Source organism: Lathamus discolor, chromosome 3, assembly GCF_037157495.1.
Source record: "Lathamus discolor isolate bLatDis1 chromosome 3, bLatDis1.hap1, whole genome shotgun sequence".
Lineage (NCBI taxonomy): Eukaryota > Metazoa > Chordata > Aves > Psittaciformes > Psittacidae > Lathamus > Lathamus discolor.
The window spans coordinates 27,180,959-27,323,685 of NC_088886.1; the positions used below are offsets into that span (position 1 = coordinate 27,180,959).

Sequence of the window (142,727 nt, forward strand, 5' to 3'; positions counted from 1 at the left end):
AGAACTACATGAGAATTGCTGTCTCTGGGAAAACTTCACTGTGTCTCAAACCTGGTAAATCAACAATCAGGCTGGGACTGTCAGCTGTATTCCTGCAGACAGGGCTCCACACCAGATCCTCAGGAGCCAAAGGCAAGGGCAAGGCAATCTCCGTTTGCGCTGCAGGATTGTTTTACAGAGACTTGCTTTGCCCCCTAGTGACTATTAAGCATAAAACAGGGTATATTGCACTACCCCAACCAATAAAAATCCAGTCCTGCTATATCTGCTGGCTGGAAGACAAGCAGTGGGGTTGTTCTTTGTTTGGCCTAATTGAGAATATCGCTGTCCTGGTCACCACTGTCTCAGAGGCATGTAGGATGGAGCAAGGGAAGGAGATGCTATTCTGAAAAGTTGAGAACAGACACCCTAAACTGGGGAATCAATGTCTGAGTGAATTGTAAAGGAAAATCCTCCCCAGGGCTGATGCTATTTCTAGTCTGCACATGCCTTGGAACTGAAAAGAGGCTATTTGGGGGAAAAAGGAATGGATGAATAATGGAAGCAAAAATAGTTGCTCCACATTCCTTTCCAAAGCTGTGTTGCCTACAAACTCTTTGGAAACAATCAACGATTCATCAGCATATGAGCTCATATTTTGTGAACTATGGGGGCATAGACTTTGTGATCTATGGCTTGTGTGACTATTAAAAGAGCTCTTAGTTGGAAAACTAATAACACAGATCTTTGTTTAAACAGTAGCAAGGGAACAGAGATATCTAGATATTTGCAATTGCTGAGATGTATGGAAAGCAAAACCTTTGAAAACACTATGTAGATTTTCTTTTCCTTTAAGCTTAAGAAAAATTACTAATATTTTATACTTTTAAAATGCTAGTCCATCTTTCCTAAATTTGAGAAACTTTTGCTAAAATCCAAGATAACCCAAGAAAGCAAATGGAGTTTGATTCCTTAGTATCACAGAAATGAAATCAAATTTCCATTTGGAAACTCTGATACAGTCAACTCTTGTGGTCAGAAAATCGGGTTATGATCAACTGATGGAAAAATGCTTTTTGTGGTTTTATATATAAAATATTTTACAGAAAATCAAAATCCATCTAGATGTTTTGATGAGTAAGTATTAGCATTTTCTCAAGTACTCAGAAAAGAACATCAAGAAAGGCACTTTGAATAGTAATGTTAACTAAAAAAAATAATTCAGAACCATAAATGAATTTTAAAGGAAAACTGAAGCCTATAAATAGCCTTGAGCTTCTGTGCAAAAATTAACAAAGAATGTTCCAAGCAGGCTGGAAGCCACTCGTTCACACCACTGAGTAGAATGAGTAAAAACCGCAGCACACAAAACACAACAACACACAAAACAAGCAAACAAAAATCCATCCCAACTGATTTGTGAAAGAGGTGAGACTGCATTAAAGGGCTTGCTCAGTTACAGATTTCAAAACCTATTTTATTTGGATGTTCCAATGCCTACAACTGCATCTAAGAACTCAGTCTTAACTAGGATTTTCTTCAAATCAGTGTCATTAGCTGGGATACTGTTGATAGGGAGAGACAAGTTTGGCTCTGATTGTTAGATCACCTGTACTTTCTGCAGAAGGATTTGGAAGAAACTGGGGAAGACATGAAGTTTGTAGCCATATCTGAAACTGCTCTCTGATTGCCAGCTCCATATCAGTGCTGGATATCGAGCGCTTATAAGCACCTGTTTTTTTTAAGGATGCTCCTTTTCTGTGTTTTTCTACACAAAATTCACTTTCAGAAATTGTTTCCTGCTGGGCTTTTCTAGGCTACAGCTGGCCAGACTCTGCTGGGTCATGTCTGTACTGGGCTCTTCCATGGATTCAGTGGCTTGATTAAGAGCAGCAGATGATTAGGAGTAGTCTTACCTGATTTCTAACTTTATGACCCCAGGAACAACCGTTACTTGCAGTGTGTGCATCGCAAAGGACTGGTTGTTGTATAAATTTTGTGCTCTTGTCTAAGAGCTCCTGGCCCCAGCAGCCACTAGGGATAGCATCCAGCAATATGAGACAGAGGCAGTTCGGCTTGAGCACAGCCCTGCTCTTGCTAAGTTAGTTTTTAGACCATAAGGTATCTATCTGTAAAACATGGGCTGCTCTTATATGGGCAAACTCCATTTACCTGCATTCACTGTCAGTTACAGTGCATATGGATTTCTATCCACACTTTGCTTTACCATCCCAAGGACTATAACACAGACAATACTTTCAAAATCAGATAAGCTAAACCTATGATTTTGAGGCTTTTAAAACATTTTCTTGGGTTTTTTTTTTTACCCTTTAGAGACATAGAAGCAGCTGTTCCATAACCAAATGTTCAATATCTTGCCTCTGATAACTAAGTGCTAGTGCTGGGCAGACCCAGCTATGCAGGGCTGCAGTGTAGGCTTGGACACAGCTGAGGCAGCATGAGGCTACTTTGGCTCTTTGGTGGGAGCTCCACGAATGCTGCTGTCCTCAGCCTGGGGGACCCAGATAGCACAGAGACAGGTTTGGCTGAGCACTGCTGTAATCTGCCCAAGGCAGATCTAACAGTACTAAAATTAGCAAATCTATAACAGGGCACAAGCTTCTTTCAGAGCTGTCCACCTGCACCCAAGTGTTGCTGACTAAGTCCCGCAGTCCCGTGAAGATCTTTCCAAGAGCAGACAGGTGTTACCAGCATGTATATCCCACCTGATTCTCCATTCTTGAAGGTTTCCTTGTCCTTTTTTCTGTAAGGAGTCCTGAGGAGGCAGCGCTTTGGCCTGGCCATCCACAAGAAGGGAGGTGGAAGTGCAAGACAAAGAGGAAAAGGCTGTGACAAAACGTGTTACCAACATCTTAATAGGGAAAAGAAGCAAAAAAGGGGAAGAAAAAACCTTCAAAAAAAACCCACAAACATATAAACAAACAACCCCGCCCCCCCCCCACAAAACCCACAAAAAAAAAAAAAAAAAAAAACCATGAGAAAAACCCAAAAAACCCAAACATACCCACCATGACAAAGCTAAAGTACTCAAAGTGAATTTTGTTCTATTTTTCACAAACAAGTAAATTCTAGTAAGCAATTAAGATGGCTATCTGTATTAGGGGAATAGGTTACTCTGAAAGATCATAGTGGAGGAATGATTTACAGAAACATCCAGACTTAACATGTATTCTAGCTGTAAAGGGCTACTGCATTTTCCCCTTAGAGTGTTCAAAGAATTAGCTGAACTAAATCTCTGAACCATTAGTGATTGCATTCAAGGAAGCGAAGATGACAGAGAGATGCTCTGGGGACTAGCCTTTCCAGAATTCAGGACATGCGAGGTATTACTGAGTATCCAATCATTAATACCAAACATAATGAAGGGATAAGGACCTGCCACCAGGGATTTGATGAAAACAAGGATGTCAAACGAATCTGAATTCTTGGAGAAGGCAAGGGGCCTGATGAAGAAGGGGAAACCCATGTGTGCAATCCTAGCTTGAGATCAGTAAGGCTTTCAATGCTTTTTCCCCCTCTGCCATCTCATAAGCAAACTGAGGAATTATGTTCTAACCACCACTGACTCATGAGCACTGGTACTGAGCAGCTGGGCAGGGAAGTGCTAATATTCCTGTCATTCCTGTAGCACATTTGCATCCCACCAGTGTCATTACATTGAGAGCATCTTCTGCTTTCTTACCTGCATAAGCTCACTTCATATGTCCTTGCCATAACAGGCAAGGCTGGAAACTTTAGTACAGACCTTTAAAGATCAGCACCCATGAGGCCACTGAAGACCATAAATGTAATCAGAAGAGCTATATAAAGGAGGAGATGGTCCAGAACAAAAGGCTGGACCTCCCTTGCACTGAATTTTGCATAATTGTTTCTGATAGATTTTAATTTTTATAGACTCTCCATACCTTACTAGCTTGAGCCAAACACCACCTAGGTTAGATGTGCACTTTAGCAGTGGAGTGCATTTGTGACCCGAATCTGATTTCTGCACCAGGTATCAGCTGAGGAGCAAGTCTCCTCCCCCTTCCTCAGATTATTGCAATGCTTTCTACAACATATAGACAGAGAAAATAATTCTAACCTTGAGCTAAATTCCAGCTAGGAATATGTGCTTTGCCTACCGCCAGCTTTCTGGGAGAAAAGTACCATGTCTTGGGGCAGTGCAACTTTTTCTGATACTCTCTACTAGATCTCCTTTTGAATTGGGAAGCATGAGAAAGCATCTTGGCAGAGCCTGCTTGGCAAGTTTTGACACCTAAATTGAATGTCCAGGCCCCAAATTCCTTGGTTTTGATTGAAAAGTCAGTAGGATTGCCTCTTGGTAACTTGTGGGCTGTAAAGCTGGATGTGTGCTCCTCCAGATAAGGGCTTTTTTGTGTGACATTGTGTAACGGCTGCCACAGGGTTGACGTGGGCCAGGCCATAAATAACTTCTGCATAAATATTTTTAGCAAATACTTTCCACTCTTGAGATACACTGGACAGCTTGAAGTGTATGCATCTGCATGTGAAGTAGGTGGGGGAAGCTAGAAGAGCTTCCATCCTGAGCACAGAGCAAATATCACAGCACTCCTGAGATGCACATTAACACAATAGGAGCTGACGCCTCTATGCAGGAGTGTCCAGGGCAAGCAAAACATCTCAAAAGAACTGCCTTATTGGGATGGCAGGGTGTGTTATCCTGTGGTAGAGATGTGAATGAGCCCAGTGCCCATGAGAGGTGAATGCCAGCTCTTTGTGCTCCAAGCAAGACAATTCACAACCAAGCCGAATGCTGCCATCCTACCTGAAGGGCCCCCACCAGCCATCTATTGATCTTCCTGGCATGTGCTTGATGCAGAGAGAAGTGCAAACTGCAGGTTGCATTTCCTATGAGGATAACCTGCCCTTTAGGCTGCACCTGAAGGGCACTGTCTGACTCCATCTACAGAAAACACCACTAGTCTCTGTAAATGATTGTTCAGCCTTGGAAACACAACAAGAGTTAACAGGGATGCACAGTTGCTAGAAGGCTCCAACTAAAAGGGGAAAAAAAAAAAAATAGACCCTTCACCCTCATATATGAAGTCATCTATTAGAAGCCCAAGCATCTCTGAAAATACAGACTGGGACCAAATAGCCTACTCACATTCCTTATCTCCACCCTGCCCTCCTACACACACACTCTCTACAGGCACTCCGGAAAGGTGTGATCCACTCCCAGTTTGTGAATCAGACAGCTACAGCTGATGGCACAGTGGGAAAGGCACAAACTTGTTATGGATGTCACGTATTTATCATTACTGATTATCCAACTACTTCTGCACAGAGCAAGTCATGAGCACAGTTTCAGGCATTTGCAAGATTCTGTGTGCATCTCTTCAAAACCAAATTGGCCAACAGAGAAGTGGTGAACACTCAGGGTAAAAGAAAAAAAAAATATAAAAGGAAAAAAAATATAGCGTGGTTTGAAAAAAACTGGGATTGTTCAGAATAGCCTGTGCATTGCAACAGCTAGTCTAGGGGAGCTTCATAGAAGGAGCCCGCTTCACAAAAACATGGAAAGGGAGAGCAAACATTAAAGACTACTGAGCTCACTAGTCAAAATATCCATTTGGCATGCAGCAGGACATGAAGACACACAGGAGAGAGCAGTCTTGTCTAGCCAGCTTTGCAAGTACTGGGAATCTGGATCCCAAAACCTAAAGGAACTAATTTTGAAAAGAGCAGAGAAGCAACAGCACATTTCCTTTCAGTTTTTCCATAGAGACAATGCAAAACCTATATTTCAACTAAGCAGACTAAGCCTAATAGCGGCAAAATTTGGCTCTCTGCTCTATAATGAGGCCTCTATGTAACCAGAGGCAATTATCTAGCATAAGGTGTCTGGAAGCACTCAGGTGTCTACCTCTCATTGTATTTCTTGAAGGAAGACAATAAGTCATACTTTACCATAGCAACCCACAGGAAAACTGATTTCTGGTGGCCTTCAACTTCTACTTCCAAAGCAAGTATATAGTGATACCCTTCAAACAACCCTGCTTCTCAATAATTTCTTTGAAGGCTTGCTTGCCTAGCTATATACCTCAGCCACAGCTGATGTAATTATAAGCATTGCCTTATTAGTGACCCTTAAGGCAGTTGCTTGAGGCAACAAAGGAGCTGCTTTAGGTGGGACTTACTACAAGGTTTCTACCTGCCTCCTGTTCACAATGTTACTCAATTATTTGGCGCTTTCTATCTTTCAGAAGTGAAGGAAAATTTTAATGTAACTATTCTAGTATTAATCCTGTCTGTTCTGCTTTTGCAACCAGGGATGAGAGGTAGGGAGAATTTCTGACTACCCCTAGTTAAGGGGAGGGAGGTTACAGCATCTGGTATTTAAAAAGAAAGGCCAAACACCAACCTGAGAGGAAAGAAATGACAATCAAATAATGCAGTAGTTGCTCCAATTGAGTGATAAAGCTGGCAGCAGCTAATAGTGAATGCTTCTAAGGTGTCAGCCAGGGAGCTGTGAATTCTCAACAATAGTCCTTGCTTTTGGACATGTTGCTCTCTTATTTTAGTGTTTCTGCAAAAGTGTTGGCTAAAAAGAGAAAAATAAAAGGGTCTTTAGTCTGTGAAATGAGTGGCCACAGTTTCACTTTGTAGTACTATAATGGAGAGCTGCTATTTGCGTGCCAAGTACTATATTCATCACTCCCTCAAGAAAAGTTAACTCTGTCATAAAATTCAATTGAAAACACCAAGATGAATACCTTTCTTTATTGTAATCACGTCATCTATTTTCTCTGCCACATCTTTCCTTGTTCTGTATCCTTTCATAACATCACCTACTAGAGAATAAATATAAGCTACCCACCAAACTGAAAGAGCTGGTGACAAGAAGTGACACCCTGCAGGCTGCTCGGATCTAGATGCTCCAGCATTACTCTGGTAACTGGCAGGTGGGCATCTGTACACAGACTTGGACCATGCTCACTGATGAAGCCACTACTTGGACCATGCTCACTGATGAAGCCACTGCTCAAAACCATCTGTTGTATTGACCCCTTCACTGCATGCAGGGCCAAACTGGGGAGACTTAATATACCTTCAGGAAGTTTGCTGTCATGCTATGTATGGCAGCCAGGATCATACAAAATAAGCATAGAACCTCATTAGAGCAAAAGGTGTTTCCTGATATCTGTGTAGCACCTGGCACACACTTCCTTACCCATGAAGGATGAAAAGGAAGAATATGCTGGAAATAGAGTTGTCCAGATACTGTTATGGCAGAGGGGTATAAGGGCAGGAGGTAAGCTGCTGTTTTTCAGTGAGAGAAAGAAAATAAGCAGGTAGGCTGGAGTAGAGCCAGATGGTGAGCTCCAATCACCTGCTAAGTCTGTCTCCCTGTAATAGACAGGTGTGCAGAGCAGCTGGAAATATCTGGTTGCTACTTGTGTGCATGACAATACACAGATACAGGCTAGCGAGAAAGAGATGTATTTAAATTATAAGTTAGGATAGGAAGCTAAATCATCTTGATCTAGTTTACCTTGGGTCATTCATGTAAGAGGAATTGCAAGCAGTTGAGCCACACTGGGCAAAGCATTAAGTTTGAAGTAAGCTCTGGACATCTTCCCAATGACATTTGTGTGTAAGAGTGAGAGGGGGCATGTGGGAGAGGTCTGGCTTACTGATAAGGGCAAAGCAAAACAGAAGTGCAAGGTGTCCCCAGGGAAAAGGTAATTTAGCCTAGTTACTTCGGTCTATTTCTACACATCCCCAAAAAACCAAAAATAAATACTTAAAATTACAGTGATATGAATGGATTCTGCTGACATTATTGGCATTTATTAAACTATACCCTGAAGGACCTCAAGGGGAAAGGAAGCATGAAGCCAAGCAAGCAGAAAGCTAGCACCCGGTATTAATAGAGCAGCCCTATATGAGCTCTGATGGTTATTTGAGGAGCTGGCTGGTAACTAGATGTTGATATAACCCAGATGCCTTCATTTTTCCCTATTCAGGTCCAGCTTTGTCCCCAAATGATAGGCAAAAGTAGACCAACTGAGCATTTACAGTTGTCTATGTGAACTAGAACTCTGGCAGGATTGTGCTAGTGGAGTGGTTGAAACCATTCAAAATAGATGTGGATATGAGGGGACAATAGGCAGATATTTGTTTTTGTGGGGTTTGGGATTTTTGGTTTTTGGTTTTATGTGTGCCAGTCTGAAGGGTATAATGACTGAGGCTGAAATACTGTCCGACTCCATCAGGATGTTAAATGCAGGTAAATGAACATGTGCCAGTGAGGCTGACACTGAATGGGAGCAAGCAGCTGCTCTCTTGCGCTCCACAAGTGGAGCAGATGCTTTCAAGGCAAAGATGTGAAACAAAATAATAGATGTTACTCTTGCCTGCCTCCAGAAAGGGGCATGCAATTAAAAAGTAAGCATGAATGGAGCGGAAATTTCTTTACCTGGCAACAGTGTGCATCAAAAGAGCATGAGCAAAGCAGAAGGCATGGATTACTGTCTTCAGAGACATCTTCATTTGTGTTGGCAACATATAGGAGGAAAGAGGTAGTAAGGCATTATCCACAGCCAAGTTCTGGGTCCTGATACACAAACATGAGTGAGATTTGAGCCGCTGATGTGATCTGATATGCAAACATGTTGATTTTTTCCAGCTAGCTGTAAGAATACAGTTGGAGGCTTTTCAATTGCTAGAGGGCTGGTTGAGGAGCTCATGGTATCACTGACCTAATTCTTTAATAAATCTTAGAGGACTGGGAAACTGTAAATACTGAAAACTGAGAGTGTTGGGCTAATATGCAGAAACAGGCAAGCTTGATAATCAATGCAGATATGATGGTGTGTTTAAAGGAAAAGCTGCTTTTCAAAGGAAAACGCTGTTTTCATTTAAGTTTAAATGTTTTAGAAGGGATTAGTCTTAACAAAGCATGCTGTAAGCAAAACAGAAATGAAAATACCAACATGTTTTTGACACTCTTGGCATAGCACATTTTGAGCTTTGCTTAAAAACTTTTCAAAACATGTTTGAGTAAGTTAAAGAAAATAGAAGCTAAAATGAGAATCAAACATTTTTCATTTGCTGTGGATATAGATTGCCAAGAATATTTCACGGAAAATCCTGATGTCATCTTGTGCTCTTTGTGTTCTGTTTGACAAGAAGACAGGAGAAAAAAACAAAAAAAAAAAAACCCACCAAAATGAAACTGTGTGATTTCTTTTGAATGGGAAACTCAGGTTCTTTATGAATCTGTATGTGTTACTTCAGGCTCATTTTCAGATGGGTCAATAAGGAATTGCCCACACGTAGAACTTGAAAGTGCCAGTGTAGTTAATTGGTAGCCAGTCAACACAGCTTGATGGGAGCAGATATTCCCTAATGATATTTTTCCATCAATAATAACTGTGGGTATTTAGATGTAGTAGAGTTTTGTAAGCACTCCGTTGTGCACATCAGCAGCGAAGTTTTGGTTCTTCATCCATTAACCTATAGATCTCAAAAGATGAGAACGTGTCATTGAACATGTTTCTAGTGGGAGTCAGTGTCTTCGTGGCTGATCTGGAGATAAATAAAACATCATTAGCTAACAACCATGGCAGATGGCACAAAGATTGTCTGTCATCACTATTTCCCGCTTCACCAAGCATGCAACGTGATCTGGATTGCCTGATGAATTGGCCCCAAGCAGATACACTGCAGTGTAACAATAAATTCATCTCTAAGATTATGCCAGCAGAGTGCTGGGGGGCACCTCAGCCACAGCACCTCCTTGGAAAGGTGTTGGAGTGGATGAGCAATGAAGTCTGGTTTCCCACTGAGATGTGGTGGCATAAACGAAAGAGTCAGCAGGAAGCAGTCAATAACCATGGGTCAGGGACTTCCCCTCCTTGTGCAGCCCAGGCAACAGGAGAGACATCTCTGCCACCTGTGGTCTGAAAAGGACAGCAAAGGAAAAGAACCTTTTGGAAAACCTGAGAACAAACCTATCATAGGCAATGGGTTGCCACATTAAAATATGTGATAAGTCTCTTTGCTGTAGCAGAGAAAGGTAGAACAAAAACTCTGTTTGGAAGCAAAAGCCAGGCAAAAACAACAATCAGGAATGACATTAAGGGTGAGGCTGATTATTCACTTGAACAAATAGTGATGGCTGGGAAACCTCTTTGATGTTTCCAAGCCAAATAACTTTGTGGCAAATATGTTTTAGTAAGGCAAAAATCATTAGCCTTATTACAGGCATATCAGTGTAAATGTTGTGTCGCCTGATGTCTGGCCATTACCATGTCTGCTATTATGAAGAATTAAAGTCATATTACTCTAGAAACCATTCTGCAACATTTATGTATCTCATTAACATCTCTGCAAAAGGGGCCTAAATGGTGCAGTTATTATGTTGGTTTAAAGCTGCCGCGTCTCCCTGGACTGATCAGTGACGGTATATAGCATGAACAAGAATCAAACCTTTCCTCTTTCACATGGATTTGAGTAGGCAGCCATGGGGTCATTCACTGATGTTTCTCCTTACTCCTGCCACAGTGGTTTAGCTCATGCATTTCCAGAACAGCAACACATTTTCCTGGATGCCAGATGAAGCCAAGCGGTGGTGAGCAGGCTTATGTCCCCCAGTCTGCAGCTCTGCGCTGCTCTTGCCTGCTTGACGTGGCTCTGGGTAATACTCTTACACTGAGTGTGTCACACTGGGCAAACACTATCCTAACTGGGCAGACAGTTAGGTGTTGACACAGTGAATTGACCATGGGCAATAAATAAATAAATAAATAAATAAATAAATAAATAAATGTGGAGCTAGGATTAAAGGTGTGAAACATTTTTCCCTGTTTCTGGAATCTGTTGGTTTCTTCACAATCTTGTCATTATTTGGGAAAATGTATGTTATAAATACTCTTAGATCAGATGCTCTGAGATCCACATGTAGTGTAATAGAGGAGAATGAAGATCTTGTTGATGTTAAGAAGAAAATTTTATTAAGTTCTTGCAGGTTAGTGATTCGTCCAACATTTAAGATGTGAGGAGCAGCCCGTTATTAACATGTCCAGTGGAACTTGCTAGGGAGAGACCTCCTGGGTACCAGACCTTTGCAGTCACTGAGGTGAAGACAGGTTGATGTTGAGATGGACTAACTTGCCTGTGTTCCCTAACTGCCTAGCTAACTCTGTTCAGTGTCTTCATGACACCACCAGCCTTCCACAGATTAAAACCATCTAGGTAACAGTGGAAACATTGCACAAATTGCTGTGCACATTATGACCTGCTTGTCTTGTACATGCCTTAAGTAGGATATACAAAGTTGTATGAATGCTTTTGTATTAGGGTAGAGTAGAATTTCTCCATATGTACTAATTCTGCTCCCCTCTGTACAGTTCTCTAGAGAGGTATGGGTGGGGTGAAGGGGATTATAGTATTGTTCTGACTGTTAACTTTGGAGATGATTGCGTTTTTATTTATACAACTGACAAATACATGTATACCAGAGAAGAAAGCAGTAACTACAGTCCATCTGCACCAGTTAGTGTCAGATGAGACATGAACAAGTTTTAACTGATTTTCAGAGAACAGAATTCAACTCTGTGAGGAGTTTGTTCTGGTCTTAAAGCAGGAGCTCATGCTGGCGTTTGTAGATATTTCTAAGCATTGTGCTTAGGATGAGAGACAGATAAAATGGAAGGTTTCTCATGTTTGGTCCATGTGTTCTTGCTGAGACATCCCACCCAGTATGGTGTGCCTTTGGGCTCTGGGACATTGGCCTCAGGGGACAAAGTCTCTGCACACACTAAAATCCACCATGTCTCAGTATTTGCTATGAGAGCAACCAAAGCCCTGGGTCCATCTGGTGTCTAGCAAAGGGGTAGTAAAATTGTACTAGCTCTATCGAAGCAACAGGAGAAGCAATGGTCCTTGCCAGTTTACATTTGCTCTTTCATGAAGAGATGACAGTTTGTGCCAAAAGGCTGGATTTGCGCATTCTGTATATCTGTTAGAAGCTCCAGCTGTTGCTTCCTGCATCTTTGGTTTGCTGTAGTTGACTGAGACAACAACACAGTCAAATAAGGGAAAAGTCTGTAAATAAAAGCTGTTTAAATGCCAACAAATAACACATATGCTGACTCTGGAGGCTGGCTGATTGCAAAGTATTTGTATTTTGTAGCTTGTGTTTTCAGCTCTACCAGAATGAGTATCGTGCCATGTCTAGTTGTAAGCAACTGGAACCATTTAACCATCTAATGGTATTTATATTACTTCTCACAAAGTGTTCTACAGTTCTTCAGTTTACTTCCCAAATATCTCATGTCTGCCTCTCTTTGATCACTCAGAATGGCCACATACAGGCAAAACTTTCCTGAGCAGTTTACAATGTGTCTGCTTGAAATTACAGAGAAATACACTCCTGGAGAGTTCTCTGGAGTCTAAATTTCTAATTCCTATGACATGGTGGGGGGGTTACCCTTGTTTTATCTAGATCAACTCAACACCAGTTTTTTTTGGTTCCTGTTTTCTTGGTCTGTTGCAGCACAGGAGAGCAATCAGCTGTACTTGATCTGAGAAGGTTCAAGAAAGTCTGGGCAATGCTAGGGAAGAGGGGCTGTTACGGGAAGGAAAGCAATGTGTGAGTTATAACTGGGCTTCAGCAATATTAAAAATGGGCAAGATGTCCTGCAGATTCACTTGGGCTGCACCTAAGGACATCAGATAAGGGTGTGTCCTGGAGGCCACAGACCCTGTACCCCAGGGCTCAGTTCATATTTCCAAGGCAGAAGTAAAATAATTACTTGCCAGCCTGAGAGGCCACAACTGGGCTGAACAGAGTGGTGAAGGAGACCCTTTTTTTGTCTCAGGAAAACAAATGCAGTGTACTGCCCTGTCTGGCATGTCTGAGCATCAACAAAGGAGAGTGGCTGACTCCCAGGATTAGCTCCCTTCCTTGGTGGGGAGAGAAGTCATTGTACAAAGCAGAATAAAGTAAATGAAGTTTTCATTGTGGGTGAAGAGTGGCAAACACTGCTGACAGCCATCTCAATGGGCTGATGAAACAGCAGCCCCAGGGAGACTCTTCAAAGGCTCTTTCTGTTTTTTAATGAAGTGTGGTTGAGTTTTGACCCCCACAGTTTCAGCCCCTCAGGTTTTCTGTGAGCATTTGAGGTCTTGTTCCTATCCCTGAGCTCATTGACTACTTGGAGAATTTTTTAAATCATATTTCCTAGGTTTGTAATGGTTTTCTTTGTTGCTGCTTGAAAGGTCATGCAACTGACAGAACAAATTCATCATATGGTGAACATGGGAGAGGGACCGAGCCCAGGAGCCCACTGCAAGCACTGGGAACAGGGGGGGACCTCAGCCAGCTTGGGCAAACCACCTCCCCAGGCACCGCCTGATGAACATGGTTCCAACATTTACCAGTTCTGATGGTACTTGCAACAACAACAAGTTAAAGAAATCAGTTTTATTTAGAGAGAAGGGACTTGTCTTTAAACTTTTTACCAAGTTGCTTTAAACAGCAGTGGTTAACACACCATACTGCACAGTGCACTCCTGCCTTCATTAGCACAGTTTTATTCTTTGCAAAATGAAGGCTTGCACTCCCTTCTCCAGAGGTTACTTCCAGGAGCACAGCTTCTTCCACCTCCTCCCTCCTGTCCCCTGCTCTGGGGACCTGCCCTCCCACAGCTGACCCCAGCAGCAGTCCTGCGGCAAACACAACCACAGCTGGGAAAAGCAATGCCAGAGAAACACATTTTCAGCTCCACTTTACAGTTTAAATAAAGGAGAGTGACCTGGGCAGGCAGCCCCCAGCCACTGCTCTGTGTGGCTGCAGGTCCCTGGCTCAGATCACCAGCACTGGTGATATTGCTGCAGTCCTCATGCTGACATGGGACTGATGGTGAACAACACCATGTCATAAAATTATCTTAGCTGAGGCTGCAGTGAGTTCCTTTTGCTGCCCAGCACCTGCGGTGTCATAAGCCACTTGGCTAAAGTACATAGAAGTCATTGTTGTTTGACAGGTCACTGTAATGGCATAGGGCAAGACCTGGAGCCTGTGCTGATGGGGGGTCAGGTCGGCTTCTGCCCTGAACCCCCTGTGCTGTGGTTCTGCCTGAGCCCGACTTGCAGAGTTGAGTGTCCCACCTGTGCTCAGCCACAGCCCGATGCTTGCGCTTGAGTCTGCTGCCACCATTGCAATAGGTCCCACAACACCGACACGTCAAGAAGTGCTTGGCTCCATGTCTGGCCTTTGAGTTGGGGGCTGCAGCTGCCCCTCCAGGAGCAAGAGTCACTGCTGTGGCACCCCGTGGGTTAGGCTGCCCTTTCAACCTGCTCCTTTTCCTCTGGATGGGGTCCAGGCTGATGTCCGACTGGGAGGAGCAGCTCTCATTCCAGCCAGTGCCGGCATTCAGGCTGCGCAGAGGCAGGGCAAGCCGTAATGCCTTCCAGAACTGGGAGCCGGAACGCTTAGACTTCTCTCCCTTCCAGGTGACAAAGGAGACGGACTCCTTCAGCTGGAGGATACTGGGGTGGGTGCACTGCAGTGGCCTGTACTCCACCACGATAAGCTTGGTGGCGATGGCATTCTGGCACATGATGCCCAGCTTGAACTCCAAAAGGCTGATGCTCTTCTCTGTCAAGTAATCGGGACTCAGGACCACGATCATCCTTCGGCTCCTCTGGATGAAGTCAAACACAGCTTCAGTGGTATCTAAAAGTGCAAGGGCAGAGGAATTGGGGTGCACAAGGGGGAAGGAGCAGGGAGAGAAAAGCTGAAGGAAGGTTTTTGTGGCATACTTGCACAGATTCCCCCCTTCCCACAGAGGGAAACCTGGCACAAGTCCAGTGACTTTCAACTTGTCCATGATCCTGTTGTCAGGAGCAATAAGCAGCATTTTTGCTTTGCAATGTTTTTGAGAAGGCTGAAGTGGTAAATAAGAAGCGAGGATGGTAGGATATGCCAAGACATACTCTTGGCTGCTGCCCTGCACAGCATCACTCCTGACCAGGGAAGTGCAGACATTTGATAAAGGGCAGGTCTTATTTGGGAACCACCTGCCCACAGCTCTAGCAGCCCTTTGCATGGGGAGAACAAAGTGAAACAATCTAGTCATCATGCCAGTTTGCACTGCTGAGTCTCACCACTCTCCCTCTCATGCTCTCTCATCTAGAAATGGAAGCCTCCAAGCTTAGAAAGCAAAAGTCAGCTCTAAGTCTCTCCACCAGTTCCCCTAGCCATCATGGGGGGTGAAAATACCATCCTTCAAAAGCATGTCTTGGGATTAATTGCAGTTTGTAAAGCTCAGCAAGATGCTTAGTTGGAATGGTGCCAGGCAAGGGCAGCATCTCTTTTATTATGAATGTTGAAAAGCAGCAAACCTGAAGGATGACCTTGGACTTCTATCTACGGCTTGAGCTGCAGTAAGCATATTGAAGATGTTACGGCTAATGGATGAACAGTGGAAAGGATGTGAATTAATAGGGTTGTGGGGCTCAGCAAATTAACTCAAGCTGATTAACAGAACTGTAAAAACTTAAAAAAAGCACCCACTTGCTGAGTGCTGGTGCCTAAGATGGAGGGGACCTGAGGACAAGGTGGTTCAAGCAAGACAGGGATCATCAGAGTAAGAGCTCTTGCATGCTCAGAGAGAAAAACCTCCGTGTAGAATGTCTTGCAAAAAGTTGTCCTGGGGAGAAGGGCTACCTGCTGCTTCCATTGCCTTTCACACTAAAAGCTAAAGCCTTGATTCCGCAATCTGGAGACTCATTTCCTTCCCTGCCAGTCGAACACTGCTCTTTTGTATCAATGAAAAATACTGCTCCTTCCCTACAATGGCAATGCTTCTTATTATTCCAGTACTTGTCTGTCTCTTTCCTCATCTCACAGCAGAATGTGCACTGTGTTGCGGCTAGTTGCATCTTACTTTAATATTATAAAGAGCAATATATATATTTATTTTTTTAAAGGCATATGACTAGCTGTAAAACTCACTGTCACAAGATTATTTGGGGACCAAGAACTTGGGATAGGAAAAATGACTGCACAGTAATATCCTGGGAGATGGATGGTGAGTGGCAGTGGAATAGAGAAAGTAAGGCACCATTTGGTTCTTTAACATAATACTGGAAATTAAATTAAGCTGTTTGCAGCATTTTATCTTGTACACAAGGTTTGGGAGGATTTCCCCCACCACACACATGAAAACACTGATTCATTGAAGCCAAAAGTAGAAGATAAAGTCAGTTCTGTCAGAATTGTCACTTAACGCTGTGAATCATTCTTACCACTCTGTTTCAGAGGCACAAAGAATTGGCAGCAATCTCCTAATTTACTGAGTCCAGACCTCATTCAAACCTTTCTATAAGTGGTTGAGATCTATTTTGAAATCAACCAAGCTTCAACATTTTTTGAAAGAAAGAGCTTTTTCCTGGTTTGAAAGGTTTCTTTTTGAAACTGGAATCACAGAAATCACAGCGCAACGTAGTCAGGAGCAGCCCCTGGGAAGTCACCTATTGTACCTGCCTGCACAAAAAGCACAAGTTCAATTAATGCAAATGATCCCAACGCTGCTGAAATTAAATGTTTTGATTGAGCTGACAGTGACAGTTTTCTTTCATCAATTTTGAATTTGCAACACTTTCTGAGACTTGACATTTTTTTGGCAGGGAAAATGCTCAAGTTCCCAAAGATAGATTTTATGTCTGAGAACGGGATGCATTTAGACTTGGCTGACCAGGATAGCTTGAGATGTTCAGTGTACAATGTAATTCCAGCTCAGGAAAAATCCTGAGTGGCCACTTCACAGTGTGCAGGGGAGATGGTCCCTCCCAGTGAAATCAACAGCACAAGATGGAACAGACAGCAGTAACACTGGGGGATTTGTGTACCAACAGAGCTTGGAATCTGATACTCTTGGATGTCTGCTTTATACTGAAAAACTCCCATGTTTACTACATGGTTACAAAATCAGTGCATATTTTTGTCTGTTTACTTGTGTCTCGCCTAGTGCACCCCAGAGATCTAACACAAGATTGTAAGAGCTATACTTGTTTCCCAGCCCAATAAAAGCTAGAGGCTCATAGGCCCCATATTCATACCCCATAGACCCCAGATCCATAGATTGCCTCAAGTATTCATTTTGCTAGTGGCCCGGAAGTGCTAGGCTCTCTCGCAACGTACCTGCTAGCATATAAACAAGGAAAAATCTCAGAAAGTGGCTTGGATGAGAAAATAAAAAAGCTGAATGAACCTTTTCTACCCAACTGCCTGGAAGGTGGTGGGCAAAGCAGATGAAGAGTGAGTTTGATTTCTGTGGTTAGGGCAGTTTTCCAAGATTTCTGTTTAAAGTTCTGGATTGGTCTCTCAAGCAAAGGGATAGTGTTTCCTTCCCATCTTTCTATCTTGTGATTGCCGAGTGAGCACTCTTTGGGTCAGTGGCTTTCCGTGTGTGCATGCCCACTGTTGGGTGACACTTGAATACTGTGTGTCATTGTGTTTCTGCTTGTATGGCCTTGGTAGCAGTGGCGGTGCCTCAGGATATCTGCAGGCACACCATGAAACAGACAAGAAAATGCCCAGTCGCTAAGGAGGTGTCCCCAAATGATCCTGGTGCTTGGACTACACAGAGTCATTTTTCTTTAATGGCCTTTTGCAGACATAATGGGGAAGAAAATTATACTTATGAGAAATGCACAAGGAATGAAATGCAAAAGTGGAAATGTTTTATTGAAAAGCAAAATAAAATATACGAAGAATAATAATAAAAAATTATATATATTATATAAAATTATTATAAAGCAAAAGAAAATAATAACAGTAACAAGTAGTGTCCCTCAGGGATCGGTGTTGGGACCGGTCTTGTTCAACATCTTTGTCGGTGACATGGACAGTGGGATTGAGTGCGCCCTCAGCAAGTTTGCCGATGACAGCAAGCTGTGTGGTTGAGTTGATACGCTGGAGGGAAGGAATGCCATCCAGAGGGACCTTGACACACTTGTAAGGTGGGCTGATGCCAACCTCATGAAGTTTAACCATGCCAAGTGCAAGGTCCTACACCTGGGACAAAGCAATCCCAGGCACACCTACAGGTTGGGCAGAGAAGAGATTCAGAGCAGCCCTGTGGGGAAGGACTTGGGGGTGCTGGGCGATGAAAAAATGAACATGAGGCAGCTTCAGTGTGCGCTTGCAGCCCAGAAAGCCAACCGTATCCTGGGCTGCATCAAAAGGAGCGTGACCAGCAGGTCGAAGGAGGTGATCCTGCCCCTCCACTCTGCTCTTGTGAGACCTCACCTGGAGTATTGCGTGCAGTTCTGGTGTCCTCAACATAAAAAGGACATGGAACTGCTGGAACAAGTCCAGAGGAGGGCCATGAGGATGATCAGGGGACTGGAGCACCTCCTGTACCCGACAGGCTGAGAAAGTTGGGGCTGTTCAGCCTGGAGAAGAGAAGGCTGCGTGGAGACCTCATAGCAGCCTTCCAGTATCTGAAGCGGGCCTATAGGGATGCTGGGGAGGGACTCTTCATCAGGACTGTAGTGACAGGACAAGGGGTAACAGGTTCAAACTTGAACAGGGAAGTTTAGATTGGATACAAGGAAGAAATTCTTTACTGTGAGGGTGGTGAGGCACTGGAATGGGTTGCCCAGGGAGGTTGTGGGTGCTCCATCCCTGGCGGTGTTCAAGGCCAGGTTAGACGAAGCCTTGGGTGACATGGTTTAGTGTGAGGTGTCCATGCCTGTGGCAGAGGGGTTGGAGCCAGATGATCTTAAGGTCCTTTCCAACCCTAACTTTTCTATGATTCTATGATTCTATAATACTGACACTTCACAGACCAAGTAACAAAAAGGCAAAAACATACAGAAAAGAGAAGGGAAAACTCTGGAACAGCTGTACAACATCAAATGGCACGGGGAAGGTATTTTTTTGCAATTTATGCCACATGAAATAACAATGAGGAACTTTGTATGAGCTGCAAATTGATAAATGTTAGATTAGAGCACAGAAATTCGAATGACTCAACTGAAGTAAACATGCTGTGACAGAATCCCACAATGGAAACTATACATGGCATACAATGAAATGGCAAGCATATATGAGGTGCTTTGCAGATCTGCATTACAGCTGGGACTGGGCTATACCCCTGGCTTGACAGGTCCCAGAAAAGCCAGAGGTAAAGCTTCCAGGGGAGTGGAGTCTGCTCCAGTGGTATTCCTTCCATGCTTCTCCCTCTGGACCTCTCAGGCTCCCTTAAGACCATCACACCTTTTGCCTTGCGGGTGCTCTGCTGATGTCTCTCAGTAATCCTGTTCTGGGATTGCAATGGCACCAAGGATCAAAGCAATGTATGCTGGAGAAAATCCTAGTCTATTACTTATTTGGAAAACCCCTTGAATAAAATCAGCCAAACAAATGAGGTGGATTTAACTTCCTAAAATAATCAGACTTACTAAAACATCAGCAGTTCTCTTGGTAACTCAGCCAAAAATGAGATGTGATGTGGTGAGGTCTGGGATGTTAATTGAATTTATGCGTATTTTTGTGACAATTTTTTAAAATTCAAATTGGAATCTAACACAGTTCTGCTTTAGCCTCAGGGCCTTCCCTCTGCCTGCAGATTGGGCAGCTGATCACAGAGATGCTGAAAACACAAAAAAGGGGAAGCTGGGCAAAATGACATGTTGCAAGGGATTCATAAAACTGAGCATGGTTTTGGGTGTTATCTAATACAAAAGAAGCTTTCTGGAGTGTGGGAGGCATCTCTGTCCCTCCACAGACACAGTAGAAAAGCTTGTAACAGCAAAGCCTTTAAGCACCTCTGAGCAGATGAGGAGCTCCACTGCCTTCAGTGAAGCTAACTGCGATTTTACCTGCTTAAACCAGATCTTACTTGGGGTGGGGAGGATGAAGAAGGTGAGAAAGAAGCCCTATTTGTTCCATATTTGTACAGTACCTGCCCAATGGCAGCTCCCCTGTGCCCTAGAATAACATTATAATCATAAGATGCTAAGAGCAAGAGGCTTCACTGATGTCAGTATCCAGCCCACACCTTTAAGACTGGGCTGTTTACTGGGATGCCCTCAAACCTTCCTGCTCAGCTGGGTGAATAATGTGTAGATTGCAAATCATAGTGCTTTTTTAATGCCATTATGAATGGATATGCTTCACCTGATGGACACCAACAGAGTGAAAGCATGAGTCAGAGGTGACTCAGGAGCAATCATTATCAAGAAAAAATAAGCATGCACTTAATGTGCATAATACTGAATTCCACAGTTAAGTGGGCAGGACCTTACACTGGGATCTGTAGGAGTATGGAGACACCCCCAGAGCTTGTAGTTTTATATGAAAACATTGTCAACAACAGTACCAGTCAATGTCAGGGTCCCACTGTGCATTGGTCTGTCCTACAAGGGAAGGGACACTTTCCTCCTTGGTCTTGCAGGGTTAACTCACCAGACCCCCTCCTGTGCCTGCTGCCTCCCATTGAAGCAAGGACTGGTACTCAGTGACTTTTATATTTACATTTTGTGCAAAGGTTAATGAACCTGAGATACATCCTCTATTCTGCTACTCTGGGCTTGAAATAGGATAGGTGGAGACTTACTTTGTAAAATTAAGTATAGGTTAAACCTGAGCCCTGCGTTAGGAATGCTGACGTTTTTCATATGCAGGCAGAGAACACCAAATCGTCACAGAATCATAAAATAGCTTGGGTTGGAAGGGACTTTCAAAGGTTATCTAGTCCAACCACCCTACAATGAGCAGGGACAACTAGAACGCTGGATTGCTCAGAGTCTCATTTAACCTAACCTTGAATGTTTCCAGGGATGGGGCAACTACCACCTCTCTGGACAACCTGTGCCAGTGTTTCACCACCCTCACTGTAAAATTTTCTTCCTTAAATCTAGTCTGAGTCTCCTCTCTTTCAGTTTAAACCTCTACCCCTTGTCTTATTGCAGCAGGCCCTACTAAAAAGTCTGTGCCCATCTTTCTTATAGGCCCCATTTAAGTACTGAAAGACCACAGTAAGGTCTCTGGACCGCTCCAGGCTGAACAACCCCAGCTCTCTCAGCTTTTCTTCATAGTCTTACCCAGCTGGATAGAGCTAGTGCAGTTTTTAGTAAGTTCAAATAAGTTTTTAGGGTCTCCTGGGGAGTTGGACACATATCCAGTGTCATCCCAGTGGCCTTGGCAGCACCTTGCACGATGCTTCCCCCCAGCCAGCAGCACAGAGACAGTGGGCAAGTTCAGTAGTAGATGGGGGTTCCTTACAGTGCTTGTGAAATCCCTGAGTTTACTCTACAAAGATGCACCTCTCAGACATGCTCCATGGCCGGTACTAACAAGAAATTTCCCCTGGATTATGAGCATTACAGCTCTGAAAGATCTGGGATACTCAGGAGACTGCAGAGTCACAGAGACTGACCACTTATTAGTAGAAATGCTACAGTACAGAGGTTTTTTTCGGGTTTGGGTTTTTTTTTTTTTAATGCTTTTGTAACAGCCATTTCGGATTGCCAAACTATCTGAATGCACCTGCTCCTTCAGAAATGTGAGGAGCAAAGATAAGGAGCCTCAAGAGTCTGCAATCCTGCCACTGAAGCGGAACTGTGATCTCACAGTAATCAGGACTATATAGCTGGGACATGTATGAAAGGCTCTATACTGGAGCCACTTTTCAAACTATTCTCCCCAGCCTCTGCAACAGGGACCAGGACAGAGTGAAGCCACTTCAGAGAAAAAAGGAGTTTTGTCCTGGAAGCTAATGAAGGTCCCAGAGGATTTGGATTTAGGAGCACTGGCCTATACAAATACCACGCTACCACAAGGTGCTGACTGCATCCCACCTGGACAGCCCAAAGTTCAACCCTGAGCTTTTGTGGTTAATGACAAGGACATGTATTTGCAGAGAGGAGGTGTATGCATCTTTGGTGTCTCTACTGCCAGGGCAGTAGAAGAGCTGCAGGGAGGCATGACTATCCTCTGAAATGCTTTGGGGCAGTCCTTTATGGGAAAAAGGCTGAGTTCCTTTGCACTCCCTGGCCTAACTTGTGGATTTCTGGGGTTTGTTTTGTTTTGATTTCTGATGGTGTCAAACATTTTTCAGGGATACATATGAGCCCATCAAGGCTCAGACTCCTGTTAATTTTTGTCACTGGCATTTCCACCCGCAACTGATTCCAGAACCTGCCCTTTGGGAATTTGGATTTCTCGCCTTTCCATTTAATGACAGTCAAGGCCGCCATGGCCTTCTTCAGCTCCTTCACTTTGCTTTGCTTGATGTCTTTGTACTGCACTAGAATGACTTTGATGTTGCCCTTGGAGGCCATATTCTCTAGACCAGCTTTAAGCTCCAGCAGGGTCTGTGTTCCCTGCAAGACGTAGCTGGGACTCAGGACAACAAGCAGACGTCGACTTTTCTGGATGCAGCTCAGGGTTTCGTCTGTGACAACTGGGAGAAAGAAACATTGAGGTGGTTAGTGATGACTGAGAACATGCTGCTGAGCTGCTAGTGTGACCCCGGTTGTCTCTTGAAGAGGGCAATCAAGTCCCTCGGAGGCACTCTCTAGAGACTATACTGGTGTTTCCCAACCCTGCAAGTGATTCCAGGTAGGGCCTCCTACAGCATCACTGGTACCCACTGCCCCATACAGTGACATCTTCAACAACATCTTCTACTCCCAGCCCCAGGCTGCCTGCGTATGTGTTTCTTCCTCCCCATGTCACACAGATGCCTGAGATAGGTACATCTAAAATGCACTGTTCTATGTGTCAATGACACTACCCAATGCTACAAGAATGCTATGGGGCCAAGAGGGCTGCTCTGGTAGGCTCAGATTTAGCTTCCTTGCAGTGAGAGTAGAAAAAGAGGTTCTGAAGCAAAACAGAAACATTGCCAGCTGGAAAGGACTCGGCCTGAAGAGGCATCAGGAAGCCCAAATGCCTACTTACATCCTCCTCTGGCAGAGATCCAGAATGACTCTGGGTTCTCCCTTCACTCATCTTGCCTCGGTTTACCCTCGCCAAACACTAAGTATTCACACTCTCCCTGACTGCCCTCATGGGTTAATTTGCTTTGGAAATACTACCATCCTAACTCCTGTTACTCATCCAGCTGTTCCTGTTGCTATCATTGATGAACGCAGATTTGAGTGTTGCTAGAAGTTCCTAGAAGCTTTGAGGACTGTTAATAAAGTGTCCCAAAAGTGACACCCTTCAAGCTGGACACATGTCATGGTAACTGTGGATCCTCTTGGATTTTCTAACATCCACAGGTAGACTGTCCTTAGGCACCTTTCCATAATTAATGTGAAAATTCCTTTCAAGTGCGAATCCTCTTTGCACTCTTTGCTGCAGGATCTCCCACACTTCATTGACAAGGGAACGCTCTTGACTGGTTAGAAAATACAATGAAGAATAGAATAACGCTGACAGGCAACTTCATTTAGCTGTCAAGCAAGTTTGATTAGTTCCCATTAGCAAACTTGCAGGATAATCCATTTCCCACTGTTTCTTCATCAATGACAACATAGCTCTTCCCGTGACACAGATGTACACTCTGGAGGCATGACACCAGCTGCCAAAAGCTACTTATTTCCTGGCCACCATGCTTCCCCAAGAAAATGAGTCAAATCCTATCTAAGAAGCAATGGGAAAGCCCCAGAAGTGTTGCAAATGGCAGTGCAATGACAAGCCAACCCCGCAATGCCCTGGAGGGCTGGTGCTGGATTGAGATTGGTAGTCACTGCCACTGATCAGGGGTGGGAGTGCTCCAGGGGTGAGGCTGAAGGGCAGGGAGCCCAGGAATGATGCACTGGGAGGAAAAGGAGGCTCTACAAAGAAGGGAAGGAAGGCAAGAAGTGGCAAAGGGAACAGGAGGGAGATGTATGTCTTGAGGAGGAATTCATGAGAACAGCTCACCGGCTCTGAGCCTGATCTTGGCATCAACCAAATAGAGCCTGGAGGGTGCCCTGCCATGTCATCCAGGCTCTCACTAGAAGAAACACTGCCAGGACTGCAGCTGTGTGCCTGTCCCCTGAGGCACATATATTTGTTTGCCTTCAAACTTAGAGATGCTGTGTCCTGGTAACAGTCTAGGAGATAGATAACAGATCCCAGACTGATTTTGCTCCCTCTATCATGCAGCTGGGCTGGGACCCCCAGCAGTACCCCTGTCCTACCCAAAAGGGACTCCAATGAACTTTATCAGCACAGGTTGTCATCTGTGGGGACCTGACCCAAAGCCCATGAATTCAAAGTAGGGCAGTCTGCACTGGCAAAAGCTCTGGTTTTGAACTGTTAGTAGGCATCAGGGATAATACAGTCAGGACACTGGAAACTGAGGGTCTTGGCTAGATTTGTGCCCTTTCCGTGGCACCTGTGTAACTGTATGCATATCTGGAGAGTTTCACAAACTTCATCCTTGGCGATTCCCTGCACCCCTTGAGGAGACGCTGCGTCCAGAAGCTTGTACGATTTAGCTTGAAACAGTGAAAAAAAACCCCTACATCTTAGTGAAGAGATGAATCTCACTACCTGCAAAGTACTCTTAATCATAGCAACTCAATTGTATGCCATTTTAAGATACAGACTCTCTAATGAAATTGAGTGAGAGGCCTTCTGGGAGGGCACTTTATCTTCCCATTGATGTTGGCAAGGTGTTTTCCACACCTTCCTGAAGCAGACATTCCTGGTTTTTGCAGGCAATCTGTGAGCCACCAGTCTGGTCAGTATCACACATCCCCTGCCTCCTTTCTAGCTTTGACCTTATTCCCTTTTTTTGAGGCAGATCAGCGGTTTGCATGGTCAGTGGTCTGATTCCCTCATGCTGATAGATCAGTCACTCCTGCACATCACTCCTGGGAAGAGCAACTAAAACAACCAATCACCACCACTTGCCCACCACAGCCTTTTTGGTGGTCTGAAGCATCTGCAACATTGTCATGTGAAGCAAACACATTAGAAGATATCAAAAAGAGATCATTCATAGAGATGGGGAAAAAAATACAGAATAAAATTAATCTGGATAGGCCAGTTCCTATCAGTTTTCAGTACATCAAAGAACACTAAAGAGAGGGTATGCATGGAGCACAGCTCCTGTGAAATACTCACTTCCCCCGGGGAGGCTGTCTCTGTCAAAGATACACAGCTTGTACCCAAACTCATTCTCCAAGACTCCCCGCAGTGTCAGCAGCACAAATTCCTCCTCCTCTGCATTGCGTGCGTAGGACACGTACACATCATACTCCTTCCCATCTGGAAGTGCAGAGAAACACAAATAGCAGAAGAGACACCTGTAATACTGCACAGGCTGAGCTTTTGACTTGTTTCACGGGAAAAGCAGTGAAAACTCACTAAATATATGAAGGCTCACTTTAAGCCTGGGCACCATACATTAAGACACATAGTTAGAAGGCAGCAGCATTGCCTCTTTAACTGCCCCCCATGAACACGCAGGCACTCAGACTCTGACGGGTCACTGAAGGCATGAGACCACAGCAAGATGACTAACACATTCTGTTCAGGGTCCCTTTGTCTTTTGACATCTCTGACATTGCTTCCTCTCACTGCTGTCTATCCACATGAGCAATTCCACCAGACAGAGACTTGCACCCTGCCTACACCCTCCAAGCACCCCCGTGGCAGGTTCACACTCCAAGCTGCAAGGAATTGAACACCCTCCTTATCCTACGGAGGCAGAAATCTGCTCTGAGTCCTAAAAGATGAACTCCCAGCAACACAGGGAAGCTGTGGAAGAGCTGAGGACAGAAAGGTTATTCCAAATCCATCCCTTTGGATGCCTTCCCACATTTTAAAGCAAATCCTGGATTTCAATGAATCCTTTCATCAAAGAAACCAGGGACTTACTGAAACTTGTCAACTTATTTTGACCTTCTAGATCAGATGAAACAGCTAGCCATCAGCAGGGCAGTGCCCCAGGGAGCCTGATACATCTGTGCTTTACCACTGCAGGGAATACAGAGGACTTCTCTCTCCTTTCCCCTGACCCAAACCTGACTTCTCTTGCTCTAAAATGACCCACACAAATGAATACAGGTATAGAAATAGAAGGTCAAAATGTCATTATGCTGTGAAAAGGGTTAAAAATAGCTTATATGAACACTCCTTTATGAAAACTAAGGGTCTGGCCTGTAGCAGGGTAAAATAAATGCAAGCCCTTTAGCTCCTTACCTAGAATGGTTTCATCGGTTCCAAAATGAGCCCGATAGAAGAGGACCATTTCAAGCCAATAAACATGATAGATGACTATAAGTACCACAATGAGCAGGATGGTTGCTCCCAGTCCACAGGCCAGCTCCACGGTGTACTTCGGTGCTACAGCTGGGTTCAAAAAGAAATAGGAGGTATGGTTTACAGAGCAGGCTGGGCCTTCAGCTAAGCAGGAGAACGCTTGTGTCACATGTAGCCAAACACCACAGAGGAACAGCCAGAAGTCAAGGTGGCCAAGCCAAGACTTTTCTGGCAGGACATAATGGATGGCCACGTTGGAGTCCCCATTTGGGGTTACTAGGTCTGGTTGGCCTGGCAGAGCAAGTCAAAGCACAGGCTGGACTTCTTTCTCTGAGCAAGACCCTGGGAGCAGCCAGATGGTAGAACGACCTGTTGATGGAAACCACCTGCATGGTCCAAAGCCAGCTTGTGAACATAACCTTCTCAGCAGTACATGCAAACACCTGGGACAACACTACAGCACTTATAGGACAGCCAGCCAAAGCTGACCTGCTGTAAAACGAAGGCAATGGCCACCATTTTCTTAGCCCATCAAAGCCATAAAGTTCTTGTGGCTTGTCTCAGACTGACAGCAAGGATGTAACTAGCCACAGTCTGATTGTTTTCTACCAGGAAAGATGAATCAGAGTTCATTACAGAAAAGCTGAAATATTTGAAAACAAATAGGAAAACCTGTGGACATCAAGCCAGAACAGCACAGGCCCCCCTTCAACTCATACAGTGTCTGTCACACCACTGCTGCTTCTTTGTGTTAAGGACAGAAAATAACTCTTCTAACTCTATCCCTGGGCAACTCTGTTTTTATGGCAATCCAGGGGGCAGCTGACATGCATACTGGCAAATTACATGATAAAAGAACAGCAGTGACTGGAAACCACCAAATTCCAAGATTTAATAAGTTTTGTTAGAAAATAGATTACAAGAAAGAAAATAGAAGACATTTAGGAAGAAAGGAAGAAACCTTCAACAGGTGATGAGCAGCAGAAGTACATGAGAAAGAGAGGGAAATAATCCAGAAAAAGCAGGAAACTTATATAACCCAATTAATGAAAGAGTTGGAGCCAATCATAGAACAGTTAGGGTTGGAAAGGACCTCAAGATCATCTAGTTCCAACCCCTCTGCCACAGGCAGGGACACCTCACACTAAACCATGACACCCAAGGCTCTGTCCAACCCGGTCTAATAAATAAGGCAATCCCAAACTTAAGAACTGATCAGCTCCCTAAAAGTGATAATCTCAACACAAAACTGCAAACTGTGCTGATGATGCTGGGAAAGGAGGAATTTTATGTTTTGTGTCACTCATTGGATGAGCTCATTATTCCTAGAATAGTTAAGGCTGGAAAGAACCTTAAGATTATCTAGTTCCAACCTCCCTGTCATGGGCAGGGACACTTTCCACTACACCATGTTGCCCAAGGCTTTGGACCTTATACTTGGCCTTGTTGAACTTCATGAGGTTGGCATTAGCCCACCTCACAAGCATGTTAAAGGTCCCTCTGGATGGCATTCCTTCCCTCCAGTGTATCAGCCGAACCACACAGATTGGTGTCATTGGCAAACTTGCTGAGGGCGCACTCAATCCCACTGTCCATGTCACTGACAAAGATGTTGAACAGGACCAGTCCCAATACCAATCCCTGAGGGACACCACTTGTTACTGGTCTCCAGCTGGACATTGAGCCATTGACCACAACTCTTTGTGTGAGGCCATCCAGCCAGTTCTTTATCCACCGAGTGGTCCACTTATCAAATTGATGTCTCTCTAATTTAGAGACAAGGATGTCATGTGGGACAGTGTTGAACACTTTGCACAAGTCCAGGTAGATGACATCAGCTGCTCTGCTCCTGTCCATCAGTTCCGTAGCCCCATCATAGAAGGCCACCAAATTGGTCAGGCAGGGTTTCCCCTTAGTGAAGCCATGCTGGCTGTCACCAAGCACCTAGTTGTTTTTCATGTGCCTTAGCATGCCTTCCAAGAGAATCTGCTCGAAGATTTTGCCAGGCACGGAGACTGACTGGTCTGTAATTCCCCGGGTCATCCATTTTACCCTTCTTGAATATATATATATATATATATATATATATATGTATGTATGTACACACACATATATATGTGTGTGTGTGTATGTATAAAAAATACTGTATAATATATATAGTTATATATAGAAAATATATATAGTTAGTCACTAAAACCTGGAAGACAAGTGCTGAGGGGTTAGGTTCTAGCATGCTTGATGTTCCTGTGTGCTGTGGGATGGTCTACAGTGAACTTAGTTTAAGGGTGCCTTAAACTAAGGGTTTAGTTAGGGATTGTTTTTAGATTTTGCTGTAGAACAGAGCAGAAAGGAGGCATGGTAAGTAACCAGGTCTCCTCAGAGCAAACCCACTTGAATGCCCGGGACCAGACAGTGGAAGAAGAGAGTACTGATCAGCCCACTAGAAAACAGCATTAAGGCACTATAGAGAAAGAACCTGAAGTTTTTAGATTCACTCCTGCTACATGTATAAACATCATCCCAGATGAATTACATTTATAGGATGAACATACTGGCAGATGGTTTTGGACTCAGTTGTGTTTGCTCTATTGTTCCTTGCTAATGATCCAGAAAAGTTTTGTATTAATGGAATGGGACTAAAAGGAAGAAGGACAAGTACCAAGAAGGAGGAGAAAGGTCTCTTCAAGTAAAGACCTTTGAAAGCCTTCCCGTGTTAATAAGGCAGAGTCAGGGGAAGAAGGTACACAAGGCAGGGCAGCATCCCTCATGGATGAGGGGACGTTCAACCTATAGTAAGCAAGTATTGAAGCTCTGATGAGGTTGATAAGGAGGTAGAAGTATCCACCTTAATCAGGAAACCTCACATATCTACAGTGAAGACTCAGTTTTTATTACTGAGAAGTGGTCTGGGAAATAGGAACAAAATCTTTGATGAAAGAAAGATGTAGGGAAAACCCCACACTGAATAGACCTGTATCAGTCCATACCATCCATGCTGAGACAACAGTATCTAGACTGGAGCATCATCATGGAAGGAGTAAAATCAGAGCATCATGGTCAGACTGTCTCACTCCCTGAGCAAAATCAATGACTGCAGTCTGCCTTCTGGTGTTGTGTCACGCAAAACCCTCACACAATCAAGTAACCCAAAATAATTTCAAGTAGCCTGTCCCCTTCGATCTGCTTCAGTTGTGGTATATGGATGGGATGAAACAGGTCTATCCACCCCTCTCTCTTCCCAGGCACTTGACTGTGACAGGGTATATGTGACACGCATCCTTGGCTCCCTGCCTCCAAGAAGCGGTGCAGTAGGACAGCAGTAAGACAGCAGCGCATACAGAACAGTGTGTTGGGGAAAAAGGCCTCATGGAATTGTTTGTTTCCCTGCTGTTTTGCAAGGTAAGGCTCAAGGTAGGACCAACAGCTTCTGAGTATGCCTCATTTCACACCCATGCTCTGCACGTATTTTACCTTTTATGCGCACTATGGCCTGGCTATGGTCCTCGCCTTTGGCGTTTCTGGCATAACAAGTATAATTCCGTTTCAAGTCCTCTGGTGTGGCTTTTGCAACTGTTAGAGTCCTTATGATAGTTTTGTCTTCAAAATCTCTAGTAATTTCACTGTAAGAGAAAAACTAGAGCATTACATATGTGAAAGTCCAGCATGCTCTTAGTGACAAACACTCCTTTCCCTCAGGTAACCCAATTTTTTCTCTCAAAAACAAAAAACAAACAAACAAAAAAAATAAACCCAAAAACCAAAATAACAAACAAACCACCTAAACTGATACTTATGAATCGATACACACTTCAGATTTTAACAGAGCTGGGGCTGTTTCTTTATCTGATTTGCCTTAATATTTGTTTTGCCCCTCACTTTTCTCATTGCAGCTGTGTCATGTTGCATTCTAGAGAAAGGAATTTCTTGCTTGCAAAGCAACAAGATCTTGTGAACTCAGGATTTAGAGCCCACATCACATTCCCTGGGCAATCCTGGATGAGTCAGTTTGTGTCTCTCTGCCTGAATTGCTCATCTGCAAGATGGTGATAATAGTATTTACTTTTGCCTTTCCTTTTTCTACATAGGTTTGCAAACCTATTGGTGCAAAACCTGCCATCCATGTGTAATTCAGCACACAGCAAATGGGATTCTGAACTTCATATGAGTTCTTCATATAAATGAATCCCTATTCCTTCTAATCAATACTATCTATAATACTACATTTCTGTTTTCAGCATCTGTTTTTTGAAACCTTTTTGTAATTAAAGCTATTTGGGAACATTTCTCTAAATAAAATAGTTTATGCTCCTGTTTTAGCAGTTCCACAATAGCACATGCTGTTGGCACCACTACCAAGACCTGGACAAGGAATGATGTGAATTGGTAAACGAAGTTCCCTCAAATTCTCCTGTAAGACAAGACATCATCCAGGTCTGCAGGCCTCCTCCCTGGAGCTCCTGGTTCATCATGGCATGGAGCAAGTTCAGGGGTTTCTGATTAACAGGGAATTCAGGGACACCACACTCACTTGCAAGGGAAAATGGGACTGTCACATGTCTGTGTCCACTCCCCTCTTCAGGACCCAAGAGAGGTTTAGATACAAATGAAGGCTCACATTACTGTGTTACCTTTGCGTGACTTTTATCTTCGGGTCCGTGATGTCACCTGTGTTTTTCCCATCTATGGTCCACCACACCTCAGTCCGGGATTCCTTCAGGAAGGTGAAGAAGACCTCACAGGACAGAACAAGGTCATCTCCTGGGAAGAAAGGAAAACAGTGCGATATTGCAAAGCAGGAACAGCATCAAGCTGGCTTTAGTGGTTTCCAGTGGTCCTACCATCCTGAGCTCTGCTCCCTTTATAAGGGTATGAGGGCAGCATCCACCTTCAGACATCTGATAAATCAACATGTACACGGTGTTAAACTGTTATGACAGACAAATAAATATGAGAAAATATCCTGCCTTCTCAAGTGTGTTACAAATTACTTGACAGCACCAAGTGACACATCTGAAGGGAGGTGCTCCATGCTAACCACTTCCTTCGAAAGGCAGGCAGTGTTAATCGTCCCCACTGCACATGAGACAGATGCCATAAAGCAAAGGATCCAGCTCCACAAAAGCATTTTGGTATGGGAACACTTGCTCAGCCATTTAACTTTCCTTCAAGACCAGGCTTGGGAGCATGAATATCTTTGTGATCAGCCCGCAAGTGATTTGATCTTACAGAATGACTACAGAAGAAGTCTGACCTTCTAAGCCAAAAAAGTCATGCTTCAAAGTGAAGACTGCTGTTAATCATCATTGGCACCACATTTATTACAGCAGTGTAACAGGACACAATCCATTCAATATAGAGAATTGCTCCAAAGAGCTATCAGTATAAACTGACGGGGTGGGGGAACTGGTGTGGTACCCCATTACACAACGCTGTGAGGCCAGCAAAAGGAGAGCTGTTATTAATTAGGAAGTAATTGGCCGAAAAGGGAGAGGAGATGAGCAAGATGTGGCCAGGATGCTGGAGCCACTGTGGGACTGAATGAGGGAGGACTGGAGCAAAGCACAGCCAGGAACAGGGCTGAGACGTGCTCCCACAGGAATTTCTTTAAGCAGCTGAGGATCCCCATTTCATCCAACTCCAAAGCTGCAGTTCTGCATCTAAATGGCTGTTTATTTATTCTTGCAAAAATAAACTTTTAAAGCTTTCCTATTCTGGCACTGAGAACTGGCACCCCACCCTGTCGGGCATCTTTGTGGCAGTTCATGTGACTGCAAAGTAAAAGCACTGGGGATGCAGCGGAAGGAGAGAGCTTCTGTGCCTGGCTGGGTCTTCCCATCCTGTCCCAGCAGGCAGGCTGCCAGAGCAGCAGCAGAAGGCAGCAAGCATCGAATTTACCTGCTTCCACTTCGTAGACAACTTTCTCATTTGGAGAGACGAATTGTGGTGGCAAAGCCTTGTTTGGAGATCCTGCAGGAGAGAACAGAGAGCCCTCCATGGGGAACCAGACCTCATGAGAACCTGATGTCCTTGCAGCCTAACTCATGACGCCCTTGCACCCCACTCCATGTGATCCACTTCAGCCTGTGATACCATCCTGCTGCAGAGTTCTGTGCAAAGAGAAATCAATCCTAGTCCCCAAATTTGGCCAGACCCAGATTTTGAGGCTCTGCCAAATTATAGGTAAGTCTATATACAAGTTTTTGTGCCTTTGACATCAGAAGAGCTCCATACCCATCTCATCTCCCACTCAACATCTCCCATAAGGCACAACCTGTATCAGTTTCTTTTTACTGGTGCTTCTGAAAAACAGAAAAAAAGCATCACTTCCTGTTGCAAGTATTTAATTTGGCTGTTAAAGGAGCAGTTGCCATGGGACTCAGCAGGTGCTCTACTGTTCCCTATGTTTTTAAGTTCTGTCTACAATTCCCTGGCAGGTTGGCTGAGCCCTTGTGCCTGGAATGGATCTGTCCAGACACTGGGCTGGGTAACTGGAGCCCTGCCTGGCCAATTTACAGTCTCAGCCTCGGCACACAAAGCTTGGGGATTCCAAGAAAACCAAGGCAAATTAGCTATAATGGGACAATCTCACAAATAATGATGAGAAAAGGGCACTGGCGACAAAAACTGAGCAAGAATGCCTGGGTTACGTATTCATATGCCAGCAGAGGATATCCCTGGCCATCTCATGGGCTGTGTCTCACCAAGCTAAGCCTGGCCACAAGCTGTGTCACTTGGGGCTTTAGATATGGTGGTGCGTAGGACCTCCAGAGCAACATGTTTTGGGCAGTAACACAAGGCTGACCCCAGCAAGCAAAAATATACCAGGTCAGTTGGGTAACGCAGATTGAGCACAACTACAAAGGGATCCTGTGACAGATTCTTCCAGCTGTTTTCACCACTTCTGCAATTATCCACCTGCATTTTACACATTATAAAATCATTCTTACCCACCACCTTCATGTTTATGGTTCTGGTGAGATTATAGGTTCTTCCGTGGTCCTTGAATGTCACAATACAAGTGTAATTCCCTCTATACGCACTGCGGACAATGCCAATGACAAGCCTGGGCCCTCGAGGGTATCGCTCATTGAAGCCATCTACCAAGTTGCAGTTCTGGAGTCAGACAGAAAAACACTTGAGTTTTGGGATCCAAAAGTAAATATATTGGCTTAAACACTACTATAAAGATATTTTTAAAACTATGAATATGATACTTGGGATTGTGTTGTAGGTCAGACCTAAATACTTAGGCATGTTGGAATACACACGGGTATTCACATTGAAAATGAGGTGAAGAAACAGATGAGCCTAATAGTTTTATTCCACCTCAAATACAGACAATTTCATGAAAGACAGATCTCTGATCCAGAAGTACATTTGCAGTCAAGGTGAGCACCTAAGCAGAATGAAAGTAAGAAAAGAGAGGAAGAAAATGATGATGTATTCACAAATGGATACTAAGACTAAAGGACATGTCCCCTGTTGATGTCAGTCTTTCAGGACTAATCAAGCTACTCTGACTGACTTTAGCTGAGGATGAGGCCCCAAAATTGGCACCTGGCAAATGAGAATCTGTAGCACCAAAAGTTTAATAACTCTTCTCTTTCTGTCAGGTGAGGCAGGAAACCTCTGCCAAATACCAAGCTAGAGATCTCTTTTCAGAAGGGATTACGTAGATGACATCTTGATTGTCATAAAACCCAAAGATGTGCATATTTTATAAGAGATTATTTCTGAATGGTACATTTCTAAATCAGATACATCCTAATGGGGCAGTTTAAGACAGGGGTCATATACCATTTTTAATGATTTTTATTAGGCATGGGATGACTTGCTGCCTGAAAAATTACTTCCTTGGGGCTTTTTGTTTCATCCTGCTAATTGACTGCTGAGATATGAATTTCAATGAATGGGACAAGTAAAGGATTTCAACTATTGGAGTGAAACTGCTCCACTTGGATACAAAAATAACTTTTTCCTGAAAGGTTTTAGAGTTATTTTTATTCTTTTGGGGTGGTTGGGTTTTTTTGTTTGGTTGGTCTGCTGTGTTTTGTTGTTGGTTTTGTTTGTTCAGCATTTTATATGGTTTTTGTGTGTGTGTGTGTGTTTTGTTGGGTTTTTTTAAATCAGCAGATATACCAGTTGTCAACATCCTTTATAAATAAATCCACTCATAAAGAAACTTCTATCTAGAATTCCAGAAGCTCTTTAAGAGTGGATAAAGAATTCAGACCCATAAACCTCTCCCTGCACATCCCCTGAGAATTCTTATTCTCTCTTGACCAAAGGCATCCACCTTGAGAAAAACACTGAAGTCAAAATTTAATAACATCGAGCAGTGATTCTTTAGGCAAGAGTCTGAGGATGATTGGAGACAGCCTAATTACCAGAGCAGTATGGAGGGTGGGCCAGGAATTACTCCATCTTCAGAAAAGAGCTGTGCTGAATTGTGTCAAATAAGCACCTATGGTCCTTGCAGCAGCCTGATGTACAAACTTCATTTCTTGACCTTGGAAATGTTGAAATTTTGGAAAGGATGCTATTTTTACTAGTTTTGTTTTTTTTTTTTTACAGAGGTGGGAATATGAATCACAGTGTCCTTTACAGGTATAGTGACTGGCTCATACAACAGGTTAAGTATACTGCTCACAGCTGAACTGAAGTTTCTAAATTCCTGCTATTCTCCACTTATGCATGCTGGTCGAAAAGGTTTCAGTGATAGCTCTCAACTCCCATCCAAGAGCAGTTTTACTCTTGAACTCAGTAGAAAAAAGGACTTCTTAAAATTACAAAAGCTTCGTTAACATCTTTGTCACTGTGGAGGCTCTAAAACTTAGCTCTATAATTCTCATGACAGCCATTGCTTTTTCAGGTACAACACTGCATTCCCCAACTGACCAAATAAGTCTTTCTTACCAAGTACCACTTGACAGTTGGTGTTACACTAGCAGGGTAAAACCCATCGATGTCTGGACATATGATCTCAGTGGTATGCCCCAAGTAGAGCATCTCCTCAACGGGTTTTATTGAATGGCTCACACAAGAGTGTTGGTCTTTCGGAACAACCTCCAAGGGAAATGCAACTTTGCTGCAGTAGGTTGTATTTCTAAGGACAGAGAACAGTAGGGCTGACGATTAGCTAAAATTTGTTTACTCCTATAGTAGTTCAATGAAATAAAAATCGCATCTGCAATAATGAGTATCATAGCGCTGATAAGGTATATGCAACTTCAGTTGACTCATTTATATATGGGAAAAAACTCCATCAGAGATGGCCACACAGCTCAGAATAGCCTATAAAGATGACTAAGAAGCAAAATGCCCTCCCCTGCTGGTAAAGCAGATAATAAGGTCAAAGACACAATGAACAAGAGACAACGTGAGGAAGATCAAAAAGAGCTCTTGTGCTCAACTGCATAGCAGATGCTATGTTCGTTTTGTACCACACTTAGAGACACTTAATTTCCTAGAAGTCTGAATCTCATAAATCTTAGCCAAATTAGCATGCAGTCAAAACATTACCCCTGCATCTGAAGCTATTTTTACTCTAGACATACAGATCACTTCTTAATGGCGAGTGCCTGTGGAATTTGCCATGAGCTCAGCAATAATATTTTCATGGACTCTTGCAGCTAGCAAGGAGAGGCATGCTCATTAGTGTCTGCAAAGCTCCAAGCATTATTACAAAGTAAATTGGCTCAACACTGAGCGGTCTCATAATTGTAACATTCTTTCCCCATTAATGCTTTTGTAAATGGTCTTCTCCTTACAGAAAGATCTGGTGCTAACAGCATAATTTTCCTGCTTCCATGAAAGTCCTTCAGTTACTCTGGAGACTTACAGAAGCTGCACTGTACAACCTACCTGAGCATGCATGTATAATTCCCAGTGTCATTGAGAAGAGCAGGCCAGAACCAAAGGGTGTCTTTCTCCTTACTGATGTGATTGTCTGGGAGACGAAAATTAATGGGCTCCTCCAGATCCCGGTCCTGTGCAATCCTGTACCAGATCAGGGTTAAGCCTGCAGAATGGGCTGTGCTGTAGTTGTACTTTAAGAAGGTCTCAAAAAGTGGGCATTTGATCTTGGCAGGTTCCCCTTCATAAATCTGGATTTGCTTCATGGTGTCCACACCCCAGTCATCACAGCGTTCTGCAGCCAGAAAGAAGAAGGTAACTTAGCCTGCAAGTATGCAGGAGAAAATAAGTTCTGCTCATGTTCCCTACACTCCTTGGTCCTGTCCCCATTAAAATCAGAGGCAAAAACATAGTGTTTTCCGTGGAAGCAAACTATAGTTTTATAAAGGAGAGCAAGAATTCTATATCAATTTCTAGAGAACCTGCAAACTTCTGCTTTCATTTGTACACATTTTACATTTCTTCCAAGCTATTTATCTCCCATTAGGACAATAGGATATGATATTCCTGCATAACACCAGGCTTCCTAGAGAGCTCCAAGAAAATTCAACCCTCAAATTTTGTGTGGGAAGATAAAATCTGGATGAAAACACTGCTAGAGGTGCATGTGCAGCCACACACAGTGACAAGGAAGATAGAGATAGAGGTGTTTAAATAAGAGATTAAAAAAAAAACCAAAGCAAACATCAACCCTCCCTTAGAGCTATAGACTATTGACACTGCAAGCAGCAGCTGGACTGTGGGTTCTGGGAAGTGAGGACTGTCTTTGCTGTGGCAGATTCATGCGTCACCTGTGCAGAGGCATAATAACACAAAGAGTACAAGCAGTAATAATTGACGCAGAGTGACTGTTTACAGTGAAGTTGGGGAAGGAAGGCTGAGGAGCAGAACAGACAGTATGGAAGAGGTGGCAGCAGCAGCACGTTCTCTTGGGGATCCCTGGGCAGCTCCCAGGCACAATCCCCAAGTACAGTCAACAGACGCAGTGTGACTCAAGGCACACTCAGGCTGACACAGAAACTGGGCTGTGTGAAAAAAGCTATGCAGTACCTTGCGCTTTCTTCTTTTTATTATTATTTTTTCTTGTCATTATGTCGTGGTTTAAACCAATCCACACAGGTCGTCCACTCACCCCCCCACCCCCCCCCCCCCGACCCTCCCCACTCCCGGAGGGATGGGGAGGAGAATCAGGAGAATGTAACTCCCACGGGTTGAGATAAGAACAGCCCAGTAACTAAGGAATAACACAAATCACTACTGCTACCACCAATGATAATATTGATAAGAGAAAATAACAAGAGAATACGATACCACCGCCGAAGGAGTTCGACCCCCCCGAAGAGAGAGAGCCCGCCCTTCCGGGGTAACTCCCAGTTACCTCTCCGGGCATGACGTGCTGTGGTATGGAATACCTCTTTGGCTAGTTTGGGTCAGGTGTCCTGTCTCTGCTTCCTCCCGGCCTCCCTCGTCCCCGGCAGAGCATGAGACTCACAGAGTCCTTGGCCAGAATAAACATTACTTATCAACAATTAAAACCAATCGGTGTTATCAGCTCTCTGCCCAGGCTGGAAGTCAAAACACAGAGCTTGCACCAGTTACTAAGAAGGAGCAAAACGGCTCCTGGTAAACCCAGGACACATTAGTGAATAGTTTCAGTACAAAGAGAACAGTCAAAACCTTCCTTCCAAGTGCTCCTTTCCACTCCATTCCTCCTACCATCAAAATGCCCAGTCATGAAGGGACTTGGTGCAAGCAAAGCATGGTACCAGCATGTCAGCAAATGTAAGAGCAACCTGCATTTCCAGTGCCAGCTGAGACACACAGAGAAGCCACTGTCACTGCATCTTCTGTCTCCCCACACTGACAAGGCAGAGTGTGGCACAAAACACTTCCCAGCACATCTCTTGTAGTTGCTGGGTGGCATTAGCTAGGGCAGCCTGATGTCCAAGAGCCCAAAATGAGTTGAACAGGAGAAGGGTATACTGCCTGCAGCAGTCCCCAGGAGCAGTGTCTCAGCATATCACAGCACACCAGAGGCAACAGTGCAAAGCCTCTCCAGTCTGCAGATATTAAAACACTCAGACACAGAGGAAAACCAGCATACAATATGTTCTTTGAGCCCAGTTCTTCTGACCTGACTTTGCAGGCCCAAAGCAGGATTTCTGGCATTTTATCTTTCTTAAGTAGACAGTGGGATGTAGCTTGGCCCTGAACTCATACTTAATTAGAAAAAGCAAAGAAGTAAACCTTTGAGAAAACAGGCCAACAGCACTTAAAGGCAGCAACGCTAAATCCTGTGGTTCAGCAATACTCAGTCACACTGAGGAGGAATCTGAGCCGTTAAGAATAAAAAGGTTTTCTGTTGGATTTACACATAAATGCAAACACAAACTGTACTGCTCCTCCTGTGCTATGCCAAACACCCATATGAGAGTGCTGCTTCTGGAGGAAGAGAATGAACTGGGCTAGAAAGAGACAGCGAAGCTACACAGAGTACAAGTACTTGCTAGCAGGAACCCCAATCCAAATGACTGGAGAGTGTCATCACTTGTCATCTAAGAAACATACAGATCCTTCTTTCAAGACTGCATCATCCAGTACAGTTGCTAGCACAGCCAGCACCAAGGCTCATCTTGAAAGACCAAACCACTATTGGAAGCCTTACACCACGGGAAGGCACATAGATACCAGTCAGCACCATGGTCAAGGCCCACTGGAACAAGTATGCAGCTTTAGGCTGGTGGGGTCAAATTCCCATGGAGGGATAAATGAGACAAATGAGCCTACCAGACACTACTTGCTATTTGCATGGTAAAACATGGATTATTATTCATGGCCGGTGGGGTCACTATTTTTATTATTATTTGTTTAATAAAGAAAGGCTTTTCCTCTGGAAGAGCAGACCTGGGACTGTAAATCAGGACATCTGGGTTCTCTTCCCACCACCTGACTTTGCAGTCTCCTCTTGGGCTGCATAAAGGTGAACTGTCTTTATTACTTCAAATGGCAGGACTGAAGTGGAAGAAAATTCTTCTGTAATAAAACATTGCGGTACTGAAATTCTTGGAGTCAAAATCAATTAAATTTGCCATCATAAACAGCTCTTGCATTTTGCAACAGCTCATAAATCAGCACTAAAACTACTTACCCATTCTACCTGAATGAGTTATTGAAAATAAATAAAACTATTTAATTTTTTTCTTCCTAGATTAACCAGAAGCAATGTATGGATTTTGTCTTCTTGACCAGGGAAGAGATAACTGCTACTGTTTTTTCACTATAAGAGCTGTACCTGGAGATTTTGTATCAGAGCTGGCTAATTCACCTGCCTTCAGGAACACTGTCACACTGAACAGCTAGTCCTAAGGCTCCCTATGTATGACCTGTCTTGGGGTGCTGCGTGCTCTGAGATGAACCCCAAACACAGTACATAACCATGCTATGTAATGAGCAGCTACACTGCAGGAGAAGCCATGCAGCTTGAGATCACAGGCTGTGCTTGCCACCCTGCTGGCAAAGACTCCTCTAGGCTTCCAGGGAAAAGCCAGCCCAGCATGGCTTTGAGGGCTCAAGGATCAAAGCCACAACCCATTGCTCACAGCAGAGATGACAGAAATGCCACAGGCCTGAGTGAGACCTCCTTTATGCATAAAACACTGAGGACAGAAGTTGTGGTGCTTCACACAACTTCCCTCCTCCCCATGCCACGGGGGTGTCTTATGCATGAGATAGGTGGGCTCTGCCTGACACAGCATGTGAGGGGACTTCAGGACATCACTCACACACACCTTTGTGAACCTCTTCCTCCTTGGCTGTGATGTGGCTCTTGTCACTGTGCCCTTTCAATGCAGACCCCATCAGCTAGATCAAGCCAAGACAGCCAGCTGCACTCCCCATGTGTGTGTAAAGCAGAAGGGATGCTCACATTATTATTGCTATAACTTTATTTGCATCCAACAGCTCCCTGCAACATTTTTGTGCTATATCCACTATTTTAACCTTTACTGGGTGTTCAGAGCCTATTTGCTGCTAACAGCGACTCGGACATCAGTCTAAACTGGAGATAACCTGAAAAAGTGGCATGACTTCACAGTGAACCTCACTGTCATAAAGCAACTCCAACTATAAAAAAAAAGGTACACATGTATCTTGATATATCATGACTCCAGCAACAGTATTTGAGGAAGCATTGCAGAAAGAAGATTTAAGGACTTAGTTCTAATTGTGAGAAACAGCAGTAACTTTTGCTGTGTCCATTTGCACCAAGTCACACTTGTTTTCACTGGCTAAGCCTAGGAAGTGAATTTCTTCTCTTGAAATGTTTCCTTCACAAAACAGCTGCTGGAGTTTAGAGCAGCTTCTGAATAAATTGAGTGGAATCAGTATTCATGCTCTGACTTCAGAGGTTCAGCAATAAATGGAAACCACCGAAGAGATGAGAAGCTATATGCAACTCCATTGTCCCTTCCATGCTGCAGCAAATGGAACACCACACATAACCGAAGTATACAATAAAAATCTCTAAAAATCCACCATCCCACAAATGCACCTTCCTAGAAATGCTTCTGCAAAACACTTTGAAATAATCCATCTTTTTTCTCATAACAAAGGAGGTGCACTGTAAATGCCTCAATTGACCCCTCTTACTGCTACTCTGTAATCACACAGCAAGGCAATCTGTGACCCGTAATACCTACCCATGACTGACAATGCAGGAAAAAGGCAGGAACCTGTCTTGTTTCTAGAGCCCTACTTAGGAAAAGGGAATATACATGCTGGAGAGAGGGTGCATGGTAGAAGGAAGCACCCACCTCCAGCACTGGAAGAGAAAGCAAGAGAAAGCACAGACAGAAAGGTCAGGGTAAGGATGCCCATCTTGAGTTCGTGTGCCTTGAGATAAAGATACAAGGGGGCTGCTGCCCTATTGCTCCTCCTTGATGAACACTGGGAACTAAGCGGAGTGGCAAAGTTAACTCCAAATGTCTTCAGTGCTTGGACTGTATGTTGCAATCTGTTTACAGGGATATTTTCTACTGATACAAGGGACAGAAACATCTTCTGAATAGAAATAGGTCTGTCTCATTTCTGAATCTGGTGCTGCAATGCCCTTAAGCACCAGGTATCCTAAAACAGACTCCTCAGAAGCCAAAGCAAGCTGAAGAAAGTGGCTTGTCTAGATGTAAAGTAGAAAATTAAATGAGAGGAAAGAAAAAAATAGCTATGTGTTTCAGTTGCATAAAGGTGAAACCAGGAACTTCTGGAAACCTTTCCAAACCTTTCACTCCTTGCACTGATTTACATCCTTTTGAAAGAGCTCTAAATACACACATCTGTAAAGCTCCTGAGATGCATCTGCAACACCCATTACAAACACCCACACAGCCAAAACAGAGATTAGATTGGTGCAATTATTTGCATTTTTCAAGAAGAGACAAACTGCTTAACCCATGGATCAAAAAAGAAAACCAGAGTAAGGCCACATCAAGAAATAACATTCCATTTTGTCAACAGTTTGGCATTTCTATGTAGTTATTTTAAATACCACCATTTAAAAGAAAAATAATATCTCAAGCACCAGAACTCTACCAGCTCCACACTGCCTCCAGCCCTTCCCTCCCCTGGGGCTACAAACAAAGGCTTCCCCTAGTTGAAATTTCCGTGAAGAAATAATAAAAAGCCATCCTTATGAGAAGCCATCTGTCATGCTGGCACAAATTATCCCACCATTTGCAAATTGATGTGCCCTTCTCTATTGCCTCTAATTTTGGGAGGGGACCTGCCTTGCACACAGGCTGAGACTATGCAGTCACAGGAGGACACAAAGCCACCAACGCTGAAACTCAACTGTCGATGCTGGCTGAACGACACGGCAGACTCCTCTTCCTCATCCACTTTCAGCAGCAGCATCACATGGAGCTGCACAATCTCAACAGCTTCCTACTTTCTTCGGCCACCCCTGCTGCATTATCTTAAAGCAAAGCTGGTATGAGTCAGCCTCCACTCAGGGAGAGCAGACAGGCCAGTGGTTAGCTTGCCGCAAGAATCAGCATCAATAGGGCAGAAAAAGCTGGTCATACAAAGTGATTAAGTGAGAATTAATCATTACTACTTTAAAAAAAGAAAAATTCCCCCCACTGTCTTTCAAGCTCACAGCAGTCAGTGAGAAGGAAGGAGAGGAAGCCAGGCTGAATAGAGGTGTTGCACTGAGCATGGGAGGTACCATCTGTGGCCAGCAGCCACACGTAGATTCCCATTAATACCAGTTCCAGGAGCACCCACTCTTCCGCTGTGTCTGTGTTTTTGCTTTCACATATGAACCTTGCACAAGACCACCCTGTGCTCTGAGGCTGTGTACTTTACTCAGCAGAGCAGGGCAGTGGTTGCCATGAAGTCTGTATCCCATCTGACTGTACAACACAGCAAAGGGAGGGTAGCATGGAACGAAACAAATGAGAACATCTTTCCTGAACTGGGAGAAGAAGCACAGATGCAAATGCACTGAAATCGGTGTGAATGACAAAGAACTTGGGTTAGTCCTAGCCAAGATAAGCTAGCTCTCACTATTTGCTATCTCCACAGCAGCAACAGTGGTCAAAGAATGCTTAAAACTGGTTGTAGCCCATTGCTGCCTTGGAGGCTCAGTCTGGAAGCTGCATGAACTCTGCAGGAATTTATAATCTTACTTCCAGTGGAAATACATCAAAAAAACCATGTCATAGCCTCATTGCCTTCCTCCCAATACAGCAAGTAAATTGAAGTGGTCCTGGCACAAACCTCCTTGTGACCAGCTCTGACGTACAGCACACAGCCCAGTCCTATTCACGCGGCTCCGCTACAATGGCACTGGCAATGCAGTTTCACGCTTCTCCCAAGTCTCACCATATTCATCCTGTGTTGACACCGAGCTGTGATGCTCCCATGGAAGAGACCCACTAGCTGCTGTACCTGAGGTGAAGTGTCTGTCTCACTCTCTTCAACTGCTTTTGTCATTTAAATAGATAAAACAGCCGTGAAAGGAAGAAGGAAAAGGGCTTTCTGTTGCAGAACAGCTCATCATTTCCAAAAGCATTTACACACTGTGGTTGTTTAACTTCAGGTAATAAAAAGTCTAGTTTAAACAGGTGAGATGGTCTGCTTCTCTGCCAAATTCACAAAAACCAAGCTGACTGTGTAAACTTCTGTTGACTTCAGAAGCAGCAGCCAAGGCACAACATCCAAAAACGATGACTCGGTAATGGAACCCATGTCTCCTGACTCCAAGTTGCATTATCTAATGGAGCAAAGCCCGTAACATGAGAAGGGGTTGTTTGTGTTTTTTAAAACCCCACAGTGAGCTCCATGCCTTCACTCTTTATCTGTGTGTAAAACTGTTTACTGGATGTGGCACAGAGCATTTTGGTACCCTCCAGCAACTGGGCCAAAAAAACCAAATTATCTGTTTTTCTCTAGCAAGCCTGACATGTTTGCCTGGAGGTTGTTTGGGGTTTTTAGGTTGGGTTGTTTGTTTGTTTGTTGTTTTTTTTTTTGTTAAATTGAGATCAAAACAATGAAGGTAGGGGTAAAAACTGCTTCAAAGCCTGAAGGAGAAAAGGAGCAAATAGCTGCTTTCTATCCCACTTCACCGAGGAAACTGCTGCATGAAGCAAAGCAGAGCAGCACAGGAGGAGGAGAGGGACAGAAAACAGAGCAGCCCATTGCAAAATCATCTGTAGGAAAAGCAGCACAAAAAAGAGGTTCACCCGACTAGCACCAGCGCAGACCTGTTCTCAAGCTGGCAGAGCCTCTTCTGTGTGTCTAAGACATCACGATGGGACTTGAAAAGGTCCAGACTCAACTCTTGGCTCTGCCACAGGCTTGCTTAGTTAAACCCATGCAGACCAGTTATTGTACTTAGTCAGGATCTCTGTTGCCTGCTTTAAAATACAGTCAACAATTCTACACTGCCCACCACAAGCATCCGCAGGGATGTCAGCATACAAAAAACAAACAAATAAACAAACAAAAAAAAAACACCCAAAAAACAAAAAACAAAAACAAACAACAACAAAAAAAAAACACAAAAAAACAAAAACAAAAACCAAAAACAAAAAAAAAAAAACAAAAAAAACCCAACCAAACCCCAAATAAACAAACAAAAAAATACCCCAAGCACTGCAGGATTATCGGATGAGGGCAGGAACTGAAAAAACAGGACAAGCAGTAAAATGCCCCATAAGGGTCTACAAGCCTGCAAGCTTGGCAGCAATCACTTGTATGCAATAAAACATACGAGACTTGAGCACATGACTGTGCAGCAACAGGTGCAGCAACGAGATGTGATGGATAAGGAAGGTAGGAGACACACCCCCAGTGTCCCCTGACCCCCAGTTTGATACACACAGAGGAGCAAAAGCGACCATCCAATACCACATCAACAACATACTCAAAATTAGCTGCTTTCCTCCACACGTTTCTGCACTTCAGTGCAGTTGGGTCACATCATATTGATACCTGCTCAAAACTCACTTCTCACAGCCTATTTCCTCAGCTGCCAAGAAGCAGACATGAGGTCTTATCACCTTAGTGGGCACAATTCTGGCTGGCGCAGAGGGACGTTGGTGGCTGCAGTTACACATCTGCACCCAGGCCAACTCTGCTCTGCTGGTTTTATTGCCATCTGCTTCAGGGCTACGAGCCTTTCAGCACCCTCAGTGTTGAGTAACTTCATGCCCCAAGCACCATAAACTTCTGCAACCACAGTAACTCACAGGTGGGTAAGGATGGCTATGAAATAATGTCCTAAATTAGGACAGCAAGGACCTAAGATGGGAAGAACAGGAAGAAGTCAGGAAATCCCAGGAGAAGATGATGGGGGAGGGATTTAGTCTCTTCAGAAAACAATAATGCAGTTTTATCTATTTTCCTTTCTACTTTACACACTAAAATAAGCTTCTCAGGTTCTGGGGCTGTCACAAATCATAAGGAAAATAAGGCCACTGGAACCCCATCAGTAGAATAAGAGCTATATAGTAATAATCCTGAGGAGGTGTGCAGCGCTTTCCATCTTCAAAGTGTTTTACAGACAGTGCTTTTTTTAATCTGCACATTTCCCCTGGCCATAAGCAACTGCTCAGCCTCTATGCCAAGCACAAGACACACAGCTCAGATCGGCACTTGGGAGAGATGGCGCTGGCAGTAGCTCTGACCTCCAGAGCCAGACTTCAGTTTCTGACTCACTGCAGTCACAACTTTGCAGCTCCAGCCACCACCTGAATCCAGAAGCACTGGTGACATCCAGCACTCTGGAGCTGACTTCAATGGGGACAAAAGCAGTGTCCGAAAGCCTCTGGTACAGGGGAGTATAAGAGACATGCTTACAATCCAGCAAACAGCAGCAAAGCCTGAAATAAAATTCCCAGGACAGAGGCTCCTGGCTGCCATACAGACACTGCCTGCCATGCTGGGGTGTCACTCTGGGCAGAAGCTGGCCCCAGTCCCAGGCTCATCATACCAAACAGCCTGTCTGATAGCCCTCAAGGGAGCTGTCAGAGGAATTTCCTATGCAAACATGATTCTTCCTCCCACCAAAGCGCTATTTACGCACAGCAGTTACCTGTTCACACTAGGTGGGTCCTTCAGATAATCAGCATGAGGCTGCTCCTCCTCTCCTGGCAGCAATATCTCTCTGCTTTTCTAATTCCCCAAGACAATACTCTCCCCAGCACTCACCCTTCAAAAGCTGGAAGCTCTTACGCAAAGAGAGAGCAGCCTGGTTAGCAGAAAGAGAAAAATGGAACAAGGTGAACAACTACAGCTACATCTTCTATGTAAGTCAGTATCTAACATAGGCCAGCTTTATTTGGAAACAAGAAGATAACATTATAACATTATGTTTGTTTGTTTTTTTTTTTTTTTTTGTCTGACTGGTTTTTAATCTCTTTTAAGCCACTGTATGTTTATATGACCTCAGCAGTGTCAATGAAATAATTTGAAGACCAAAAGTGGATTCATCAGGTCTTGCTATCAGAACAGCTGGGTTGATTGAGCATCCTACAACACAAGTGCAGAGACCTAGGCTCTATTTTCCATCTTAAGGATGACTTAGCTGAAGGAAGGAAAGCAGAAGACCCCAAGTACCATTGCAAACAAAGTCCCAAAGGTCACAAGAAAGGAATTCAAACCCAGTCCCTGCAGATCATGTATATTCTCAAGACCAGAAAAGGTTTGGCCTTGCATATAACATGAGTGAGTAGCAAACTCCGGCACAAATTCAGTCTCAAGTCTCTTACTTTACACTACTCAGATCACATTTCTTTCCTCTTCCAGCTTGTGGCTCCCTTTCAGCAAATGATTTTGTTTCAGCACCAGCCTCCGTAGAGAGCAGAGCCCAAAGAACAGATGTTTACAGCCACAGTGCTGTTGGCAAAATCTGCAGGGGACAAATAAAGTTTGCAGATTTGTCTCTCCAGTAAGAGGAAATAGGGTGAAGTGCAATGCTAAAGTTTTCTGACACACTGCCAGGGAGACTGTCATAGTGGCTGAACTGGATGGAAAAGGCACCTGCATTATAGCTGGAGCAGTGCTGGTGTTTTACAGCTGAAATTTACTGAGTGTTGGCTCCTCATCCCCTCTGTAAGCTCTGAGAGCTTGAGACTCAGCCAAACCTGTTACCTTTGGCTTGGGTGGTCCCTGGCCAGTGCTGCTGATCATGCTGCTGCCCTGGGCAGGGCTGCAGGGTCAGGCAGGAAAAGGGACAGCAAACCATGACAGGTCTCCTGCCCCTGGCTCCGGCCTTCCCCAGTCCCCTGCTAGCCTGGGCTGAAGAGACAATTGCTCCTGACAATACAGTATTAGATGTCTATAATAACAAATCACAGAAAAAGACACAGCTGAAATGACAAATCCCGACCAAGTTACACATCTTAACTATCCCAGGAGCCAGGTTCCCTAGTGAGAGCTCCACATATCCATTGCCTCACGCATTGTCAAGAGGTCACTGGGGCATCTACAGACTGCGTACATTCACTCCAAATAACCTCTGTTCTGCTTCTTACACCTTCACTCCCTGCTTCAAGAAGAAAAAGCAAGTTATGTTACAGGTGCTATAACATTATCAGAGCATGTCCAGTCTTCCACACAGCTCTATATTTACAACTTTGCAAGGGTGAAATGAGCTCCAGTTGCATTTTGGTGCCAGTCTCAGGAAACCCTGCAGTGTAACAGAGGGCTGCACAGACGGTTGCCTCTCCATCCAAGTACAAACCAGCCATCCAAGTCTGTCATGAATAACAAAAGACGTTTTGACAGTCCAAAGTGGTTTATGATGTCCATGGAACAAAAAAGGAGCTCTGAACTGAAAAGTGGGTCTGTTGCCCATAGACCTGCAGAAATGAAATACATACACTAGAGTGGATTTGCAGAAGAAATGTACTTTAACTCATCACATGTCCCATGTGCCACACTTTGACACTTTACTTTCTTGGGGCACTCTACAAGGTCTCTAACCATAGAGAAGGACTCTGCTAAAGGATATTTTAAAAGCATAAAACACCTCACAGAAATGCATAGAGAGTTCTGTCTGATCAGTTGGCACAAGCCAGTGCGACCCCAACACCAGAGTTCCCTTTTCACAGCTCCCTGCTGACACACTCAGCTTTTAGAGTTGCTCTAACATTTCCCGGGCAATCCTGATTCAATTGCACCTACCTCCCATTGCTGAAGAAGTCCAAGATGACTGAAAGTGGGGTGTTGTAACACTGCCTCAGCAGGAGGAGGATATTGCGTTGGTGGAGAGCAGAACAGCACATCCAGAGACACACGCAAAGCAGGGATTTTCCCAGTGATTAACGGCAAGAACTCCTGCTACCTAGGGCTTAGTGAAGGAGACCTGGTCTTTGCTGCTTCCCCATTGCTCATCACTTCCACCAGGCCCCTTTCAGACAGGATGGGACATCCCCTACTGAACGCTACAGCCTACTGTGAATGCGTTGGGCATTCCACAGCCCTTGGGCATTCTGCAGCCCTTGGGCAACAAAAGGAGAAAAGACTCCCAGGCTTGAGCCTCTGCAATGAGTCCTGCACTGAGATGAACCTTGCTGAAGTGCATGTTGTGAATCTGGCCCAAATATTCAGCGTGGTCCAAGAGATAATGATACAAGAGCTGTTCATCTGCTCAGGGTATTAAAACAGCTTGTTTGCCAGCACTGCAGAGGGGCAAAGGCTCATGGGGGAACTTGTCAATCCCCTGCACAGCCCTTATTTCTGGACATTTCCCCCTATAAAGCCTGTGTCTGTTCTTTCCTCCCTCCCCCTTTCCACTCGCCTCCTGCAAATCATGCTGTCTCTTTCCACCCCCAAATAGGAAGTCCAGAGCAGAGACATGCACAATCTGCCTCTTTACAAGAGCTGGGCTGAACGTGTGCCAGAAGAGCTGCAAGCATGACAACATATTTCCTGTCAGGAAAGTGACTCAGTGAGATGGGTATGAGAGCTCCTCTTATGAGAAGTTTCTCTCTCCCTTTGCATGGCTGAGGCATGAGTCAGAATCAAGAGCTGGAATCTCAGTCCCCTCCAGATCCAAGCAGGAATAGCAGAGTTCAGGTTCAAGCCCAGGTCCTGTTTGCAACTCAGTGACAAAGCAGCACCACGTGCTAAGCCCTTGTTTCACCCCTCACAGAAGGGGAATAACAACACTGACCAAGTGGGCAGCTTGCATTTGCAAAGTACTTCTAAGTTGAGGAGGCACTTACTGCTACTTGGTAGTGTACCCATTTACACCATACTTCTATAGGTGAGCATTATACAAAACCCACACAGAATTAACATCATGTTCATGCATTTTGCTGAAGTGTTTTATACATGAACATTTAATCCAGGAATATTTTAAATGCTAAAATATCACTGTAGCCAGTTTTCTTTCTCTGGCCTCAGATCAGCTCTTCCCATGATAAGAGAGCAGACCCACTGCATGCCAGATCCTTACCAGAACCACTGCCAAGGGTGACCATCCACAGCCAGAGCACAACCAGCATGACACTGACCATCTTCATCCTGCTGAGACAAAGCACACAGTGTCAAATAACCAGAACCTCTATTATTTCACCACTGCAGACAGTTTTTTGAGTGCATCTTTACTCCTCCACCCAGTAATCCTTAATTCTGGTATGTTCTTTTTGTATTTCATTAATATTCCTTAAGAACAGCGTCTGTATGGCAGTGTCACTCTGCCTGCAGGCAGCTGCGTGAGCTCTACAGTCCTGGCAGGCGGTGGATCTGAAAAGAACCAGTTAATTGACTCAAGTCTCCGGAATAGTCTATATCCACGAGCACAAGGAGTAAGGTAGATACTTGTGGGCTAGAAATCCAAAGCTTTTACTTCGAAAACACCAAGGTCCTTTGCCAAGACCTCATTCTGCTTGTTTCTGAGAAGGAGTGCAGAAACTATGCGCAATGGCAAATGGCAGGGCAGCTGAAGAACATTTGCACTGAACACATATCTGACACTTCGGCATGACAACCATGCTGGTACAGTCTGAATTTACTTCTGCTGCTGGGGACCTGCTGCCAGAGTCCTGACTGCTTCACCCCATACCTGCAGGCAGGACACGGCTCTTTCCAGGCAAACCCTCCTTCAAACAGCCACCTTACCGGAGTAAACAATCACCAGGTTTTTATGCTTTTTGGAAAAGATCTGAATAAAAGTTTGTACTTTCAAAGCGGCACTGATAGACAAACAACAATCTCAGACTCCTCTATTCCCACTACAGAGCACAGCTTTCTGAAATTCAGGATAAATGAACACTGCCAGAGTTTCACTCACCACCCACTCGGGTACCTGGCATTCAGCTCTCACAGCCATTCACACACTGGAATTAAGTTTTCCTGTGTTTCTAGGTTTTCCAAGATGCAACTTATAAGCCAGTAGTCATGAAAGCTGACATTTACTAGATGGTGTCATTAATGGGGTGAAGGTTGCATTTCATATTCCTGGATGCTGTCAGATCACAAAGGGAGTTAAAAGGTTAAAAGGCTGAACTTCATAAAAGCACCTTAGCTCTGCCCGGCAGATGCAGTAACGAGCATGGTGATAGTGTCAGGAGCACACTCATGATGCTGCTATACAGACTCATGAGAGAATCTGCTCCCTCAGGATGAGCTAAAACGGTGGGAAAAGAAGTAACAGAGCTCTCTTAATCATGTCCCTCATAAACCTGCCCATAACATATGCATTACATAGAAGGGCTTTGAGCATAAGCAGAGAGCACCTAAGATTGCAGAGATTAACAAGAATGGGAAATGTGAACTGCACTACTCAGAATCCAGCAGCGGATATTGAATCCTTCCTTTTCAATGCTTGCTTCTGAAAAGCCTTTGTATGATGCTTTCCCTCTGCTGGGCTCATCTCAAAGAGACAAAGGAAATCCGGAGCAAGCCTGTTCTTCTTTGCACAGGCCATGCAAAGGGCTGCAGACTGCCTCAGAAGCCATCAGCCTTCAGAAATGGGCAAGAAGCTAGGAAGAACACGAGTTTTCTTTCTGGGCTCCAGCTGAAAGGGCTGCTTGTCTCCTACCTCCTTCATCCAAACCAAAGTGCCAGCTGCTAACCAAACCTTTCTCTATTGCTATCTACAACCAGCTCTCAATATCACTGAAGAAGACTTCGTAGTGAGGTAATAAAATTTGTTTTGTTTTAGTACTCCTACACTCTGAAAATGCTGAAGATAGTTGTTTATGCCATCAGATTGGGTAGAGAGAACCAACACGCTGCACTTTGGGTAAGAATTTAGGAACTTTGGGGAGTTCAGATGCTAGAAGAGAGGGAGTGTAAACATAAAAATCCATCATGGTTCCCTCTCCATTTGTCATTAGATAAATGCATGGTATGTCCTAACTCACCCTTATTTTCCAGTGATTCTCTCCTGCATTTTGCACAAATCAGAGTGAATTCAGCCCTGAAGCAAGCAGGAACAACTACTGACTTTGGATGAGTTTCTCTCGATTAGAGCAAGGCCATTTATATGGCCCCAGGCCAAAATAAACTACTATGCTTTACCCTGTGATACATGAACTCTGCAGTCAGCTAATATTTACAGCCATTAACTATGCTCATAGGAATATGTTTCTCTCAACTGTCTCAAAGAGCCACAAGGCTTCTCTTCCCATGAGCAAGGTATCCAAGAGTTCCATGTTTTGCCTGCTAGTAGGAATATTCTTGTTTCTTGCTCTACCCAGCTATAAAATCAAAAGCCCTAAACAGTGTGATTCACTTCTGGTTCATTCCAGGCTCTCCAGAGATGTTGCCAGTGGAGCTAGACAGGCACAGAACCTGTCAGGTTACAGCAATTTCTGTTATAGGAATGGGACTCAGCTGACCACAGCTATACAAAATACAAGGGGCCATGGAAGGCATGCTGCACAGAGTCAAGGGCTAGTCAAGGGCTGGTCAAGGGGATCCACCACCTGGATGCCCTAACAATGCCAAAATTTGCCAGATGAGGTGAAAGAGGATTTTCCCCTTGGGTAAAGAAATTGAGAGGTTGTACACACAATGAAGGAGATAAAGGGGACTGTAAGGGAGGATGGCTCCTGCAGGATGACTACTGCAGTCCAGCTTTGTTCCTGTAGCACATGGTTATTCAAAAAAACAAATGAATTCATGCCACAAGATCTGATGGCTTGTACTAGTAACACAGCAGGGGGACCAATTCTTACGCACTAGTGCTGCTGCCACTAGGAAGCTTTGCTTTAAATGGCCCAAAAATCTGTGATTTTGTGGCCCAAAAGAAAGGTCTTTCCACAGCAGCCCTGTGGTCACATAATGTCATCATTTCTCCCAAGGAAGATTACGTGATTCTGCCAGTGACACCAGGCAAAGAGCATTGCATCCATTCAGCCACAGAGAGATGGGGTGGGTTTTGCAATGCACGTAAGAACCGGATGCCACAAGACTACAGCCCACCCCAGTCTTGCCAGGAACAAAAGAGTTTTCTCAACCTTTTCCAGCAACCTGCTTCTTTGTGACATCAGAAAGCATTTTGCCTGTATATGATGCAATTCCAGTGATGTCTGATTAACTTTCTGCACAAGTGAGTATCACTGCACTGAAACACCAGTATCCCTGGCTGCAGCCAAAGAGACTGCAAACCCCAATCTGCACTGGAGGGGTTCACACAGCTGCATCCACCCAAAAAGGTCACAGACCTCACCTCTAGTAGACAAGTGAATAAAATAAAAAGCAAGCAGTAAAGGGAACCAGGAATAAAATCAAAGAGCAGAGGAGCATAACAGCTCAGAAATCCCACCACAGCTAGAAAGCAAAGCAATCAGAGCAGCCAGAGGAAGACAGGAGTGCTCCAATACATCCTCAGCACTCCAGAAACTTCTCGCAAGACCAGTATGCTCCCAAGTGTTCTTAATGTCTCCATAAATTAACATTTTAATAATAATTCATAGAGCAGTTGGGGAAAACAATCCATCACTGCTGTTGCTAGAAACTTTTTAAGGAACTTGTTTTGAATGGTTTTTGTTGTTAATTTGGGGGTGGTTGGTGGTTTTTTTTGGTTGGTTGGTTGGGTTTTTTGGGGGGGGAGGGTGTTGCTTTTTTGTTTGTTAATTTTTAACTCAGATCAGAAATTCTTTCCTTTTCATTTCTGAGCATTTTCTTTTTCAAACCTTCACCTTCTATCTATTGGGCAGCAAAGAAAAGCAGGGTGGAGGGAAACACAGCCATGGAAGTGTTTCATGTTCTTAAAAGCAGAGGCTGTGGAAAGGTTTGGGCTTTCATTTGATACTGGCCAGAAGTGGCTTTTATGTCAGAAAAGGCCATGAGCATTTTCATAAAAAACATCTTTTAATGAGACACCCTTCCCAAGCAGACCTAGGCAAGGAATTGTTCACTCCTGCCTTTAGCAGCATGGACCCCACAAAGCCTACGCACTTTCCAAGCAATTATGAAAAACTAAGACAGATGTCAAATAAATAACGAGGAGAGCTGCACTCAAAGTAGCTACTGTACACCTATTCTCAAAGTCATGGTACCAATTCTAGAGAACACAGCCGCATTTTCCAAGAAAATGCCTTTGTCCCTCCTAAGCACCAACACCTAGGGAGAGCTGACAGGTTTTTTGCTTTTCAGTGAGAAGTTCTACAGCATGTAGAATAAAAGCCCCCTTCAAAACCTTGCCAGTAAGTACTCTGGCTGAAAGGACATTTAAAATAAAGCAGTTTCAGAAAAAGGAAAAAAATAACACCAGCCAGAGCTGGGTTTACATATCATTTTCTTTATGTAATTCTGTACCAAGCCCTCTCAGTCAAAAGCATTCAAGAGCACAGGACTGGCCTCAGGAAAAAGATGCAGACACAGGAAGGTTAGCAGAAACCAGGTTGGGCTAGCTTAAGAAATGCTTTGCTTCAATGCCGCATTGAAGGGCACTAAACAGAGCTGAAGGGCTGTAGAACAAGGCTGGTGCTCAGGAGAGGAGTACAGCTCCTCTGCTCCCATACTGCTGCATGCCCATGAGCCCTGGGTTCCTGCATCATCACACAGCAGCATTGGAGAAAGCTGCTCTGTGAGTTTGCTGGGTTTTATTAAGGAGAAAATACATGTACAGTCCAAGTAAATTCAACAATCCAAAAGGCAGACAAAGAGCAGCCTGCAAAAGCAGCTGCAGAAAAGTAATTGCAAAAATCACTAATGGAAAGGGGGAAAAGGCCCTTCAGCCCTCCAGGAAACACTTTTGCTTTCAGTATGTGCAGGAGTAATTCAGACAAAAGAAGGAATTACTGTAGCATAAACCATCTTGGTGGCACTTAGCCAGGATTTGCGCAGCGTCTCTCTGACCTGCCTCTCCTCCAGAGGCTGTGTGGGTACCACACGGCACTGCTTTTCACTGCAGCCTCAGCATTTCCACTTGCACCCCTGCCTGGAGCAGGACCACTCCTGCAGAGAGCTGGCCAGTCCTGCAGACAGCCCTCCTGAGCGACACAACGTTACATCAAAATCCCTGGAGACAGGGTAGAAAGGCAAGCGAGAAGTTTCAGAAGTCCAGTTTTTTCTCTCTAGGAGGAATTAGTGCATTCCTTAAAGATTTCCTTCCCAGACAGCTACCAGGAACAGAATGGGGTGGAAACCAATGACAGTTTGATGATTAATGCCATAAGCAGCTCAGAGCACTTTCGCTGCTGTAGTGCACGCTATGCCATGCTCACCACTTCAAACACAGACACACTGACCAACCAAGGGTCCCCAGCGCTGTCCTTGTTAAAACACTCGCATCTCTCCTAAGAGCAGGGAGACCAATTTGTCTTGGCAGCAGCTCCATAACAGCCAGGCACATTTCATCAGGAATCAGCGAGGGCTGAAGCCTGGCCTGTAATCAGGGATATCACAGGAGCCGTGAATGCGGCCCAATCAGTGCATCTAATGGCAACACAACCAAGGCACAAACCCGTGAGATGGATGGTCAAGTCCCACTTTTGCCAGGGTGGCTGTACTCACCAGGCTGTCTCATGCCCAATGACAGGAGGCTGAAAGGCTTTTGACCTGAAACATCTCTATTATAAAAGTAATTTATATAATCAGATTCAAAGGAAACATTTACACTTGAGCAGACTGAAACTTTTTCGCCATCTAGAATCACAGCATATATTAAACAGTTTCTTTTGTGAAGGGTGGAAGTAAACTAGTGGGAGTCAGATGGAGTCATCACTTAACACAAAGCATCTTCTGTCTTCATTTGCCAGAGCTTCCTTTGCCAGGCCACCATCACACAGGACCTGAAAGCACTGGCTCCTAGCACTGGGGAGCTACAGCACTGGCATCGTTTTTGCTCAACAGATTTAACACTAACAATCAGAATTTAGAAGAAGCAGCTATTTTTTGCCCCTCTCAAGAGAAAAGAAAAAAGCACCATATAGACATGTGGAAAGAAGAGGACAGGGGGAGCTTGAAAATATATCTGAAGAAAGTCAGTATCCCCCCTCCTTCCCTTTTCCAGTTCTCCTGCAGTCTTCTCGGGGCTTGGCAAAGCAGAAATGCTACAGATCTTGCACACTGCTCTACTGGAGCCCAGGGTACTGCTGATTATACTCTGGCAGCTGTTTAGCAGGCAGAGCATGCTGCATTTCGTGCATTTAAAATAAACTACCTCAATAATCTGTCACCTCTCCAAAATATATGCACACCTGGACAAGACAAATAAACGACTGGGACTGCCACCAAGAGAGCTGTGAAGTGTGCTGAAGAGGGGCAGGTAGAGCCAGAGCTAAGAAATCAAACAGCACAGATTACAAATGCATACATGCTGGCCACCAAGCAGTTCAAACACCAGTCTACAAGAGCACTTCTGTGCTCAAGGAAAAGATATCCAACCAAGATAGTCTATTTTTTAAGTCTGAATAAGCCAGGGAATGAAAAGCTTCCAACAGAGCTTCAAAGAGAGCTGAGACCTTCCACGAAGCCAAACACAATACTTCTATTTTGGACAGCAATGTTACAGTGAAAGGAGAGCTCTGAGCAATACCCACATATTGGGCTACCGGGAAATAAACTGACAAACTAATCTTTGATTGGAAAACAAAAAAGAAATCCGCAACCAACATGGCTCAAAGACCTGAGGAGACTTAAGGAATCCAGAATGAGATTCCTCCCTTGCTGGAACAGTTCTGATTAGCTTTCGCAGAGTCCCTTGAGACATCTGAGAACAAGCATTTAATTCATACACTCTGCCTCCCAACCTTAATAGTTTTAAGATGTAAGCAATTCTAATGCCCTCCCTACGAGGTTATTCCACTGTCCCTGTGGACGTATCAGCACATCCACATTGTGCAACAGATTGCACAGCAGCAACCTCAGGCTAGATCAGCCCAAGTCACTAAATCTAGAGAATACAATGCAGACTCGAGCAGGGTTATCAGCTGGGCTTACTGCCTTTCACAGGACTGGCCTGAGACTCTTAACCCCAAGAGCAGCTTTCCCAGGAGAGGAATCTCCTCACAAGCCGAGCCTGTCACAGCTGGTGCTCTGCAGCCCCATTGCACAACCCCATTGTCACAAAGGCTGCACCCGGCCCTGCTGAGCACCACCTGCTATAGGCTCAGTCCCAAAAAATGTTCCAAGAGTTTCTTTTCTTAAGTTCAGGCCCTCGCTGCCAGCTACATACCTGCTCTTTCTCTTCATCTCCTCCCCTTACAACCCTCAGCGCTTGCAAACAGGGTTCCCAGGGAGGCTGCTCTGTATTCAACCAACACCTTCCCCTTCTTCTTCCCCCAGAGAGGGACACAGCAGGCAAAAAGGCTCCAAGCACAACTGTGCTCCAAAGCACAACACCGCTGTCTTTCATTCCCCTTTCCAAGCATCTCTTTTACTGTGCCATTGCCACAAAATCCCCAGGCAGACTGCAATGTCTCCAGCACCGCTGGCAGGTTTACCCATGCTGCTGCCAAGTAGTGAAAGCCTGATCCCCAGCTCTCCTTGTGGCATAAGAGAAGGATTTCCTCAAGTGACTCCAGGTACCCTGGAATAAGCAACGCATTCAGGGGTAAAAGCAAGTCAGTCAAGTTTTTCCTTTTCCAAGTTAGGGCCACACAGTGTTTCCACACCTAGCATTTTTATTAATCATGTTAATTAAATCACATTTAGCCTTATAAGAAAAAGTAAACAAGAATAAGATGTGAGGATGCTTCATTCCCCCTCCTCCAGCTGAGGCTGCTCTGTAAGTGTGCTTTACACATCAATCCACAGCAAAATTTAAAGCAATCGAAGAAGGAACAGCAAAGGCACTGAAAGCCCAGGACAACACGGCACCTACAAGCAGGTCTCCAGAGGTCCTTTCAGACCCCCACATTCCTAACCCTGGTCCTACTGGTCACTATCAGAGCAATTTTCTTCTGCATGCCTGCCCCTTCCTGGTCAGTACAGTACAGCTGTGGTCTGGAAAGGGAACTAGAAAAAGCTGGGTACAAACAGAGAAAAGGAAGAAAAGAGGAACAGAACAAGACAATCCTTCCCATGTCATGTGTATCGTATTTGCTCCCCACATCTCTAACATTTCCTTCTGCAAATATTAGGTTGCACCATGACAGGAAACTTGCTCAGGCTCTGCCTGCACTGACCCCATCATTGCAGCTCTAAATTCAACCTTCGGAAAATGGCACCCCGAATTTTCAAGCCCAGGAGCCTCCTACAAGAAGGTCTGCTCTGTGACCCACAGCACCTACACAGTGGTAAGTTTGAGAGAGAGCTGCAGGCAGCAGTATGCTGTGACTGCCATCAATATTAATTATTTGGGGAGAATAAGATTGATCTCATGAGGGCAATGAATTCCTTTCTCCAGCTGAATGACAAACAAAAGGCAATATATGCACTGCTGACATTTCCAAGGGCTACAAGGAGCAGCGACAGGAGGAAACTGCGCTGTGATAAAAACCTGCTACAAAGGGATAAAAATCTGAAAAATCTCAAAAATTTTCATTTCTGAGTAATTTCAATGCTCAGGAAGCAGAAGCCTTCATATTCTCAAATAGGCACTGACCCTAGCCTTCAGCTGGCTCACCTCTTTGCATTAAGAGGAAGCAATCACCAAGTGTCTTTAGAAAGGTGGGTTGAGTTTCCCTCTTGCTCTTTGAAACTTCTTGTCACCAGCTACAGAGTCATTACACCTGCAGACAAGGGCCATGGAGGGGAGCTTAGAAAGGGGAAAACATTGCCTTCCTGGGTAGCCACAAACCAGGGCTATTCAGCAGTCAAGACATGCCAAGATGCACATTCCCTGTGCAATGGGAAGAGGATACAGTTAACCTCAAGAAAAGCTTTTCCACCTCTCCATGGGTTTAGGTCAAGGGTACCTGTATGCGTGCAACAGAGCCTCCCTAAAGTCCACATAGCAACATGAGAGAGAGCAACGGAAGGTGGAGAAAGGTAAATGCACTGAGGCTATGGCTATTTTTGCAGGAGAATGGATGAGGATGAAAGACAACCCAGTCCATGGTGATGTTACTCCAGTGGAGTCCAAGTTTAGCAACATACATCAATCACCTCAACACATCAGCCCTGTCCTGCTGAACTGCAACCAGCACAATTTGCTAGAGCAACATATTCTGGGATCCCACAGCACATCTGTGCTCATTCAAACAGGTTGGATGCCCTACAAGACCTTCACAACCTCATGATGCTATTGAACTGGGCAGCAACACCTACATCCTCCTCCCGCTATCTGGATCCCTCCTTATAAATAAGGGCTGGGAGGTGTCTGTTCTTGCAGGAAGATGAGGGAGGCAGCTATTTCTTGAAGGGAGGCAGCTATTTCTCAACAGAACAAATCCAACTATTTGTATTAGAGAGGATTTGTACCGCTGTCATTGTCAGAATACATATTTTATAGATCCCAGAGCTCTGGATCAACAGATTGCTGGTAAATCTATGTAGGTGGGGCCCTGGATGTTACTATGCTGGGACAGATCTGAGATTGTTTTACTTTTGGTTCCCTGTGGGATTTGCTTTTTGCAGCAAGGCTAACCTCTGCAAAAAAATAGCTAGAAATTTGGGCTGCTGCCACTGCCATTTACTATGTTCCTGTAAGTCTCTAAGGTTGAAGATTTTACAACAGTCTAGTAGTTTAGGGTAGCAACACGAGTTGCTGGTTAATCTACATGAAAGCTAGAGCGGCATCAATCACCAATGGTAGTGCATGAGAAACTGCAGTGCCTCGCTGATAATCAGGCATCAGAGAGCTTATAAACAGCTGTCCCTTGAACTGAGAGCATTAGTAGAGGTTTCTAAAATCTGTTTCCCCAGCCACGTTTATAACAGCCTCTCTCCACCTCACACCACAGCTGCGCATCTTAATGTCTCTAAAGTGCTTGGAGATTCCAAGATGAAAGATAACATATGAGTGCGAAGTATAGATTAATTCCCTGAGCTCAGCAGTCGCTGGAGCTGATGGGGCTAAATGTACCACACACCCACCATGCAGAACTTCGGCTTTGAGCCTGTCTTAAATAGTAACTACTTAAGCAGCAGTTCCCTTGGAACAAGACATCTTGGGGCTGGTTGGCAGGGCACATGGAGCCTCAGTGGCAGGAAACACAGAAATGCAATAAACTACTATGAAAAATAAATGCTTTTCCATAATAAGGTCATAAACCTGTTCCTATAGAATCTGGTAATGGGATTTCAACTCATTTCAGCAGGAATATGACAAAGCTGTTCAGGTTTCAGCAACCAGCACGTTAAGAATGTGGCCAAACATAATTTGAAAACCTATTTCCATTTCTGTTTGTTTTTTAAATTATTGAAAATCCAGTTTAAATATGACCAAGGAAAACTTTAAATTGAGCAAGATAAGTTTTGGCTTCCTTCCAAGTAGAAGGCAAACCCCAAAATGCTACTGCAAATGTAACAGATGGGAGTTATTTTTCACTCTAAAAGATTTCACTCCTCTGCACTGAGATTAACTGTAATTAGCTCTTTATTTACATTTAGGACAAAGGTAAAATGATAAAGAAAGGCAACTATAACCACAAATCACAGGCAGGAAAAGGCAAAAAGAAAAAAACCAAAAAACAACCCCTCAGAGAGGAAAACATCATGTCTTTCTCACCAAGCAGCATAATTGTTATAAATACATGGTTAAACAGCTCCACGACATCCTGTCAGCACTAAGGATAAGCATTTAGGTCACTGTTTCGCAAGCTTTTATACACAAGTTGATGGAATATATAAGAATCACATTCTGAACATCTGAAAATATCACATAGCTGGAAGTGGACAGCATCAGGCCTAAGAGAGTCAAGATGTTCCATTACACTTTAATTTCAGTCATGCAAGGGATTAAGCAAAACCAGGAAAGGAGAAAAGACCAAACAAAAACCTCACACAGCAGCTTTTCTAGGTAAAGAAGCAGAAAGGCATTAACACTTACTTCTTCCTTTTTTAAAGTCTTCTAATTCTGATAACACCTTGTCTCAGTAAAGCTGAAGAGGCTCCTTAAGTATTCATGCAAGTGCATGATTCCTGTTGTATCTCTGCCTTTCAGTCACACAATAAAGCTGCCCAAGGAGCTTCATGTGAAGCTAACAACCAGCCTTTTACCACAGTATTTCCAGGCTGCAACGCAGCTTGAGCCCAGACAACCCGCTGCCCGTGGCCGCGCTGGCTGAAGCCAGATCCAAAGCTGCAAAGGTTAAACACTAAAGCTTGCCCAGTCCCATTTAAGCGAGCTGTTAGCAATAAAGAAGAGTAAATGGGCTTGAGGGCAGTGCAAATGCTTCTGAATCAACTAGACGGTCTCTCACACCAGCTCAGGGATGCTAATACCCATGATGGGCATGGGATGGGAGTGCATCCAGCTCTCCTTCCATGCATGACAATATGATCTTCTTCTGTGGCCACCTAGAGATAGCTGGTAGCTCTTAATGACACTGCTCTGGGTGGGATTTCCAAGGTAATGGTTCTCTGGCTGGTCGCAGGAGAAGAAGCCACCTTCCACTCCCCTGACTCAGCTCAGAATTCACAGCAATCTCTTATTCTTTGCCCCACACAGAGCTTTTAAGTTAACAATCCTTTTTTGTTAACACATGTAAATCTAAAAAGACTCCATGAGAATCAATAAAACTTTTTCATATAAATATGGAATCGGAACATAACAAAAGACAGAGAAGTAGAAACAAAGAAAGAAGGAAAGCAAGAAAGTCCAAAGCCAACACTGGAGACCTTGACTCTGCTCGCTGCAAAAGTTAAAGACTGGTATAATTCTCCTCATTTTACTCTCTTATATGAGAAAGTGAAGCTCTCACTCTCTCACACTCCTTCCTTCTCTTTCCCCAACACTCTCAGAGAGTTCTATCTTTAGCCAGTTCTCTTTGCTGTAATTATCTTACAATTGTAATTGGATAATCATCCAGACTCAGGAGAAACTGGTGTCAAGAGGAATCCCTGGGGATAAGGCCCCCATTTGATGAAACTGAGAGTAACTAAATTAACAAAGGACTGACTAAAGACAATTCTTGGCTTGCAGTAGAAATCCTGTTTTACCAGCAACTATTTTTAGGAGCCCTATAACAAAATACATACACTTGTATATTCAGGTTCCTCTATTTTATTTTCTGTTAAATAAGACTCTGAATTTCTGAACATAATGATCTGTGCATGTGTCTCATTGGGACCTCTGGGGTTGAAGGTAGCAAGTGCACTGGCTAAGATAAAAATTCCCAAAAGCGTAGGCACAATTTAAACTAATTTCCCCAAATCAGTTTCCATTTTACACTTTCTGAGGATACACGTGGATCTGTCACATGCAAAAGCCCTACACATAACACTGGGGCTGAGAAACGTGAGATAAGCCTGCTCTGTGAAAACATCGGGGTGTGGGGAGAAATCCTAAAATACCTCCCAGAAGAAGCTGTTTCCTTGCAGCTTAGCAGTTACCAAATCTCAGCCATACATTCTGCTGATGGTGGAACAGAACAAAGCAGTTACAAACCCTGGAGGGAAAGAAACCTGCCTGTGCATGGGCCCCCAAGCTACACCCAAGCTGCAGAGCTGGTGCAAGAGAGGGGATCATTCAAGCGTGGCAAACATGACAGCCAGCTTGGCCTTCCTTCTGCCTCTACGTCTGGCCCACCTCATGCAGCCGGAGGAGTGCCAGCTCTCACCCAGCAGGTACAGAGATGCTACCAGCCAGGCTGTATCAGCCTGGCACCACAGAGGAGATGGCTCTTGGCTTTGCTTATGTGGGCAGTGAAATCCACGAGCTGTGTCAAGAGAAAGGCAGGGGAGGAAGGAGGAGAGCCGGCAACATCCGAACTGTAAGCTTCACTGTGGAAAGCATTTCAGTTCCCAGATAACATGGCACTGTTCACAGATTTCAGCTTATATAGGCTTTTCCATATATCTATTTTTATTTCTGAAGCATTCTGCATTGCTGTACGATGAAAAGAAAGATCGGACAGCACAGATGCTCACAGATACATGAACACATTCACATTACAAAAGTGGCCATAATCTTCCTAACTGTCCACCTTGCTAATACAACCTGTGCTCCGAGAGCCAAGGTGGAACACCTCTCCCGCACAGCCAGCTGCAAGGGTTATCTTTGTAGCAAGTTTTGGCAAGTCAGAGTCTTGCTGAAATGGGAGGACATTTAACAACAGTGGGGGACCCAGGACAGATGGGGAAAGGAATATGAATAACGAGCCTGCCAAAATAACCACTATAAAAATCCAAACGTAAGTAAGAAGAAGGAATAAAGAACATGTTCTGGCCCCTTACTCTGAAGGAGTGAAATGCTTCTTCCTTAGTAACAGCAGCTGGCACATGCAGGCCTGACGAAATAAAGCTGGGACAAACATTCCCTGACTTGTCCTTCTTATACACTTATCTCAGAGCTTAAAATTACAGCACTGGGGGCAGCAAGGAGGTGTTTCCCATACTTCCATGTATCCAGGCACCATCCAACATGCTGCCACACCACTCTCTCAACCCTCTGAAGTCTCTTATCTATGTGTTCCTGCCAGGCACTTTGGGGTAGCACTACCTGACCCAGAGTATGAGCTTTCTCAAATCTGGACCATCTCAGTACTCATCCCTGATGCACACCAGCTAATACTCAGATGCAGGATACCTGTGCAGTGCTGAAGGTCTGAAAGGAGAGAGCCCATCGAAGTTCAGACCCAGCTTTCCTTCGTGAACTCTGGAGGGACCAGGCATAGGCAGACTTGAGCAATCACCTATGTTCTACCTATGTAATTCATAACTACTTTAACTCAAGCTACATCCACAGACATGGGAAGAAAAGCCATGCGCAGGTAGACCTGCCTTCTGCCTTACACAGGGCATTGTGTTTGAAACACAACCTCTCACCCCACAGCCCCCTGCTTCACTTCCATGCAGCAGCTCCCACCTTCCCAGCATCCCTTGCTATCCCTTATCCTTAACTGCTCCAACAGAGAAGGTGCTCCCAGTAGCAGCAACAACTTTGTACCTACTTCCAAGGAAGGAGAGTGGGTGTTGGAGATTAATCCCCTCTGCTTGCCCCCCCCCCACCCCGCTCACCACAGGCAGGCAGCAGAGACAGAAAGCAGGACCCTTTCCAGCACCAAGCACTTCCAACAGAAAGCCCTTGGGCTGGAGTGATGCTTTCCATGCAAATAGGAGAGGCTTTTCCTGCAAGGAACACAAGACAGCAAGTAAATCTTCTGGAGCTGCCAAAAGCAACCTATTATAAATGGCCTTCTAAGTTATGAGATATGGACTTTCCACAGTACAGTTAATAAATAATACCCCTAATCCTTCTGTGTATGGAAGTTTAAGTTTAGTGACAGTTCTGCTTACCCAAGAGGGGCCACAGTTAAAAATGGAGTGTCAGGAAAATAGCACTTTTTAATTACATAACAAATAATTTTTTACAAAAGATAAGGAGCTTGCTACAATCTCCAAAATGCAGGAATAAAAAGCCATTCCTAGGAACACAGAACTAAATGCATGGAACAAAGACATCATTTTACAAGAAAATAAGATCTGTACAGAAAAATAGAATTTTTATCCACACATTATAACCAGCTATTCACAAAGCAGAGGCTGGGATGGAAGTGTGTGTGTGAGAGTGTATTTATAACCCAGTTTACAGAAACATCCTAAGGCCCCGAGATGAGGATCCTGTTGTGCCAAGCACCACACAGACACACTCTGAGAAACAGCCTGGGCTGAGAAACAAGCACTGCCACTGTAATGAAGGGAAGTGACACTGGCACAGAAAAGGGCCACCTGAAGCACTGGAGCTCTGGTGGTCTCTTTTCTACCCTTCCCCCCACCTTTTCTTTTTTTTTTTTTCCCCAGAAAAGCATTCCTACCGCCCAGTTTCCATCCAGATCCCCCCCCCAAATGTTTTGCATAAGTGGGCAGCTGTCCCCAACAAACACACTGCTAAAGGCATCTTGCTGCCAGCATCTAATCACTTTCAGCTGTTTCCTTGGATGCATCTCTTTCACTTTATTTTCTTGCTGTGGCTTAAGTCTGATCCCTTCCTCTCCCCTCTTCCCTTTAAAAAACATGTTTAACAGCGGAAGAGAGCACGTATCAGAAGCTCACGCGTGTGCGATGCGGTGACAGTTTAAGTTGCATTCGTCAGTGCACGTAGCGCTCTAGCTGGGAGCATCCAAATCTCCCTAGCCCAAAGGAGGGAATTTAAGCAAACCGCTCTGCATCCCGGGTGCGGAGGCACGGCGCTGGGGGGATGCTGCACAGGCGGCGAGACACGCATCCACGGCGCTGCGGCTCGGACCTGCCTTCACACCGGCCGCGTCCTTCACCGCGCTGCTCCGGGAGCACAGGCGCCCGTCCCGGCTCTCGCTCCCAACACCCCCGGCCCGCAAGTTCGCCCTCACCGTGCAGCAGCGCCTCTCTCTCTGCCGTAGGACGCCGGGCTCTCGCAGGCTTCCTCCTGGCCGGCCGACGAGCGGAGGCTGCTGCTGACTGCGCCCCCCCCGGGACCGAACCCGCTGCCTCTGCCGTCAGAAACTTTCCCGCTGCGGGAGGGGAAGTTCGCGGAGCGGAGCGGGGCCCCCCGCTACCCTCGCCTGCGGGAACACGCGTGTACCCCTCACCTGAGGGTGCAGGGAGCTCCACGCTCTCCTCTTCCTCCTTCTTCTTCTTCCTCGTCCCCCCGACTCCGCCCCACTCTCCCCGGCCGGCCCTTATCCCCAGCGCAGGGAGGGGAGGCGGGGAGAGTTACCCCGGGGAACCGGCAGCAGCCGTGGCGGGGGGAGCCCCACGCGACGGGTGGCGAGCGCGGGCGGGCAGAGGCGGGTTTGTAACGCGGAAGGGCTGCCGCGGCGTCCCTCCCGCAGCTCCCGGTGTCCTGCCAGAGGAGGCGGGCTCCGAGCGCGGGCCACGGCTCCCTCTCCTGGCCCGAGCTGTCCTGCCGGCTCGAAGCCGCTGGTGCTGCGAGCGGGAGGGCGGGCTGCCGCCTCAGGTCGGGGCGGCCGAGGGGCACCCGGGCCTTTGGAGCGGGGCATTGTGTGTCAGTACGTACCACTATAACGCTGCTGCAGTCCCCGCGCTCTCCGGGGTCACTTGCCCCCCAGGAAAGCAAAGTTTCCCCTCCGCGATGGGCTGGGAGGGAAGGGCTCGTTGGCGAGAGCCCTGACACCCGGCGAGAGCCTGGGCACTGCGGTGCTGCCTCGTCACGAACAAGTGGCATCTTTTTGCTGCATCCTTGCCACGAATGCAGCCCGGATGAGGCTGATGGATGAGGAGTGAGCACCTGGAAACGGACTGCGAGGGAAGTGATAGTGAGGCTGAGGAGTGGAAGAAGAACCTGCTTGAATGTGGGTTGGCACTTTCTCCTAGAGAGTCTGGCCAGAGATAATCTGCATAGTCTCTGGTGCAGAAATCCCTTGCCCTTATCAGGGATGAAAGCTCTCTCTATCAGGTTGGGCAGGAGGCTCTTCCATCCTGGCAGTGAGTGACCTGGCCCTATTTGTGCTTTTGTCACCTTTGCAAAGTGATATGTCTGGACCCAAAACTTCTAGTACCAGGGGAACTGTTGATTCAAAGTGCTGCAGCACTCCTTAGCACTACTGGCTACAACACTTGGACTGTGTTCAGTATTTCAGTTGTTATCCCTAGGAGGTGGTTCCAGGATCTCTAACAGACCAAATTTCACTCCACCCCTTGAAGCTCCTCTGCAACAAACCTGTCCTGGAGAGCAGGGCCTGGCCAGGCACCTGTCGCAACCCCTCAGAGCCGCTGCTACCACACATCTCCCCGTCTTCTCTGCAAGGCCATGGGAGGCACCACTGCACACACACTGCTACTAAGAAAGGTCTTGTAGCCAAGGTCTTGGCCCTCATCAGCCTACCCCAGATCATCAAAGCAGGCACACCTGAAGTTCTCCCAGACCCCAAGGAAGGGTGGCCTGTCTGTGCCACAGGATGTGAAAGAGTTGCAGTGGGAGGCCAGCACTGTTCTGCTGGCTCCAGCAGGAGCAGCCTTTCCTCCTGCACCTTCCCTTCCTGGGGACTCTGGCACAGCAAAATTAGGCAAAAAGTGTCTTAACTCAGCAGCTTTCATGTCCTGGTGGTAAATGCCCTTGAAAATCTGCCTACTTGGCTTGTGCTTATAGTCAGCTCTACTCAAGCCATCTCTAACTCAAATCCATTCAAATATTAAAGTAACTTGTCGAGGCTGAGCTCTGTGTAGGCTAATTTATCCCACTCTTGGGGCAGATGAGTCCATATTTTGTCCATACTACCTGCACAGCTCTAGACCCAAGCCATACTGTCTAGAGCTATATTAGGTATCCGTATACTTGGCTATTATTACTGAATATAGGCAAAACTGGAATAGCAAGGCACATTTTGTGAGCTGCATTTTTCATCATACTTATGGAGAAATGTGCACTTAAAATCTTCTGTTGAAACACGACAGTTCACTTTTCTCATAGAAGATGAAATAATAAAAGGATTGCATATTTTAGTCATGATATTTAATGCAGCTGTGGGAGTAGCTCTGCTGCTCCAGTAATTGTTACAAGAATTAAATAATAATAATAATAATGATACCTTGTTCTATGCAATATCTGCCATCCATAGATACAGATCTGGGATAGGACATGTCATTATTCTTGTTTGGGAGGATTCAGGCACTGTTGCAATACTGGTAATGCAGGTTAACAGTCATCGACACATACACCTTGGGAAATTCATACTGTTCCAAAATCCTACCCTGCCAGTGCAAATTGGGGTCTTTAGGCCACTGTCATTAATTTTCTGATTTTGATGGAAAGCCAGAATTCAACTTCATTGAAAGGCTTATGAAATAAGGTTGAAGACCAAGTTTCCAGAGATAGTTTTAAGGCTACAGCTGATAGCAAAGCCCCAAACCACACCTGCTTATTGTGTGTTCACGGGAAAGGTTTCAAACCCTATTTGATTATAGATGAAAATAATCAGCAATTCCCTGCTGTAAAATAAGAGTAATATTGCTCACTTGGGCTCAGTGCTGTCATAAGGATTATTTTTGTATAGCTATTTTTTCTCCTGTCCTCTCTCCACACTTGCACATGCTATTTCTGTGGAGGTTAAAATGCAACACAGTTACACTCCAGAGTGAATTATACTACAGTTTGAAGAGCAATTCAGTAAATAGGAAACATTTTTTATGCACAGCATTGTGCCACAATTTTTGGGCAGGGAGCAAGGAGTAGCATTACTAAGTGAAACCACGGGGGGGACTTAAATAGCAGAGGAATATATTGGTGTTTAGCCAGGACACTGGAGCTGCTGGCATTGCGACTGCTGCAAAAATATTCCACAGATCTCCAGTAATGAGTGGCCAAAGGCCTTGGTTTGCTGCTGTTCTATTCCAGTTAGGCAATTTAGAACTAGAAGCGCAGGAGGATCCTGGATTACATAGCCCAGTTCTCTGCCATGTCACACACAATGTTGTTTATGGTTATTTTCATGAAGAGACTATGCTCCAACTTAAAACAAGGCTGTGTTTTCTGCCTGTTACTCCTTCTAGGAGAGTCTTCCAGACTGTCCATGACCCTGACAGTCAGGAACCTTCCTGTCATGTCCAGCACCAGTTTATTCCCACATATTCTGGCACCAGCATCGGCTTTCATTTCAGTAGCTGATCTGCTCACTCCTTCTTACTCAAGCATTTTTATGGAGCTGGTTCTTGCCTCCTTCCTTCCTCTCCGCAAGCTACACAGGGCTGGCTTTTCAATCTCCTTTCCTAAATGACTCTCAATTCACCTCAGACCTCTTCCCTCCATCTCCTCTGGTTTCAATTAATCTTAAAGTGCATATGGATGACTGAAAGTAGTTTTAATATTAAATGGGAAGAGGTCTCACTGGTGCTTCACACAATGGCATCAAAGTCCCCATTTCTCACTGAAATATCTCACCTGGTAATCCCAAGATTGCATTTATCTTTCCGCAAATAAGCTGTAGGGGTGACTTCATAATTCTCCTCCATTTTTGCTTACAATGCTAAGTTCCCAGGCTGGGTCAGAAATTTGTTAATATTACCTTATCAGTTCCTGATTCTCTTGTATTTGTCCCAACTCTCAGCCTGTGGGCAGTTCTGATTTGTTTGTTCATAGCCAGTATTTCTGATGCTGGGAAATCAAGGTGGTTTCATAACCTCTGAAAGATATGTTCCTGCTTGTTACTTTACTCACACCCACCTAACCCATTTTTCCTCCTTTCTAGTTCAGGAAACAAGCCCTAGACTACACATAATTATAGTCTGTGTAGTTATAAATGAACGTGCCTTCTGTGTTTTACACCTACGTTTTAACTGGCATTGAGAAGAGCACGCCTCATAACCTAAGATACAGGACATAGAAGAAACGGGAGAATGACAGACATTTCTAACATAGAAGCACATGAACCTCCCATCTGCTTCTGTCAAGGAAGCTTACCCACACATGGGTGCAAGGGCTGAATATTTTCTGCCCAGACCATTTTCCAGTGAGGAACCTATGCCTGTCTGAGCAGGCACGCATGGCTTTCAGACAGGTATGCACTGCTCATTCACCAAAATGCACGAGGAGTTACAATTGAATCTGTGTCAGGTGAGTTTGACTAACACAGATCATGTATTCTTTGCCATATTAACATACTGTGCCCAAACTAGGTCTCAAATCATCTCACTCCACTGTGAGGCATGTTGTGTGAACCTCTATAAAAACCCTTCATAACAAGGAAGGATTGGAAGCACAGCTTCGCTATGAGTTCATCTACATTTATTCTTGAGGATGTAGCAAATAGCTGTTCACCATGTTAACATGCTAAATACCATTAGTGCCTCTTTCTCTGTGTTACCGTGGTAGTAGGACCGCTAATGCAAATGGTTTCTCAGATGGAAACTTGACCTTACATGACTCGCACCTAAGTCCATTCAAATCTGTCACAAATGTTTTGATACAGCCTAAAGCTGGAGATATTTTCCAGTCTTATGAGTCGGTTTTCATACAAGCTAAAACTATTTCAAATCAACAATGGAGAGGAATATCTTCTCATCCTGCTAAAGGCTTCAACTTTTGGTAATTATCTGACCTACAAGTACGTGTTGGACATGGTTCATATTTAGGATACCTGGACATCCTTCTGCACAACACATTCAAATATACTAAGTTGGTATAAATTGCCTGATCGTGGAGTTTGCAGGGACACTTACACTGGGTTGGCATTTCAGTTGGGCAAGACCAGCATCTGTCTAAAACAGTCTAGCCTGGGCATTAATTAGCTGCAGCTTACCGTGCTTGCTCGCTGATGCCAGTGAGAAGTGGCAGGCTGTCAGCAAATTAATAAAGCTAGATAGTCTGAATACAGCCTTGGTTGTCTAGGCAATTCCTTACTGCTGGGTATTTCTACACAGAGTGGTCCCTGGGGTTGTTTTCTGGCTTTTCTTTCTTCTTTTGCCTCTCTGGATGATTTTTTGCTGACGCCACTGCAAAGGGGAAAAGGCACTGAAGGTAGCACGCTGTCCTTCCTGGGTAAATGGAGCCAATTAAAAGATCTTAATAATACAGGAAAAGCCTTAATACATCCTGGTTTTATCCTACCTAAATGTAAAAGCTCTTCCTGTATTGACATAAGTTTATACAGGTGGTTTGATGCTTTAATAATTTTTCAATAGTCTTTCTTTCTGAACTAAACCCAGCTTTTCTGAGTAACTGCAATGATGAACTGCAATGGTCATGGAAAAAAGAAAGCATCATGTCAGGTGAATGAAAAGAAATCCATTAGCACATGCCAAAAGCTTATTATTCTAATCAATAGCAGTTTACTTTTCCTCCTAAAAATGAAATATTATTTTGCAGAATGGCCTTTTAAGTCTTTGATTTCACTTCAGCAGTGATGAAGCAATACTGACCTTTAGACTCTTAGTTTATCTGTGCATAAGTTAAGGATTTCTTAACGAAAATAATCCTTTTGTGTAAGTCTTAGAAAGGTTAAACAAGCAACAGAAGATTTTAGGAGCAAACTCAAGAAACTGCAGAAAACCTTACACAATCCCTGCAGGGGGCACCTGCAGGTTAGCAAGGTTTTGATGTAGGGAGATGCTGTTACTTGCCAAGCTCGGGAATTCCTCTGTAACAGGCTGGCGTGTTTTAACCAAAGGGCAGGACCCTCTGCTCTCGTTAATCAGCACTACGCTGATGGAGCTGTAGCAGTTCACACTGGTGGAGGTTTTTGGCAAGTTTAGCACTGTCGTTAGGCAGAATACCCATCTGCACAAAAAGTAATTCCTGGCATCCTTGCAACTCATTTCCCAGGTTAGTGTATTTCCAGGCATTTGAAAGTTCCTTTCTCTTAATAGCTGCTATCCATCATTATAAAAATTAGCATAACAGATGAAACAAAATGGCCAGTTTTGCTCTAACTCCATTGACCTCACTAGATTTACATTAGAGAAGACTTTGGAGTAATAAATTTGTATTTGCACAATTACTAGGAACGTGCTGTAATTCCTTCCACCTCGACTGCTATTGATTTCCTGGGCGCCAGATCAGCGCAATGCAGCCCTGCGCAGCTGCAATGGACCAACGCGGGTGGCAGGAGCAAGGGGACAAGCTGGCTTTGTTGGCACTGTGTTGCAGCAATGGTGCTGCTTGGACATGGGTGGCTTCTACTAAAGGCCTGCCCTGCCCCTTTACCTTTACCTCCTGAGGCACCAAGGAGGAAAGTTTCTGGAGCAGCCTCCTGGCAGATGCAGGAAGGGTAAAGCAGGCTTAACAGATTGACCAAACTTTAAATGGAAATCAGATGATTATAAATGTCATCATGAGCTCTGTGAAAGCAGAGTGCAAGACTCAGGGATGTTTCCGGTAACTTCTAGTCCTGGGTTTTCAAATCTATCTTCAACGGAAAACCAAAAGCCTTTGAGACTATCTTCCTTCCTGTAGCAGGAAGAGGGATTGTGAGGAAATCAGCAAAGGTGCAAAAAAGGTTGCTAGCATCATAGGGTATAACAAGCTTGGACAAAGGTTTCTGAAGGACTGGGTGAGCTGCAGGAATATTTAATTAATTGTGGATGGTATTCAGAGAACAGCTGTAAAGATCAGCAGAGGAAGTATTCAATTTGTATGAAGAATAGTGAAAGGATGCTGCTTGTGTACAGCAGCCTACAGCTCTCACAGGAATGCTGGCACCTTGAGGAAAACGTTTTGGTTAGGGCAGGTAATTACTGCTATGTAATTTGACAAAAAGGCTGAATTAAGTCAACTGAAATTGTATAGATGTATAGGCAGCCTTAAGACACATGCCATACTTGTGGAAACTTTTTTTTTTTTTTAAGCAGATCACCCACCTGCCTCTTCCTTATGAGATGAGAGATCTTAAAGATCACTGAAGAGGAGGGAATCAAGAGCAATGCATTTGTTAGCAAGTCATAAATTTGCAGGGAGAAAGCGAGGGGAGCAGAAAAAGAATGAACTTGAATTTCACAAGGGCGAGAGGCACCCTCAAACCCCATCAGTTGCTGGGCTCATGGCAGAGAGCCATCAACTGTCGATGCAAAGTCGAAAAGCATCATCTGACAATGAAGTTCACAAGTCATTAACCAGCAATGTAAAGATGTGGTCGACAGGCTGCAAGTTAAACTGCCTCCCAGGTTTAACGCTTAGTCTGCATAACATGCCAGAGAAACTTCTGAAGAGAGTAACTGGCCAAAGGGAAATTAACAATAAACCCTCTGATGGAAGTCCGTGATCCTGGGGAATTTTGTTTTGGTGGTTTTTTTTTTGTTTGTTTTTTTTTTTTTGGTGGGTTTTTTTTTTGTGTGTGTGTGTTTTGTTTTTTTTTTTTTTTTCTCTGTTAGAGTTCTTTCTTATTATTTATCTGTGTATAACATGCATGAAAAACCCTGGGTGAACTGAAGTCCTCTGCTCATCCTCAGAAGGCTGAAGTCAGAGGATGTTTCAAAGCAAGCTTGCTCATCCTGGGAAACATAAAATCTACATCCGATCTGAAAGGAAAGGTATCCTTTCATGTTTAAGCCACTCAACTTTAATTTCAAACCATTTAAAATACTTTAAATTTGCTTTTTTTTTTCTTTTAAATTTGATGTCTATTTCAAGCACATTAAAATTTTCTGCTCTGCTTCTTTTTAGTCAAAACTCTTCACTGAATCCTTCAGTTTATAAATAGTTTTGGTCCCTCTAAACCATCATTTTTATGATTTTTATATTTCTTGAAAAAAGGCACTGCTATTATTAGTCATCTACAGTCTTCAAGATATTACCCAAAGTATTGTAAAACAACTTCTGTTCCACTATCACTGGGAAAACACCCTATTAAATGGATGGTTTTTCTTTTACCTGTCCCTTCAGACAGGTTTCTCAACCCAGAGTTGTGCAATCAGTTAGCAAATTATTTTGAGGTTGAAAATACCCTTGGAGGAGATTTCTGGTTTGTTCTCACATGGTTGCATGCTCCCACACACCTTTTTCTCTGCTGAACCCAAATCACCATATTCCGGTTCACGAAGATTGCCACCTGTTCTTAGGATGTGGGATACATGTGAGATCCCACCCTAAAGGACAAGTGCGTTGTGTTGGGCCATATTAAGTCAGGAAAATGTTGTGTACCTGGTGCTACAGTACAACATGGGGAATTGAATGTTTCTGATGCAAACACAGAATTATAGGGAGGGATCTGTTTGGACAAGAGCTGTGACTCCTCATCACTTTCCAGATGTACCTGTGCATAACGTCTGGCTGGTGCCTCCCCTTATCTCCCCTTCTTGCTCTTGCCACACCTAAGGTATAATTACAACCTATGTCATCTTAGAGTGTAATTTTTAGCACATTCAAGGTCTAAATAAAAGTTCTCCATTGCAATGGGTGATAGCAGAAAAGGTAACAGTAAACAAGTGTCTCCTAGAAAGTTAAATAACTCACAATCTGGACTTCCTCATGAGGCTAAATATGGGGATGCAACTCTTCCCCACGAACACTCTGCTCTGCTGGTGAAAAGAGATTTCCTCAAACTTTTTATCTGGTGAAATCACCTAACCTATCATTTTCAGGCACAGAAGTTTTCTGCTCACACATGCTGTCAGTTGTTCTGTGGGGTTATTTCTCATGCAAACTGAAATAGTTCCTGATTTAAAATGTTCCTCAACCTGACTGTTCACATGATAAATGACATAATGGAGTCGCATTTGTTAGCACCAGAAGCAAACTGCAAAATAAGACCAGACAATTACTAAACAAACATTCTGCAATTATCTTTTCCTGACCAGCTGAATGATGAAGAAAGCAGCAATGTGTGGAGCTGTGATTAGAGCTGGTCATTTAAGAAAAAAAGAATACTGGATTCAAGTGTATTTCATCAATCAAGGTGTGGAGAGAGCTGGTTTCAGCCGATGGGACCAATATTGTGGCGAATGTTGATTGTTTTCCCAGTGTTGGCTCCCACTGACTTCCCTTTTTATGCTTTTAATCTGTCTCCTACATCACTTCATGCAGCCTTCTCTGGCTTATTTTCTTCCATCTTACATTAATAATTAATTTCACTGTTTTTTGCATGTCCTTGGCCTTCAGCCATTACCATCTCCTTGATATAAATCTTTGGACATTTCACACTATATGTTACGTTATGCATGTTTGAATTCTACATGGAGGTGCTTGCAAGTGTACCCTTGTAAGAGCTGCAGGGGTCTTTTACAAACCTTTGTTAGTCCTTCTATGGAGCTCATTAGTCCATTACCTGGAAACATAACAGCTTTATTCTGAGGCACACCATTATTTCAATTACAAAATCATCATAATTAGACTCTCTGCTCATTAGGACTTCATTGCTTAGTCTACAAATGGGAACCTGTATAAATCTTAATTAAAAGAGGGAAAAAAAAAAAAAGCTTGTTGTTTAAACGTGAGTTTACCTTAAATACTATCCTACAAATTAAGGACAATCTTAACTCCTCTTTTACATATAGCGAGAGAACACCTATTTGATTACTTGCCCAAGCAAAACACACACTCCAGGTATTCAAAGCGAAACATCCCAGAGATGTTGCATCTGCCTGTGAAAGAATTCATCTGGTTTGGACTCTGAGCGACTCTGGGCTGATGTACCTCAAGTCCAGTTCCCAAGGGCAGTGGCTATCTCAGATGTTGACCGTGGATGTATTTGTCAGTGATGCAGGGGAGGAGCACATAATGAGGAGGGCTCAGGAGAGTTTCTGCATGATGAGCGCAGCAAGTCCCTTCTGCAGGTCGGTAAAGCTGGGACCTGCTTGGTGGTAGAGGGGTGGAGAGTTTGGTTTCTTAAAATGCCGTTCTGGCAGGTATTTCATTTGTTAGCGGAGAATCAGTTTCTTTTGATGTGAAGCACAAATTATCACTAGGGAATATCCTGAAGGGAAGAGTTTGAAGTTTAAGAATTATGTGTTCAAAATATTCAGTATTTATATATCTACAAACAGGGAGGTGCAGCCAACAGCTCAGCAACTGTGATGTTTTGCCATTCCTGAAAGTACTTGTGACAGATATTGTCATTATTTTAACTCCTAATGAGCCCTAACAAGGGAGTATTTGCACCATTAAGTTTTGTGGCTCTGAGGAGCAGGGCCTCTGGAACAGCCATTGCTCAAGTCCTCACTGGGGCTTATTCTAAATAGTGAAAAAAAAGCAAGGTGGATTGCTAGAGACTTGCCTAAAGTGGCGGTGTGTGTACCCAGTAGTAAATACAGTGAATCACACAGGCATTCAATATGCCTGTCTGCAGAGCAAAGGAGCTATTGCGTATCTGTAGGGAGCAGCTCTCCATTTTTCTCTCCTGCTGTAGCCAGAAGCTTGTACTTCTGCAAGTAGCTAGCTAAGTCCTTTACATTTCTCTTATATATCCAAAGGGCATGTGCTTTTGTTATTGCTGGTAACATCTGTCATCTCTTCCTGAAAAAACTCTCCAGGCGTGAGATAGATAAAATTTCGTGGCACTGTGGGTAAAATCAACTCCTGGTAGGTTCTGTAACAAAATAAGGAACACCCCAGCCTTGCATTCAGTACAAGAAACATTTCATATGTAAGGCAGTAATTCACAAGGCATCTGGTCTCCTCCTTCCATTAACCTATAAGATCAGCCTAGAGAAATGTGGAACATAGCCCTTTTCTCCTCCCATTGTTGTGCTTTGGTACAGTGTCTGGGGCTTTACTTGATAAAGTGCTTCAGGGCAAAGACAGCTCTATCTTATGTTGCTTTGTAATAGGAGTGGATTAAAGATACAAGCACAGCTACTTCATCATTGTGACCTAATGACATCCAGTAAATACTAGTACTTTGAACTGGTTTGATTCCAAGAGCAAGGGGAACAATGATTGATCAAATCTTCAGTGTTTTAGATTAGAAATAAAGTCAAGGGGATGCTACAAAAGGCCAAGAAAACTGCAGGAAACATTGATTGAAAGTCACTTCAAGTTTTAGATAGCATCTCATCCTCCCAATGCCTAGGGAAAACAGTTAGTTTTTTAATAACTTTCATTTTCTCAAGAGTATCATCAAACTTGTTCTGCTGGAAGACATTATTCTGGTCTTAGCGATTTTCATATGCTCAGCGGATTATGCATACCAGATCAAATATTATTGCTCAAGGATTTGTGCCTTGTGGTTTGAAGATGCAACACAAAAGTGGAAGTGCCGGGGCCGAAGTGGAGCTACCTGTGTCCGCCATTGCCAGTGGTGACAGCAAGGAATGGCAGGAGCAAGCAGATCTGCAGGCTCACGGCTTGCCTGCCCAGTTGTCAGACACAAATATGCCTAGGAGAACTGGGTGGCTATTGTCTTCGAAGATGAATCAAAAAAGTGGAAGCATTGTCCTAAGCCCACGGAAATTCAAATTTGGAGAGTTTTGCCTTTTTTCTGGTGAATACCTCCCAACCCCATTTCATGCTGAACCATTCTCAGTGCAATACACACTCAGTGGTTTAGAAGCTTTATGCGTGGGTTGAATTGGTCAGGTCTTGAGAACAGTGTAAAAAAAAGTAAAGCTTATGAAATCGTAAATATAAAAATCAATCAGCTTGGTTATTTCCTTCCTGATTTTAAATTAATCTTTCACTAGTTTTCAGACATTATTGAGTATGGCCCATGTTCATCTGGGTGTTTTTCCAGAAAGTATTGTCTTAGTATAAACCAGAAAATTCTATCTCTGCATACAAGTAATTGTTTTCAGCTGTAATATTCTAACTCCCAAGGGAATTAATAAGTAAAGAAGAGCTCTTAGTAATGTGTGTATATGTGTATGTTTGCATATTGATATTATAGTGTTTATGTATTTATTTATTTATCATTTCTGTAGCAGGAGCTTATTCAAAACATTGTTCTTCTTCTTTAAAAATACTTACCTAGAAAAAGTACTGACTTGCGTCTCTGTCTTGTCCCTTTCAGTGACAGCACAGGTCCCTTTTTGTGACCCCGCTGTGGGCTTCAATGAACTGTCACAGCCTGTGCCATACACAGGGCTGTCACAGCTGGAGGGCCTGACTCATTCTTACGGTTCCTGTTGCTGGTACACCTGAGACTCACTGTAAGACAGCAGATAACTTGTTCTATTCCTTGTGTCTGCTTCAGCCCTCCTCTGCGGAAACGGCAGTGAGGAGAGGCACTTCGACAAACATGGGATGCAGTCCATGGCCCCTATGAAAGCAGACCTGCCTGCATGCTGCTCTGGCACTGTGCTGTCTCAAGGAAAGCCTCCATTGCTCCCCAGTGAGCCAGGATTTGAGACTGCAACATCTTGCTGGCATTGCCAGTCTTCTGAAGTAGCAAGACACAGCAGGCTCTTTTGATTAAAAATAGGTCAAAACTTAATTGAAATGAAGATGCATCTTTGGATGTGCAGGAGTTTGAACCAGCACTGAACCCTTCTTTCTCCCCTGCCCCCCATTTTGTGCTCATTATTTGAAAGACGTGCAAAATTTCTGGAGTAGATGATGACCCAATAATGTAATAAATCTCTCCCCTCACTGCCCTCTCCCCCCAAAACTTCCTGAAGTTCAATTAATCATTTCACACATCACAAAGTAAACATTCCCCTTCCCGTCACTGGCCTGATGGAGACTTACTGTATTACTGTGTAAAGCAGAAGGATCATGATATGAAATGAAATAAAGAGGCACAGGCAATTTCAGTATCCTTGAGGTATCTCTGCCAGGAGCATGGAAAGCGGTTCAATTTCAAGCATAATGAGATTAATTTGCCAGTCATTTTTATTGAACCTTTTGTGATGTTGCTGTTCTCTCCAACAGTTACAAGTCTTGACTTATAGTGTTATTATACATAATAGGGAACATTTCCACGTGTCTGTGTTCTGAAGAGAGTGGACTTCAGCTTGAATTTTTTAATATTTTCTGGTTAGATGACCAGACATTAGTGTTCAGACATGTTTGGTGTAGGTTTCCAATCATGGCTCCCTAGCAACTGAAGTAATGTTAAATTAAATTGATAAATGATGCTCTGAAAAAAATGAAGAACTCCAGCAGAGAGATTAATTTGCGATGCCCTTTTAGGAATGATTTACGGGATGTGATGTGCATTTGCTATCTGCCAAGTGCAATTCTTCACCACCTGAGTACATAAGCTTTGCAAAACTGTTTTCTGATGAAGTGTAAACTTAGATCTGCTCACCCTTCCCAGCTGGTGAGGAAAGATCTACCCCTTTGTTAAAGCAATCCCCTCACCCTGACCGCAGCCCTGGGATGTTCTGGCTAGCCTGTGAGATGGCAAAGCAGTCACTGGAGGCACAGGACAGCCATCAGGCACTGGGATGTTGTCTCCCTGGCCCTGATGCTGTGGCAGCGCTCTACCATTTTCTGCCATGCTGTTCTATTTCATTCACAAGATACTAAACAAGACAAAACCACAACCTCCTGAACCCTGTTTTATCATTCTTCCTGTCCTTTCCTCCTCAGTTTAATTAAAGCCACAGTTTGAATCCTCCATATGGAAGATGTTGAGACCAAGCCTATTCATTTTTTGGTGACGAGAGAGGGCCTTATCTCTCCACTCGGAGGGCCAGACCATGTGCCGCTTCCCCCCATGACCTGCTCCTCCATGTAGGCTTTTATGTCAGGCAATGTTGAGGTGCCTTTCCTGGGCTGAGCTCCCCAGCCATTTCCATGGCTCATCCTCTGGTCTGTCCTGACCTGTGCCACTGCCCTGCCTTGGCTTCCAACTGCTTCACAGCAAAGTCACTAGTAAAAAGCCACTGACTGCTTTATGTTGCAGGCAGTCCTTCTGACATGTGCACTTTATAAGTTTGTGGCAGGAAGATGGGTCAACAAGTGAGCTCTGGATAAACATCAAGAGCCCAGAACTGTAAACAGGGATTGCTGTGCTGAGCACAGTTCTAGTGTCCTGGCTCCCACTATGGCCAGAGGAAAGTAAGAGAGTAATTACAACTTATGTTTCTTCTGCACCTCTATTAGTGTGAATCTAGTTTACGCATCAAAATGGAACGGCTTTCAAAAAAAATGCTTCATTGTTCTGCAAATTCTCCTTTTCCATGTTGATGTCCAATTTATTTCTGAATTGTGCTTGGCTCTTGTCCTCAGTGATTTCCAGCAGCTTTGCATTTCATGGGCATTTATATGCTGGCTGTAAAATCTTTTGATGGATTTTAAAAGGTTGGATTAAAGGATTTGACACCCATGAACTACCTGCCAGTTGGCTGCTGGTGCCTTCTAGTTTCATTTCCTTCTATTGTTGCCATCAAGCAAATTCTTGCCTAGAGAATATTTCCAATTTGCCTTGATGGTGATTCTCAGAGTGTCTTCAGGCCCTTCATCTTTGCTAAAGACTGAAACAACAACAATCTCAGGCTGGCCTCCATCAAATCAACACATCTCCTCTCATGGGAATGCACAGTCTTGAGCTATGCCCCAGTCCTTTCCCCTGAAGCCACAGATGTTAGAGATGGAAGCAGCCACCTCCAGGTTAGTTATTCTCCAGGTGAACTAGTACATCCTTAGGTTAGCTGGTTCACCTGCTTTCCCAGGGAAGGTAGAGCTGAACCTTACAGTATGTTCTCCACTCCCCTTCTGGACAGGTTTTGTAACAGGATTTATCCTTGCTTCTTATTCTTCAAGCATAACCCATAGACTGATGAACAGGTCATTTGCTCCCGATAATCAAGTCTTGCCTCTCAGGACAGTCCTCTCTACTCTTTCACTGCTACGAACAATGACATTTTCCAGTATCTGTGCCCAGTAATAGATGTCTATGGAGTCCAGGCACCCAAAGCCTTCTTTCTGGTTTGAAAACACAGTCCTTTTAGCATTATTTGCCCCACAGCCTGCAAAGCACCAGATTATGGGCCATCAAAGAAGTACTGGAAACCCAGCAGACCATTGATTTAGTGGAGTGGATCTGTTTTAGTGCACTGCTCCTATTGTTCTATTGATTTTTAGAAAATGACATTAAAAAATTCCTAGACTTTTTGTGATCCCCAAGAGAACAGGTGTTTCGTCATGGAGTTTGTGGCTCCCTCTCTTCTTTAATGTCAGCACCCGTTAATTCTGTTTGTAGTGTTTTGGATATAGCATTGGGTTTCCCTCACTCCATGCAGTCCTCAAACTCTTCAGGCAGACAGCATCTTTACCACAACTGGGTGTGATGGTGGCGCTTACATTTGTTCAAGGAAGACGGTTTCCAAGTAAAAATATACTTGGAGTAATTTTAGATTTATTGAATCAAGTCTTTAAAATCAAGAGGTAACGTGTGCTGCATTTTATATAGAAAACAATTTTCCCTGCCAGATGAAATCTTAGGGCAGAGTGTCTCTTATTTTATAGAGCTGCTTGGGCATTTCTCTATTTTGGGATTAACGTTGATAGTGCAATTTAGATTCTGTAACAACTTGAGACAGACAGATTTACAGAGTTATCAGTCTAGCCACATTCAGGTGGCTTTGCTTTAATTTAATTTAGTGACTATGAAAGGAAGAACTTGATGAAAGTCTCCACCTGCTTTGAGAATAAAGGTCTAGCTGATGTAGGACCAGCACACTTGCCTTTATTGTCAGTATAGGCAGTAACCACAAGTGTGATGGCAGAGGAGGGGTGTCTGGGCATGCTGTCACAGGCTGTACAGAGCAGGAGGGAGGTTTTCTGCCTTGTAATGCTCATCCCAGAGCTTGAGCTGTATGTCAAAGACTTGTGAAGCAGTCCAAGGAGAGAGTACAGCCCACCTGGAAAGTCCGTAACGGAAGTGCATTTGTTTGTATCACCTAATCTCCTAGGGAAACAGGGCAGTATGATCATACGACTGATGCCTATCCATCTTACTGCTGTTGACCATTTTCACTCTGATTTGAATCACCTCAAATCAATTTGAAAGTAGCAAGTGACCTCCTACAAGTTTAGGAAAAATAGATGACCTGTAGAAAAGAAAGAAATGTTAAGGCTCCCCTGAGGAGAAGGACATGTCAAATACAATGATGTTGATTCTGTGGCTGTCAAGCTGAGACCTCAAGTGGGAAAGGACCATCTCTCTAACCAGAGCCAGCTTCTGAGCTTCACCTAGTGCAGCAGAAACGCCAATCTCCCTGCTGCCTCACAGCCTGGCCACCCTCTCTTTTTTCTCACTGTGTTGGCAGGAGATTTGTGAGTACATCACCATGTGCCATTTCAAGCTTCATTTGAATAAGCATCCTATATAATAGACTTTTATAGCTCTCTTTCTGTGAATTCTAAATTAACGTAACTAATTAAAATGTTCCAAAGTTTTATGTAAATAACTAATTAGCATTTGAGAAAGAATAGTAAATTCACAGATGGTTGTGCACCATTCAGGGCCTGCTCTGCTCGCTCTGGCTGTAGCCAATGCAGTGTTGGGCCCCTGCTGCAGCATCCTCCCTGGCAGGAGCCAACTGCCTGAGTTTCACCCCAAGGATGACCCAGCACCATCCATCCTGCCTGCAGGCAGTGAAAACTCTGTGTCTTGCAGGAATAGTCCCATTTTTTCTGTCCCTGACACCAGCGCTTGTGAGATTAAGGAAGGCATGGGAGCATGGATGAGAATCTCAAGGAAGATGAATGAGGTCTGTTCACAGGGGCGGAGGTGGGTGACTGAGCTGTAATTTTCAATGTTCATACTTGGGCTGCTCTGCTGCTACAAGGATGTTCCTCTAGAACTCCTTTCTCAAGGATACCTTTTAGGTGTGCAAGCTATGATAACGCTGTTGAACCTCAGCACTCCAGGGTCCCAGCCCCAACACTGCCACCAAGACCCTGGGAGACTGTTCTTTTGCTCAAACACTGCAGCCAAACATCTCAAGAGGCAATGTAAAATGAATATTTTCTTTTTCTTTCATAGGATTGGGGTTAATTGATGTGGACGTGAGAAGAATGTTACTTTTCTGACACCCAGACTATCATATGTATCAGGAGCCTTACTTTTATATAGCCCTTTGCACCTTGCACATATAAGTGCTATTACAGCACACACAAAAAAACAACACAACATAACCCCTGTAAACAAAAAAAAACCCAAACAAACCAGAAATTAGTTTACAGAAATGACCTGTTGTTTACTCTAGAAGAAAAAGATTATTGTCAGAGTAAATGTGGGGGAGAAATCACTTTCCCCTCCTATTAAATAGTTCCCATACAATTACCCTCACGTGTTTTAAGGGCAGCTCTGGATGTTTGCACCTTTTGCTTCCAGAGCTGCAAAAACCTGTGGGAGTTAGAAGGAATATAAAAACCTGCTTCAAAGTAAGTTAAATTAAAGCCAGGTCTCTAGGGAGGGGAGATGAGCTTGGGAAGGTTCATGTTGCTAGGACAATGCTGCTTGGCCATCAGGAAATTGAGGGAGCAAGAGTCAGTGGGGAAATCAAAGGATGAGTTCTAAGCGACAGGTTAAAGCCAGATGTCTGCAGAGTCTGGCTGCTTGAATGTGTTGAATTTAAAAACATGAGTATGCTCTTCAGACATATTACTGGGGAAGATAAAGAACTGTGAGAGTAAGTGGAACAGTAAAGCTGGTGGAGGGTTTGAAAGGTGAGGGGGAGAAAGGGCAATGCTAGGCATGGCTTTTGAGTGGTTTTATTTGCAATCCCTGTCTGCCCTGGAAAAATACCCATCTCTCTCTGTTTATACATGCAGCAAGCTCCTGTAGAGCAGAGAGAAAGATGCAACTTTTCATCTGGTCCACCAGCCAGCATTTCTCACCCTGGTATTAGCCTGGAGAAGAGGTGAGCTGAATTGGGTGGCTAGTGGGCAGCCTGGTTGTGCTACAGGGGTCTGGAGATGATGTGGAGAAGGAGCAAACCTGGGGGAGCCTCATAGTCTCATCCTTACCCTGATCCACATGCTGCTGCAGCATGCTTGGAGAGCACAAGGCAGGTGGGTACACAGCATCTCATCCTAAGCATCAACTCACCAGTTTCCCAGGCAGAGCATTTTACTTTTCACTTGTGAAAGTTAGAGAGCAGCCTGCTGATGCTGTGTTTTTGAATCTGTAAGTGCCTTCCCTAATTATGGGTATGCAGGCGTTTGGCTGCAGCCTGTCCTGAGCTGACTCTGCCTTGTGAGAAATGAGGGTCTGAAATCACTGCTCTTCCCTGCCTGCAGCCCAGTGCTTGGCAGGGACAGGCTTCTCCTGAGGCCCCCAGCAATTCAAAATTAACCTGTAAAGGGCAACTGGCAAGAATCCAAGATGCAAGGTAAAGCTGTAACCAGTCGACTGTGGCAACAATCAATAGGTATTTGGAAAATCTGAGGAAGCCTTAGGCTAAAATGATAGAAACTCTCTTATGGTTACAGCACATTGTACCTCTGGTGCCTGGGGTCTGGGTCTTGCAGCAGGCACCAACAGCATCCCTGTGACCATGTGGCCCCTTTTGCAGACCCACGGGTTTCCTGGCAAAGTAGCACATGTGGCAGCATGATGTATTTCAGCATTCATTGCTAAGTGGTTCTGCCTGGAAAATTTACTTGAAAATGTGTTTCAGGATGTGCCAGATATTCTCATGCTAATTTCTCAGCCAAAACCTCCCATGTGGTGTCCAATGTGATATCAGTAACTCAAATGCAAGGGAAAATGAAGCCTCTATCTGCTTTCAAGCAATTTATTCTCCTTTTGTATTTTACATCCAGCAGCTAAGTAAATTACAGGGATTAAAATACAAAAGGCATTTAATTTTTTAACTGTAATTTCTTAGCTTCTGGCAACAGAGTAACAAAAAAAGATAAATCAAAAAGAATTAAAACCCAAATATAATTTCTAATGGCTAAAATACAAATACAAATTTAACTGATTAAAAGTAAGAGGACCTGTTTGAGCACAAAGAAATGGCAGCAGGCTTCAGGATTCAAGTCGCTGTAATCAGCTTCAATTTCACATTAAAAAAATAAAGGGGAAAATTTCTGCTGGTGATTACTTTTCCAGTATTTCTGGTATATTTCATCTTTTGCTTTATTCAAGCTGCTTTTAATTTTATCAACTTTATCCTTAATTCTGCTTTTCTGTTCCTCAAGCCTTGAGGGTTATCCAGCCCTTTGAACTGATTTCTGACATGCTCTGTGGGAGGTACAGTGCCTTTCTGGGGAGCTTGGGAGATGAAAGGTCTCTTACACTCTTTTTCCAGGTGGGCTGTGATGTTCATGACTATGTGAGAAGTCATCTGGGAATTATTGCAAGTCCTGATGTCGAAGACAGAAATAAGAGAAGCCAAACAACAATTTACTCCTCAGGTGCAGCAGATCTTCAAATGCAGTTCTGAGCTCTAAATTATCCTGTAAAGCCAAACAACTGCCAAGCTTAGCCCTAATCCAGTTGTTTAGGCATTTTTTTTTTCAGGGTTCAACCCGCTTTTTCAAAGCAAACCTCAACAAAGCACTGTATTTCTGCTTCCCATTGCCCCACCACAGCACAGCTCTCTGTAAAACACTGAACACTGTTTTCTGGTTTTAGTGGGGAGTCAGCACCAGAGTTGTCGGCATACAGAAGATGCTTGTTAGGTCCATTTCTCAAAGTTTCTTCCCCCTGTGAATTCCAGAGCAAGAAATCTCCTGCCTTAATATTTTCATGTTTGCTCAGTATTTCAGTTTCTGCAGTATCCATTTCAGGTGTTCACCATAGAGTTGGAACAGGGGTGTTTGGATAATTCACAATTTCTCACAACAGTTCAATGGTGTTTATACTTTGGATATTTTTGAAGTGTTTACTTCCTATGATTGTGTGTTTTAAGGATTTGAGGCTCCATGAACACGTGTATTGAAGACAGTTATCTGCATTTCTCAGTCTGGGATATGCATGAACACATAGGAGAAATCCCTTTTGCAATTAACTAACCTAAAAGGAGATTCCTTTTCCTTTAGCTTTCTGCAAGGCAAAAGGTTTCACTGACCCCATTCTCTGCTGGATTTTCCCTACTGATAGACCAAGACAAACACTAGGGCTCTCTGGACCATCTGAAACAACGGAGATAGTTGCAGTTACATTAGATCTGAGGGTGACCTGCAAAGCCCTGCTCCTTGGGAGGATGCAGCAGAACAATGTCATCCTTGTTTGCACTCATTTAAATCAGTGCCTGGAGTCTTTCCTTCCCCCTGTGCAGCACGTCCCCCGCACAGCCTCACAAAGGGCCGTATTCATCAGTGAGCAGCAACTAGTTATAATCCTTTTGAAAGACAACAGGCTGTGCCAGCTCTACTAAGGCTTATTTTAAAGAGTTCATCCTTCCTCACTGACACAAGCCTAAGGCTGTGCTGGCTGACTCTTGTGCATGCAGATGGGTTTAAGGGCCAAGTCGGGTGGTTTCCATGGGGGTCAGAAAGGACCCCCTGGGTCAGCCAGCTCTGTTGAAGAAGTTACATCCCCTGTGGGAGCTTGATGCCTTCCATCCTGGGAGCCATTTGGTTTTGTGCCCACACTCCTCCCACAGACAAGCTGCTACACAACCTCACTGCTCTGGATGGTGTGAACCTTCTTTGCATTTCCAGCATCAATTTATTCATGGCCAGTTTGCTTCCATTTGTTCCCATGCCAGGACTGGCCATTATCTTAAATAGCTCTCCTCTTGCTGGATTTATTCATGTGTTTGTAGGAAGCAAGCAGCCCCTTGCAGCTTTTGTTTTGTGAGTATAAGGCCAAAGGTGCTTTAGTTGTGTTGCAGAAAGGCAATCCTCAGTCCTTCCTGTTACCCTGCTCTTCTCTTGGGCTAAACTGAATTTACCTGCCTTGGGTCTTCCCAGGCCAGGCCAGGAGGGATAACTGCAGCCTGCCTGAGCCTAGGTGCTGAGGATGCAGCCGCAAAAGCAAAGACTGAGCCAGCCACAATGGTGAAGTTGTGTAGGGAGGAGCGAGCTCACAGTGGACTTGGGCTGGAGGAAAAACTGATTGTGGTGGCAATGGGAAAACATTGCAACATGAAAAAGGCAACACATGCTTAATTAACTCTTGCCAGCTGACCTTAATGTAGACAGTGGGGCTGCCCTGATTTTGCTTGTCTCCCTCCCACATCACAACTCTGTGCATTCTCCATTGCATCTCATGTCCTTCCCTGTGTCTGTCCCACGTTTCCTCCTGCCACTCTCCTTCCTTCCTTTCTGGAAAAGACTTTCACAGTCCCATTCAGGACTGTACAGAGAAGCTGGTCAGAGCTTAGCAAGGTGATTGCTTTCCCGAAAGTCATTCCCAGCAGTCAACAAATGCTCTGAAGGCATCTAAGGAAGAACCTTAAACAGGTTTAAACTGCTAACTGTGCTTATGAGCTGTTAGGGGCTCTATGTGGGCTCCTGTTTGTTAGTGAATTCCTCACCACTCACACCAAAATCCAGGGTCTTCAGAGTATTCCCTGAAACTGTGGCTCAAACCAGAAGTATGACTGAAAATTATTGTATGGCAAGCAAAAGCCATCACTTCTAGCACACATATGTACAAGAACAAGATCGGTTTCTGAAATTCAGACTCCTAATCCAACCTCAGCCCTACCAGACTTAACAAGTTAAATCAGCTTCTCTCAAATTCTTCCTCTCTCCCAGTCTTGCATCCTTTCTCATGAAGTCCAGCAAGAGCCAGCCCCCCAGTAGAGATGGTTACTGTGGCAACTCTAAAAGTCATCCTTTCGATACTCCTAGAACTGCACATCTTCCTCTCATTGAAATGAGTGGGCACTTTAAGCAAAAAGATAATGGACAGTCGTAAATTGCTGTATGTTGCAGTAGTCCCTGTTGCTGCCTGGGAGATGCATTTGTCACCTAGCAACGATATAAGGTGATGAGGAAATAACAGATTTTTAATCTAATGGCCAGGAGTTAACATCTATCAGAGAGCAGCCTCCCATGTCCACTGATGAGGTGGGTATAATTGATAGAGGAGGCTAGAGATACCTAACTTTACATCAGTAAATGGATGAAGAGGTGGGAGCAGGGGTTACCTTCATGTAGGTATATACATATGTATCTCTTTGTAGAGGGAATGAGAGAAAGCCTAGACTGGGTATATTCCTTGGACACAGTACTACTCAGAAGATGTTTCAATATTGCAGAAACCCAAAGGTAGCAGTGTCACAGTAGGCAGGGAGTGGGCAGGAAGGGTCACAGCCCTCCATGCGTTTCAATGCAGAGCTCCTCTGGGCTTTCAGTGTTAGGTTCTGGCTGCCTTAGAGCAAGTGCTGGGGCTCTTTATGACATTCATGTATGCAAGCTGCTCAGCAGATCATGGACAGGGAGAGTTTTCCTGCTGAAGCAGCAGCTCTTTTCAGTATCATGCTTGAAGCAAAAGACAGGGCAGTTTGTGGACCTCTCTTAGCTAACTCTCCTCTCAACATCAGCATTACAGAGAATACAAGAACTGGCTCCACAAATTGCCACCACCACTTGAAACCTCTGTATGGGACCAACTGGCAGAAAACTTCAAAGTTTGATTCAAGGCCAGGCAAACAGCAGTGGCAGAATTCAATTTTTCCCCTTTTCTTCTAGAAACAGATCGAGAATAGGTACTATGTGGTATTTTTCAGTACCAGGAGCTCATTGTGGTACCTGCTCCCTGAAATGCTGGGGATGATTCATCTAGTAGCTCTAAATTGCATGTACCCTGGGTGCTGGCATGAGGGAAGTAATTGCGAAAAGAAGAAATCTGAAATTAGTTCAATGATAGATGATCTCTTAGAAGCCTGAAATTGTAAGAGTCGCAAGGTTCCCAGCAAGGCTGTGCACATTTCTATACTTCAGGAGCTTTTTCTTTTAAGAAAACAGCTAAAAAAAATTGTTTTGGCAATCTACCATTGAACAAAATTGAAAATAATTGGTCTGAACCAGGACAAACAACGTGTTCAGACCGTTTATATTGTGTAGCACACGCACTTAGCACCATTATGAGAGATGCTTTCTCAGAGGGAATAATTTCAGAGGCTTGCCTTTAATTAGTAGTGAGCTGAAAGTAAACACTTGAGAACACCAGGGTTTGGACTGGGTTTATGCAAAACTTTAACAATAAATAACAAACCTGGATTGAACATGTGTATCGGAGTTGGTTGGACTTGTTGACCTTTTAGTTGAAGAATAGCCACAGAGAAATATCTTGAGAGCAGCTTAGCTTTGTCAATCATTACTGAAGTAATGGCATCGCAACATAATGTTTAACTTATGGGGTGACGACTAAACGTATTCACAGCAACACCTTTGTGTTAAATCTGGAAGAACCATAGTTAATGGTGCATTTCAGACACAGGCTGTAAACTTCAGTGACAATCTACTACTAACAGCCAAACAAACCGGCATCTTCCGTTCTGCGGTGATCAGAGCTACGGAGCAAGCCATCTTCCACCCCTGTTTTACCATGTCATCTGGATGTATCCATTAGGATCAAAGTGGTTCTTATACTGTGCAATGAAATTTTGTATCCCTTATGAGAACACTGGGGATGTGTGGTTTTTGGGGTTCATTTTCCTAGCAAACCAGCCTCTGGCAGCTGTGTAGCAGCAGCAGAGGTACTGGGTGGTGGCTGTCTTAGGCTGCGAAGGGTTTCCTTCATCCTTGTGTGTATGTTTGAGGTGGTAGTCACAGTGCAAAGGAGATGGTTGGAGGTAGCTCTGCTTTTTCTGTAATGCCAGAATTGCAGCTGAAGGCAGCATGCAATGAAAGCATGGCCTCGCAATATAGTCTCCAGTGATTATTTGTAGCAGGGCCTGTTAAATAGAGCCGTGGGTTAATATAGAACTAAGCTTCAGCAACAGGAATCTGTGAACAGCTATGAAAATACCAAAATAACTACAAGGTGCTGACCTTAAACTAGTGTTCCTTTAACTTCTAGCAGCTGTTTGAGTGTGTCCATGCAAACCCAAATCCATTCCCTGGATAGCGGTAATTTCTGAAGCACGGGAGCCCATTGGGTAGTGTGGTTTTTGGCTGAAGGCACAACATGCAAAGAAGTTTTAAAAGCTCCAAATTACAGAGGGTAAAACACTGCTGCAAACAAAGCTCTTCCCAAGTTTCTCCCGCTACTGATGCAAAGACCTGGAGCTTTGTGTCTCACTTCATGGATCCCAAGAACTGGAGTTCTGTGTTTAAGCTTCTTGCAGGTAACCAAACCCTTCACTGGGACCAGGCTGATTTTAGGGATTTTGGGGTGGGGGAAAGACTTCAAATTTTATATAGTTTAGTTATTAGATCTTTATTTTTTGGGAAAGAATTCCTTGAGGACCTAACAGATCTGGGGAGGATTTAAAGCTCACAACAGTTTCAGTTAATGCAGAGAAAATGCAACCGCCTTAATCCTTTATTCTGTCTATGGTTATTGAAATAGAAGAGCAAGGGCTTCAGCAGCATGGGTGGTAGCTGGCTGCATTGATAGATTACTACCTCAGAGCAAACGCACTTCGCTGCAGTTTAACTACGCTAAGGTAGCTCTGCTGAGGTAGTTTGAAGGATGATAAAGAAAAGTCCAGAGTCTGTCATTCAGCCATGAAGAATACTCTGGGTACATGTAATCACAGCAATCAGCTGTCTGGTTTTGACCTGTTATTCCAATAATCAGGTGAAGTGCAAAAATAAAATTAAAGTGTTCTGCACCAGGGTATATGTGTGACATGGCAAATTAGCTCAGTTTTAAAAGGACATGTCTGGAAGAGCTGAAGCTTCTGTCCTTTTCTCTATTCCTCATTTGGGCTTCAATTGCTCATAAAATTTCATAGGTAATGTTTTATATGAAAGATTTACTATACCTAAAGACCTCTGGTGAAACTAGGGACAGAGAGGCAGTGTCTGCAGAGGATCAGATACATTATAGAGACTTGTGCAGTGACACAAGCTTTGGACAACAAAATCCTTACAAAGAAGTCCTGTTGATTAGAGGTGTAATATGATATCTCTCAATATGCATATTTGATACAAATTTCTAATACAGAACATAGCATTCCAATTTGGCTTAAAGAAAGTCAGAAATCTCTGCGTGCTTTGGATATACGCAGAAGCAAATCCAAAGTAAAGTAACGATTTACAAATTATATTCTAAAGTTTTCTCCAAGAAATAAAACTAAAATTTTCCATCTTGCTCATTCTGCTTGACAGTGTTATTACAATTCCATATCTGATTAGAAGTTTTTTGTAGCAGAGTTGGGCAGGTGTTATAACACAAATAATGTGAGTCAGCCAAAAATTGCATTGGATTTGCTTGAATCATACTGATGAACCACTCCAGTTACTTTTTCCCCAGATAACCTGAAACTGAGGCAAAGATCAAGAAGGCTTGCAAAAATAAGCTTGCTTGAGTGGAGAGTAGAAAATGTACCTGAAAAACAAGCTTCAGGTTCACATATTTGCAATACCTGAAACCTGACTCTGGGAATGATGCACCATTACTATCTGAAGAAAGGAAAACGCTGGGTAGAGCACAAGTCTGGTCAAAACAGCTCCGGTCTACAGCTACATGTACAATTAGCTACTGGAAAATGAGCCACAAGCCAAGAATTTGGTGACAGGACCTTTTGAACAGACATTTCTGAATAACAAAGCCCACTTCTGTAAACAGGTCTCTGACACCTGCTTGAGTCTCCCTGTTCTTGTCTTGCCCTCTTTCACATCAAAAGAAATGCTTTCCCCTTGTCCTAGCTTTCATCTGCAAACTATTGAATTTATCAAGCTCTCTATGAGGTTATCCGCTGCTTTTGATGGAGGCTGTCAGACCAGAGACAAGCAGAGGCACTTTTATGGCTTTTCCTCTCCAACTTCCCACTCTAAGATCAGTAATTATACTGTTTAATTATAAAGAACCAGATACATATCAGCCCTTTCTGATTTACATGTGTGTTTTCAGCTAGCAGACTCTGCGTTGGACTGTGAGCTTGGCGATAGGTGAGTGCGGCTCTCTGTTTTCTCACTCTCAGCTGCTCCCAAACTGAGCTCTTTCAGGGATGCTGTGCTCCCGCCTGGCACACTGGCATGGCAGAGAAATCAGGGCTTCCAGGAAAGGGCCATTTACCTTGTCTTCCAAAAGAGGAAAAGAAGGCTGGCAACCCTTTGGGTTTCATTAAAAAGGCCGGTGGTGGGCAGTAATGTTGAAAGACAAACCAGTTTCAGGCTTAGACTTACTGCATGTGCATCTGTTTCCATCTACATGAAGAAACTTTTCATAGGGTTCCCTTGATGGAGGAAAACTTCTCAACCTTCTGCTTACCAATGATGCTTTTCTTTGTGTCGGTAGACATGCATTGGAGCCATTACAATCCCTTCACACTGGACTGAAAGTTCCTTTTATTTTTTCCCTTGCTAGGTGCATCGGGCAAAGTGATGAAAACTTTAGCAGCTGGTATGTGTGGTAAGTTTCAGATCTGTTCTGGAAGGGAAAACTGGCAAATAATATTCTTTGATGGATATAGAAAGAGAAAGGCATTAAGAGAGACTGATAGCTAGAGAGCATTGCTCCTGGGCTGTCCCTGTGTTCTGTCTTTACTGACTAATGGAAATCATTTATCCATATCCTCCTCACTGTATGCTGACAACTGAGTTGCACAAAACCAATGAATGATTTTAGGGAGAAATGTTTAAATTTCCGGCCAGCACTATGTGCTGAGCACTCAGCACTGAGACACTGGTTTCCAGGGACTTTGATCGTGTCCAGTACGCTGGTGGGGAAAGTGCAGCATTTAACAGCTATTTGCAAAAGAAGTTAATGAATATGTTAATTTGAAGACATGCGGCCATCTGTCGGTGCTGCCTGCAGATGGTGATAGTACTGTTTCTCCTCTCCTGCCTCTGCCTCAGGTTCCTGATGTTGTTTTTCCTGGCCTTGCTCCTGTCCTGCGGGATCTGCTGCTGCCTGCAGTGCTGGCTGAAACGGCGGAGCTGCCTCCCCCACCAGCGCACCCTGGCTGTCTTCGCACTCAGCAGTTCAGATGCCTTTTGTGGTTAGTCCTGTCACTACCTGCTGCAAAGTCCCCCACTGGCCCCACTGGGGCTCCCCGTGGCCAATCCATAGCGCAGTGAGAGGCAGCCAGGCTTGAGTGCGAGCTGGGCTGCAGCTGGGTGCTGTGTTTCCGGTGAGCAGTGGGATACCCAGCTCGGGCATTTTGTGGGGATGTTTGGATCATGCACTGGAGGGCTTAAGCCAGCTACATCCACTTTGCCCGAGCTGTACGTTAGCTGAACTCAGTGCTGTCCCTGTGTGTTCCAAAGGTGCTAGTCAGGGCTTGGCCATGCTAACTCCCGAAGCCTGTGGGACCTTCTCCTCTGTTTGGCAGCCAAACCACAAACAGCCACAGGCACTGCCTGGGGGCAGACAGCCCAGGCAGACACATGACCTCCATTTCTCCTTCAGGCAAAACTGCACCATCCTACTTGAGCCACCAGCAGCACTCCGGGGTCTGTCAGAAAGCTGTGTTGGTGAGCACTGCTCATTGTGGTAGGCACCCTCACCATTGCTCCAGAGCATCCAGACTTTTGAAGACTGGGTATAGTGACTATGTAGCACCCAGCACTGACCTGGAGTATCACCAGTACATCAACAGGCTGGGCCAAACAGTCCCTCCAAGAAGAACAAAGCTAATCCAGTCATTAGACTGTTTCCCAGAGAAGGTATTGCATGCTTTCTGGGTGGTCATGAATAGCATCTCCACAGGGAGGACCCACCCAAACCCACCCAAATTCCTCTGTTCTCACTTCTTGTATCTGGAGCTTGTGGCGAGCAGCTTTGTGATGCCATGCTTAAAAAATTACATCCGTGCCTTTCTTGTTTCCAAGCAGCTCCTCCCAGGCTCACCCCTCTCAACCCACACTTACTCTTCATGCCTGTCTACTGTATGGTTATTGCTTTGCTCTTTCCCCAGAGAGTGAAGCACCTCAGTACCCGTTCTCTGGATCTCTGAGCCCCTGCATGACGGTGATGTCCTCTTCTCCTGCCCCACGGTTCAGCCTTGGGGAAACTGAGTTGCCTCCGTCCTATGAGGATATTATGAAGGAAAACAAGCTCTAGACGCCACATGTTTGCTTTCTGTGATTCCACTTTTTTCATCAGAGATCTTCTGTTATGCTATAGTAGTGTGAGATCAAATCAGCCCTTTCCACAGGCTGGCCAAGAGACTGAAAGGCAGCACATACTTAATCTAAACCTAAAAGGGAAGGCTAAATGCAACAGACTAAATGCCAAAAGCATGCGTTGAATTTGTCACAAGAGCTCAACCTGACATTTTCATAGGGCTCTGGGTTTCAAGAAGCTCCCTCAAAGGTTAGTCTGCACTCAGGGTTTCTGTCTCAGCCTCCAGATTTATCTCTGTAAGGTTGTTTGAGCTGGTGCAAACCTGTGCAGTTTAGGACCGAATGTTGATAAATGACTTGATAGTTCCTTCTCAAACTTGGGCTGCCTCTTTCATTTGGCATGGTGCCAACAAACACCCTCTGGCAAAGTCATGTTGTTCTAATACATTGTAATGCAATCATGCCACTCTGTGATGAAGGATCGTTTGCCACATTTAAAATATTTAGCACAACATATCAGATTTGCCTAGTGTGAAAAGCAGCAAATTTATAGCCAGGGAAGGGAAAACAAGAGATGGGGATTATGGAGGGAGCATCAGAAGCAAGACGTAGTTACAGAGCACAGAAAAAAAGTGAGTTTGCTCATTTGAACTGTTCTTAATTTTATAGTGACTGTCTCCAGCTGCTCTTGCCCTAGCACTGCAGACCTGCAGGGTTTAAATTGCCCAGGACCCACATGGCAGTTCCCCACAGACATGAATTATGGAGTTAGGTATTTGGTGCTTAACTACAGAAATTTATGGTGATAAAGAATGTAATTTTCTTTGAGATGACCACTGCAGGCTGGATGGAAAGAAATTTCAAGAAGCCATCCAGACTGCCTTATACTCAAGAAAGATCAGCACTGCATAAGCCATTCCTAGGAGGTATTAGCCTGCCTAGTTCTCAAATTACTGGGGAAAGATGCTGAATTTCCCCCTGAACTGGATTCCAGATGAAAGCAAAGATTTCCTTTGTCATGGACAGGTCACTGAAGACTGGATTTGGCCTGCCTGACCTCTCCACCTCTGATCTGACCTCTCAATGACAAGGGCTGGAGGCTGCAACCAGATCCCTCTTGGTACAGAAGGTAAATGTCACACCCAGTACTGTGGACCGCACGCCTGTGGAACCATGGGCTCACAGTCAAAGCTTGCAGCTGGGTCCATGTTAGGTAGCACAGAACATTAATGGAAGCCCACAGCCTGCCTTGTGGAGCAGCTCCCCACCTATAGAGTGGTTAGTACCAGTTCCCCTGCTCAGGAAGGAAACTGGGAAGGTAAATCCACTAAAGGTTATGAAGTACTCACATATTTTCATAATGAGGCTATATAAGTATCTTCACTAGATAAGGAATTACGGCATATTTTGAGAGAGAAATTCTCTGCCAGCACACCGCAAATTATCTCCATAAAATCTTATTTTAGAGACAGCTTTACTGTTTGACTGTTGTGTGAAAGGAAATAAATGTTACTGTGGCAAACTGAATGTTTGTGCCAGCAGGCTAAAATATTACAGGATATATTAATAAGGAAAATTAGCAAGTACAGACTCAGCCAGCAGAGAAGCCAAACAACTCTTGAGTGTCCTTTCGCTGGCTGAATTTACTAGGAATTGCAGGTAATCAGCACCTCTCAGGATCAGACCTTTTATATACATAAGTGCTTCCGCTACTCAACCCCTTCAATCTATGCCCTGAAACATGAGATTTGATTATGTTTGTCACTTCAGCTTGCATAGCCTGCCTACTGGGCATTAAATCAGCCATCGTTTCCTTCTCTCCTATACACTGCATTTGCTTCAGTGACCCCCTCGGTGAAAGTTAACTCCACAGGTTGTCTGCATTATATGCTGCATAAAACATTACCGTCTGCTGCTTGTTAATTGCTTGGTTCTAAATAAATTGCTGGCTGTAATTTCATTGAATGTCACCTTCTAATCAAATGGCTGGAAAGGCTAACAAGCAACGACTGCTCTGATTTCAATGCCTCCATCGCTCTTCATCCCCCTTTTACAAGCTTCCGGAAGCGGCGCTCATTACCGAGGCAATAAATCCTTGCCCAGCAGAGGGCAAGCGAGGCTTTCAGCAGCGCATCCGGGAGGCTTCTGCTCTTGCACAAACGTTCGTGGGAACAGGTTCTTGTTTCCCTGCTACAAGTGTTCATTCAAGCTCATTCAGCTTCATGGTTTGGGTGCTTTAATTATTCACAAAAGGAATAAAATCATTCCGTCAAAACTGTACCAAGTGGCTTATAGTAAAGCAAGCTGGTGGGTGTCACAAAATTAGGCTCCAGCCAGAATCACCAGCATGGGAGAAGCTGTATACTGTGATATTTGTGCAACATGACGGGAGCCATGGGTGCTTCCAAACCCTGCTGAAGACCTGAAGCCACCTAAAAAAAACCCCAAAGTTTGTGTAGAGTTGCTTAGGGGGGATAACCTGACCTTGCTGCTGCCTTGGGTTAGGGAAGGAGAGTACCCTGAGAGGGAGCTCAGTGAGCACTGCCCTTGGCTTCCTCATCACTGAAATAGACAAAAGGATGGATTTCTTACTTCATTCTACAAATGTGTTTGAGATAGCCTCGCCAGTCTACTGCTGCCCACAAAGGCCTGCCACCTGCTCCCAGGTGCTCCAGCAGAATGGACCAGGATACCCAAACTTCAGTTCCCGTTCTTACAAAAGCAGAGATTTTGTCTGGTATGTTTTTCTAAGCACTCAGCCTTTAATGAAGGCAGTTAATGGAGTTTGGCTGATGTTTTCTGAGTTATAAGCAAAGATGAACCATTTCTTTATAATTCATCATCTTAGGAATAAGGCACAGTTTGGAAAAACACTTGTTCTGCTGTGACCTTCTGGCTGCCACTCATCCTCTGACTTACACTTCCTTCTGACTTTGAGAAGAAGTGGCAAACTGCTTTGGGAAACCCCAGAAAACACTAGAAGGCTGATGTATCTGGGGATGGGAACTTGTCAGTAAGCCTTGAGAGGGGGAAACAGGAGCAGGGCAGAGGAGCTAATTGCTCAGTAACCATCTGAAAACAAAAGACAAAGGGAACGTGGTGAGGTGCACAGTTGGACTTTCACCTCCGCACATCAAGAACTGAACAATAAAGTCATAAACTGGCTCTCAGGCAAAACAGAGCAAAACCATAGGCAGCTGAATCATAAAAAGGGATCGGTCAGAGCTGCCAGGAGGGTTGCACATGAAAGGTGGGAAAATACTAGAAATGCTCATTAATCTGGTTTTTATTGCCATCTGAAGACTCTGGATTATGGCCTGAACCCTTTTGTACTGGGAAGGGTTAATGACAGATCCTCCCCTTTTTTGGGTCATAGGATGGCACAATTCTGGCTTTTGCTTTTCTCGCTTAAAGGCATCTTACAGCAAGGACCCAAGAGCTGCTGGGAGAAAATTGTTCTCTACTCCCAGTAGCAGTGCTCGGACAGAGTAATGTAGTCATTATTTGCTTGCCCACAATATTTAACGGATGCAGAAGAGCAAACTGGGGATTGGACAAGGCAGGGGGAGGTCCAGCCCCAGATGAGAGAGAAAAACTCACTTTATTGCTGGAATTTTACTTTTCTCACTTTGAAAGGTGATAAAATGACTATAAGTAGATGTGTTTAAACTGGGCATAAAGCCTACAGCTGTCAAAGGGCCATTGCTGCAGGTGTGCAGTGGGGCCTGAGGTCTGTAGCTACCAGCAAAGTTCTGGGCAGCCTCCAAAATCCCACCACACTGTCCCAGTGGCTGGTCCTGTTTGTGCTACTGCCTTTTTTGTGTCCTTGCAGGAGAGCAGTGATTTCCCCCACAGGAGTCAGAGCAGGTCACCTGGCAAAGCACCTTTCTGGAGGAAACCTGGATATGGGTCAGAGAAACACGACGTTCAAAGGCAGCTGCATTTATTACATCTTACTAATGCTATAATATGTAAGGAAAACAGAATTCTTGAGTAGCATTCATATCTACTGAAAATAATTGTTCAGATCTACAGAATTCAGAACTAAATCATATTTCAATGTGTGTGAAAAGGTGACAAGTCTGTGTTTTGGGAAATATTCATGCAGCTGCAGTAGGAGATAGCCTAGTTCACAAGGTCAGAGGAAGAGTGAGTTCTAATTACAGAGTTATTAAGAGCCCCTAGGAGCAAGGCTGATTAAGGTAGTGAGAGGACAAAATACTGCATGCAGAAAAGGACAGCTATTTCAGATATTGTTTTGTTATCTCTCTCACTTGCATGTATCAAAATGAGAAATCAATACCTATCTGTACGAAATGAAATCAGCTTAATAAAGAGCTTACCTACAAGACTTTGCTCTTTTCCATAATGTGCAACCAGGCAGATCTCTGGCAGACTGCACCAATCTGCATGCTGTCAGTGGGGAGGGCAATGAGGAGCCCCAGGTTCAAAGAGTCACCACGGGGCAGATACAGCAGGGAGGAAACTTGAGAATCCCAGCTCTCAGCTAAGTAGCTGACCCTGCCTATACCCTGGGAAATGAAGCAACGAGGTGCCCAAATGTACAAAAATACTCCTTGGAAGATAGTGAACATCTGGATAAGCCTAAAAGGTGCTGGCACTGAACGATTAAATGCTGGGCCTCAGCTGGAAATTGCAACTGAGCAAAGAGCTTTGGTAAGCCATCAATGGCTACCAGAAGGCAAAGTCAGTCTACTCTAATTCCAAGTGAACTGCTTCTGAACTTCTTCTTCTTAGGTAGGTACTAAGGAAATACCTTAATATCTGAGTTCACATGCAGTGTCTTTAGTTTGTGATTTTGAAAGGAAAAGTAAGTCTTGCATGCTTTCTGAGAGATTTCTTGCTAATGAATAAACAACCAAACTAAAATAGATCTGCATTATGGCATGGTAATGAGCTAATGAGGAGTAAATACTGCAGTCATGAAATCAGAGTCAGAACTAAATCAGTGGATTAACAATTAAATATTAACAACTGATCAAAACATCAGATAGACTGTCAGCAGGATGTGAATAATGAAGCAATGCATCATTGGACTGGCTGTTACAAAACATTAACCCGGAAAACCTAAGGGTTGCTATGACCTTCTCCTAGTCCAGGAGTGCAGGAGATAGATCCTCAAAAGCTATCATAGAGTGTGGCTACAGCAGGAGTATGGTTAAAGAATTAACCCTTATTCTACACAGATTCTGTAGAAAAGAAAGGATCACAAATGTTTATTCAATATTCTTTGTATGCAAAGAATGTTTGTATGTACATTCTTCATATGCAAAGTGTATTTGAGGATGATGGACCCTGAGTTAAGGTAGTATTTGGGGTATGTATGTGCCCTATCTGTGTAGCCCCAGGAGGAGCACAAAGCTGGAGGGATTAATGAGACCAGTCCTTTCTATTCACCCCGATTCCAAAGTGCCCATTGAGCAAATGCTTGGTGTGATCCAAGTGTTGCAAGTCCCGAAAGAGTCCCCAGCACCTTAAAACAAACTGAAGACCTTTAGGACAAAGACCCTCAAAAGTCTCCTCAACTACAGCATAAGGGAGGAAAAGAACAGGAGAAATCAGTGATCTGAGATCTTCATTACATTCGCATAACTAGATGATCTTCAAGGTCCCTTACAACGCAAGCCATTCTATGACTCTATAACTCTATGATTAGCAGGTGATCCTAGACTACTTTTCACTTGCAAAACAAGAAATAAATCTTTCCAGCAAGAGATAATCTTCATGCCTCTGAAAAAGCTATAGAAAACAGAAACCAAGAGACTGTTCCTGAGTGTTAGTGGGGAGGATTAATGTCCTGGCTGCACAGTCTGGGAAGGATTTGATCCAGGATTTTGGTCCAAGTGATGATGTCTTTGCTTAGTACCTCCTCCTGAAGAGCATTTCTGCACTGGGTGAGTTGGGCTGGGGCAGTCCCTGGCATTGCTGCTTCTCTCCTGCCTTGAGGAGGTTAAGAAAATATTTGCCTCTCTGGGGAGGAGCACTGAAAGTGGGCATTGGAGCAGATGCTAGATACAGCTCTGCCTCTGCAGTGGGTTCACCCTCCCTCTCCTTCCTAGCGTATCCCTGAAGGAGCAGGGAAACAGGGCCACAGCCCAGGAACCAGACTCAAAAACATCCACAGAGCTTCCCTGTCTTTGCACAGCCGTACCAGGACCAGCTTTTCTGACCCAAAAGCCTGACAGCAAATACATGGTTCTAATGTCACTGAAAAAGTTAAAAGAGAAAAAAAGCTTTGGATGCAGTTTCCTTCAATAGCAGGAAGAAATTTCTATCACCTACAGATCTCTTTGAGAGTTCTTGGTATAATCGATGGATTCATTACATCGTTCATAACTCCTGTACTCTTCATCTCTCAGGACTTTGTAAAAAAGCATTCATCACTTCTCCTACTGTGTTTACATCTGTTCAACATGGCTCATCTGCTGGCAAAAAGTTGCTTTCAGTTTGGCTAACATAGATGTCTGCCAACCAAAGCAGCATGAACTCTGCAGGCATGAAGCCTCCCTTGCCTGGGCAGCAGTGCTGCCATGAGGGCTCTTGCTGATATGGGCTCATAATGGTCTGAGCCTTGTGGAGGTCCTTGAGCCCATAGCAAAGCCATATGGACCTGCTTTTGTTCTATCTGTCCCAGGGCCTAAATGTTATTTGATTAGGAGCCATGTCAGGATTGGGTTATGCTTTAAAATTGCTGGTCAGTTCTGTGCCACAGCACAAGATGCTGCTTCCAGGATAAGCTGTGTGAGGACTCAACCCCTCGTCTTCCACTGTAGGGGCTATCATAGGTGCTGTCTGAGACACAGCCCACTCCATCCACAGCCATCCCATCTCTTTCTGGCACTCACAACATAAGGCTTCGCTTCAATTTGCCTGGGGAAAGAACAGAAGTTTCTCCATCCAGTCTCCCCACCAAGCAGTTAGTGGAGGAAGTGATGGTGCCTCAGTACCTACGGCTGTGCACACCCTCCTGAGACTCCACTGTTGTTTCTCCACTGACCCCAGGCAGGTATATCTCTGTGCTGACAGCCTTTCCCAACCGCTGGTCCCCATGACTGTATGATGTGGTGCTCACGGTAGAAAAGACTGGATTTGAACAGTTCCTACCAACCCTAAGAAAATCGTGTCTCAGTTTCTGTGAAAGGCGTAGAAGAACTTTTGCATCCATCCTTATGGAACATGTTAAACCACACTGGGTTTTTTTCACCCATGTTAGTGAAGACATGGCTGATGCTCTAGCCTCATCCAGCCTATGGGAGCTTGGACTGTGGGAGGGGACAGCAGTCCTGAACTACATTTAAATATCTGTTGATAGAAAGAAATAGCAGGTTTCACTATCATTTATCCTAGTTTCTAGTTAGTATAGACATACTGTCATGCACAACATCAGATCTTGGATCTTCACTTACTTGGTCCAGGCAAAATTTTTACTAAGCATAAAGAAGCTAGCAATTTCCAGATCTGTGAGTCTAGAGCGTCTGTAACATACATTTTGAAACATACTGAGAAGGACTGTAATGTGCACCTGAATTTACAGTGTTTCCTCAGTGCAGAGGTTCACAGGCCAAAGAAAGGGTCAGGCATTTAACACAGCTCTTTATCTTCTGCTGAACTCTCCAGCTGCCTGTAAGAGCAGCAGACCCTCATGCTGGATACGCATGGTCCAGATGTTGGCTGAACAATCAGTCCCTCTCTTCACTTGTATTTTCTGTTTGCAGTCTGTTGACACATTGCAGACATGGAACAGATCCATCTTACAATTTGGGGATCTCCATGCAGAACACTGGCATCTGGTCCAGGAGAAGCTGATTTATCTCGCTCATATTGGTATTGTTGAGACAAATGCCGAAAGACTTTGTGTTGGTTATTTCAGTCCGTGCTTATGCAAGTGGCCTTGGCACTCAAGACAATGGATTCCCTAAAACAAGATCTTCTCAGAGGTTACTTTCTTGAAGGAATTTTTTTTTCTGAAGCTTCCATAATGCAAATATAGCATACAGTACATCCTTAAAATTTAACTTCACATCTGTGTGACAGCCAGGAGCTTGGGTACCTGTGCAAGCCATACAAGTGCAAGTAGAGCTGGTTCTGGAGTGCTTACCTCCTCCTCATACTCTTGTGTCAACTGCATACATTTTAGCAGTAGCTGTCTGCGAGGATGGCAAATGCACATTTGTTACAATTGTCCCAGCTGAGGAATAGCCTTTCCTCAAGGAGTAAGCAGAGTGGAATCTTCCAGAGCTGGTCTCTGTGAGGCACAGGGAGAGAAATAGGATCTGCTATTGGGTGCTTGGTAACTTTCAGCGGCAAAGCCTCAAAATGCAGAGAAAGCAGTACTCTAAGATATGACATAATAACACTTTTAACATGACACTGACACCTCAGATCCCACCTGAAGACCTTGTTGTGCCTTCTAGAGATGTTGAAATAAGACTTTTCCCATTTTACAGCTGAAGACATTGCTACTGGGGAGGAGCAACCATCCGGAAGAATGTCCCCAAAGGGCTTTCCCCACCCTGTGTGCCTGTAGCACATCCTGAGCACCTGTAGCAGACCCTGAGTGGTGGCTCTATCTCTGAACTGTGTCTCAGCCCTGCCACAGTTCCTCACCTCTGAAAAGATACATGCAGCAGGTGAGCAGGGCCCCAGATAAGAAACAGCCAAGTGACCCTGCCATGCCGAGCCAACATGACCAGCCAAACTTGTACTGGATGCCCAGAAACACATTGTGGAAGACCAGAGAGGAGCGTTCCACGTAGACATCAATGGCGTACCACACCGAGCCAGTAATTCCTGGGAGACCTGCAAGACAGGAGGGAGGTACCACACAGAACCCCCAGATGGACCACAAGACCACAAACAGAAAACCTGGAGCTATAGCCTGCTGTATGATGAGTCAGACTTTAGGATGCAAAGACCTTCCTTGGACAGCAGGTTTTGGTCCCTGTTCAGTCTCAGCCCAGTCACTTTGATGTGTTCACCCTGGCTCCTACTGATACCAGGTGGAAAGCTGTCAGGCAGAAGCTGTACCTCGCAGCACTCACAGACACCATCAGCGCCAGCTGGCAGCACTTAGGTTTCTGCAGAAATCTCCTCCCTTCTCAGCTTATTTAACAACCTGTTGCAAAGTTGATTTTTTAATCTCTCCTAGCTTGCAGAACTTTGACAGTGTTTTTCAGACAAACTTTGGGTGGTGAATGGAGGATTCTTAAAAGAAACTCTCAAGTTTTTTACATGTGCTCCCAGTGGCTGGGGTGAGTTATATGTGAAATCTGTTTACAATGAAGCAGAGGTGGATGCTCAATATTGGCATGAAGTTAAGTGAAATTACTTGGTACCTAGTTAACTATTTATTTTTTAATTTAAAATTCTCCCACTGGCTGTAACAGCAAAGCACCTTAGTTGGGTATTTGTCACCTAAGGAGGACAGATGTGTTATTACCCTTTTATTAGAGATTGGCTGCACAGATTTTGGGCTTAGTGACTTGCTCAAGGTCACACAGTCTGTGACAGAGACAGGAACTGAACCAGGATTCTGGGACTTTGCAGTCCTTCTGCAATTAGATCCCTTTGCCTTGTCAACAGCACTCACTTCTTCACAGTAAAATAGCAGTAAATGGAAGTCAGCAACTCAGAGCCAGGTCACCTGGTCAACGCATCAAATATAAGTGGATAAATGATATGTGCTGTTAGGGGCAGGCAGTGAACAGAGGCATTTGCACAAATAGAGCATATAAAGATCCTTTTCCCATGTTTACCCTCTAGAAAATCACCGGCTCCTCTCCCCAAAATAAGAGAAGGCTTTAAAGCTTCTCTGCTTTCCTAAAGGATGCCCTGCAAGATGCAGGCACAGCAGGGAAATACCTGCAATGAGCAACATAACTCCAGAGACCAGGCAAATGCGCAGCTTGATGAGTGGCTCATCAGGAAGGAATTTCACACAGTCCAGTCCCAGGACAAGGAAGAGAAATCCAAATCCTGCCAGGACATCTGCTGTGATCATCATGGCTCGGGTCAGGACCAGCTTCACTGCAGGACAAAAGCAAATCCTTCTAGTGCACAAGAAATGGAAATGTGGGTGGGTAATGGGGACAGATCCTGTGGGAACATTTTTTTCCTAGAGTGCAGCTTTCTCCAGCTTCCCCTGGGAGTAACACCTCACTAAGAAAAGAAACATGGCTTTAATATGTATGCACACCAAATCATGTCTCACTGAGTAGAACAGATACTCTTTTTGTATACACTTGGGTATCCCCACTACTCATAGAAACATCTTTGACTCGTACATACCAGGGTGCTCGGCGAAGATAGAGTCGTACTCATCACAAGTTTGGATCCCATCAAAAACGTTTGTGACACATTCCCACCATAGGCCACGGCATTTTGTACTCACCTGTGGGTTAAGAAGAGAAGTAATACTGTGAGTTAATAAACCCACCAACACATTGGATGGTCAGCTAGGCCCTTCAACAGAAATCCTGGTCCCATTCTGTAAATGGCAAACCAGAGCTGTAAAGCTTGAAGAAGAAAAAAAGTAACAAGATGGAGAAAAAGCACATTTTTTTCTGTGTTGCTACTAATGGTTTTAAATTAGAGAAAAAGAAATTCAGACTAGACATTAGGAAAAGAAAAAAAACACAACTTCCTATTGGCAAGGATAAAAATCCCAAAGGAAGTTGGGGGGTGGCTGACAGGAGAGATCGAAGAGCAGGTTTGATCACTCCTTGCCAAATGCTTGTCTAAGCTGAGCAGGGTAGGGCCATGTACCAGATGACCTGAGACTTTGCTGTCCATGCTCTCTCTACACCATCCTCCTGACAAGAAAGAGCAGCTCAGAGGGGAGTGTGACTGTCAGGGCAAGCATTGCACCTGCTATAGGAGGCACCCCATGGCATGGTGAAGGATGACTTTGCTGCTGAGCAGAGGTGTGGAAGTAGGCTCTTCTCCAGATGCATGTGGAGGGCTCCCCCCAAATGACTCAGCCATAAAGACTGGCTGGAAAATGAGAGGCAGCTGGTGTTGATCCTGGTCCTGCGCCTCTGGGTGCTCTGCAGGCTACAGGACCACGTGTGCACGAGCCATGCTCATTGCTGAGGCATCCAGGCTTGGGCAGACATTGCAGTAGCATCACGGCTAATTGTCTCCGCTGTCTTGAAGCGTAGATATCATGCCCAGCTTTCCATAACCCATTTTATTATGGGAGGTATTTTCATTACCAATGCAAATATGACAACAAGCACCTCTAAAACATTCCTGGAATTGCTCATACAAGGAGCAGAGTTAATGTTGGTTCAGCTTTCAACTCCAGCCTCCCGTCTTGCTGCCAGTGACACCCACCGCAGTTAATGGAAGGAGAAACTCTACCAGGGAATTGTTTCATGCTGGGGAAGGGGACCAGACTTGCTTGGACAATGCAATAAGTTCATTTTTCTTATACTGTGTAAATCAGAAAGCAGACAACGTATCTCAGCCTGTTGGTATAGTCTCATTCAAGATGTACTGAAGTCCATAGCCAACTGCAATATTTTTCCACAATACAATGTCTGAGCCAAACTGTACACCTTCTCTGTGATACTGCACTGTGAACAAAAGGCAAGTAAAAACGACTTGCTACTTCATACTGGCAAAAAAAAAAAAAAAAAAAAAAACTATTATGTTTAAATGAAAACAAGCTACACATTTTGTTTCATTAAGATAAAAAGTACTTACAATTTCTGAGAATTTCAGTGCAGGTTTGATGACAGATACCAACAAGAAATTAGAGGCAGTGCTGGAAAACCTGGTTTCCTTGATTCTGTATTTTTCAAGAGAGCAGTGTTATGTAAAACAATTTGCCATTTTTGTACTAGATGTAGGTTTCTACCATGACCCTCTTAATCCAGCCACAGCTCCTCTTCTGTCTTAACACTCCACCATTCAGGCTGTGCTTGAAATTAGTGTATTTTTATTAAATTACATATTTTCCACTTGTATTTGTATCATTTAATGTTCCTTCCAAGCCACCATAGGCTTATTCATGCTACTCTGTATTCAGCTAACACTCTCAGTTACTTCCTCACTTCTTTGAATTTGTGTTGTTTTTTAAATCTTACAAGCAGCATCTTTGCCTAAATTATTTATAAAAGGACTAGCAGGATTCCAGGTTTTGTCAGCCTTCAAGCAAAACAGAAGTCTTGCAGTGCAACAGCTGTGATCATGACCCAGCTTGTGAAACACCCCCCTTTCCAGACTTGATAAATGTTTTGGGTTCCTTGGGATGTTTCAGTTGTCACTTACTCCTGCTAGTGCTGAACAAGGGCAGAAGCAGGGATCAGCCCATCTCTCTGCAGCCCATGCACAGGCAGGGATAAGTATCTCATTGCCTGCTGCAGAAGGGATGGGAACAAACATCAGAGAGGGGACCTGTGGTTGGCCTGGGCCACTGCTGAGCTATTCAGTTTTCTGTTATCTGCCTCTTCACCTCCTTGGCCATCCCATGTCTTTGTGCACCCTTTGTCCTTCAGGTTGTTAATCTCCTCCCAAGCCACCCTTGAGCATCTTACCTTGCACAGACAACACAGACCTGCAGGCACATGGGAACTCACTGTTGTAAATGGGAGAGTGGAGAAAGGTGGCTGGGGTGTCACATAAGGACACAGATTTCTCCATCCCATGGCTGGTCTCATGTTAGTAGCAGTAATTCACTATCACCTCTTTCTCCTTATAGCAAATTTACTCCAGCTTCATTGGGCACAGCCAAAGACTCCCTGAGAAGTGAAGCATCACAGCCAAACTCCTCATCCCCCGCTTGGATTATGAAACACATTGCCACGACCTGCTTTCCCTAACACAAGTATGCATGTAAAACATAAACTGCATAATGACTGCAATATATATAATTACATCCTATGCATAATGTATAATTAATATTAAAATAATTCTAATACAAAGAAATGAGAGAACAAGCACACACTTCCCCTTCTGGGGAAAGCGGAGAAGACAAACATGTGAGTGATGTTAGTCACAGTGTTATATCGCACTATAAAAAGGTGCCAACCTACAATGATTACAAACCCAGCACAACAGAAAGACAGGCAGCATTTAACAGCGGTAATATTTTTAATCTGCCTGCAACAGGGAGGGACTGTGTACACAACACAGCGTTTGTTGGGAAGGACATTATGGGTTTTTCCCAGCACAAACTAGTGTAAAAATTGATCCAGGCTTGTCTTGATGATCACATGGAACACATGAGCTTAAACCACTTCGTTGCTGTAACATAACCTGGTTGTACCTGAAGGGAAGACGAGGGTTGTGAGAATTGGCTGGGGCGCCTGCAACCAATCCAAGGCTGCTGCTCCCATGGCTACCTGGCTGCTTTGTCCTGAGCTGCTCCTCTCCACCAGAACCACAGTGAGGGCTTCACACCCTCCCAGCTGCTGGGGGCCAGGGTCAAAGCCAAGCGGCTTTGAGGGATCTCGTTAATGTATACAAATATCTCAAAGGCGGTGCCAGGAGGATGGTGCCAGACTCTTTTCAGTGGTACCCAGTGACAGGATGAGGAGCAATGGCCATAAACTAAAACACAACAAGTTTCACCTCAAGATGAGGAAGAACTTTGCGTTGAGGGTGGCAGAGCACTATAACAGGCTGCCCACAGGGGTTGTAGAGTCTTCTCTTTGGAGACATTCGAAACCCACCTGGAAATGTTCCTTTGTAACCTGCTCTAGGTGCTCGGCAGGGGAGATAATTTTCAGAGGTCCCTTCCAACCCTAACGATTCTGGGACTCTCTAATACTGGAGAATAGAGTTCCTTTCTCTTGAAGTCGAAGTTGCCTGACTTATCCTTGTTCCAGCTGAAAACAGGAGTCATTGTGGACCCCACGCCTTTCTGGCCATGGACAGTTTACCTGCATTCCCCTGTTTAGAGAGGCAGTGAGTCATTAGGGCCATTAAGGAGATCAGTGGTCAGGTATTAAGGCTGGGGGCGGTTTTGCTTCATTGTTTAGTATTCACACTCAGAGCAGGAATGTGAGAGTAGTGGCTGCTAATTACCAAACTGGGTGTTAATGGAGCACTTCGCACAGCCTAGCGCAGGTGCCTTTGTGCCAAGAAGACAAGGTTACACAGCCTCAGGGTAACAGACTGGTTCTTTCCTGGACTCATTCTGTTCAGGAGCTGGGTTTCCCTCTTGTTTTTCCCCAAAGTCGGGGATCCATTTGGCTTTTCTGAGTATACTGGTATCTTCAGCTGATTACAGACAATTCACATCTTCCTGAAATTAATCTAAAATATCTTGTTAATTTAAGATGATAAATGCAGAGTGATAACACAGCCAGCATCTGTGGGTGCACACTGTTCTCTCTGCAAAGAAGCTCACCGAGCAGACACGCTGACCATCAGCAACCTCACTGCATTGGATCTATGACCACCTCAGTCATCTCCACCCACCTTCTAGGGCGCGACTGGCAATCAGATTGTCTGGATTTCTTGTGGCATAGAGAAAAAAGGTATTTTTCTTACAATAAGTTTTATCCTTCTTTCCTCAGATAATTCATTACTTGATTTGATGCAGCTTAACGTTGCATTGCAATCACAGACTACAGAGGAGCTCTTCTGGTGTCCTGTGCTGAATAGCAGATCAAAAGTTTCTTCCTGATACATTCAGCCAAACTCTCTTGGAAGGTGTTTCATCTTCACTGCATAAAATATCCTGTTTGCCAAAGAGCAGATGCTTACACTGCAGCCCTTGAATGTGCTGGCTGCTCTGGGGAGAAAAATACAAACTGAGTGATGGAGAAATGGTGATGGTTTGGGGGTCTGGAGTCTAGGGCACACTTTGCGTGTAAGCAGCATTCTGCTTCCTTATTTGCAACTTATTTTTGCCAATACCCTTCTCTAACAGGAGAATGTTACTGTCTGCACAAGTTCAAGAAGGTATTTTTGACTGCTGGATCTGATGCCAGTCCCCATGCATCCCATAAATTTCTGCTAACATTATAGTTCAATGGCTGTTAAGAAAAAGACTTGAAGAATACAGGTGTACACACTGGACTTGTCCACCAGGTCTGACTTACAAAACTAGAAACATCTCCAAAGTATCCATGCAGGCTGGAGATGCAGGATAACTGTACTGAAATTCATGCACATTTAAACGTACAGCCTGTAGACCTTTCCTGAATTTACTAATCGAGAGCAGAGTCTGGGTAATAGTCTGGTAGAGAGAGTTACACAAAATACCACTTATCCCCTCCTCTTGTCATAGTGATTCATTTAATTTTCATCCACTTTCATCCAGCACAACAGGGGAAAAGTGCATGGGAGTGGAGAAATGATGTCAGGAACCATTTGGTCTCTCTAGGACACATTTATTTTGGTGATCAGGCTCTCCTTACCCCAGTCTTACCTCCAGGGAATCATCAGCATTCACCATCCAGCAGTCTGTCCAGGTAGATGCTATCAAAAACCCAGTAGACAAGAAAGCAAAAAAACAGCCCACATACTGGAGGAAAAACCTCATGCCAGCAGGTGCTTAGCACATCCAGGGGGTGAGAACAGCAGTGCCCAGCCCTTGCTCTCACAGCTGAGGTAAAGGTAGAACCTTACTGTCCCAGGGCACTGTCAACCTCTTCCAGTGGCTGTGAACAGCCAGAACTTGTCACTTCTGCAGATGCCATCCGTTAGTGATGGCTGCAGGAGCAATGCTCACCTGCAATGGGGAAGGGAGGAGGGCGAGAGCACCCACGGGAGCTGTTGCAGCCAATCCGCCCTGCACAGTTAAAGCTCTTGTCATGCCTGGCTGAAGAGAAATGGGTTGTGCAGAAGTGGTATACAAGTAACTGGAGTCCTGGACTTGCAAGGAAAACAGGTATCATTGCAGGTTTTGGCAATACAGGGATGAAAAAACAATCAAAACTTGTTCTCCAGGGCAGAAGTTTTGAGCAAGGGACACACAGAAGAACTTTCTTGTGCATGCACATTTACTCTTGTACGTCAGTTCATGGCCTAGCATTGAGCAACTATAAAGTATCTTGGTGTTGATCCCAGGTTACCCTACTGGTCTCTGATGCAGTGATGATCTAGTTCAATGCAGGAATGTCACTAGAAAGGGAAGGGAAAAAGTAGCAATCGTGGGCCTTCAGGACCAACACCAATAACCATCCCAGCTCAGATATAGAGCTCTGTATTCTGCATTTAAGCCAAACCTAGATAGTTTTCATGCTCTGGACTTCTATTTGTTCATGGCCTGAGTCTGGCTCAAACAAACTTTCAAAGAAGTGCCAGTTTGGGGGGGGTTGGTTGGATTTTACCTGATCACTTACTGCCATTGCAACCTTCCAGTTTTCCTACAGGACTCCCTGGGCAAACAGAGGTCACACAGGCTGCTGGGGACAGAAGACACAGCCTCTGTAAGCAGTCTTCTCACTCAGTGTCTCCTCACACACAGTGCTGAGAAACTCAGCAGGGCTCCAGGGTTTCCAGGAAAACCAAGGGGGAGTGAGATACGAGACTAGAAATTCCTCCCATCCCAAAGATGCACAAAAACCATCACAACCTCAGTAATCTCTATTTTTTTTAAGGAAGAGCCTTAAAAACACTGGACACCTGCCTGCAGTGGGCAAGTATTCAACACAGGGCTGAAGAGCACAGTCTTGCTCTGCTTACAGTCTGCTTGCCTGAACTGATGGTGTCTGAAATATCAGCTGTTTCCTCCAGATGGAGCCAGTCGGTATTTTTGCAGAATAGCTCAAAGCTTGCTTTCTCCTACGAAATTTCTATCCAAATACAATAGCAATTAACAAGTTTGTTATATAACCCGTACAATTCCTGTCATAACCTCATAAGGCAGTTTTACTGTCAGAGTTAACGCTCTTTTGCCTTGATCCCAGGATCACTCTGTTTCTGAGAGTTCACACTGCAGAAGAGGTCCTTAACACATGCCTGGGGAGACATTAGGTAGAGAACAAAAGTACCAGGTTCAAAAGGCCAGGGCATGCAGCACTCCCTGCAGCTTTCATTTTTCTGCTGTTTTCTAATTCTATTCATAGACACTGACAAATGAGGAACTTCTTTCTCTGCCAGATGCATGTTTTAATACAGTTATGTGGGTATGAGACTTTCTGCTGAGTTTTCTCGCATCCACATGTAAGTATAAGGAAAAAAAAAAAACACCAAAAAAGAGACAAACACAAAAAACCAAACCAAATCAAATCAAACAAAACTAACCAAAAAACCCTCCCCAAAATAAACAAACACTGTCTGCACTTTATGGCTTTCTGTAACAAGGGTAGAGTTGTGTTTCCATTGGTTCTGACCCACAGTGACACTGGCCACACATGTCCTATAAACAGGCCACATATATATAGATTGCATTGATATGAGACAGATGATAGCAATATGCACCATCTTCCTGCCCTTGTCCCGCATTGTATTAATTAACCTATGGCTGCACCAGTTTTCAAAACAAGGTATTCTAGATAGTTATTACTAGTAGTAACTTAGAAAAAGTGGTGCAGGGAGCTCAGAAAAGGCCTGGATAATCTGAATTAAGTTGTTAGAGGTGGCAAGAGCTAAATTCGACGGTATTAGAACCTGGATTAGCCAGGAACTGTATTATAACCATATGGGCCTCCTTGTCTTCTCATTCTGCCCCACACCCAAATACAAGACTCTTTTAGAGAGGATAAGACTGGGGAGACCTGAGGCCATTTTTCCTCACTTGGTTCATGGTGAAAGTGTGCCCAATACAAATATTACAGAGGTGGAAAGTGAAGAACTCCCAGGGGAATAGCAGGACCACAGGAACAGCAGGACCACAGGAACAGCCGAAGTGATGTTTCTAAGCTTTGGTAATGGGTCCATCATACTCTGTTCTTCCCACTTAGCCTTTCAAGTGTCCATGAATGTCAGCCCAACGAGCAAATTCCACTAAGGGATGGAGACAGCATGTTGAGGTGCCAGTGCTGCCTATGCTTTGCTCCATCTCTCTGTAGCTATCACCCCAGTCCTGGAAAAATCTTGTTTATTTTCCACATGACCAGCAATTCCTGTTGCTGTCCCAGCTCCATCCATTTCCAGGTGTTCACCCTCCCTGCAGGGCAGGGCAGGAGAGTGACCCTTCCTAGAGCAGGATGCCAGTGCTTCCCTGGCCATGAGTCACCGGGGGACGGGAAGTGGATTCGCACTAGCCATTTGCATCTAGCTCTGGGCTCAGGAGCATCCTCACCTCAACAGCAGTGCAGGCCAGGATCCTCCAGTTTTCCCTTGTGTAAGACTGTTACAGAGCATGCAATACAATGAAGATGGTTTGTGATTTTCATCTGACAAAGTGGCCAATTCAAAATCTAGTCCTTCTTTGGGTCCATGTCTCCAAACAGTCCCATGGAGACTTCTGGAATTATTAGAAAGAATACAATATTCTCATTCAGTAGAAACTGGCAAAGTACATATTAATACTCTTTATTTAAAACGAGTCAGCATCTTTGTGAACCAAAGCCTGCAGCCATTTCTCATCGTACTCTTCTTTCTTAGTTTAACACAACAGATGACCCTTCAGGTCTGGAAAACAGCTCTACCAAAATTACCTCTTTGTATAGCCTAAAACCTGGTTGACATGACTCCATATAGCTTTCAAATGGATTTGTAGGCTGTACTATATATTCTAACTATATTTTATTCTCTTGACTAACTTAACATATACAGCACTTTGACACTAACAAAAGCATTAAGGTATCTTAATACTTAATTATCACAGCTTAGCCTTGAATGGTTCTTAAACTGTGTGGTGTCAATGCAACATAACTTTGCCAATGTAACAGCCTTACCATCTTACGTGCACATGCACTCCCAGCTAAGAGATAAATGCAATATGGCTTGATTGCTTTTATTACTCATTAACACAAGGTGGTCTGTGCTTTCTGCTGAAGCCAAGCCATCATGTTGCAGAGAGCAACAGAAACTACTGCCAGTCCTAGGAGGATCATAGCTGGTTTCCGTCTGCTTACCTACAAAACCATTCTTACAGCAATACCCCAATGAGGTCGCAGCCCCATGAGCAGAGCAAGGTTGTGTCCTCCGTTTACTCCCACAGTGTCTAATATATAGTGTAGCAGAGGGCCTTGAGCAAGAGGGAAGTGGTGATGCTGCACATTAATGCATGAAATATGGACCTAACTGCAAGGAAGCAAGCAGTCAGTGAGGTGACTGATGTGTCCAGGGCAGAGGCTTGTCCAAAGAGCATGGCTCAGGAGTCAGAGGTGATGGAAAGCTTTAGGAGGGATTTCCCTAAGAGCTCTTCTGCTGCTGTGGAAGACTCCATGGGCTTGACTGCCCAACCTTTCCCACTCCTCCATCCTGGCTGTACCCCACTTCATTTTCCTGTTTCATACACCATCCATCCACAGCCTCTGCATAAGTGTCTTTGTGTCCAGAGCAGTGCTCCTGGGACATGGGATGCAACGCAGATGAATTATGGAGCAGTGTGTGTCAGCTGTAATGTACTACTCCAACCATGTTCATATGGTCACAAACCCCTGGAATTTAGCATGGAATTAGCTTCGTAACCCCAAGGAAAACAGTAAGACTCTGAGCAACCTATCATAGAATCATAGAATATCGGGTTGGAAGAATATAAAGGATCATCTGGTCCAACCTTTCTTGGCAAAACATGACCTAGAGTAGATGTCCCAGCAGACTACCCAGATGAATCTTAAAAGTGTTCAGCATTGAGGATTCCACCTGTGGCTTTTCAAACAGGCAATAAATAGGATTTTAAAAAGTAAGAAAGCAAAGGGATTTTCTAGTAGATATGAGCTTGAAGGATTTGTAAGTAAAACTGTGTTTATGTGTGTGTGTATATACTAGACACACAGGTATGACGCTTGCATACACTCCTTTAAAACATTGTTTTCAATTACTCCAATGCAGTAAATAATAAAATAAACATTTCATAGAGTCTCTTCAGGCTCTTAAAGTAACATGCTACTTCTCTTCAGTACAATAAACTTTGTTTCATAGCTGCCTATGAAATCCCACACCTGGGAAACACATAATCTCAATGACGTATTATTAACCCTATTTTAGAGCCAGGGAAATCAAGACACTGACTAAGTGCCTTAAACTGGGAGTGTGGATTCACAGTCCCTCTCCTCATTAATACCAGGGCAGCACTCTCGTAGGCGTGGTGAGATTCTTATCGGTGAAAACATGCATGACCACTCAGGTTTCCTGAAAGCAGCCACCAAGAACACACCGTGCTGTCGCTGCATACCAGCTTCACGCAGGCGTGTACAGGCGGAGGAGCTGGGCAGTGCATTAGACACACCTTTTCTCGGCATGTCAGTAGTTCCAGTGAATAGCCCTAGTCCCCAAGCACCCCGGGGGCTGTTGATGCCCTGCCACGTCCCTGTGGCGTCATCCTCATCCAAGGGTGTGTTTCGTAGCATGAGCCGGAACTTTCTATTGCCCTGGTGCAAAGGTGATAAAGTGAGTGAAGCACAAGTTCTGTGCCACTAATAGCAGACATGCAGGAAGGGAAGGGAGAGCAGGGTAAATATTTTGCTCTTTCCACAGTACCAGAGAAGAGCAAACAAAGAAATGTGCCATGGAAGAAGGGGTTTGTATTGTGTCTATGTTCTGTTGGCTGCTTCTCAGACAGTCAGCTCACCTTAGCCTAAGTGAGGGAAGTGAAAGGGGTCATATGTGTGCTTCACCCCGAAGGCTCTGCTGGCTGAAATCCAGCCCCTCTTGTGACTCACTTCACAAGAAACATCAGCTTCAGACCTCTGTGCCCCTTTCTCCTGTTCACCAACCTGCTTATCAGAGAGTGATGAAAGCCTCACTAGGAGAGTCACCGAGGAGGGGATAAAAGTAACTACTGTGTTAGAAATGCAGATTGGTAACAGGATGTTTGATCTGCTATAAAAAGGCAAGGAGGACAAGAACTAAGGCTTGGAGAAAACAGTTGCTGCTGTGATTCACAGCCCCTGAGCATGGGACAGTTTTGGGACCTGGGTAGGTGAGTGTGGGTCAGGTTTGAGTACGGGATCTGCAAGGAGTTTCCCTGAAGTGCTGCCACTCCCTTAAAATCATTGTCTGCCCACCTGCTCCATCACCAGTCTTTTACCACACACTCACTGTCCCCTCTGCTCATACATCCAAGCTGCACATTGGATGCTGCCCAGAGCTGACACAGAGCAACCCCAGGTCTGCACCCACCATGAGACACTGAAACTACTGTGCACAGCCAGGCTCTGGCAAGGGGGAGAACCAGCTGCAAACACCCTGAAGACTCCCACAAGGCCACCCCCTTACTCCAGCCCTCTCCCTGCATGAGAAGGGGACAGGGCAAGGATGCCAGGCTGCTGAGCAAATTAATGGGAGCAGAGCTCCTCATCTCTCACAGACACCCCATCACCCTCTGCCTTCACCTTGCAGTCAATCTGTGCTGTAGGCTGAAGGACAAAACCACGGAGGAAGAGGAGAGAAGAAGGGCGAGGACAGCCTAATCCTTGTTGGAAACTCCCTGAGGAATGAGAAGACATGGGCAGAGCTGCAGTCCTAGCCCTGGGACAGGAGACAACAGTGGCTGATGCCAACCTCCGGTGTTCATCTCACCCAAGACTTTTATATAAGGAGTGTTTTCAGAGGCCTCCCGTCCTCTCTCCTTGCCTATCCTCCCCCTCTAATCAAAGTCTCTCTGTGCAGGAGAGGAGAGAGAGCACATGTCCTTTCTTTCTTTCTCTCATTCTGTCCCCATTCTGCCCTGATAGCTGTGTTTCACAAAGGGCTTGGTTTCCTTCTCTGTTCTACATGGAGATGTGCTGTTCCTCATCCAAGCTCTCCCAGAGGAGACCATCCCACCGCCTTCTCACTTTGGCTTCGTTTGCACCTTCTTTGTCAACAGCACAGGGTGTGGGCTCATCCAAGTGCTCCCAAATCATCCATCAGCAAAGCCTCTGTGTACTTGAGGCTTAAGGAAGAGTTTTCATGAGCAGAGAGACAAATGGGAGAGAAACACCTCCAGCCTCTGGCCTCCAGCCAGATAACTGAAGTTTTAAACTCCCTTTAGGCACGGAAATATGACCTTGGGTCACCAATTTGCTCTTCCAGTCTTAAAGATAAAGGGTGTGTTAGAAAGTCCTGGGGAGAAGCTACTTCCCTCCTCCTCTGCCTTGCACACATGTGCATGCATAAGCTCTACTTCCACTGCAGGCAGGTCTTGAACTCAGCAAAGGATTTTTAGGAGTTTTCTTCCCATGTAGGCACTAGAATAAATGGCCACATTTGAAAACTTTTTTGATGCTGCTCCCCACTGGAAAATCCATCCATGTGTGTCACAGCAGCAGCTACCAAGTGTTTCAAAAATACCTGGCTCTGATTTCAGTGTTCTAAAGGGGACTGAAGCATATTGGATATCAATACTTAAAAATCCCATCCTCCTGCTCCTCTCACTTTCTAGAGACGACTGCTTGTTGGAAGTTCATTGTGCAGGGTTGGCTGGCATATCAGTAAGGATGCCATGCAACTGGTCACCAGTTCTGACCTGTCGGAAGATTTCCTACAGCAAGCTAATCACTGTATCTTCGATTGTTCTAATATCTGTTAAGACATCCCAAATAGGTTAGGTCTGAGGGAACCTTAGAGGAATTTCTAGCAATATGCGGAATGGACTAAGTTCAACAACCCCCCAGATAAAAGACCTGAAACCTCATCTCCTAGCCTTTACATTGCCCCTGAAGAGTCTGATCTACAAATCTTGCAGATGTTTATGGCAGAGCCTTTCTAGAAAGGACCCTGCATCCCTTTATCTTCCCACAACTGATTACCTGGCATGTCATAAGGGCTGAGGAAGTGGATAGAGGTTGTGGTCCAAGCACAAAAGGTGAGACATAGACATACCCTGGGATGGGAATCACTGAGTAATCTCTAAAATGCTGAATACAGCCTGGGCTTTTCCATGGCATGAAAGTTGCCCCAAAACCAGATTCACCGGTACTTAAGCTTGATGGCTTCTTTCCTCAGTGGGTGAGCAATAAATGGTGGTACCTTTGGCTTTGTGGAGGTAACTGTCTTCAGTACTGTCTGAACAGCAGTTCCTGTGGAAGACTTCAGATCTAGCCATTAGGGATCTTCTATTCTTCCTCTTTCTACCTGTTTGTTATATCATTCCATTTCAATGTGCCCTCCTTCCTTCCTCTGATTTCAGGAAGAACAACCTGAGGTTCTTCCAAAGAGGAAATTCATTGCATAACTAGGACATCAAGCTTGTACATGAGCACAGACACTACCCATCACTGGGTCCCTGGTGAAGACTTAGGGAGATATAGGTAGAAATACGATCCCTGCTATAACTGGTCCTTGGAGGATCAGGGCCAAGACCTTGAAGTAATTAGGAACATGGTGAGAGCAAACAAGATGGGTATCAAAGGTTAGGTCTTCACAGCACCCATTTCCTGGAGTCTCTGAGAGATGTTTTCCTAATTGCACATAGAAAACTCTTCCATGGATGGTACCAGGGATGAATTTTATCTTGTCAGCATCTTGATGCGCATCTCTTATGGCTGACACGCTTAGTATGACACTCACATACATACACATCTGTCTGCCTGTCAGTAAGGCTTGAGTCTCACTAATTCTCTTGCTCCCCACCTCCTGCTCTGGGATTTGGACACCAAAAGCTGCTGTGCTCCAGCTGGCACTAGTGGCACGTGGTGGGGAAAGTGGCACAGTTTGGGGCTGACCCTTCCAGCAAGATGCTGTCCACCAGACACTTCACTGCTGAGCTTCTTTACCACATGCCCCACCACAACTGTCCTATAATCTGACACAACGAGTAGTTTCACACATTTTGAGAAAGACTTTTGTTGATGATATGACATAGAGCTACCTTCTATTGACAGCATGCAGAAGAAAGGTTTTTTCCACCATTACTTCTCTAAGACTGTGAAACTCATTGTTTCTCTTAATTTGAATGTCTGGCCTTTTTTTTATATCTGGCTTCTAGTACAGAATGTCCAGTGAAAGAACAATCCTAAAATAGAAAAATTAAAAGCAAAATAAATCCTACTTTATGGGTCAAATCTGTTGGCCTCCATGGGATGGTTTTGTGCCATGGAATCTCTATCAGAGTTTTCAGTGTCACTCTGGAAAACAACATGAATGGCTAAATGTAGGACCACTTTTATTTCTCAGCAGCTTGCTGCCTTGCACAGACAAGCCTGGCAATCTGAGAGCTGTGGGTAGTGACGCTCACAGTGAAGCTTTATACATGCCAAACCCACTTGTTTACAGGCAGGAATGATTTTAGTGTTTTGGGGCATTCTCAGGGACAATTTTGGGCCTTGTGGTCATTTGTGGGCTGCTGATTCATGAGAAGATCAAAACCAAAGAGAACAGGTGAAAACCTAGGAGCCGTGGAGGAGGCACAATCCCTTCCAGAGCCCTCACTGACTCACTGAAGGGTGGTTCGGAGGAGAAGCCAGGAGTTCAGCCAGCCTCCAGGCTCACACAACTTCAGTGCGTTACATACAAACACATTTCAACTAGAGCCAGATGAAATCCGTCATGTGAAGGGTAGAGTGAAACTATTCCCAAAACTGTAGCTTTATCACAAACGGTGAGGAAACATGAATGTTTGAAGGACTGCAAGAAGAGGGTTGATTATTAGCTTGGTTTATCTCCAACATCTTAGGAATTCCAGGTCATGTCTGCTGACCAAACACAGAGAGGTTAATGGTGTTTAAGACCCTCAACATTTCAGAAGGAATAATTCATACAGCCCATTTGAAACCCAGTTTTCACAATATATTCGCTGCGTGTAGTCAGTAGTAAATAAACCCAGTCAGTCCCTCTAACTGATGCTTCCTCCACCAACCACAAGTTTCAATTCCAGATCTGAGCTTTCTTCCTGGAAATGGAGATTTCAATTTGGCTGTGCAGGGAAAAGCTATGTTTTTTGTGTTATTCACTGTCCTGCTCCCTAAAAGGCAATGAGAATCGTTTGGAGGAGGTCTTCTCCAGCAACCTTTTTCAGAACTTTGTACTGAATGGCAGTCCTGCAATGGGGAGCAGCTGACAAAGGGTTAAGCTTTACTTGTGCTCCTGTGCTCTGTAGCCCTGCAAGCTGTGATCTTTGGCTGCTTCAGCAGCTACCATGCTCAAACACAACGTCTGCTCCTCACTGCAGTCTGGGTTGGACCCAATCCTGTCTAATCCCAGGGGAGATTTGCAGCCGTCTGAGATCTTCCTGACATGTGGGTGCTGCCTACAAAACAGTGCTTGGAGCTAAGGTTCGGCAGGGGTGTTTCTCCTGGATGGATGGGGGAGTAAGTGAGAGAGAGAGAGAGAGAAGAAAAAGCAGCCTGCAGATAACCAACAAAGTCATTACGAGTTTTTTCTAGACAATGTAAACCAGAGCTAAATGCATGTGATCCCACCAGTCTGCCCTTTTCCCCCAGAACCTTGGAGACACCAAATGAAACGGCAAATCATAGGGTTCCAATGAAGCAAGATCTTGTATTTTCCTGTGAAACACAGAGTAAACCTGCAAAACTCCTTACTGCAGGATACTGCAGGTGCCAGAAGTCTAAAAACCAAACAGCTGAATTTATGAAGAAAAATCAAGTGAGCAAAGTGAAAGTTAAATGTACTGGCACTGGCTCAGGATATACTCAGACGTGGATCAGGGTGGGCTGTAACACATTTTGGGGTAGCATCAGTATGTGCTCTACAACTGGCTCTACAATGGGCTGCCACCAGAAACAGCAGACTGGGTTGATACTGTCTGGCCATTCCCATTTTCTGGTCCAGATGTGGAGCTTGTGTCTTCACTTTGAAATCTGGATCATGAAACTGTGCTTGCTCTGTGCACCTGCCCGTAGTTATAATAACTTATATCAGAATGAGATGTTTCCTCCCAATACAACAGTTTTAGCTCAAGTATTAATTACAGGCAGCCTAGGGGCTGGTTTTAGGGGATACCAGGATCACATGCGGCCCCATGCTCTCCAAACACAGGCATTGCACAGTGATACCTTCCTCAAGAAATATCTGAGAGAAGAGGAAACCAGGCTGCTCACCTGCAAGTCCTGGCAAGTATTAAATCTTGTTTTTGCCAGAAAAGGAAACAGGTATCATTTACTACTCACAAAGCACAAATCCCTGCCGAGTACGGAGGTGAGGCTGCTCGTCTGACTAACAACACCCAAAAGAGCGATATGACCAAGGTATTAAGCATTTGCTCAGTGCAGCAAGGACTGTTGCACATGAGGAAAATGTCTTTGAACAATTAGAGGAGTCTGTCTACCTGCAGACTAAACCACCACAGTTTGATTTCAGTAACTGTCTATATACACGCCTCTTCTCACTTGAACCTGCCTTTGTAAAGGGCAAAACATGAAGACTCACATGTTTACTTAAGAACAGGCCACTCACTAAGGACTGTCAGTACCTTTAACCTACAGAATACAGAGGAGATTGCAACATTTTGGATAAACCCAGATCTTTCAGCTGAGACTAATGAGCTGAAGGAATGATATTTCCCCAAAAGTCAGGTAGAAAAATAGGTGAAAATATTTGGAACTCCCAGTGAAAAAAAGAATCTTAGGCAGAGGAGGAAAGGCAGTGATGATTAAGTAAAAAGATGGCTTACTTTGCCCATTGAACAAGTGCAGAAAATAATCTAAAGAAATATTTCATGTCTCAAAGAAAGGAAGAAAGTCCAGAAGAGGAGACTCTATGCTCTTAGGGATGCTGTAAAATTCACCACAAATTCCAGAGCACTGAGAACACTGATGAGCGATGACAGGGAAATGTGGAGTTTCAGTATTTATCTTGCTTTGTAAATTCCTTGTGATGTCCATAGAAAGAGCTGCTGGGTTTTGAAATCTCTCAAGAAATGTGTAATAAGTATCACTTTCGTATTGTCACTGGAAAACACGATATAAATTGAGTGGTTATGAAGCTGGGACTCTGTGCACAAGGTGTTTACACAGGTTGTCAGAGGTGTTCAGTAGTCAGACATGAGCAACTTGTCTTTAAAGCAAGCTGCAGGTACAGAACTTGTGCCTATGAAGAGTGCATAGAGGCACAGGGAAGAGCCTGTGCTGCAGACTACGTGGACTATCAGAGGTCCAAGAGCACATGGGTGTATCTCAGTATTGCCTTTCAACACCTTTTGTTTGAGCCAAGGCTGCTCCCTTTTGCATTTACCCAGGAAGAGTGCCCAGTGCAGCACCCAGCAGGGACAGAGGGGCAATGGGACAGCTGTACAACCCCTCAGGAACACAGCACCCACCTTGTGGCAGCTGTAGGCTGTAATCCTACAGCCCCTTACAGAATAAGGCTTTCTTCAGTCTTAGCTCCATGGAAGGGGAAGAAACTGAGGACACATGGTGTTCTACTGTATGTCTAAGCAGTCAGGCTCACACTGCCAACAGATTGGGCACAAACTGGCTCAAAGATGCCACCAGGACACAACCTAAGCCAAGTTTTCCCAGTTACAGGTAAGCATGGATTGCAGTCCTTCCAAGAGCTGCAGCATGGTTACTTTATACAGCACATGCCTGCGTGCCTGCTACCTGCATCTCCTCAAGACCACTCTTGATGTCCCTCCCAGTGCAAGTGCAATCAGATCATTGCCACGGAGGACTCCTCCCTGTACTTTCCTAGAAGGCTCAGTAGAAAGCCCAAGTCCTTCCCACACAAAACGGCTGTTCCCCCTCCTGGCTGCTCCAAGCCTGTAGCCAGAAGGATTTAAACCTGCTAAGTGTCTTTTACCCCTCTCCACAGCTGACCTCTCTCTGCAGGAGCCAGTGAGGAGCTGTCTGATCTGTCTGGGGGGGTGGCAGGAGGGTCAGGGGAGGGGTGAGTCAGTTCATCACTCTGACGCACCTGGGAACACTGTACATTCCTTTGCAGATGGAAGTTATCAGGCTGATATGACTACCCAGACATAATGATCAAATCCAGACACTCCTAACCCTGCTTTCTTCAAGTTCGTGTGGGTTTCTGCCCTTCCTCTTCATCAGACAAAGAACTGTTCCTCCCAAAGATCAGCTCCAACAGCCAGCACCATGTTGGTTTCTCTACTCCCTGTAGCAGAGCTCTTGATGAATACGCAGAGAGATGTATCTATTGTCTCTGCACTGCCAAAGAAAACTTTGCTGCTTTCCTATTTTTCACCCTCCAAGCTATAAAACTGAGGTCCACAGAGACCCAGGAAAACACCATTTCTTCAGCTGCAGGTTCACAGCTCAAAAAAGTGGAAAAAGACATGGCTGGAAAAGTTTGCTACCAGGTAACTAGAATGGATTTCATCACACCAGCGATGCTGCCCAGACGTGGGGAAACGGCAGTAGCAAGTGTTTTCGGAGCAAACCAGCCTTGCTTTGTCTCTGCCCGGTGTGGCGAGATTGCGGTTGCTTTTCTCCCCTTTGACCCCCGGCATTGCGCAGGACGGGTCAGGTAATCACGAGTCTTGTTTGTTTGTCTGTTTGCAAATCTCAGGAAGCAGCTCCAGCAAAATCTCCTAAATCATCAGAACGCAGCAAACCACCGTGTCAAAACAATACAGCCCCATCCCTACCTCCAGCAGGATGTTTATCAGTAATTATCACCTGTTTATCTGAGAGCCTGGGATTACAGCAGGTCCAGGCTGAACGTCCCCTCCATCCAGCCCGTGGTGAGGGCAGGAGGCACCACCCAGACCACGCTGTGTGCTCCCCAGCCCCCTTGAAGGAGACGGTATTACCTCATTCTGGATCTGTCAATATTCAAATATTCACGTAGGAGAAAGGGCAACTATAGTAACTGGGCAAATACACACCCGAGAAAGAGGACACTCCTTCCTGGTCTGTAATCCCCCTGTAATAAACCTTAGCAAATCACCGAGGCATTCAAATATCGAAATTTCTCTTTTAAGAGAGAGCCGGTAACGCAAAGATGTACTGCACACAGTCCTTATTAAAATGGTACATTCAGAAGTTTGGTTTTAGGGTCCTGGCAATATTTGTACATGGATGATGAGTGTTTGCTCAGCTGCCTCTCTGAAAGCTCTTTAAAATCATAGTACTGATAATTTCCATGACTTCTCTATTGCTTCCTCTGGAGCAGTGTGTTCCCACGTGTGCTATGTGCCCAGTGAGTCTGCCAGGTGGGAAATGCCCCTTGCCCTTACCTTGCAGTTGTGGCCCTGACCAGGGGAAGGTGGGTCAGTCAGACACCAGAGGGACAGCTCAACCTACACCCAACCAGCCAGTGGACCACTCGGTGAGGGAGGAGGTCTTCACTGGGAAGCAAATTTGATAACCCCGGCTGGTAAAGCGCAGGTGACAAGCAGCAAGACCCAGGGAAGGGTAATGTGGGTTCCTGGTATCGGGTCCCCCAGCTCTAGACAGGGGGGAAGACCCAGGAGAGCACAACCAGGGCATGTTTGGAGATAGGAAAGCACCGCCAGCACGCCCCACGGGACAGGAGGGACAGTCCCACCGGCCGCTTCTCCAGAGGCAGCGAGGGGCAGGGCGAGCCTCAGGGGCTGTCGGTCGGGGCGAAGCCTAGAAGGAGGAGGGGTCCTTCCCCCGTGAGAGGTAAGGTGTGTGGGGAGCTCCTGGCTTCCCCGAGGAGGAAGGTTGGGGGTGCGCTGGGCCGCGGAAAACCCCGCGGGGCGGGGCGGGACGCGTAGCCACCAGGGGGCGCGCTTTGCGCCGGTTTAAAAGGTGCGCGGGGCGGCGCGCGAGCGGCAGTGCGGTGCGCGGAGCTGGGCGCTCTTTCCCGCTTCCCTCGCAGCCACCTGTCCCCCCTACCCCGCGCAGCCATGGCAAGCGGGGCACTGCAGCTCCTGGGCTTCGTGCTGGCCTTCCTGGGCTGGATCGGCATCATCATCAGCACCGCCATGCCCCAGTGGAAGATGGCATCCTACGCGGGGGACAACATCGTCACGGCCCAGGCGCTCTACGAGGGGCTGTGGATGTCGTGCGCCATGCAGAGCACCGGGCAGATCCAGTGCAAGGTCTACGATTCGCTGCTCAAACTGGAAAGTAAGTTGGGGCTGGGGAGTGCGCGTGTTGGGGTGCCCGTCCCGTCGGGGCCATCCTCTCCTCTCCCGTGCCTCTCCGGTCGGGACTGGGGGTCGCTACCCCCACCCCGGTGCCAGTAGCGTCGGGGGTCGGCCTGAAGGACGGAATGCTAGTCCTGTCGTGTATGTGTGTCCCTACAAGAGTGCCTGCCCCGCCGGGGATGCCGTCGCTGTCGGGTCGCTAGAGCTCTGTCCCGTTGGAGTCACGCCGTTTGCCTCTTCGGGGCTGAAGGGCTCGGGGTCACCCATCTTTTTGCTCCTCATCCTGCCGCGGCTCGGATGCGTTTCTCTTGGGGTTCCCCCGGTTTCTCTCCCCCCTGGGGCTGAGCGTGACTCCCCGGTGCCGGCCGTTTAGGGCACCCGCAGCTCTGCTGAAGCGCACTCCACGGCAGGAATGCCCCTCCAGGTTGTGAGGGGGGAAGAGACACGCTACCGGGGGAGAAAGCAGGAGCCGTTCCGCGCTCTTCTTCCAGTCCCCCCTAAAAATATCCCGGGAGTGCAAGTGTCAGATCCAATACGCATGTTCGGGAAAGCGCCATGCTTGCGAACAAGAGCTTTTGGTTGTAGAACTTGATAGAGCATGGTTCGGTTAGAGGCGAAGTTAAACGGTTCTGAAGTGGTCTTTTCGAGCACGGATCTTTTTTGGCGTTTGTCTGTTTCGGTCTTTTGTTCTCTGAGAAAGTAGCTGCTGCTCCCGTGAGGCTTTTAAGCAAAGAGCAGGCAGGTGAGCTGGACTCCAGCCCAGGTAGCACTGCCTGTAGCTTTTAGGCAAACCAGTACATCAAGGCAATCTCTAGATCTCTTAACCCGTTCTGGGATGGCGAAACCACCTCGCACGCAGGAACTGTAGCCTGGCTTGCTAGGTATCACTTGGGGCGGTCACGCCGAGCTAGAGCCCCGTATGAGTTGTTTCTAGAGCGCTGGGGCATATAACAACGCTGACACCCAAGGTTAGGACAATTTCATTATTTTCTTTTCTCGATATCACTTCCCCCATCCCGAGTCCAGTAGTGTCCTGGAACACCTTCATCCTTCCCCCTCCCTAACTAATAAAATAATAATTGCCCCCTTGACCACTTTCTTTTTCCAAAATGAATGAGCAGGGAGTTTCACATAAACCGAGGACCATGGGGAGTACCCCCGAGTCAGATTGCCACCAACCCTTCCTGCGTATCACTCAGTGCAGCCGGACACCCCCGTCCCCACCTTCATTGACAACCCACATCAGTCACTCCTGCTCCCTTGTAGCGAATACCCGTGGGCCCTGCAGCTGGCAGAAGTGCACATTACTCCCTTCAGGAGTGCGGTGCATGCACTTAGCACTAACAGGTTGTAGGGCTGTGGGTAATCGGGGCTGGGCTAAGCACATAGTCCGGGATAGTTTAAGTAGTAATTATTGTATAAGCTGAGCTTCAAGCCTCTTATCTCGCACTGGGAGTGGGCGGCAAAGATACCAGCAGGGCAGTGGAATCTCCAGCTACCCCCTGGATGAGTTGCGAAAGGTGAACTTGCCTCGGGGGCTGTATGGCTGCAGCCCATTGTGCTGTAAATGAGACCTGCCTGCAGAATCAGATGCGGAGCCTGGCTTGAGCGGACTCCTAAAAACCTGCCCCAGGCCGTCCAGACCTGGCCCATTGATGGCTGAGCTCTGAAAACCAGCTGCTTCCCTCATCTCTGTCCTACAAACAATAAGGGCTCTTCTCCTTTTTCAGGACTATGGGGAATGAGGTGCCAGAGACCTAGGCTGAGCTATCCGTGGCCTTTTGTGCTCTTGCTTGAGCCCCATGCCTTGCAAGGCACACTTACCTGAAAGTTCCCTCGAAGACCAAGAAATACGGAAATCACAGGGGCTGTTTTCCTTGTTGGGAGTCCATGAGGACTCCTAAGAAAGGATTCCTTGTACTTTCGATACCCCAGTTTGTTTAGGGTGCGCCTTTCCTGCTTGAAAGCTGATCATGCTTGGGGATGTACACCTTACCCTTTTCCCCCCCCTGCCTGCTCTCTCAAGGTCTTACAGCCACACAGGTTAGGACAGGGACCAGCAGTGCTGTTTTGGGTGGAGGTGCGAAAATAAACCACAACACTTAATTCAACTGCTGTACCCTGGGGTACCTGGAGCTATGCAGTAAGAGCTCCCTTACTGCATTCACTTGTACCATGGTAAAGGTGGTACAGCAATAGGGGCAGGAAAGCTCCTGCTGGGGGACACTTTCCTGCCAGAGCGTCACATGCCGTGAGCTCTCTGAGCCATATGTGAAAGACTCGTGTTGATGGGAGAGGTTCAGATCTGTAATTACTTTGTCCCTGTTGAAAGGACTGAGCCTCCTCACACCTACAGTAATTCACGGTTGTGTGAATGCTGGGAAGCTTTGCCAGCAAGCTTTTGGGCATCTGGTAGTTATTGCTGTTCCTCTAGATGTGTCAGTGTTTGGCTGCTTGAACTGATGCTGCATATCAGAGATGGGGTTGGCACAAGCTGGTGAGCACTGTTAGCCAACTGAGGGCCCTCCAGCTTCCCGGGTGGCCACACTGCTGGAGTGCACCCATGCTGGCACTTGTCCCGCAGCTGCGTTCAGCTGAGGGGTTATGTCAGTACTGCTATTCAGGCAACAGAAAGGCTGCGTTTTGCTGGCTTACATGAAAAGCAGTGCGTGGCCACACGCAGACATAGAGGCAACAAAAGCCACCTTTGCAACAAGGCTTTGTTGCACAACCTCAGCATTGTTCTTGTAGCCCTCCAGCATCATCCATGGAGCTTAGCTCAGCTTTGTGCTCCTCCAGGGTCTCAGGAGAGATGGTCTCAGACAGGAGGGAGAAGGGCTCCCGGTACCTGTTTCTGGAAGCTTTAAGCCCCACATATCCACTCTCTGTTCAGAGCAGAGGTTATTCTGGGTCCTGTGTAGGTTGTTTTAGCTGTTCTAGCTAAAGATACTAATAATCCTGTTTGGGTCTGCTGGTAGAGGTTCTGTGCTTGAGACAAGCTGAGACTCATCTACTACTGCATCACCAAATGTAGTACATCCACAACAGGCCTTTGTGCCCTAGCACAGAAAATAAACAAGGGTTTGGATGCCCTCTGGGTCAAATAGCATCACTGAAATATAAAATCTTCCCTCTTACATACTTGCCACTCCTGGCTGAGCTTTGTTCCATGAGCTGGGGAAGGGGTGGTAGGAAGTAAGAGTTCATGCTCAGGTTAATGCTGCTCTGTTGTGAGGGTGGCCCAGAGAGGGACAAAGCTAGCATGCGGGACAAATGTGTTCAAATAGTTTGTCATCTCCCCATCTCTGCACCTGGAGTAAGCAGGTAGAACCTGTATCTGTGCCTTCATGTGGGTGAGGGTTAATTTGCTCCCTTGTTTCTCAATCTCTGTTCCTTCCTATGAAAAATCATGATCAAGTGATGAAAGTTTCACATGTGCTGCTCTTTCAGAAGGTAGAGGGTTACATGGAATGCCACCAAGGCTGTTCCTGTGAGGTGTTGTGTCTGCAAGAAGGTATGGGAGTCTGTGGCAATCCACTGGCTTTGTTGCTCTGCAACCAGCTTCTGAGTAGTTTAGTAGCTACTGTTACTATATGTTACTAAATCTCCTAGTAAGGGAATTTCCAGGTCTTGTGGGAAAACAGACCCCCCAGTTAACCTCCTGACAAGGAATCAAGAAATGGTGGTACTATGTATTGCGTGTCTTGCCAGCAAGCTTCATCTGCTGTTTGAATGACTGCCAAAGGGCATTGAACCTTATTTACTTTGAGGTGGGCAGAGTACAAGGCCACTGCTACCTATTGAACTTGCCTCTCTTGCACTGGAACATGCAGTGATGACTTCCCAGCCTTCCCACCTCAGCAGGCAACATGACCCTTTCTGAATCTGTGTCCTACTCAGATTCCTCTGTACAGTCTTCTAGACTTGTGGGGATATGCTTTTAGGGGGTCCAGACTCCTAAGATCTGCTGGTGATGGGTATGCAGGGTCTGGTTAATGGATTGAAAGCCTACAAGCTATTGGTGGCTTTTGGGTTGAGCCAGAATGATGGCAAGGTGTAAGAGATGTTCTCTCACTATTTCTAAAGCTGTTACTGCTTGCTTCATTCCCTCACCTGCTGCACAAAAGTAATTTTCACGTGCTGGCAGGGCAGAACAGCAGGCTCTCGGATCCCACTCCAGTCCTTCCAGAAGTAAAGGCTTTAATGAAACCCCAGTGAGAAGGCTGCTGACTTCTAATGGAGGTGGGCAGTGTATCATGCTTCCTACAGTATAGGGGTGCTTGCAATTCCTGGGCAACATCCCTTACAGTGATTAAAGGGATCTGCACAGCATCTGTTTCACCTGTATTCTGTCATCGCTTGGTTGCATGGAGGCCATGGGAAGGGAATGAAAAGTCCATAATTTAAATACAAACAAGGGAGTCAGTGAGCATCCCTATCAGAAAATAATCTGCACACAGAGCCATTACAGCAATTTGGCATTACAAACAGGCATTACAAAAATCCCATGGCACTTTTCCAGCAGCTTTTCTATAGTGTAGATGACATAAACAGAATAAATAAGTAAATGTGATGACAGAAAAATAACCTCAAACATATGGTGGTGAAGTCTTTTAATATATATAACTAAGCAGTTGCCAGCAATTACTTCTGTGTCAGGTAATAATAGTTGTGGGAAGGAAAAAAGTCTTGTGATAAGCTACATTGTGTAGTTTGCATCCAAACCCACTAAGTCAGGACTGTTAGCATGTTTAAAAAAATTGGGCTTCATTATGTGAAACAGATGCAAGCTACTGTGTCACTTTTGTGGACTTACATGGTATTCTACACTTGCAGAATTCACTTTTTTTTGTTAACCGTTATCAGGAGTTTTAAGCCTCTGTCCTTCAGTACTTGCTGCTTTCTTGCTACAGGCTTTTTCAGGCCAGGTCTCTCACTACTAATAAACAATAACAAGGCTTGGCTTACGAGTCAGTAGTGGTTTCTATATTGACAAAATACTGTTGCCATGTGACAGCAGTTGTTGGGTGCCAGGCCAGTTTGTCTTGGCCTGCCACCTTGTTACAGGACTTTCCTTTTCTTTCTCCAAAGAACTCTTGAAAGAGTTGAAGCAGCAAGGAGTGTAGGGGAAATCCTGTTTCTCTAATATGATAGATGTTGTAAAGGTGAATTGCTATGGAGTACTTCTATTTGTTGTTGGTAGCCAGTCCTGTTTAGCAGGTTAAGACAATATCATATCATTTGGGATTTTTAAAACGCCTGGGAAGGCCCATGTGAACAACAGAACTATTATTAAGCTAGCATTCTCAGCTAGCTTTCTGGATGTGCAGCTTCCATTAACAACGTGGCTGTTAATGTGTACGCAATAACTAATAGCTAGTATGGTGATTAACCACAGTCAATGTACTGCACACATTGCAAAAGTGGTGGAAGACAAAAGCTCCATCTGCTATGGGCAGCCATGCTGGGTGGAGGGAGGGTGGTTGGCTAATGCAGTCATGTCACAGTAAAAATCCTTGGGATACAGGGATAGTCTGTTCTGCAAATGCTCCAACCTGTTTTTGTCCTACTGTGATCTTCCTAAATGCTTCTGTCCTGTGTAAGGGAGGGTGAGGACACCAGGAGATCTGCTGAAAGCAGGCAGCCCTGGGAAATGCTCACAATGCTGCTTTTTGTTCAGCTGCTTCTGCAAAGCTGCTGTGGCATGCATCCAGTTAATACTTGTATATCTTGAGATTTTAGCAGGTTTCAGAGCTAGGTATTTCGAGGTCATAGAAACATTCAAGCATCTTCCTGTGTTTGTCCCATAGTACCATGTTTGAAGGTGAGAGGTCTCTTCCCACAGTTATAGACAGTTTTCTAGTTGTTTCAGATAACATTTTCCATTTTCAGCTTCATGAAAGAGCTCTTTCTAAACCCTTTTCTAAGAACATAATTTTGTTTCTGCAGCAAGCCCAAGCCAAACTCACCATAGACTTAATGAAACAGATTTGATACTTCTACTTTTCCCATGCAAAGTATGAACTAATGTTCAGCCATTGGCCTCTCCAGAGCTGCTGCTGTAATGCACAATTTACCTTTAAATAAATACATTGAATATGAATTGGTTGCATGGGTGGTAACCTGTCAGCTGAACCTTCCTGAAAATTGGTGTAACTTTGATAGAAATTATTTCGAGTGTATCTCTGACATTGGAGATAAATCTGTCAAAAACGTGCTTGGACACTGCTGTTGTGATTTATGCTAAAGTGATAAATGGCTTTGTAAATTAATTTCTGTGATCAGTGCAGCAGATGGGTTTTGATTAACTCCTGGGTGGTACAGAGGTGTGTCACCTTTCCCCTTTGAAAGGAGAGATGACATTAGGCAAGCTGACTGGGATTTTTCCCAAGAAAACTAGGACTCTTAAGGAAGTGTGTCACTTCCTATTGCTCTGAATATTGCTGCCTTATTGTATTATCTTTAACTGGTTTCATAATACATTTGCAGAGCAACAATGTTGTGTGTGTAGAGGTAGATCCAGGGTCTGTTTTACAGTGGAACTAGAGCCTGGCAGGCTGTTGTTGGTGGGGGTCACAAGAATTTTCCTGCACAAGAAGTGCTGTGGGGCAAAGTGTCGTGAAGCTGCTGAGGATAGGTGTGGGGCTGTGCTACCCTCCTGGCCAGTATCGTGTTTGAACTGCTGTCTGTGTTTCAGGTAGAGCCAAAGAGCCCATTGTTTGTAGCACAGGCTCCCATGGGTCCACTGCAGCCAGTGCTGACTGATGAGTTTGCAGGTGCTCTGTTTTTGTAGGTTTAAATTTTGCAGCTGCAGTTGTCCAAGCTTGAAGGGCTTCGCAGAGGTCTTGCAGTATGCAGTCTGTGCTTTCTAAGGGTGAGCTCCAGACCTGGGGACAGATTCTGGTGATGCTTTGCTGAAACTATACACGTGCCGCTGCTAGATAACCCTTTGTGTCACAGGACAATTTTGCCTTGGTTATTGCGTGTTCCTGGGAGTCTGTTCCTTTGACTAACCAGCCCTATTTGTTCCCAGATCTTTAACAGGACTGTATCTTAATACATGCTGTTCAGAGAAACTTGATTTGCCAAGCAGTTACGCTCAGGCTCTTTCACTTCTATTTTATTTCATTTATTTTTTTGTAATGACTTAATTCATATCATTATTTGTCCTTTGGTACAAAGAAAATATGAATTCAGTAGCTCACATACATAGGGTTAGTGTGTCTGTCTTCAGATGAGTCAATATTAAAGTAGGTCTTGGATAAAGGGATAAAGTACATTGAGTCTGTCTGCTGAGAATGTAGACAAATACAGCCCTCATCTATGGGAGGCATCACCCTATGCTCTTGTATAAAAGACAGGTTTTAGAAGTGTTGAGCCATAAAGATTCCTTGCTGTCTGCTGTGGGACTATTCATATGTATAGTGCTATTCATATTAAAACATGTGCCTAAATGCTTTGTCAAGGTAGAACCTAAATCTGAATGCTTCTTTTGATAAACAGATAGGTCCTTCCAATTGGTATTCAAATGATCAAGGAACAAAAGATGTCCGGGGGCAATTCCCAGGTCATTTCCTGCAAAAAGCTGCATACCTTCTTTTGCCATGCATTTTGGAAGAGGCTGAGAGTCCTCTGATCCTGATGCATGAGGGTTTCTGAGAGCTTAAAGCTAAAAAAGAGTGACTTGTTTGGCTGTATCTTGTGTAACAGGGAACAGAGTATTTTGATACATGATTACTGAGCTCAGTAATTTGAATTTGTTTGTCTCTTGAATTTTCTTTGTGGTAACACAAATACTAATGTCTTCTAGGCAGTCTTCAGGCTACTCGGGCTTTGATGGTGGCTGCAATACTCGTAGGCCTTGTTGCTATATTTGTTTCTGTGATTGGCATGAAATGCATGAAGTGCATGGAAGATGATCAGGTGAAGAAGATGCGGATGGCTGTCTTTGGTGGGGTGATCTTCATTGTTGCAGGTTGGTAACTTACAGATGTTTTTAGCATTATATGTGACACTTGTAAACGGTGTTTATCCCGCATGGGATGCGAGAGGATGGGGGAGGGCTTGTTGCCATTGCTCCAGGAGTATTTTGGGCTGGGAATTCCTTAGTTGACTTAGGCATGGCAGCTGCCAAAATTTCTTGGCACTAGCATTATACTTTCTATATGGACTGCATGCCTTCCAACTGTATTAGCAGAGCTGAGTTTGACCTGTACACCCTGTTTCAGTGAAAGGCTGTCAGCAGTTCTGCTCTTGGTGCAGGGTAACTACAGTTAACACCAAATCCTTTCTTAGTAACAGCTCAGAACTTACCAGGGTGGCAGCAGCTCAGCATGACTCCAGATGCTGGCTCTGCTACATGCTTATTTTTTGCAGTGATTTTGTTAATTATTTTTTTTTCCTGAAGTCATGACATTGTTTCCTTCACATGTAGGTTTGGCAGCACTGGTGGCCACGTCATGGTACGGCAACAGAGTGGCTCAAGCCTTTTATGACCCTTTCACCCCTGTCAACACCAGGTACTGATTTATTTGATATAACACTATAATATAGCATGTCAAATGCTCATGAAGCTTAGTTTTGATTAGTAGTAGCTCAAAATAAGAGAATTTCCTGAGCTAGCTGTGCTGGCTTCAAACCGTGCAGAAAAGACTATTGGGTCTCATCATCCATGTGGCTTTTGGGTCTTGGCTTTGTTTTAATGCAGCATCACTGCCAGACCAAACTGATGTGACTTTTGTGATTTTCATCCACTAAATTCTTAAGGCCTGGTTTACACAGAGCTTGGCCTTTCTGCAGCTGTGCAGGGTGACCTAAAAGAGTGGGCTAACCAAATGTGTAAAGCTGACACTGTAATTCAGAGGTATTGCTTGTATTCACTTTCTTCTTTCTCCCTCAGATTTGAGTTTGGATCAGCTCTCTTCATTGGTTGGGCAGCTGCTTCTCTGGCCATTCTGGGTGGGACCTTCCTCTGCTGCTCCTGTCCCCGGAGAGAAACTTCATATCCATCCTCCAGAGGCTACCCAAAAAATGCCCCCTCCACGGGGAAGGATTACGTATAATGGAAGCAAAGGAGTCGCCAGCACTGCTAGTGAAAGCATTTTGGAGAGGACACTACAATGCCACTGTCCTGAGCAGAGTTCAGACTCTAGGTTCTGCCTTCCTCTTCTCCCAAAAATGTGTATATTTTTATAATCCTCTTTGCTACTGGACGTAACTTCTCCTTTCTCTCCCAGCCCATGGAGGAAGGCTAGCCTAGGTTCATAGGTATTGCCACTGGAAAGATGAAACCTCCAAGCTTGGGTTAAGTTTAGTATTTGGGAGCAAAAGGGAAAATGATACTGTTTTTTAGATGGATGTTGGTGCTTTTTTTAGTTGTGTTTTTTAATTAGATGGTAACAATTCAGTCCCATATCCCATTAAGTTAGAGCCCAGTGTGGTGTGTAGAAATTAAAGGAACATACATAATATACAAAGTGATGAAAGCAATAGCTTAAGGGGAAACATAATTTTGGGGAAAAGATTTTACATGTAGGAATGTTTGAAGAGATCAAAAATGCTCTTGTACTCTTATTAGTATCATCTTCACCATCCTACTTTCTGTGCAGACTGGCATGACATAGGGTCAGAGAATTAAATTGCTGTGACTTACATTGGAATCCGTAACTGTCCATGCACACGCTGTTGGCCAGCAGAAGATGCAGTGTAAGGTGGCAACTGCAGAGGCTAGCAGAGTCCCAGGGTGGATGCAGGTTTCCCTGGTGCTGGGGAAAAGCCTGAGAAAAATGATTGCCTTCTGTTTTCACTGGGTTTCTCTGGCGGGGCTGTTGCTGCTGTTCCTTAGACACTGGGTGTTGCAGGTGATTGGTTTTCCATGCTACCATCCCAGTACCTAACTGAGCTTGAAGCTCTTATCCCCTTTGTGTTACAGGCCACCCTTTAACAGATACTCTCCTCTTTCCTTGAGTCTTTCTCATTTGGGCTTAGTTTACTGATCTGTTTACCTTATGCAGCTAAATGTGTTAAACCAAACAGAATGCACTGCTGCTCCCTGATGTTTCCCCAAGGATACCTCACATGCTGACATTTGATCCTGTCTTTTTTTTTTTTTTCTTGTAAACATGTTCAGTGATTATATGAAGGCAAATTCCAAGGAAACTGACCCAAAGGTTATGGCATTTTATAGTAATTGAAGCTCACCAAAGAGGAAGAAACTAGCATTTTCAAGATAAAGCCATCCTTGCATATTAAGTTGTATATTAAAAAAAAAGAAAATTAAAAAAAGAAGCCGCTCATCAGAAGTTCCCACCCCTTCCCCAGTTAGTCACTTAGTGTTTGACTAACACTGGCTAAGGCTGTCTGGAGTTAAGTCTCAAATGCTTGGAAGGATGATACTAGTTCTCCAGAGCTCTGCCTTGCTTTTCCTACAGAAGGAAACTGGTGGTTTCTGACCAGGCTTTATAATTGTGCATGTGTTCAGAGACATCAGATCTGTTTCTTTCTGTAGACAGGGAGAGCCTCAGGCTGAGCTATGTACAACCATGGTGTTGGTGGTTTGTATAAGCCTTGTACCTCTGTTTGACCTGACTCTCTGCAACATAAAGTTACTAAAAGAAATCAACCAGAGCATTTGCTTCAGGCTTGAGTTGATGTTGGCCTGTACTCTAAGCTGGGTCATGTGGCTTCCACTTCTTCATGGGGAATTGCCCGTGCACAGCAGCTGCCTCACAAGACCTTATCTTAGGAGGTGGCAGTTCAGGTCATATTAAAGAGCTGCTGAAGTCTGTGCTTTTGTATATGCATTAACCCTGAGCCAGGGAGCAGATGCTTGTATTGGGAACTTGTATAAAGTGTTTAAACAATTTCAATAAATGAATTTTTTCTTTTTTTTTTTAAGGAAAATCGGACTGTATTACTTAATTTCTTGGGTTTGAGCAGAATTTGGACAGCATGCATGGAAGAGAAGCTTGAGACTTGGGCTTTTGGGAGCCTGCCTGCCAGTATGGAGCTTGTTTAGCTCTGTGTATCTACAGCAGAAGTAGGTGGGGACAGATCTTCTGCAGTGAGTCAGGCAGTTGTGGCCTCTGGCAGACACTCAACCAGTAATCTGCTATGATTGCAGCTCAGGAACCAGAAGGTCTGCTCCTTGTTGCAAGCAGGCTGCACCCTGGGCGGAGCAGGAAGGGGTAGGGGGATGGCAGATGGCACAGGGGAGTGGGAGCTGCAGGAATGGGGAAGGGATGGGGTGTGGAGCCAAGGCACTCCTGGGAGAAGTGCTCTGTGTTTCAGCAATGCTTTGCTCTCTGTAGCCCCAGAGCAGAAAAAGACCTGTTTGTGTGTCTCGAAGCTGTATGTTTGAGGCCTGAAGCTGGGCTAGGGGGGGTTTAGATGGAATATTAGGAAAAATTTCCTTACTGCAGAAATTTTTAAATCAATGAAGAAATTAAGTTAGGCATTGGAACAGGCTTCCCAGGGAAGCGGTGGAATTGCTGTCCCTGGAAGTGTTCAAAAACTGTAGGTAAGGCCCTCAGTGACATGGTTTAGTGGACTTGGCAGTCATGGGGTCATGGTTGGACTTGATCATCTTAAAGGTCTTTTCCATCCTAGTTGCTTCTATGATTCTATGATTCCTGGATTAGTAGGATCATGAAGAGATGGACTGTGGAAGGATCCATCTTGCTCTAAAGCCACCTTGGGATGATATTGTACTTCTCCCAGCTATGACAATGGGTCAACCAGTTGGTACACCATTTTTGCAGGCTAGGTAGAAAATGGTCCCAACTGGGAGTGGTTTCTTCTAACCTGCACTGATACCTCCCTACGATAGAAGCAAGAGGTATAGAGCCTTGCTATCTTGCCTAGAAACCTTTTTCCATTTACCTGGGCTCTTTTGTTCATCCCTTTCATATTTTCAAGTACATGTGACGAGGGGCAAACTTTATTTAAAACCTTCTCTTAAGCTCAGTCAAGGAGCTGCCTCCTCTGTTCCCTTGCTCTCCAAGGGCTATTTGCTTTTGTAATTACAAGTAAAAGGAATAGAACTAATTAGGCCTTGTAAAGCTGGCAGAGCAAAACAGCCAGGCATGCAGCTGGCTGAGTAAGCTTGCAGTGCCTGGAGCAGACTGGTTGCCTGGCATAGTTTGGGGTCTATGGTCATTCTTATTCCAACCTGTCAATTAATCAAGGATTTCCATTGAGATTAATTTTTTCCCATGTTTTCGTGCCCGCTCCCTCTCCAAAGACTTTTGCAAGTTCCACTCTAAAGTTTCCTGGGCACAAGAGCGAGAGAAGAAAGCAATCTCACCTATAAAATGGTCAGTAGAACTTCTCAGCTGCTGGCAAAAATTGCAGGAGGTGCACATATCTCTGTGTGAGATAGGCACAGAGGAAGAAGCCAGAGGCTAGTTTGTTTGTTTGCTAGATGTTTAACTTGACAAAATTCATAACCAAGCTTTCACTTGGTTTGTGGATTGCTGACAGGCTGGCTAGGAAGCCAGTAGTGAAGTTTGGAGGTCAATATAATGTTATGGCTCATGATCCAATTTCCTGTCCAGTGGTGACAACGTGCTATATCTCTTGGAGTGCTAATGTCTCACGAGTTGACACCGACCCTGCTTGGGAGGGCGTTTTCCAACCGTTTTCCCCCCTTGCCTTTTTTGCAAGACACTTGGCCATGTTTTCTGCAGCCCTTTGGCTCTCTCTGCTACAGGTTGCAGATAAAAGGTGTAACATGAGTTTAAAGTTGGGGGAGTTTCCCACTGGGTTTCAGTCCTTGCATATGACTGACATTCCTGCTGCCAAAGCCATCTTGCAATGAAATAATGGTGTTTGTACAGACAATGGGAACTTTGTTTCTTGGCATCTTCTTCCACACCATATTTATTATTTACATTGAGTCTACATAGTATAATATGCAGAGAACTTCAGTGTCAGTGGGAATTATATGTTCATTTGTATTACTTAGATATTTCAAAGTACTTACCTCAAGGTATTTTTTGAATAGCATCAGCTTTTTAGATTTCTTGGCTTCTCCGCCTCAATTTTAAGAAACTGTTTATACTAATCCTTGATCAGATACAGAATCTGATTTACCCGTGAGCTTCTTATAATAAATTTGCCTTTGTTTTCTGTACTGCTCCAAGCACACGAAATGTATTAAAGCATTGAGAATTCTGCCAATGGAGATCTCGGAAATAACCAATGGAACTGGTGGCAGCTGGTGATGAGAAATATTTGTGAAATATTCATACAAACTTAGAATCTTTTTAACGTAAGGCAGAAGGAGAAATGATGGCATTGCTGAGTGAAAGAGGTTAATGAAAGAGGTTAATGTAGCACTTCTGCTCAAAAGCAGAAATACCAGTAACTTCCTGAAGTTGCTCAAATATAGCAGATTTACAAATCTAAATGGGTAACCAGACTGAAAGAGCTTGAGCCTTTGTCCTGAGCATGGAGAAATATGGGATAGTTGAGGCAGCCAGTGAATTGACAGTGTTGTAAAATTGTCTCAGTGTTTTAACAAAGGGCATCTAAAAGATGCCAACAGTAGAAGCATCTTCCAGGCTTTTACCCCTGTGTCTACCTCAAGAGGCATTCTGCAGAGTCAGTTCTTTGCACAGTGACAGAGCTGCAGTCAGATCGTAGAATCACAGAATATGAGGTTGGAAGGGACCTCAAGGACCATCTGGTCCAACTTTTCTAGGCAAAGCATGATCTGGACTCTGAAGAGGTCCCAGAGGAATAGGATTAAACTGGTCCAGGGGCACTAATTTTTCAGAGGGTGATGCGGTTCACCCAGCCAGCCACAGGTGCACAACAACCACATGTTTCAGCCAGGGCTCTGAATCCAAGTGACAAGGGTAAGTGACCCGAACTTTCCAAACCAGCCCTTTGATTGCAATACAAACAGCATTGCAAGGATTTCCTCATTATCCCCATCACCAGACTCTTCATTTCTCCAGCCCCAATGGTTCTTCAATTTGCTTGGTTGCTGTTTTCCTGCTTCTAGAAGTACAGCCTGTGACAAGAAACTTGCTCTTCTACAGTACATTGCTGTAGTTCCCACAGAAGTCCTGCATGCTATGGCATCTGCATCGCTGAGCAGAAAGGGAAAAACACTCCTTTGTTGAGCCTCATGTGCTCAATTGGAAAACATCCCAACTCCTACAGCTTTTCCAGAAAAGCCCTGCCTGAATTCCTAGCATACTGCATCAGGAACTTGGTGTTCCTAGGGTCTACGTTTCTTGCAGAGAACTGCAGCAGAGAGCAGGAGCCACCAGCCATGGGAACCAGTAGGTGCTTCTGCTTTGCTGCCACAGGGGCTGCAAGCAGCCAGCAGCACTGGGCAACCCATTCCGCAAACCCATTCACCTGGTTTGCCTTGAGGGACAGAAACTGCCCTGTGCTCCTGTCTGGTGCCTCAGCCAGGCCCAGGAGCAGGTTTCACATCAGAAACCTGAGTTCTGATGTTGAGTGTCCCATACTAAGGTTTTTCTGTTTGTTCAGGTTTTGCCTTATTTTAAAAGTGGGTTCTGCTCACCTCCTGCCCTTCTTCTCTACAGATGTCCAGGTCCTCCCTCCTCCTTGAGGAGCGGTTTCCAAAGTCCTTACATCACCAGGTCCACCTAACCACACTAAGCTGTTCCTGACCGGTACAGCCAGGCTGGGTTAGATGAGTCGATGGCACATTCTGGGACATTGCACAAGTCCCCATTCTTACCATGGTATTTTTGTACTTCACCTTCCACATCATAAAATGCCATATCTACAAAAAGTACATCACTGTCTCTCGTCCAGGAAGGTGAAGGATGTGACTGACATAAGAGCTGCATTTTCACATCAGGGCTGAGAACAAACAGTCACAGTTAAGGCCTTCTATCTGCACTGCCAACAGACTAAGGGGCATAAGGGCAGCCTTATGGTTTGCAGGTGACTTTTACTGAAAAAAGAAACCAAACAAACATATAAACAGAAGGTGACAAGAGCTCTAGCATGCAGGAGGCAGGGAGGGAAGAACAATATGGACTAGCTGGTGCCAAGCTTTCCTATTTCTCTAGCTTCTAGAAAAGACCAAGCTATGTGAGAACAGCTTAATGCTAGCACCAGTGTTCTTCCCTGCCATGGATACACCTCCCACTGCAGCCAAGGGCTTTGATTTTTAATTTGGGAACCACACAGTAACTTTCAGCAGGTGGGAGGGTGGGATGCTGGTACTCCTAGCCCTGTGCTCCTGGCTGCTTTCAGAGCCAGCTGCCCCAGCAGGAGAGCAGCAGGGGAGCTGTGAAAACAAGCTCAACCAAGGGAAAAAAAGCAAGAAATAGAATCTGTATTACAAGGTAAACAGTATTAACTCCATCTTGGGGGAGCTGAAACATCACAGAAGTGATAGGCTTTTCTGTCCACAGGCTGTGGAAGGGCGGTGGAACGCGCTCCACCCTCCCCTTGTGTAACACTTCCCACGCAGCAGCTGTAAATAATCATTTACCTGTGTGTGCTGCTCTTTTGCTGCTTTTTTTAGGGCCTTTCTTCTTAAATGCAGCTCCTGGAGGGGTGGTTGTACTGAGATGAGTGTGGCACAGCCTTGGCTCTGGAGCTGGCAGAGGAACTGCCACATGCAATTGGAGCTAGAGCTGGTGGCCCTGGGTTACTCCTGCAAGCAAAGCTGCCAGCTGTGGTAAGGGGGATGGGAGAGTGTGGGCTGCGTTTGTTGTTTTTCCAGTGAAAACAGCTCAACAATTCATTTTAATCATTGTTTTTCCCAGACCTGCAATAGCATTTCTCCACCCTTTGCAGTTCCCTAGAAAAGGTCTGGTAAAAACACATTAACCAAAACCTGTCAGTGAGCCAAGTCTTCTTGTCTACCTGACTCCAGATTTCAATGCAGGTGCTTTGGGGAATTGTTTGAACCTTTTCTGACTTCAGGTGCTCAGAAGGGGGAAGACATTTTTTAATGGGTAAAAATGCCCTACCACTGATCCAGACCTCTGGGCTGTCTCTTTTGTGGGGAGTTACTAGGCACTGGCATAGTGTAATGTGACATAAACATCGTCTGGAGAGTGCACATAAGATGGGTGCTTGGGGAGCATGAGCAGAAATGCGCCCATGCGCAAGCACACAGCTCTGTGCAAGGAGCAAGGGAAACTGAGAACTAATGAAACGCTCTGTTGCTGCCTTCCTTAGGGGAGGGATGTGGCCTTGGCCCAGCAAGCAGAGTCTGCACAAGAGGGAGTCTAATTTACAGTGCCCTGTAATTTGCTGATGCCGCAATATGTTTAGCTTGGGGAAAAGACTCTGTTGATGTTAATATGTTCACTCACATTGGAACGGCAGTATGTTCCATTGGCATGAAAAATAACACCACACTGGGCTGTGGTTGGACCATCCTTGTGAAAATATTGGGGCAGCAGCTCAGCTGGGGATAAGCTGTTGGGAGCAGGTTCCTGGACCCTCCAGAGCCAGGTAGGATCTGCTGCAGTAACACTTTTCATTAAGAACTAATGTCCAGGTTAATTAGACTGAAAGTTTCAGCACTGGATCAAGCAATATTTCCCTAAAGCTTGTACTGACCCCAGATCACTGATGACAATGTCAAAAAAAACAAAGCATCACACACTGTCTGCGACCTCTCCCGAGACTGCTGCTTGTTGAGCCCAGACAATGATGGTGAGGGTGTTGTTAGTACCGGTGATGATAACAGAAATAACATGAATGATATCCAGGCACAGACTGGGGTGCCAGGGTGATACGCCTTTCAGGGACACTGGACAGACAGACATGCATTGAAAGTTAATAACTACCACTCTGTGATCTGGTTCTGCTTTGGGATACAACATTGCCACAGCTCAAATATGCCTTCCAGTTTGCCTAGTAGATTTGTTATTAATAATTGTTTACACCTATGCAGCACTAGAGCTCATGGGACTGCTCCAGGCTGCTTTGTGTTTAAGGGTAAGTCTGCAGTGCTACGCCTTGCAGATAGAGAAAATACTTGTTAGAAATTCAAGCTAACTCCAGGGCAAGTATTTATCTCCATGGGACTTACATGGCTCTTTACAGTTTTATCTGCACACCTAAATTCCTCATCACATTCAGAGCAGCCTAGTGGTTTAGGACAATGTGTTCATTCTGCATACAGATGGGCAGCAGGCAAAGTATAACCCTAAACCTTAAATCCCGGAAATCAAGGGAAGTGCCTACAGATCCATGAGGCTTTGAACTTGTGTCTCCTGTCAACTGTGCTGACGCTCTAGCTTTCCTTCTCCTTCACAAATCCATCATGCACTTGGGGAGCTCTGTATGTGTTGGCTTGGGACTGACCAGCTGCTATGAGTTATTTGGCTCAGACTGCAGGCACAGGACAAAGATGAACCATTTTGTCCACAGGCTACCCTGGAAAGGCATCCTTGCTCCATCCTTGCTGGCCATGTGCTCTTACCTCCTTTTTGCCAGCTCTGAAGCACGCTGAGCTGAGCCGGGTTTGTCACATGGGTGGTCAGACCAGCAGAAACCAGGGAGCAGGTCTGAGACCCTTCAGCTCAAGGGCAGGGGGGAAAGGCAGAGCAGGGGGGTAGGACCATGCTTTTGGCTCTGGCAAGCCCTGGGCATGGCAGGCCAGCAAAGATCCCAGCCTTTCTGCAGAACTGCTCAGAAGCTGGAGCAAGTAAGAGTCTTTCTGGTGTTTGATGCTGCAGAGAAATGACGCAGAGAAATGACCAAGCTTTCCTTGCACAAACCTAATGTGGCTGAAGGCATGAAATAGTCCTGATGCAGTGCAGCTCTTATCACCACAAGACCATACTTAAATAGGAATTTCCTTACAATTTTTCCCCAGAACCAGGCTCAGGCCAGCTTTGAAAGGTGATGACATCATGACCCAAGTTAGAAGCAGATGAAAACTTCCTTTACGGAATTGCACTTTGCATGAACTTTCTTCCAAAGAAGACAGATCAGACAGTTCAGATTGAGTTAAAACCATTAATTACAGCCAGAGCAGTAGTTAAAAATGTGGCAGGCGTTTTATAACTTGTTTGTTACCGTAGACCACAATGTCAATATTGCAAAAGTGTAGTTTGTTGCCACCATAATCAAGTTGTCTAGCACTGAATAATGGACCAGTGGAGGCTGCCTCTTTTTATCTTGGCATACACAGGGCTCAGCAGTGTGTGTCAATACTGAGAACACTTGAAAGATTGCATTGCTTTGTCTGCTTGGACCCAAAACCACAAGGGCTTTGGAGGGGATTCAGGCTGATTCGTAAAGTAACTGCTCTAAACCAGCTTACCCCCTCCTAACATTGGCAAACTTGCTTATCTATGTCTTGGCTTTCAGTAGTTAGCCCTCCCTTTCCTCCTATTATTCACCTGGATAATGAAATCCATGCTGTGTGAAAGGAGCAGTGATACACTGCATATGAACTGGCAGAGTTCTGCCATGAGTGTGCTGCTAACCCCAATTATTCCAGTATTTATATAGATGGCATTGGTCCCAGCCCCTCTGAGCAGTGGCTTCAGTTTAGCTGTGCCAGGTGCTGTACAAACATCTCAGAGCTTGAAAAAATATATAATGTGTTAAGGGTGGGACAGAACCAAACATATACACTTAAATCAACTTGCTCATGCTTGACCAAAGCACAGTAAGAGTTTTGTTGAAGCAGGCAGTATTGAGTTCAGTGTCCCTGAGCCTGCACTGGGAATAGCAGTACTTGACTCCCCTTTGGGATGCAACTGGGCTGTTTCTATTGATTTTAAAGAAGCAATGCCTATGGAAATGACGGGACAAATAAAGCACAGAGGGTCCTGGGACTGCCCACAGTGCCATCCCTGTTATGGTCAGTAATGTATTTCTTACAGAATAGCTACAGATGACACATGAAGTGTAGGGCAGCCTCTGCTACCTTCCTGCCAGAGATGTGCAAGCAAAGCAGCATGAGTATTTCCACAAAGAAATTTAGAGAAAGGCTTGTTTGGAGCTTCCCTGTGACATGAGTAATTATGATTCACACTTCCTGGACAAATGGGAGCTAAAAGCAGTAATTACAACAACCAGCACGTTCCATGGGAGATTCTTTCAGTTTTCACTTTCATTCAGAACTGAAAGAAGTTCAGAAGAAATGCTGATAAGAGTTAAATAAACACTCTTCCTTCTGCCCCTGGAATTCATCTGCAAAACAACACACAATGCAGCTGTCAAGACCCAAAAGTTTCCTCTCAGAGTTGTGCATTTTCCTCTTAAGAGCAATTGAGGCGATTTCCTGCAAAAGGCTGTTTCTGCTGGGTGTCTATAGCAATGTTTTTCTTCTCTGGATAGGTGGCCATACATACTTGCCAAGATCACTGGTGCACTTGCTGCTGGACGTGCTATAACACTCAGTCTGGGATGGGAGAAGGTATCCCTCCCCACAAGCATGACACATGGGTCTGCTCCTAGCACCAGGAATTCAGCAGCAGCTTTCTTTTTCTCTGTGCTCCTTCTAGTCCCCTTGGCAGTGCAATCTCTTCCATGTCAGAGATTTTTTTCCTGATGGATGTTTCCATGTGGATTTCATTCTGTTTGTGGAGGCTGCTGTGTGTACAAACCAGAGGAACAGGGTGGGAGCAGTGTCAGCTTCCCACACATTATCACTGGCTGTCCACAGCAGGTGGGGAAGGGAGGCTCTGGGCTCCATCCAACCAAAAACCTGTGGGAAGGCTAAGGATGGTTACTATAATGATGGTATCTCCTTCCAGAGACGACCAGAAGAATGTGGTGGGTGCAATCTGGAACACATTCCCACACCCGCCTCTGTATACTTACACTCATTCAGCTTGAACATCCAATTAAGCTTGATGGTAGAAATTAAAAACCCCAGCAGTATCTGTTCTTACTCATCTGTGAAAACCAGTTAGTGAGACTCTGTTACAGATGATCAGTCAAATTTTAAGCTGACTGGTGATGTTGGTCTCTCAGGATAATTCTGTCTTTTGGAAATGCTGCGCATGTTTGTCAGTGTAACATAGCACAGCCCAACACAGGGAGCCTTCCAGCAGGGTGAAGTTTAGTTACTCAGTAGAGTGGAGAATGGGTATCTGCTCTGATTAGGACCTACAAGAGTAAAAGTGTGTTTG

General features: G+C 44.8%; 4 protein-coding genes and 1 long non-coding RNA gene across 17 annotated transcripts in view; 2 read left to right on the forward strand and 3 right to left on the reverse strand.

Moving 5' to 3' along the window:
• Positions 1–13,441: 13,441 nt before the first annotated feature.
• Positions 13,442–64,991, reverse strand: IL1RAP (interleukin 1 receptor accessory protein). Of its 7 annotated transcripts, none has more exons than XM_065674258.1 (11): positions 64,744–64,991; positions 49,128–49,198; positions 36,116–36,401; positions 35,168–35,357; positions 33,199–33,364; positions 32,147–32,218; positions 30,880–31,009; positions 29,723–29,871; positions 26,192–26,341; positions 25,112–25,255; positions 13,442–14,710 (listed from the first exon to the last, which is right to left on the reverse strand). In XM_065674258.1, the coding sequence occupies exons 2-11, from the start codon at positions 49,192–49,194 to the stop codon at positions 13,986–13,988; spliced, it is 2,079 nt and encodes a 692-aa protein (XP_065530330.1). In that variant the 5' UTR covers positions 49,195–49,198; positions 64,744–64,991; the 3' UTR covers positions 13,442–13,985. The 7 variants fall into 7 exon arrangements, with proteins under 7 accessions (XP_065530330.1, XP_065530328.1, XP_065530327.1 ...); XM_065674256.1 differs by having other exon boundaries at positions 64,525–64,991; XM_065674255.1 differs by having other exon boundaries at positions 49,128–49,195; positions 64,744–64,990.
• A 23,451-nt stretch (positions 64,992–88,442) lies between these two features.
• On the forward strand, positions 88,443–105,420 carry TMEM207 (transmembrane protein 207). Of its 7 annotated transcripts, none has more exons than XM_065674264.1 (7): positions 88,443–88,684; positions 90,418–90,455; positions 90,874–90,918; positions 91,365–91,507; positions 92,426–93,702; positions 95,193–95,310; positions 95,422–96,922. In XM_065674264.1, exons 1-5 carry the CDS (start codon positions 88,610–88,612, stop codon positions 92,569–92,571), a joined length of 447 nt encoding a protein of 148 aa, XP_065530336.1. In that variant the 5' UTR covers positions 88,443–88,609; the 3' UTR covers positions 92,572–93,702; positions 95,193–95,310; positions 95,422–96,922. The 7 variants fall into 7 exon arrangements, with proteins under 7 accessions (XP_065530336.1, XP_065530341.1, XP_065530338.1 ...); XM_065674269.1 differs by having other exon boundaries at positions 92,426–92,823; positions 93,600–93,702; positions 95,193–96,922; XM_065674266.1 differs by lacking the exons at positions 95,193–95,310; positions 95,422–96,922 and adding an exon at positions 105,298–105,420.
• CLDN16 (claudin 16) lies at positions 96,500–108,274 on the reverse strand. The gene is made up of 5 exons (XM_065674262.1): positions 107,977–108,274; positions 102,882–102,984; positions 102,456–102,620; positions 101,202–101,393; positions 96,500–100,839 (listed from the first exon to the last, which is right to left on the reverse strand). The coding sequence occupies exons 1-5, from the start codon at positions 108,088–108,090 to the stop codon at positions 100,700–100,702; spliced, it is 714 nt and encodes a 237-aa protein (XP_065530334.1). The 5' UTR covers positions 108,091–108,274; the 3' UTR covers positions 96,500–100,699.
• Positions 108,275–122,290: 14,016 nt separating this feature from the next.
• On the forward strand, positions 122,291–133,527 carry CLDN1 (claudin 1). The gene is made up of 4 exons (XM_065674271.1): positions 122,291–122,605; positions 130,436–130,600; positions 131,060–131,144; positions 131,525–133,527. Exons 1-4 carry the CDS (start codon positions 122,383–122,385, stop codon positions 131,685–131,687), a joined length of 636 nt encoding a protein of 211 aa, XP_065530343.1. The 5' UTR covers positions 122,291–122,382; the 3' UTR covers positions 131,688–133,527.
• Positions 133,528–142,403: 8,876 nt separating this feature from the next.
• The window catches only part of LOC136011834 (uncharacterized), a 7,308-nt gene continuing 6,984 nt past the window's right edge, over positions 142,404–142,727 (reverse strand). The window contains exon 3 of the long non-coding RNA XR_010611479.1: positions 142,404–142,704. This is a non-coding gene — a long non-coding RNA (uncharacterized LOC136011834). The remainder of the gene's footprint in view (positions 142,705–142,727) is intronic.

What these genes read in the sequence shown, in the direction of transcription:
- TMEM207 (XM_065674266.1), top strand. Translation starts at nt 88,610, where the DNA reads ATGCAAAGACCTGGAGCTTTGTGTCTCACTTCATGGATCCCAAGAACT. An exon ending in TGTGTTTAAGCTTCTTGCAG is followed by an intron (nt 88,685 to 90,417) that starts GTAACCAAACCC and finishes GTGTGTTTTCAG; the next exon opens with CTAGCAGACTCTGCGTTGGA. An exon ending in GACTGTGAGCTTGGCGATAG is followed by an intron (nt 90,456 to 90,873) that starts GTGAGTGCGGCT and finishes TTCCCTTGCTAG; the next exon opens with GTGCATCGGGCAAAGTGATG.
- CLDN1 (XM_065674271.1), top strand. Translation starts at nt 122,383, where the DNA reads ATGGCAAGCGGGGCACTGCAGCTCCTGGGCTTCGTGCTGGCCTTCCTG. An exon ending in GGTGATCTTCATTGTTGCAG is followed by an intron (nt 130,601 to 131,059) that starts GTTGGTAACTTA and finishes CTTCACATGTAG; the next exon opens with GTTTGGCAGCACTGGTGGCC. An exon ending in TTCACCCCTGTCAACACCAG is followed by an intron (nt 131,145 to 131,524) that starts GTACTGATTTAT and finishes TTTCTCCCTCAG; the next exon opens with ATTTGAGTTTGGATCAGCTC.
- IL1RAP (XM_065674258.1), bottom strand. Translation starts at nt 49,194, where the DNA reads ATGAAGATGGTCAGTGTCATGCTGGTTGTGCTCTGGCTGTGGATGGTC. An exon ending in CAACTGTCAAGTGGTACTTG is followed by an intron (nt 33,365 to 35,167) that starts GTAAGAAAGACT and finishes GTCTGACTCCAG; the next exon opens with AACTGCAACTTGGTAGATGG. An exon ending in TGTCTACGAAGTGGAAGCAG is followed by an intron (nt 31,010 to 32,146) that starts GTAAATTCGATG and finishes CTTTCTTCCCAG; the next exon opens with GAGATGACCTTGTTCTGTCC.
- CLDN16 (XM_065674262.1), bottom strand. Translation starts at nt 108,090, where the DNA reads ATGAGGTTTTTCCTCCAGTATGTGGGCTGTTTTTTTGCTTTCTTGTCT. An exon ending in ATGCTGATGATTCCCTGGAG is followed by an intron (nt 102,985 to 107,976) that starts GTAAGACTGGGG and finishes CTTAACCCACAG; the next exon opens with GTGAGTACAAAATGCCGTGG. An exon ending in AGTTATGTTGCTCATTGCAG is followed by an intron (nt 101,394 to 102,455) that starts GTATTTCCCTGC and finishes CCTGTCTTGCAG; the next exon opens with GTCTCCCAGGAATTACTGGC.